Source organism: Ostrinia furnacalis, unplaced genomic scaffold (genome assembly GCF_004193835.3).
Source record: "Ostrinia furnacalis isolate ACB-3 unplaced genomic scaffold, ASM419383v2 OfSCF0067, whole genome shotgun sequence".
NCBI classification, from domain to species: domain Eukaryota; kingdom Metazoa; phylum Arthropoda; class Insecta; order Lepidoptera; family Crambidae; genus Ostrinia; species Ostrinia furnacalis.
In genome coordinates, this window is record NW_021130306.1 from 8235 (window position 1) to 152413 (window position 144179).

The 144179-nt window shown below is 35.1% G+C and overlaps 10 protein-coding genes across 14 annotated transcripts; 5 read left to right on the forward strand and 5 right to left on the reverse strand.

Moving 5' to 3' along the window:
• Window positions 1–8313: 8313 nt before the first annotated feature.
• Window positions 8314–9687, reverse strand: LOC114363567 (uncharacterized). Its single transcript, XM_028319363.1, has 4 exons — window positions 9580–9687; window positions 9055–9209; window positions 8786–8882; window positions 8314–8637 (listed from the first exon to the last, which is right to left on the reverse strand). Exons 2-4 carry the CDS (start codon window positions 9207–9209, stop codon window positions 8404–8406), a joined length of 486 nt encoding a protein of 161 aa, XP_028175164.1. The 5' UTR covers window positions 9580–9687; the 3' UTR covers window positions 8314–8403.
• A 4343-nt stretch (window positions 9688–14030) lies between these two features.
• LOC114361872 (uncharacterized) lies at window positions 14031–15231 on the forward strand. The gene is made up of 3 exons (XM_028317120.1): window positions 14031–14215; window positions 14500–14673; window positions 14899–15231. The coding sequence occupies exons 1-3, from the start codon at window positions 14105–14107 to the stop codon at window positions 15148–15150; spliced, it is 537 nt and encodes a 178-aa protein (XP_028172921.1). The 5' UTR covers window positions 14031–14104; the 3' UTR covers window positions 15151–15231.
• Window positions 15232–19429: 4198 nt separating this feature from the next.
• Window positions 19430–20829, forward strand: LOC114361962 (uncharacterized). Its single transcript, XM_028317230.1, has 4 exons — window positions 19430–19536; window positions 19931–20017; window positions 20125–20247; window positions 20502–20829. Exons 2-4 carry the CDS (start codon window positions 19931–19933, stop codon window positions 20769–20771), a joined length of 480 nt encoding a protein of 159 aa, XP_028173031.1. The 5' UTR covers window positions 19430–19536; the 3' UTR covers window positions 20772–20829.
• A 2441-nt stretch (window positions 20830–23270) lies between these two features.
• Window positions 23271–24601, reverse strand: LOC114362719 (uncharacterized). Its single transcript, XM_028318267.1, has 5 exons — window positions 24507–24601; window positions 24304–24402; window positions 24074–24120; window positions 23903–23987; window positions 23271–23478 (listed from the first exon to the last, which is right to left on the reverse strand). The coding sequence occupies exons 2-5, from the start codon at window positions 24397–24399 to the stop codon at window positions 23275–23277; spliced, it is 432 nt and encodes a 143-aa protein (XP_028174068.1). The 5' UTR covers window positions 24400–24402; window positions 24507–24601; the 3' UTR covers window positions 23271–23274.
• A 3573-nt stretch (window positions 24602–28174) lies between these two features.
• LOC114362648 (uncharacterized) lies at window positions 28175–29672 on the reverse strand. Its single transcript, XM_028318147.1, has 5 exons — window positions 29565–29672; window positions 29307–29402; window positions 28935–28981; window positions 28741–28825; window positions 28175–28484 (listed from the first exon to the last, which is right to left on the reverse strand). The coding sequence occupies exons 2-5, from the start codon at window positions 29397–29399 to the stop codon at window positions 28284–28286; spliced, it is 426 nt and encodes a 141-aa protein (XP_028173948.1). The 5' UTR covers window positions 29400–29402; window positions 29565–29672; the 3' UTR covers window positions 28175–28283.
• Window positions 29673–34340: 4668 nt separating this feature from the next.
• Window positions 34341–39508, forward strand: GSTd1 (glutathione S-transferase delta 1). Of its 3 annotated transcripts, none has more exons than XM_028315726.1 (7): window positions 34341–34544; window positions 35604–35727; window positions 36903–37083; window positions 37362–37420; window positions 37655–37796; window positions 38639–38803; window positions 39284–39508. In XM_028315726.1, exons 2-7 carry the CDS (start codon window positions 35675–35677, stop codon window positions 39428–39430), a joined length of 747 nt encoding a protein of 248 aa, XP_028171527.1. In that variant the 5' UTR covers window positions 34341–34544; window positions 35604–35674; the 3' UTR covers window positions 39431–39508. The 3 variants fall into 3 exon arrangements, with proteins under 3 accessions (XP_028171527.1, XP_028171600.1, XP_028171452.1); XM_028315651.1 differs by having other exon boundaries at window positions 34366–34544; window positions 35658–35727; window positions 39284–39478; XM_028315799.1 differs by lacking the exon at window positions 35604–35727 and having other exon boundaries at window positions 34356–34544; window positions 39284–39478.
• Window positions 39509–42769: 3261 nt separating this feature from the next.
• On the forward strand, window positions 42770–55328 carry LOC114361744 (angiotensin-converting enzyme). Of its 2 annotated transcripts, none has more exons than XM_028317006.1 (11): window positions 42770–43171; window positions 43943–44353; window positions 44435–44593; window positions 44747–44849; window positions 45064–45399; window positions 45863–46106; window positions 46622–46755; window positions 47514–47751; window positions 50392–50490; window positions 53409–53531; window positions 54059–55328. In XM_028317006.1, exons 2-11 carry the CDS (start codon window positions 43979–43981, stop codon window positions 54432–54434), a joined length of 2187 nt encoding a protein of 728 aa, XP_028172807.1. In that variant the 5' UTR covers window positions 42770–43171; window positions 43943–43978; the 3' UTR covers window positions 54435–55328. The 2 variants fall into 2 exon arrangements, with proteins under 2 accessions (XP_028172807.1, XP_028172733.1); XM_028316932.1 differs by having other exon boundaries at window positions 42773–43167.
• Window positions 55329–58653: 3325 nt separating this feature from the next.
• Window positions 58654–81737, forward strand: LOC114360979 (solute carrier family 46 member 3). Of its 2 annotated transcripts, none has more exons than XM_028315905.1 (8): window positions 58654–58842; window positions 72012–72887; window positions 77303–77462; window positions 79051–79152; window positions 79845–79982; window positions 80053–80136; window positions 80685–80841; window positions 81174–81737. In XM_028315905.1, the coding sequence occupies exons 2-8, from the start codon at window positions 72027–72029 to the stop codon at window positions 81427–81429; spliced, it is 1758 nt and encodes a 585-aa protein (XP_028171706.1). In that variant the 5' UTR covers window positions 58654–58842; window positions 72012–72026; the 3' UTR covers window positions 81430–81737. The 2 variants fall into 2 exon arrangements, with proteins under 2 accessions (XP_028171706.1, XP_028171776.1); XM_028315975.1 differs by lacking the exon at window positions 58654–58842 and adding an exon at window positions 71443–71633 and having other exon boundaries at window positions 81174–81555.
• Window positions 81738–82613: 876 nt separating this feature from the next.
• Window positions 82614–90735, reverse strand: LOC114361112 (calcium-binding protein P). The gene is made up of 8 exons (XM_028316089.1): window positions 90594–90735; window positions 88130–88363; window positions 87385–87611; window positions 86701–86850; window positions 84866–85160; window positions 84191–84417; window positions 83510–83659; window positions 82614–82826 (listed from the first exon to the last, which is right to left on the reverse strand). The coding sequence occupies exons 1-8, from the start codon at window positions 90601–90603 to the stop codon at window positions 82740–82742; spliced, it is 1380 nt and encodes a 459-aa protein (XP_028171890.1). The 5' UTR covers window positions 90604–90735; the 3' UTR covers window positions 82614–82739.
• Window positions 90736–96666: 5931 nt separating this feature from the next.
• On the reverse strand, window positions 96667–101712 carry LOC114362966 (uncharacterized). Its single transcript, XM_028318582.1, has 6 exons — window positions 101384–101712; window positions 100253–101304; window positions 99793–99918; window positions 99045–99119; window positions 98827–98974; window positions 96667–96888 (listed from the first exon to the last, which is right to left on the reverse strand). Exons 2-6 carry the CDS (start codon window positions 101024–101026, stop codon window positions 96710–96712), a joined length of 1302 nt encoding a protein of 433 aa, XP_028174383.1. The 5' UTR covers window positions 101027–101304; window positions 101384–101712; the 3' UTR covers window positions 96667–96709.
• Window positions 101713–144179: the final 42467 nt, after the last annotated feature.

Below are 144179 nucleotides of genomic sequence, written 5' to 3' on the forward strand. Positions count from 1 at the left end.
TAGTAGTTAAATAGCCTTTTTGTACTTTTACTTATTTTTTTTTCTATTTGCAGCTATTATTTCACCGTACATGCCGATGAAGACATACGTTATAAATACGTCAACCCCGGCGACTCGTCTGGCTGGGATTATAGCCGTACATGAAGACCTGATGTAAGTATTGTTTAAGTTTCTAATATTTAATTTTATGACAGTAGATTAAAAACTTTTGAGATTTTACAACTTGTAGATGATTTTTTTTTCTTGGAAATGTGTTTCAAACTTGAAGTAATTGAAATTAATTTGTTCAATGTTATCTCTATTTTACAGGGAAATCTTGACGCGATTGCTTCGAAGGTTGCGGCTGTTGTATAGATTGAGATATTTAATGGACGACTCGTTCTACTCGGATTTATTAACGCCATACGAGTAGGCTTCTGTCTGAGTCTCCACCAAGCACTGCTCCCTCGTCCTCGAGAAGCCCTTCGCCAGACAGCTCCGGTCACACATCCCCTGCCTCGACGAAATGGAAGACCTCTTCAGGCGGGCTCATGATAAATGATATAACGAAATGTAATTTTGTAATATTGAGATGGTGCGAGTTGAAGGTGCTATTTATTTGTAATAGTATTAAGTTATTTTAAGAATAAATGGTGTAAATAATATTTTTGTATTTTTCTCGCTATCTTTAATTATGTAGTGCAATCCGTAATCATTTTGAAATAGATAGAAGACTAAACAATATTAAAAGAGCTTTTGTTTAGGAATCATTAAGCTTTCTAGTCTGTACATAACTAGCGGAATAATTTTCAAATTCATTTTAGTACTTTAATCATAACCTAACTATATAACAAGCTAAACAGACTCTCACACACACTTACTTACACACTCTGGCTGTTATAATATACAGCTTTCAGTCACAGTATCGCCAGCTTGAAATACATTTTGTCATAGGATGACTGATACCCATTAAATCAACGCCATTACAGCTTTTAATAATTGTGATGTAGATAACCATGATCTGTAGGTGTCTGTAGTTTCATCATGTTAATGTTTATACATTAATCCGCATAAACTTTCATATTGCGTGCAGTATTTTTACTTAGTATTTTTCCTACAACTTCAGATACAGCTACTAGCGTAGGTACACCTATCCTGTACATATTTTCATTTAATTGAATATGAAATGTGATAAAAGCAAACGACAATATTGTTAAAACTGTTTAGACTAAGAGCTGGTGAACGCCAGATCTACGAGTTTGTAAAAGTTTTTCAGCGCATGCTCCCAAGCTCCCAACCTATGTTGGGTAGTTGACATCTTCCTATGAAGAACGTTGGTGCATCACGATGGGCTATTGGACCACCATTGGTCATCAAATCAAATGATCGAATCAAAAATCGAATGGTTTGATACTATATTAACAATCGAATACAAAAACAATCGATCGCCAGTTCACAATATCGAATGAAACCCCTAGTAGCCGGGAGTAGTAGATACTAGTTGTAAGGAATTTTGAAAATTGGTATTCATAAAAAATAGATATTGATATGTGTGTATGTACCTATAACAACATAAAATATAATTTCTACTGTTTCTTGCTTCTTGCTATATTAATAACGGCAACAGGTATCTACATACGATTGTAATAGGCTTACTTTAAAATGATCTTAAATTAAATAAAATAAATGGTCGGCCGTTTGGTATAGTGGTTCCGAGCGGACCTCTATGCCGAGAGATCCCGGGTTCAATTTCAGATCGGGCAGAAATTGTAATGATGAATTTTAATTTCTGTAACGAGACCTGTCACCTGGAGGTGATATTTAATCCAAAGTCAATAGTTAACTCTTGTGCTCACATATTTCAAACAAATGTCGTTGCATTCCATAATAACAAATCTATTCCAATATTATAAATGCGAAAGTAACTCTGTCTGNGTGTGTATGTACCTATAACAACATAAAAAATAATTTCTACTGTTTCTTGCTTCTTGCTATATTAATAACGGCAACAGGTACATACGATTGTAATAGGCTTACTTTAAAATGATCTTAAATTAAATAAAATAAATGGTCGGCCGTTTGGTATAGTGGTTCCGAGCGGACCTCTATGCCGAGAGATCCCGGGTTCGATTTCAGATCGGGCAGAAATTGTAATGATGAATTTTAATTTCTGTAACGAGACCTGTCACCTGGAGGTGATATTTAATCCAAAGTCAATAGTTAACTCTTGTGCTCACACATTTCAAACAAATGTCGTTGCATTCCATAATAACAAATCTATTCCAATATTATAAATGCGAAAGTAACTCTGTCTGTCTCGCTTTCTGGGGGTGTCACACCCCACTAAATTGATACTGTTTACAAAATCACCCAGTATAGTATAAATGTAGCTGAAACAGTATGTAGGTAAGTACCTACTAAATTGGGTTCGCCACTGATCGGGCGCCATATGCGCTCGATACGGCCCGATCGCGGACGTCAGTCTGCGACCTGCGGACGAGCCACACTCGGCCTCGTCGGCACGCCCACCGACGATCGCCAAACGGCTAGAGTACCTTCTGTACTCGCCACTCTGCCCGGTGTAGCTGGAAAAGCTCTTAAAGCTACCAGCGCGCGTCCCTTAAAATAGTAAGTACTAAATGTGAAAGTTTATGCTGATGGATGGATAAATACTTGTTACTCTTTCACGCTAAAACTACTGAATAACATTTATTTTATTGAAACTACAGATGATTGTTTATCTGCATCATCATGTTACAGATGATTGTAAATCGTTAATTCAGTAATTTAAGCCCTTTCTAGGGCGCTTACTTATACACGTCCCAAATATAGCTTACCTTACCATCACTTCGGGACAACATAATAATATGGGCTGGTAATGAGAAGAAGTGGCGGAAGAACTTCATGCCCGTTTTCACCATCAATCCCTATTTTTAAAGTGACCACTATGTCAACAAAATTCTTGTTATTTGTCACCATATGGGTCACTTAAAAATTAGGGATTGACGGTGAAAACGGGCATCTGTCAACTTTGTCAGCCTCTGTTTCAATTAGATACCGCTAATACACAATAAGCAAGTTAATGTAATAAGTGCGAGCTAGGCAGGTAAAGTCACCCGGTAGAGTCACGTTTCACTCTTGTCATTTCAATTATCATTTACCTACTTCATTTCATAGAGTATCCTTTTTTCATAAGGATTTTCATAATCTGTAGATTGAATTTAGGAATTTGTAATGACCTATCTACTATATTTCAAGCGGCTGAAGCCTTAAATTTTAGGTTAAAAAGAGCTAAAGTGTGTAAGCAAGTGTGTGTGTGTGTTAGGGTTGCCCACTATACTGTTTTGAACAGTATTATACTGTTTTTCACTAAATTATACTTTTTACTGTTGAACAAAAATAAAGTATACAAAATACTGTTTTCTGCTAGCATCACTAGTATCCATAGATATTTTTAAAAGTAAATGCCCAACACCACATTTAAGTACGCGTTGTAGAGCTATACTGTTTGTTTTTTTTTAATACTGTCTGTTTTCCTTCTCTGACCTCTAATATACTTTATATTTTGAAAGAAAAGTTGGCAACCCTAGTGTGTGTGTATGTGAGAGAGAGTCCTTTTAGCTTGTTTAATAAATCTTTGAAGTACTGAATTGAATTTGAAAATTATTCCACTCTAGAAGTAGAAACTAGAAAGCTACATTCCGAACAAAGTCTATCTTCTAATATTAAGCTTTCTACCTCGTCTCCTATGAGCTACTATAAAACTATTGCGGGTTGCATTAATTCAAGATAGTGAGAAAAATACATAAATCTTATTTACACCATTTATTCTTAATTAAATAACTTAATACTATTACAAATAAATAGGCAATAGCACCTTCAACTCGCACCATCTCAATATTACAAAATTGCATTTCGTGATATTTGTCATAAACCCGCCTGAAGAGGTCCTCCACTTCCAGCAACCGGAGCTGTCTGGCGAAGGGCTTCTCGAGGACGAGGGAGCAGTGCTTGGTGGAGGCACAGAAGCCTACGACGAGTCGTCCTCCGTGTAGAACGATTCATCCATTACATATGCCAATCTATGAAATAGCCACAACTTATAAACCAATCGTGCCCAGTCTTCCCTGTAAAATAAAGATGACATTGAACAAATTAATTACAATTAGTTCATGTTTGAAACACAGATTACAAAAAAAAAACATCTACAAATTAATAGTAAAATCACAAAAAGTTTTTATTATAGTGTTATAAAAATATTATAAACAATACTTACATTAGCTCTTGATATTCGGCTATAATACTAGCCTGACGAGTTGCCAGGGTTGACGTATTCAGAACCACGGTCTTCATCGGCGTGTACGATGGAAAAACTGCAAATAGAAAAAAAAAATAAGTAAAAGAAAATAAAAAAAGCTAAATAAAATTGTATTTACTACTAATAAAAAAACCCTGAATAATTGCACAAAAAGATTAAAAAACAAAAGAAGTATAAATAATTAATTTAATTTTACCAATATTTCTCGCGAAAAAATAGCACGCAAAGTTAAAAACAAAAAATATAATATACAGATAACTTACCCATATTGGTAGTATGGAAGAGCTTCGTAAGCTTCAAGTGGTCTCACTTCGCTGCGGTATTCAGCAGGCACGATGTAGTTTGGGTGGTTAGAAGGCACTGCTGCTACGAATTCGACTACGGCAACGATAACTGCAACTAAAGTGTACACTACAGAGGTTGACTTGCGAATGATGTCCTTTGAAATCAATCTGTCATTTACACCCAAAAATCTTATAACTAAGTAGGTACCCGTGCTAATTACGGTCACCAGGTGAAAACAACACGTGATTCAAAACACCACAAGCGTCAATGTATTAGTGAGTACCCCTTTTGTAATGGGCCACCTTTAACGACCACACTTTCTATTTCATAATAGGATGTAATGTTATCTTTATCCGCTAGCAATACCAAATTTATCCACCCAAATATTTTTACCTTGCTAATCCTTGTTAATAATTTGTTTGACGAGAACACAAATAAGTACAATATAGTTTCAATAAATACCATACCACACGATACATTTAAGTTAAAGCTGTATCAAGTTTGATAAAAATTTGGTATTTTTAAATCGAATTCAAAGTTGATTTTTTTATCGTGGTTTAAACTTTGGCGACTTGTAACTAGCTATCCAATCATTATCTGGATTTCATTTTACTAAATACTATATTCGATATTAATACCAACAAAAAAAATATTCTTCCAAATTTTGACATAAAACCGCTTGAATTTTTTTCTCGATTGTTTTAGTGAAACGTTAGTTATAGGGATAACTCAAGGCATAATACGTTAAATTACATCATTACATAGAATAAAACAAAGTCGCTTTTTCTGTCTGTCGCGATGTCGTGTTGTATGCTTAAATCTTTAAAACTACGCAACCGATTTTCATGCGGTTTTTTTCATCAGATAGAGTGATTTAAGTGGAAGGTTTATGTGTATAATATATTATTATGCATAATATAGTAGACAAACACTGATAATTTTAGAGGTCTAGCGCGCGAGGCGTGTTAAATAAAACTTCAAAATTCTCACTGGTAAGTTTTAACTTTTAGGACATAGGTGTTTTGAAAAGTAACTCCTACGGTGGTAAAATTGGGCCGACGCTGTGTAGGTTTGTTGAAGACACAACAAGAAGAAGACTACTACAAACATCTTTGTAACATTATAAAATGCATGTTTCGAGCTCAGACTTTCGAATATTATGCAATAAATTGTTTATAAGCTGTCGCATAGGAGTCACCTAAAGAATAGGCTGAATCTTTCAGTAGAATACGTACTGAAAATCTGCCATCTAATTCACGTTTAGTTGTATTTATAAATATTTCTTCGCATTTTCAGAATTAGTAAGAGTATGTTTTTTTGATAACTCTTCTAATTCCCAAAACTTTTTTACTAATTGTAAATCTATGCCGACATTTTGAATAAAGTTAGATGGTATTATTTTTCGATTGCAATTTATTCGTAGGTATAAATAGGTCCTGAAATGACCCAACCTAATTTTGAAAAAAAAAAGCGAACGGTCGGGGAGTCGCCTAATAATTTTTCATACTAGGGGGGTCGTGTCATGAAAAAGGTTGAAAAACACTGCACTATAGGGTATATAATGTATAGTCCACGCGGGCGAATACACTATAAAAGCGAAAGGTCATTCATTGACTGAATAACTGACTCACTCACTCATCACGAAATCTTAGAAACTACAACTGCTATGAGTCTCAAATGAGTTCTCATAGGGGTTCCTCTTAGAACGTAGGTGCTCACTAAGACGGAATTATGCAAAATTCAACCCCTAAGGGAGTAAAATGGGGGTTGTATGAAAGTCCTCCGTTTTTGAAATAAGAGACTTGAAATTTAAAATGACGTATACTTTCTAGATGTGAGATGCCGCCTGATGGCCGCTGGGGCAGGAAAGTTCTTGAGTGGCAACCTCGAGCTGGAAGACGTAGCGTGGGCAGGCCTCCCACTAGGTGAACCGATGATCTGGTGAAGGTCGCGGGAGGTGCCTGCATGCGAGCGGCGCAGGACCGGTCTTTGTGGAAATCCTTGGGGGAGGCCTTTGTCCAGCTGCAGTGGACGTATTTCGGCTGAAATAAACGACAAACGAACTCTCTAGATGTTGTGGAGGTGTACTAATAATGTACCTATCCTTAGAAATCAATTAAAGGGCTAATTGAGGGGTTGGAAGTTTATATGAAAGTCCTATGTGTTTGAAGTAAGAGAGTTGAAATTTAAAATGTATGCTTTATAGATGCTAAGAACGGATTTTACGAAACTCCACCTCTACTAAGGGGGTAAGACAAGGTCCATGCGTACGAAGTCGCGGGCGGCCGCTAGTATGAAAGTAAAGTTCATTATTTTAGTGTTCTCGTCAAACTAAAATGTTTCTGGGGTGGTGGCGTAGTGAGGCTGGTCGTTACATTCCCTCTAATATGGTCGAGTGAAGCGATGGCTGGTTCACTCGTCATGTCTGTGAACAGGCGCTGCTTTCGGGGACTGGTCAATCCAAGTTATTCAAATTTATGTATGCGAGTCATTTCTACTAGTATCTTAATATGTAAGTCTAGATATTAGCACGTCACTACCTTGTTTAATATACCACGCAATCTTGTATACCCATTCTTATAAGATACACCATACAAGAATGCATGGTAAANAAGCTTCGCTCCGCGAAGCCCACACTCGGCCTCGTCGGCACGCCCACCGACGATCGCCAAACGGCTAGAGTACCTTCTGTACTCGCCACTCTGCCCGGTGTAGCTGGAAAAGCTCTTAAAGCTACCAGCGCGCGTCCCTTAAAAAAAAGTAAGTACTAAATGTGAAAGTTTATGCGGTTGGATGGATAAATACTTGTTACTCTTTCACGCTAAAACTACTGAATAACATTTATTTTATTGAAACTACAGATGATTGTTTGTCTGCATCATCATGTTACAGATGATTGTAAATCGTTAATTCAGTAATTTAAGCCCTTTCTAGGGCGCTTACTTAACACATTTAATGCCGAATACACGGCGCCGTGGAGCGGTAGGAGGCCACTTCCACGGCACCGTGGAGGAGCGGAGGGCCGAGCACACGGCGCCGTGGATCGCGACCGTATCGTTTCTGGGTACTTCTCATTTACACTCAAATTTGATGGTCACACAGTAATAGTTCATAAACGGTATAAGTTAGAACAATAACTTTGAAATCAGATGATAAAATATCTNGTATTATCTTTGTAAAACCAAAAATCGCATGTCTCTATCCCTATCACAACATTAGCCATGATCGTTTGAAGATGAAATTTAGTTTAGTAATTTAACTACTTAATACGTGTAAATCAGCCTTTAAAGTGAACGTTTGTGCGAATGGATGGATGTTTGTTACTCTTTCACGCAAAAAGTACTGAATATTTTTCGACTATTATTGTTTAAACATCAGAATACCATACAAATTATAATGATATTGATTTAAGGGTCAAATTATAACGATAATATTTCGTCAATTAGTAAGCCGGTGTTTCAGTGACATATTGAATCGGACGAAGCCGCAAGCAAATGCTAGTACCTACCTACATGATTATAAAATGTGCAAGTGTGTGAGTTTCTATGTGTATGAGAGACTTTGTTTACATTGTGTAAAATCTGAACTAGGTACTAAACCAAATCTGAAAATTATTTCACCAGTAGAAACTACTTTGTCCTGAGCAAAAGCTATTTCTTTATATTCTGCTATTAAATTTTTTTAAGGTTATACTTCTATTATAACTAAGGAGACTGAGTAAAATACAGAAATAATATTTACACATCATTTATTCTTAAATAAATAACTTACAAATACAAATAAATAGCACCTTCAACTCGCACCATCTCAATGTTACAAAATTACAATTCGTGATATTTATCATAAGCCCGCCTGAAGAGGTCTTCCATTTCGTCGAGGTAGGGGATGTGCGACCGGAGCTGTCTGGCGAAGGGCTTCTCGAGGACGAGGGAGCAGTGCTTGGTGAAGGCACAGAAGCCTACGACGAGTAATACTCCGAGTAGAACGAGTCCTCCATTAACGATGAGTATCTTGCCAACAGCAGCAACTTTCGAACCAATCGATCCAAGACTTCCCTGTAAAATGAATACAACATTTAAATTAATTTAAATAAAGCAACCAACACTTTCAAAACAAAGATTATAAAAAATCTTAATATACCTACAAATTGTAAAGTCACAAAGTTTTTACTCTACTGTTATAAATATTATAAACAATACTTACAATAGATTTTGATATAAGGCCATAATCCCAGACAGACGAGTCTCCCGGGTTGACGTATTCAGAAACACGGTATTCATCGGCCGGTACGATTGAGTAGCTGTAAATAGAAAAAAAAATAAGTAAAAGCAAAGAAAAAAACAAAACAAAATAAAGTAAAATTTACCAATACAAAAACTACGAAAAATAGCCAAAAAGACATAAAAAAAAACTACCAATATTTCTCGCGAAAAAATAGCACGAAAAGATAAAAATCTAAATAAAAAACTTACTCATATTGGTCGTATGGAAGAGCTTCGTAAGCTTTAAGTGGTCTCACTTCGCTGCGGTGTTCAGCAGGCACGATGTAGGTTGGGTGGTTAGAAGGCACCGCTGCTACGAATCCGACTACGGCAATGATAACTGCAACGGACAATTTATGGGCCATCTAGAGAACAGACACATAATTTTTAAAATCATATAAAACATCATATTTGTAACGGAGTAAAGTGTATGAGGATATTACTGGTCAAATTTAGGAGCATTTATCCAAAAGTTCAATGGTAAATCGGTTAAGAGCAAATAAATAAGTTAGAGTTGAAATAATTTGAACAATAGGTATATTAAATTATGTATAACTATAAACTCTGAAACGATAAATAAATGATTGTAATAATTTTACAAAAGGAGCTAAGTTCTTTGTATCTCCAAATTGTGAGAAAATAGTAAGGACTAACCAAAGTCCACACAAATGTATCAGAGAGCTATTTTTTATTGTTAATCACTGACGAAAGTAAAAAGTAAAGATTCAATCTTACCTTATTGGTCTCGCTTGTTAGGTTGAAGTGTTGAAGTGTACACTACAGGCGCTGACTTGCGAATGGTGTCCTTTGAAACCCATCTGCCCTATTATACTTACCCAAAATGTAATCACTAAGTAGGTACCTGTGCTAATTACGGTCATCAGGTGAAAATAACTCGTGATTCAAAACACCATAAGCATCAATGCATTAGATAATATCCCTTTTGTAATGGGTCACCCTTAATTACCACACTTTCTATTTCATAATAGGATGAATAATGTTATCTATATTCGCCAACAATATTTTTCGTACCAAATATTTTTACCTGACTAATCCTTTGTTTAAAGTACAACACTATCATCTAGGTTTATTGTATGCGTAGATGATTTTGTTTGGAAAGAACACTGAAAATTAACTTTACTTTTATCATCATCAACAGCCCTTTACAATCCACTGCTGGACTATGAGCCTCCTCCATTATAGTGGAGGGTTTTGCCATAATCCCCACGCTTGGCAGGCGGGTTGGAGATCGCAGTTTAAAAGATTGATGTTTTTCAGAGAGCGCTGCTGCCCATTCTCTGTTTGATGTGTAGTCCCTAAGTCGCCTCTTACGACACCCGCGGGAAGAGTAGGGGTTGGTGACAAATGTATTCTACTCTGCCGTCACCACACGGCTTTTATACTTAAGTGCAGTTCGTTCGTTCGTTCGTTTCAGCCGAAAGACGTCCACTGCTGGAAAAGGACTTAAGTGCAGTATTCTTCTTCTTCCTCCGTCCCTCACTGATGAGGATCGCGACCACAGATAGTGTTCCTCCACAGACTGAGGTCTTAAGCCGTGTGAACCGCACGATGAAAACCACATGATGACAAGTTCCCAAAAGTGCAGTATACAAGTTTAAATAAGTAAATACTACATGAGACGTGTGACCATGTAACAAGCAAATAAATACGTTTAAGCCCGTTTAATTAAATGATCTTAATACTGTATCTTGTTTTATGATAAAATAAATACATTTAAAGTGGTTTTTAACAGACTTCTTTAGACAAAGCAGTTTATGCAAAACATCCCATTTCATAAAAGAAAAACCATGTCAAATTCGTTATATTGTATTATGTTTAGGTAGCTGTTTATTTATTGTAATTCCATCATTTATTTCAATAAATTCCTAGTAATCAATTCTACTAACAAGCCTTGGATGCTATTTACTTAGTACTATAAGTATATTAATTAAATTAAAATAAATAAAATGTGTACAAAATTAATGAGATTGTGTATTTTGCCACAAAGCTCCCGTAGCCACTTACCGACTTTAAACTCTTTAAAGTTCCCACACTATGTATCCAAGACCCTATGGTCTTGAATTGAAGACTATAGAATCTAGAAGCTAGGAGTCTAGCTAATGTTTCGATGAAGACTTTGAAGTTCTATGACGTCCATTATCTTTTTAACTTCAAATTAATTTGCATGTCACAGGAGTAAGTGTAGTGCAGGTAGACTTTTTGGCTTTATCAATAAACTCTGTCTCTGTATTATTGCAATCATAGTAGGTATCATGGTACTAAGAAGTGGTCTTTATAAAACTACTAGCTGTGCCCGCGACTTCGTCCGCGTGGAATAATGACTTTAGGCACTTTTAATAATTTAGTCTAATTATTTTACAAATAGCTTTTGCTCGCGACTTCGTCCGTGGAGAAGTCGAAAACGTTCTCATACGATTATTTTTAAATGTTTTAAGTTATTTTTTAAATGTTTGAATACTTTTAAAATATAAAAATCAGGTTAAATAAACATGAAAATATTTTTTTCTTATATTTTATGAATATGCAGCTCGGCCTTTGATCCGGTGAAAGTTACTCGGTGGTATTATTTTTTTACAACGAAATCGAAAACTACACCTACCGCAGTATTATTGGTAAACTTTTTTTTATATTTTCCTACGGGTGCTGGAATCACCAAGCTTCCAGCATGCCCCTGGCCGTGGGAGAAGGAGCATTTCCTTAAAGACTACTCCCACTACCTCAAGGGCCTCAATACAATATATACAATATATACAATAAATACAATAACAAACAAACAAACAAACAAACTCTTCAGCTTTATAATATTAAGTATAGATAAGTATAGATGAGGATAGTTTATAAATCTTAACTCTCTCCTGAAAGCGAAATAATTTGTTGTTTGATTACTGTTACACATATGCGAAAATAATTGTAAATGGTTCATAGTTTCTTAAGCAGTTGTCATTTTTTCTGTTTATTGTTTCATATGTATGTTTTCCAAATAAAATAAAAATGGAGCGAAACTAAGATATCAGAATTGCAATTTACAAAGGAAATGTGGCAATCATCTAAAAACAATCCAAGTACCTACTTCAATATGAACTAAGGAGGAATTTCTGCTACCAGACTAGACTGAAAAGTAGCTTTTCGTAAAATCGAGGCTTACGTACGTACACAACACACCGTCGAGCTTAGCTAAAATTGCAGAATAAACAAGAAATCTGAACGTTTAAACGTTAAGATGTAATGGTACAAATTTTAATAAAGGTATGATCATACTTTAACTGTGGTCCTACTGCGACATCTTAAATTATACTAGTAGTTACAAACTTACAAATACCGATAGCTTATTAAAATTGCGTTTTTATCCAACATTCGAGTAAAAAGATTATAATTCTACTCCCCTTCATTAGATTACGACACAAGTCGACAATGAAGAGGGATAAGCTATAGTTTGCTTAATGCAAATTTCCAGTTTAAAGCACGAGATTAAGTTTAAGTACTTACTTAACTGTCAAAATTGCGATTCCTAAACAACCCAAAGTTGATGTAAAACAAAATAATATGCGTGTGATGTAGAAAATGAGCTTAAACCAGAAACCAAGAGTTAGTGAGCAAAGTTTTTAAACTAAGTTTTCAAAGCAAAATTGCCATTTAAAAGCAATAGTTAGACCGACCGAACAAGTAAAGAAATTATCAGAAACAAATATTTTAATCAAAGCATGGATATTTCTACATTATCAGGTCGAACCAATTCAATCAATTGAAAGAAGCCGCTATAGTAAAACAGATAAAACAATAGATATTGAAATAGCACTTCACGTGTAGGTATAGTTATAAAAGTGAATCAGAATGATAGTAAGTCTAGATAATTTTATTTTAAACAATGTAAAACTTAAAGTTCATAATTAAAATCAAAGTAAAAAAATGTTGATAGAGCTTGACTTAGTGCACTATTATCGAAAATCAACTTAAAGCAAGTTTTCATTGGCAAAATAATTGTACTTTGAAAGAAACTAGAATCTACGCTTATCAAAACGTTAAGAAAATACTTACAAGTTAATTCTACTCTGACAATTTACTATTAGATTCCTAGGATAAATACGTAGTAAACATGAGAAGTTTAATTTATTTTCATGATCAATACTTATACGGAAAATAAGTTTCTTCTACCTACAACAACTGAAAATAATAAATGTTTTGATCTTCAGCTGTTTTTAACAGAGTTCAAAAAAGGAAGAGGTTATAAATGTATGTTCACCGATTACTCCGTCAATTTTATTGTAGACCGATTTTCAAAATTCTTTTTTTGTTCGATAGGGTACTCTTCTAAGGTGGTTCCATTGTCACCAAGTCAGGATCTGATGATGGGATCCTAGGGAAATCGAGGGCAACCCTCAAATTTTATAGGCATGTATCTAATATCGTTTTACATTATTGATTCTAAAGTTATTCAAGTATATGCGTCTGGTAGTCATCATCTAATGTTGATGAGGTGATGATGGAAGGTAAAACTCCTTAATATTTTTTCTTTTTTTCTTTCTTAACGCTTAGGAGTTGGAGAATAATTCTTTAAATATTTTAGGTACTTATTTAAATTACAGTTGTATTACTTCAGGTTTTTTCGGTGAGCTGATGATGAAAGGTCAAACTTCGTAAGTTAGGAGTTACATGATACTTTTTAGTTGCCCATATTTAAAGTAGATTGCCTGTATTTTGTAGGAAAGATTATTTACACTAAAATAGAAAACTATAGTCTCAATCTCATTAAACATAGGTACTGTCCATCTTCAATAAGAATAACAAGGACTAATCAACTAAAAAGCATGAAATAAATTAATTTTAACAAAAAAATTAAAACCGACTCCAAATAAACTGCACTAAAAAGTAGAAAATTTTTGGAGTCGGTTTAAATTTTTTAGTTAATTCAAGAAAGTAAGAACTTTTACGTTTATATCATCTGAAACGATTTACCATCATTTAGTAGAAATAAATAGAGAAAAATAACATAACATAAACTTTCATAAATAACATTTAAAAAGTTGCGTATCATAGCGCACGCGCATACGGTGAGGTAATTGACGTAATCTGTATGCCATTAATTAATCGAAGCGATACAATTAATAATTACTCTGAATTAGCAAATGACCCTAAAATTTGGGTATTTAAACCACCTTCACAGTATGAAGTTCATCATTCGAACATTGAACTAGTTCAATAAACATTCAAAACTTCTTCAAACTTATAAACCTATATCAAAATGTTCAAGGCAGTATTTGTCTGTGTAATCCTCATTGTCGCTACTTCAGCAACGCATTATGAAGACCTAGAATTGAACAATCTGATTGAGTATGGAGAGTCACCTTATGGGGTAAGTTAAATATTTTCTTCAGTTCAGGCATTTGGTCTCTACTGAAGGAGTACGACCCTCTCTGATGTACCAGAGGCCAATGGAGGATTTAGCTTACACCTCACCACACCAGCCAGAAGTCCAAATATTGTAAAAGCCATCATTTGATCGTCAGTTATCAATTATTCTTTTTCGTATTTGGTTTATGGCCAGATCTGGGTCTCTTTTGTAGTTCTTTGGGCTATATCATTTCTTGCACCATATTCTATGCTTCAAACATCATACTAATTTAATATTTTTTTCAGGGCTTCGTTGTGCCGTATCCTTATCAAGATCAATTACAAGAACAAGTGGTGTTAAAACCTCTTTATTCTGAAGTCATCGTGCCTGCAGTGCCAGCGCTTCCAGCCACTGCAGTAGTGTCTGAAGTAGCTGAAGTCGGCTTCTCAAAGCTTGGTCTCATCACAAAAGCGGCATCTGTAAGTATTTCTACCATTTTATTACCACTTTTTACCCCTATTCAACAATGTTATCTACCCTTATCTCTTTGACTAAGGATTAGATTATTTCTTTTGTTTATTTTCCAAGCAAAAGGACTCATTTTCACTTGTTCTATTGTATAGGTTCTTAACATTTATGTATCCCAACTAAACTTATCGATACTTGCAATCATAATTTATGACATTATTTTATTCTCTTTACAGTTCGCACTTGGTTTGGTGAAGACAGCCGTATTCTTCGTCATCGCCAAAGCCCCTGCTCTTATCCTGGGAACGTTGGCTGCCTTCGGAATCTGCAAGTTCACGCCTATCTGCTCCAAGCTCTCCAGCGTGGAGTCTTTGTACGAAGTCCCTATTGAGCTCAGGTCATACGCTACCCCTGAGAGGCTGGCCAAGGCGACCGAGTTCGTCAAGAAGGCGATTAGGAAGTACCGGTCATTGCAAGAGGAACACTGAAGGCGATTGTAGATTAATTTATATCTATAGTTACGAGTATTTAAGACTATTTATTGGATGAAATAAATTATTGAAACGAAACTTTTGATTCTTTTCTTCAACTTAACCTTTACGGTAGCTTTGATAGACAAATACTCCGTTAAGTTATACTCGTCGAGACGAGTGATGAACAATTTACATGCAAAAAGTCTAAAATAAGCATAATTTTGATAAAGGAGAACAACCATTTTGGGCCCAAGTTTGTACAGAGTTGTACATTGGTAGGTTTTTGATATTATATTACGCATACATTAGGGAGTATTTTACGGTAAAAATGATAATTTTAACTGATGTCGTAAGTCGTATACAATAATAAAAACGAATTAATGATTTAATCTAAGATAACGTGAAATGGAACGTTAAAAGTCAATCGATTAAAGACTCAATACACTATACTGTCCCACCAAACTCATTGACAGGGGGGCGCACAGTGGTCGGCTTTGTATGGGAGAGCGGAAATAATTACATTTTTCAGTGTTGTCATGTTTCTTTTCATAATATTGCTTTAAAATGATAAAAAAAATGTTATAAACCAGCGATCCGGTATTGACAGTGGCGCCCCCTGTCAATGTCACGGGTGGGACAATTCAGTGTATTTGATCTTTAAGAAGGTTTGTACTGACAGATGACAAAACTAAAATGATTGAATGAAAATGAATGAAAATAATTCGTTTTGTCATCTGTCATTGCAGCAATGTCACTTGCGAATCACAGATGAGACCACAGATTAGAGAGTATGTCTAAAGGATCTAAAGGATGAGACTGTTGCGAATGCTTGTTGAATTGAATTAAAACGAATTAAAAGAAGAAGAAGAAATAAAACTATCGATTAATAACATTTTATGCTATTTCTAACGGATTCTGCTTGCGATTTGGGTAACTGACGACTTGATTTTGTATAAAAGTAACATTTTTTCTAGTTTTTTCTAATTTAGTTTTCTCGAGAATGACACTAGTTAGCAACCTCAAATAAACACAATAATAAACTAGTTTATGAAGGCATAAAAATGACATAAAATTTGTAGCTGTACAAATAACTTAGTACTGGGCCCAACGCTTCATAGAAAGTGGTTGTTCTCCTTTAATAAATTAATAATGTAACAAAAAATATACACAGACATAGAAATATGTATAGAAAATGTATAAATAAATATTTAAACTAATAATTAATGTGTAACATACTAGTAGAGCTAAATTTGATGATTACTTATCTTAACATAGGTACACAATTTCAATAAAAACAGACACTGTTCTAACGCAGAAGTAAATAATGATAGCTTGTCAAACTACCTTATGGAAATTGGAAATGTAGTAGGATGTTAATAAAATATATTAATTTGCATTTAAAAAGATTAACTGAAAATTAAGTCCTGGTCCTATAAGTAGAGGCAATAAGTTTGATAGGTTTACCACACGACTTGGTTTTTATTTTCTAGGTTCATATCTAATGTGATGTGAGACAGTTGTGTTTCGAATGAAAAGGAGAAGAATGTATGGACCAAAAACCCAGAATCGATTGGGACTTATCTTGGGAATTATACAGGGTGTCCCAAAATTAGCACGTCACACTGACACTGGAGGTAGCTGAGTCTAAGACGCATCGAACAAGCTTAATATGACCACAGAAAAGTTTTATAAGTTTTAAGATATGACCAATTTTATTTATTAATTTCCATAAAAAAGTTACATCAGTTTTGAAATATGACTCAGATTAGTTATTTTAAAAATTCACTTAATATAGGTACTTGTTAGATTCGTCTTAAGCTCATTTACCTCTTGAGTCAGTGTGACGTGCAAATTTTGGGACACCCTGTATGGGTATAAGTAATATTTTACCCCACCGAAAGCTCAATGTTGAAATCAATGGGATATGTCGAAGTTATAGCACAGAATAATAATAAGTACTACGCACAGTGTTTTATTTTGGCTTAGAAGAGGACTTCCCTGTTTTATTAATTCAATCGTTAGATATTACTATTATGTATAAAATTGATGAAGGAACTAGTAGTTGTATTTGTTTAGTTTCGAAGAAATATTCGATTTTGTGATTTTATAAAAAAAAAACTGTTTTAGAAGCATATTTTCTAAAAAAATTACATTAAGTCAGAATTTTGTAAATAAATTTACCCATCACTGTAACGTCTACCTTTATGCAAAAATAAATGGTTATTGCTGCAGTAATTTAGGAATTATTTAATAATTTATGATTTTCAGAAAACATTTTTTTCTCCGTTGTCCTAGAAAATTGGCAGCTATATTTACTTTATATTGATGCATGATATACTTATCTATAATACCTGAAAATATTACTTGCCTATCCCGTGGAAGTTCGATGATACGACTAGAAAAATTTGTCAAAAGTTACTTCTTATTTACCTCTCAGTGTCTTGAGGCAACTTAAAAAAGTACATTCTGTGTTTATATTATTATTTAGGCAGTTAAATACTGCACAGTATTTAGTACACCATTTTCTTTATTTTCTTCCATAATACACAAGAATACGCGTGCGTGAGTCAATGTTCGCTCGTATGTGAGGCCTTGTCGAATAGTTACCTGTAGGTGGGCCATCGTGCGTGTTTTGTTTTCGATGTAAACTCGCGGAGATGAACAGGCCAAGCCAGTGTATTTTAGCACAATACTGAATACTTACATGTATGTAAGTTATTTATTAACAATCTTTCGCTAACATTAAAGATTTCATTTTTTGTTGTTTTGAGAGAAGGATCATCCTTATGTTCATACGAGAAATATTAGTGTTCATCACGAACATAAAATGATAGATACTTATTGAATTTGAAAAAAATACCACATCCCTTAGTTTGCTTGTATCTTTACTGTATAATTTTATTCGAGACACTATTAAGCTTTTGCTGGTGGAACAGGTCCCGGGTTTGAATACTGCCCTTATTTTTCCAAATGTAAAATCAAATTAAAATACCCAATGGCATGTCAGGTTTGCTCTATAGGTACGGGTCCCGTTTACCGTGTAATTCCAGGATTTTTCCTTTATTTTAGTGTATGGTGATGAGGCATAACTTTGTAAATATTTAGACAGAGGACTGTTAGTACGAAACATTTAAAGAATGAATAGGCACTTACAATTACAAGGCAGATAATATTATCAGACTGCATCTCACTCAATTAACATCAAGTGCAATTGCGGTCATATACCTGTCTTGTTCTGCATAAAAAAATCAGGAGGATATAACAAACAATCTAACTAAACTCAACAAAACCTCAAGTCACTGCCTTGGGGGAAGGTGCCCAGAAGGCTAGCCACATTGCCCCGCTGGATGGTTAACATGATCTCTTATTCAGTTTAAGATAAATACCTACCTACCTATTACAGAAATGCTATATCACATTGAGTAGGTATTCCAGAGGTTTAGTTTAGTTAATTAAAATCAATAGTGATGGAGATCAAATGTGTAGTAAAAATATAAGAAAAAAAAAACAAGAAAGACAAAATTTATGACCTCGACATCATAGTTACATTAAAGGTGGTTGGGTGGTCTGTAGTTGGCCGTGGTAGTAGCATCTCATCTCAACTTATTATTATGTAGGTACATTGCCATCAGGTTTATGCATGAGTATCAAAAGAGATTGCCCTTAAGTCTATGTGAACTCGTCTCACTTTGCGTCAGCGTGCGTCTTTACAAAATATGCGAAAATGCATTGGAAATATTCTAGAGATACTACAGAAAAAAATATAAAGAATTATGAACAGGGGTTTTCGAACAATTCCAAGTCAAAGGAGGCGCCTTGAGGTTGTAAAGGCTCGAAGTTAGTGAAACAAAACTCTGTCCTACTAGCACAAGAATCAAGCTATACTTTACTAAAATTTTTCGTGGCACAAGATAAACATAAAATACTAAAAAAGTGTATAATGAATTATAAATTGAAAAATAATTTGTAGCCTATATACATACAATAATTATGGACCGGCAAACGGGCATGCTCCTTTCAGTCTATTCGAGCTTGGGAGCTAGTAAAAATTACACACAAGCTAAATAAAATATTGTAAAAATATAAGGAATTCATGACACATTTTTCATAAATTAACTAATTATGCGAAAGTTGCAATTGTGCTAATGAAATACTTTTAATTCAGGTAATGATTTTAGAAAATTGTCATTAGGATATTCGTTACTTTAATACGTCATATGAATAATACGTCATGCGTATTAGGTAATTGCATAATTATTAACAAATGATCCTTAATGTAAGTTACTTGGGTTTGGTTTAAAAAGCAGAGCAGTGTTCCTACTGGCATCAGTACCTGTCCTGACTTCAGTAGTACAACAAGGTATTATCATAAGTGCAATCACCATCTACAAATAAATCAAGGTAAGCAAAGTCTACTTTGACTATTATAATAATATTACTGGCTCTTTTGAATCGCTCTACTTTAAAAAGTAAAATAATATTTCTACCTTTTCATCTTCAAAAAATTTTGATTGGTTTGAAATGAACCTTTTGTACCATTGAGTTCCAAATATCACCTTTGATATTACCATCATACATTTTCTACTTTATCAGTTATACTGATAGATAAAGAAAATAACATTGATGCAAATGCAATTTGGCGTGCTATCATAATTTTGGAATTCGTTCCGTTTTACTTATCAGCAATTATGTAAAACTCACATGATACAATATTCGATAATCCATTATCAATAATAATGTTTACAAGCTTTTTGGCAGTAATGATTGTATTTCTAATAAAATGTATTTTTTATAGATGATGCACAAATTGGTCGCCCTATGCTTTGTGTTCGGAGTAGTGTTTGCTGGACCTACCCCAAAACTTCCCACAATTGACAATGATGTAAGTATCTCCTTTATTTAAGATACCACGTGTTTGGCTTGAAATACTGTATCTGCTGCTATGATTGTTAAATTATGTGAATACTAATGGTTTTCTTCTATTTGTAGGAACTAGACTATCCTCCCCACGACAATACCAACAGTTCGAATCAGCAGATATCTCGGACTCTCCCTGACGTGCCTGCCTTTTTGATCCTAGACGTCATCAACGCACTAGTCGGAAATAAGTTTGTAAGTGTCATATTTACTTTTAGCTTTAGTATGTTTTGTATTATCCTTTTACTCCCCGATTTCTACTGACCTAATATTTAGTCTTGATCCAAATGGTTCTCATGTGTGTTTATTCCGTTTCCTATTTTAATACTACCATTATTTTAGCCTAGCTCTTTTTCAAATTCGTAAAAATATATCTCATCTTTTACGAATTTGAGTCCCTCATCATCATAATCAGATTTTATGTTCACACCCTAATCATCATCTTTCAGTCCACAGCTCTGAGCGTCGGCGTCTTCGTCATCGAATGGCTGGTCTCCAACGCCATTATCATCGTAGTCGGTGCTGCCGCCGCGCTTGGTTTCTGCAAAATCACTGGCAAATGCAGCCTGAACTATGAGGAGTACGTGCCAGTGTCCCAGCTGAGGAGCTTTGTGACTCCTGAATATTTGGAGACTGCTGAGAACTTCTTCGTCAGTGCGATTGAGAAGTACGCCGAGAAGAAGGGGAAGGCGATACGGAATCGGTCGTCCGCGTACTAGTTTTAAGTTAGTTTAGCTGTACGATTTATTTATTTAATAAATTATTTATTTAAAATTATTTTCTCTTTTTAATTTAGTTGTTGTTGTACCTTATTCGAATCTTTTTGATTTAAAAAAAATTAAAGGTTTTCCATTTAAATTAAATTCTTTTGGTCTTACATTTTCAAGAAACCCAGTCATGAGCTAATAAATACGGTTTAAATATTGTAGGTAACTTACTGAGATAAAATATGGAATCGATTTAAAAATTAGTGAGTTTAGTGACAATATCTTTATTACACTAATATAATTTAAACATTCTAATCTGATTGTTAGGTCAAAGTTCCTTCCTTACCTTTCCTTCTTCAATACTCAACTAAATTAAAACCAAAGATTTTGATTTTAACACACGTAATGTGTATTTGAAATTACAATACGAAAGGATCATTAGGTATGTATACGAATGGATCGGTTTTTTGCGGGACACTGTAAACGGGATGTTTGTGAGAACAGTTATTTCAAAATAGGTTATATGTTAGGTATTTCTACTAAACAGGACTCTGCAAAAAACAGTTCCTGCAAAAAACGGAATGTCTCCGTGGGAACAAGTCTCTATAGGTGTATTTAAGTATAGTTAGGGCTTGTAGAGCTTCTTGGCTCTACATGAGATTTGATAATTTTTAGCATTTTTCATAGTGCGAGCCATTATGCTCACATCTTGCCATCATTTTACATGAAAATGTTTTTGGAATGCTCTTTCTCCATAGTTAAGTTCAATCGCACAGGGAGCCGTAAGTTCGCAAAGTTAATAGTCAATGTAATTATTATTAACTGTAATTTATATGTATAGGACCAGGGCTAAAACGAAGTGTTATTAAAGAAGTTATGATTTGGAATTATTGGTTAGAGTGATGTCAACTACACAGTTAATGTAACGTAAGGTTTTTCTATTATTTTCTGTATGATAAAGAAACCATGAGTTTATTAGTTTACGAAAGGAAAGGTGCACTTAATGCCAAGTAGCAATCTTTGACTCAAACTATCTAAACTTTGAAAACAATTTTGAGTAAATTAAAACAAATAATTTGCATTTTTGTAATATTATTTTGAAACTAGCGGCCGCCCGCGACTTCGTACGCGTGGATCCCGTTTTACCCCCTTCATCTATCTTACGCGGTTTAGATATTTTCATACAAATGTTTTTTTCCGCTAACTCCCGTTCCCGTGGGAATTTTGCAATATGCCAAATTTCAAGCGTCTAATTTAAGCGGTTTAGATTTTTCATACAAAAGGATTTTCCCGCTAATTCCCGTTCCCGTGGGAATTCCTAAGTACCTGACCAGGAGTATGAAGAATAATTGTACCAAGTTTAGTTAAAATCCGTCGAGTTTTTTTTTGTTTCTATAAGGAACATACAGACGGACAGACAGACAGACAGACAGACAAAAATTTTACTGATTGCTATTTTGACATCAGTATCGATCACTAATGACCCCCTGATAGTTATTTTGAAAATATATTTCATGTACAGAATTGACCTACAGATTTATTATAAGTATAGATTAGAAAGTTTAAAAAAAAATTAAAAATTTAAAAATTTATTTTATGAATTTTTATGAATTTTTAAAGTCATATTGTGTAATGTAAATAAATTAAAAAAAATCGACCAAGTGCGAGTCGGACTCGCGCACCGAGGTTTCCGTACAAACCTGTAGGTATATAACTTTGAATTTGTTACATCTTAAAGGTACTATAAACCTGAATATTTGATAAGAATTTAATACTTCTACGCGTTCATGAAGAAAGGAGTAGATAGTAACTTTAAAATGTTTAAAAATATTTAAAAAAAAAATGACTTACTAGATCTCGTTCAAACCAATTTTCGTTGGTACTTTTGATGGTAATGTACCTATATTATTATATTTTTTTTAGTTTTATAATTATCTTATTTTAGAAGTTAGAGACACTCATTTTACCACTTTGGAAGTGAACTGAAACTATTTCGAAAAAAATGATATTAGAAACGTCAATATCATTTTTGAAGACCTGTCCATAGATACTCCACACGTATTTCTTTGATTTTTGTGTTTTAGTTCTAAGTATGGAGACCCCCAAACTGTATTGATTTTTTTCTATTTTTATGTAAAAATCTTAATGCGGTTCACAGAATATACCTACATACTAAGTTTCAACAGTATAGCTCTTATAGTTTCGGAAAAAAGTGGCTGTGACATACGGACGGACAGATAGACAGACATGACGAATCTATATGGGTTCCGTTTTTTGCCATTTGGCTACGGAACCCTAAAAAAAGTAATTGTTCGCATTATTGAATTTACGCAGATTACTGTGTAAATTCAATGAGTACAAAGAAGTGTGATTAGTGGAATAAAAGATATAAAAATATTGTTCTTTAAAATTTATTTTTTGTTCAATAAATAAACATTCCAATTAATATTACATTATGTACAATCTTATAACTAACCTATTCTAAAAACTATCGCAATAAATCGTGTACTGGTCTTCAATAGTGGTCTCCATACTTCAACGCTCCAATACCCACATATTCTGCAGCATACGACAGATTGTCAAATTTTTCGGCGATATAACCAAAACCGCATTTGTCGGTCAACTTGCAGAAGCCAAACACGACTACTGCGCCAACTATGAGCGGGTAGCTGTGCTTGAATAGGAAGAGGGCTACATTCACAGCTAGAGCAGCCGCTGCCTGAAAACAAGAAATAAAAATAAATATCACAGTGCTTCAGAAAAGACAACTATACGAGAGAGAGCTTGTTGAATGGTACTTGTACTTGAGTAATAGAAATACTTAGTTATAAATATCGTAGAAGAAACTGTTAGTATTTTTTTTCAAATAGAAGTATATTTTATCTTATTGGGTTTGACGTCGTGATGACTGATTTCTCTCCCTTACAACTGTTTATACCATTTAGAAATCAAAATAAGTGGTTAGAGATTATAATAAACCATGGAGAATAGAAATCTTATGCCTGTTTTCACCATCAATCCCTAATTTTTAAGTGACCCCTATGGTAACATTTAACAGGAGTTTTGTTTTCATAGGGTCACTTAAAAATTAGGGATTGATGGTGAAAACGCGCATTAGACTATTAATAAATAAGGATACATACCAATTTGTAATCCACGACGGAACACAATGTAGACAGCAAGAACCACGCGGCCTTTAATGACTTCAAAATTATGACTCCAACCGATCTATAATAAAAATAACCATCAATGAAGATTCTCAGAGAGAAAATGATAATACATACATTGGCTAAAATTATTAAGTGTTTACTTACGGAGTTTCCAGTAGAAGTCTGCTCTCTTTTTCAAGTGGGATAATTTCCTGTAAAGAACAAGGTTTTTAGGTAGGTAATGTAATGTAGAAAACTTTGTGAAGTATTTTAGCTTAAAAGAAAGAATTGGTAAAGTTTTTTTTAAGTAATCCAACATGGAATCTTAAAAGCTGTATGCTACTATGATGCTACTCATAATATGCTTATAAAATTAACTTTCTTTGTTAACTTACATTATTAATGTTACTGCTTACTGAAGTAATCCCACGAGCTTTCGCCGAGGCGATCACAGCGAAGATTATGAAGAACCATATCTTCTGGACTGACATTTTCTGGAAAAAAAAACAAAAGATTAAGAATTTGTAATATTAAACAAAGTACGAACAACGACTTTAATATAAAAGAGAGTAAAAGAAAGAATGGAAGATAATCTTACCTTAGGTTATTTTACAAAGTTGCGAGTAAATAAAATAGTAATGTAGATAGTGACTCTAGGGAATATAGAGTGGATTTGATTTACTTTAGTCAAAAAGTTCCCTTAAATACGCAAGTTTTCGTAGGCTCATTGTTAATGATATATAATTTGAATTAATCTAAGTACCTATTTAACAATTAGATTTAAGGACCTCATTAATATACTTTAACATTTATAAATTAATGTCGTTACTCAATATTCGAGATTGTATTAGCATTCATCATTCATATTACGTGAATCATAATGTCTATTATTGTAGATTAAATTATATAAGTAATTAGTTTATGAATTTGAGAGTGTGATAAAATTATTGAATCGAATTCCATTCGGTTAGTGGTCTACCATGCTATTTTAAGGGTTGCTACATACATAGCCCAGCATTAATCGGTACAGCTGGCCGTAAAATACATCGAATATGTAAGTCGAATCGAATATTGTATATGTAGATGAGTGCTCGGAAAAAAGCCAGTGAAACTGAACTGTAATTAATTTATTTAGGTCCGCTTTGTCGTTCAAAAAATACCACCGAACTAACAATTAATACTCAATAGTTTATTGCTTCCATATTGTTTACAAAAGGTGTTATTGGTAAGGTAAGATACAATTATGAACCCTGTCGGGCACTACATTTTAGGAGAGAAAAAAAAATCCAGCCCGCTTACATAATGTGTAATAACCCTAACATAGAAAAAACTATTAATTAAAACTATCAATTAAAAGTTCCATGTTAAAATTATGAATTTTTGCTCCAATATGGATTCATTACAAAGTTTTAAACCTCAAGTTTGACAAGAACAACCTTTATATCAAATCTATCGATTGGTTTTTCAATAAAATACTCAGACCCAGTGTTGTGTGTGCTTGATATTCGTAGTTGAGTAGAAAGAGTAGTAGGTATGTGGCTAGCATTAGTTGTATTCCAAGATAGGCAATAACTAGTTACCTAGTGTTTGATTTACTACTAGGTAAACTAATTATCAAAATTAATTATTATCAAAGCTTATGCCACTTAGGATTTTATCGATAAAAATTAACGAATACTTCTAGTGGTAAAAATACAGAAATTAACAATCTGTAAATCGTAAAGGGTAGCGCCTTTTCTTACATAACTTTTCAATTCCTATCATTGGAGGTCCGAAAATATTTCTCATACAATTTGATACCATAATGATCATTCTTCATAAAAAATTTAAAACCTACATATTTAAAAACATAATCATTGATATTCATAATATCACTAATCATACACTTAGTTTTTACTAATATTTGTTTTCATATATTTTTCTATACTAATGATCGAAACTCATAATCATTCGAATAAATAACTATAATATTCATAAATGTGATGTATCCTAATATTTGTTTTCATAAATTTATTACTCATAAGTGTATTTATCCATATTATTGAAAATCATGATGTCTATATTCGTATTAAATCGTATTTTAACATTAAATTAATTTGAAATGGTCCAAAACAGGCAATATTTTGTGCCACAAAACTAACGTGACAGAAACGAATCGCTGCAAAACCGACTCCACGTAGTCTTGTCTGCCCTACCCCTAGAGTGTAATTTAAAAGCCGGAGGCGCGGAGGGAGGGCAGCCCTCGCCCGCTGTAACGAGGCTCAGGCGCCCGGGTGAGCTGGAGCGGCTGAGGCTGGTCGCCGAGGCGCCGAAGGCGCCGATGGCGATCCAAAAAGCCGAAGCTGCGGAAGCAAGCGTGGGTGCCTGAGCCTCGTTACGCAAGGGCGGAAGGGCTGCACATCCCGCAGCGCCGGAGACGAGGAGATACCAATGCATGCTGCATGCTTGCTTTCATGCTGCATGCTCTGCATGCTTATCTACTCTATTAAATTATATATGATTTTTTTAAAGATACGAGTATGTCTGTTATAAAGTAAATTATTCTGAACAACAACATTATGAGTTGAAGTATGTTCTTAGTAACAACATTATTAATTAAAACAATATGATCAATGAATGTTATGAAGAAAAAAGATCTGAAAATAAAAATTATGTATTTTAAATGGTTCTTGGTAGTAACAGTATTGATAAAAAAATTATGATTACTAACTGTTATGAGCTCCGATGGTAGTAATAAAAATGAAACCCGTTTCGCGTTGTCACGGCATCACGTGTGAACGGCTGAACCGATTTCGATAATTCTTTTTTTTAAATGTTTGTGGAAGTCCAAGGATGGTTCTTACGGAAAAAAATATTAAGAAAATCTCTACGCTAAGGCGGTACGAAGTTCGCCGGGTCAGCTATGTATGAATAAAAAAAGTATGAAAAATAAAATTATGAAGAAAGATTATTATGAACACAAATCGGTAGTAAGACAAAGAATAGGATTTAGAATTTTATGTGAGCCAATATAGAACCATCGTAAAGCGTCGATAAATCGTGTCAAATTGCGTATAGTTTTACTGAAAAATATGTAAATTACACACACACAGTAACAGTAAAAAGAAATTAATTTCGGTCTTCGGATACTATTCTCGTTGTCAATTCATATTAAAATCTACAAGCTTTTGCCCACAGCTTGACCCGCGTGAATTTTGTTACAGATCTACGTAATATCATAAGGATATTTTCGAACCCTGACTACAACCTAATACTGTAAAGTTTTATCAAAATCTACACGAACTATCGTTTTTATACCTCTAATATTAGTAGGATAGTAAGATAATGAAGGCTTTGAGAACAGTGCACAGGTATAATTACAGCTAATTTCTGCGTAGCTTCATGTGATAAGATTTCAGAATCTTATAGAAAACATTTTGTCGCGCACTTAATTTCTTCTTTCATCCTTTAAGTAATTTCCTCTTGTGAAGTCCAATCTAAGGCTGAGCTGCACCACCAAAACCTAACTTTGACCGTAACTATAACGATAACCGGTGGTTTTTGTATGGAGTTTGACAGATTTTTGACGTTTGTCAAAGTTAAAGTAAGATGGTGCAACCCAGCCTTAGTATTAAAAAACCTAACAGACAGCTAGAGTTACGGAGTTTAAAATGATTAATTCAGATAGTTTAGCATTAAGCAAGTATGGGTATTTCTCATGAAGTAATAAGATGAAGTATGTGATTTCATTAAAGTGATCTGTTGGAGATCCAAATGGTCGATAATAATTACAAAGGGTCTCTTTGTACAAAAATATCTGGTAGCTGTGATTTTGTGAAGTCAATGTGCATAAGCAGTAGGTATATTTATGTGCTTCACTTGTAGTATTGCTTAGGAAAGTATTACCTATACTGTTTTGTATTTTGAGTACTCTGGTGAGTCAGAGATACATTTTGTAACAACCACTTCATCTTACTAAGTTATATTTTGTGCTAAAGTGGAGAATTAATCTCTTTCCAATGAGCTATGTACGCATTGTACGCATATATTTACCTTGACGTTATTTAGACGTATCATTGGATGCACATAGTGATGAATGAGTGATTCATTATATGAGTAATAGAATGCAGTGCAGAACATAATCGTACCTATTATGTAGGTAGAACGATCACCCATCCCCTAATATTTTTTTTAATGTTGCCTAATTTAAAGAAAAAATATTGAGTTAAGTAGGAGTGCAAAGTAAAAGTTTTATTAAGATAGGTTTATAAGAATAAAAGAATCAAATATCGTTTAAACGTTTATTTTAATAAATTAAATATGGCTAACACTTGTATTTAACTATGTACATCAGTCGTCAAATAAATTAGTCTTAATCTAAAGGCATAACTGGTCTTTAAAGGCCTCCATACTTCAACGTTCCCAAATCCAAATGGTCAGAAGCATAAGCCAATGAGTCGGTTTTCTCATAGATATAATGTTTGTTACATAGACCAGTCACCTTACAGAATCCGAACATGAGGACTGCCCCTGCAATCAGAGGATAGCAGTTGCTAAAGAGGTAGAGAGCCAGATTCACAGCGAGCGCCAAAGCCGCCTGAAAGAAAAAACAAATTGTAAGCGAAAATTGCATATAATATTTCCAAATATTGCATATTTTATTACCAAATAAGTATTGAATTTATTTCCAAAAATTGCATTCATTTTTAAAAAGCTTATCAAAGATCTTGGTAAGTATTAAATTGCAATGACCGTGTTCGGTGACGACGTTTTATTTTCGAGTCTACAATATTATCACCAAGCAAAGCAACAGATAGAATTATAAGATAAGTGAAGACAAAAGGCATACTAACCAATTTAAAGTCGACCACTGAGCAGAATGTAGTTAGCAAAAACCATACAACTTTGAATGATTTGTAAATTAATTTTCCAATCAATCTGTAAAAGAAAAAGATTCATTAGGTCCTAATTATGAACAAAAAAAAAGATGACGACAAAAATCTATAAAATCAACAAAGATTTTTTTCAGTAAAATTGATTTACTTACGGTACTTCCAGCAAAACTCTGCTTTCTTTTTCAAGTGAGACAATATCCTGTAAACAAACGCAAATTTTATTTAGAATAATGAATACAACATTAATCTAGACTATACAAATAATAATAATTTTAACCATAAAACCAGAAAATAGTCCAGATCCAAAGCACCTAAGAAAAGTTCTACGAGTATAAGGATCGAATCAAAGATAAACATGCTTAACGCAGTTTATCGTACTACTGTGATTCTCATAACATCATAACACCCGAGGGTCACCGCTGCCGCTATTTCTAGCAATTGAATCTCACATTGTTTTTATACAGTTCGCCGACATAACAACAATGTTGGTTAGGGGTTACAGGGACGTTAGAATGTGAACTTACATTATTTTTTGTATCGTTGCCTTCTGCGATAATTCCTCGAGCATTTGCCATGGCGAATACAGCCAAAAGTGCCACGAACACTAGCTTCGACATTGTCTGGAAACAAAAGAATTTGATATAGAATTAGAAAACAACAAAACATTAGATAAAAAAGAAACTGGCACAAAAGAAAGTAAAAGAAATAAAACAAAAGAAAATAGAACCCCTTTTCGAAAAAGAAAAACACCATTACAATGATAGCAAATAAATAAAATTTACCTTGAGGTTGTTTTATCAGATTGCGTGACGTGCTGACACAAGAAAGTATATCGATGTGATTTATTGACGTTAAAATGTTCCTATAAATACTCCTGCCCTTAATAGGTCATCAGTAATGAGAATAATGTAATTTTGATAATTATAAGGTCATACAATTTAGGACATCATCAACATAGATTGTATCACTTATTAATTATTGTCGTTAATCAATAAGCGTCATTGCGTGCTGTAGTTTATGAAATTCGGTTTTTTTTTGTGAATTTGAAGAAATACCATCAAAATGTTGACATGGCCCTAATCTAGGATAAAGTATTGTGGCAGACAGAATAACTATCAAGTTTAGTTATCGGTAGATATCAACTATTTAAGCATTAAAAGATTAATGATGATGAATGATCAGATTAATTTAGGTGCCTTGGTGTTATATCCCAATGTTGGAATGAATGCTGATAATATCACAAATATTTGGCTTACTTTTCATTTTTATCTATAATCTCTTATTATTTTGACCCAGGAGCACTTACTCACGTGGCAGGAGTAAAGAGTGATGTAATACTCGTAAGAATCAATCACACCGAACATATTATTATTATCCTAGAACATCTCTAAGTTGATTTGTTCGGATTTCTACAGTTAATGATGAAAAAATAATTTTGTTTTATTCTAGTCTAGTAACTATTCAATTAAATGCTAATATTAGGTATTCAGCCTTTTTTGCCATTTCTATTCGTGCTGATTTGTAGGTACTGTTATCATCTAGATAGTTTAGTAGAGGATGCATCGTTTCTCAAGAGATGAATTTGTTGTGTTTATTCGGTGAAGTCACTGCATGTCGTGTCATTGAGCTGTGCGCATGAGTCATGACTCGTCTTCCTATATTAATCCTTGTTGTTGGCTGGCACATAAAGGTCTAACTTCACAACGAATTCTATATTTAGAATATCCTCCAATTTGCCTCCATGGTGTACGAGCATGGCTGTTATCAATGACGTCATTGTATAATGCTGTCGCAATTAGTTATGGAATCTGGGCGTGTTATTAATTACCACTTTGCAAAAAAGAGGGTATGTTTATTGAGCATATGACAGATCATTGTCACTGTCATAAGAAAGTACATTTTATTTAAAAAAAAATAAGTAGGTAACTTATAGTTACTTACTAGTACGTTAAATCTTTATTATACTTTCTTGAATATTCTATTTGTACAGATGTTATGTTAAATCGTAAATGTACTTCAAAATGATGTCATAGAGTGTGGCTTTTTCACTCTTATACTATTTCTCGAAATGTTTTTATTTTAGTCTTCATTGTAGTATTTCAAGAAAAAGTACCTAACCGGTTCATATTCATCAAAAAACAAAGTAAGTAGTCATACAAAGAAACTCAATGACAAGACCGATTCATTCTACAATGTTTAATTAGAATAGACCGACGTTTAAAATATTTGCAACATCTTCGCATTTTGTTATCACTCCATTTGCGTCGCCAATTCGCTATACGCTCATGCGGTCCGCAATGTATGACGAACTTCCATCCGGTCAATGTAACGAACATTCCACAGCACATCAGGCTTTACATATTTTGTTGCGAAATCGTTCTTATTACCAATAAATAAAATCCCTCAGTGTTCAGCTTTATGTGCCATCGTCCTTACGTACGGGCAAATGTGTCATTGCCGCCTTATCATATAGGTGACTGCATTTATATGTTTTGACTAACAATCTTGACGCCAGTTGTTGATTCGCTTTCACTTTGCCCGCCGCTCCGTTATCACGTTTATCAAACGTTGTACTTTAATTATAATCCGCTATCTGCTGGATTATCCCGTGGATTGGAACAGTTTTATGTGAAGTTGGTTGAAGATGGGCAACTCCAAGAGCAAAAAGATGAAGATCAGCCAGAGCGAAGGCCAGGATAATGTGGAGGATCGAGGCACGATAAATTCCTTGAAGACTGATATTGCTGAAACACCGATTAAGAAAGAAGAAGAAAATGTAACAGAACAAAAGGACAAAGACAATGACAATGCAAGCAGTGCATCTACTGTGGAAGTGCTAGACGATAAGTGAATCATTGTGCTCGTCGTTATAATTGTATCCTTAGTTCTGATAGAGGTTAATATTTAAAACGTGTACCAAAATAGTCTTAAGATTATGTTAATACGTAAGTACCAGTTATGTTCATGTCGAAATTGAGAAGTAGAGAGGGGAATAAGTGTGAATCTTTAAGATGTGATTTGTGATTCGTCTCAATAAATTATTTTGTATTCGTGTTTTTATTGATTTGTATTATTCTTCTGCTTTTAAATTCCATTTAAGTCGCAATAAATTAGTATTGAACAGGAAATATTGATCGATCCTAACCAAAAACAACGTTTAATTTCCTCGTTGGTTTCCTATATGGTCTCTAAATTGAAATAACAGAATCTAGGGTTAGAAATACCAAAATCTAGGGTTATATGTTTTTGTTTGGTAAAATATCTTAACTTCATAAAATGGACGAAGACAGTCATGACCTCAGGACAATTAATCAGTCGCTTTATTTCAATAGTAAATGTGGTGTACATAAACATTCTGTATTAAAATAGGTATGTTATACCTAACGAATCTAGGCTATAAAAATATTCTTTGAATAATGACATACTAAATACATATTCTGTCGTCACGTTCTATGACTGTACGAGTACAATACGAGGTAATGGTCGCTTATTAAATTTACTAATGAGATGATGTTGGTTGAATCATGCAATTACTTGGAATTGCTTGCAATTTGTCGGTTGTTCACTGTACTAATAAACCGATTGGAAATAACAACTTATAGAGTGTTCTCTTTGAACCATAATTATTGTGGACACAATCATTATCAACAGGTCATTCGATCCCCATTGCAGAAAAGCGACCTTCTAGTTCACCAGATGCAAATGGAGGATTTGATCTTTTATGGAAGTATGGTGCCCAGATAGGTTTGGGATTCCTATATAATGTACTTTGTACCCACACCCGTAAAATATAGGTTTAGTCCTTGAAGCAAAGTTATTTAATTCAACTCTTCCAACCGTTACTAGTCAACCACAAAATTGCTGCAAATACGCAGCTAATCAGAGTCAGTTTAATTAAAACTGGTAGTAATATTCGCGATACGCTTTGCTATAGGTACATATAATATGTAGAGGTTATCAGCATCTGATTAATATTGTTTCAACAACCGATTAAGATTTTCTGTATTACCTAGCCTAGCCAGAAGTTAGTAATAAAGCTTATTTTATAAATTGAGCTAGTAAAACTTTAATTTTTGTTAGGATCAGTTCAGTTCATTTTATTAGGATCATTTAATTCATGACCTCGAGGTTAAGGAGTGCGAGCTAAAGTACTCAAAACTTCCGTAATCTGTTTTGTACCTATGTTCTTGTGCTGCAAGAAGCTGTTGAATAAGAAGGAGCCATTCAAAATTAAAAGTTGCAAGTGTNACAAGTGTGCCTTATTGCTTAAACTAGAGTGTGCCCCGCGGTGTTACCCGCGGTAAAACGTAGCCAAATGATCCAGAGTGTCAGCTAACTCCATACCAAATTTTATTAAAATCACTCTAGCTTAGACGTGAAGAAGTAAGAAACATACACACTCACAAACTTTCGCCTTTATAATATTAGTGTGATGATCTCAAGAACTAGAGTGGTATTTCTTATTGGTTCATGTGTGACTTCTGTGTGAGGATACTGGAGGGAATTTAACGAAAATCACGTAAACATCATATAGGTTGACCTTGACTGAAACCGTATGTCATGCGATGATAGCATGATACCTACTAAATGCACGTTGTCAACGATGTTTATGGTGACATGCTATTTATAATTCGTAGTTACTGTTAATCAGATGGAAATTTTTATTCGATAAAGTCATAAAGGTTATAAAGCGTTTATTGCTCGGGAACTTTTTGAAAATACTCGTATAGGTATTTATTTATCGATTTTCAAAAAGTATCCGAGCTATAAACGCAATCATAGATAACTTTTGACTAATTGGCCTTGGTAAGGATAGGTGTCCTTAGTTCATGCTAAGATTTCGAATCAACAATCTTATGAAGAGAAATTACTTTAAGCTGAATTTTATTCTAAGATAATAGCTAAGTAACATTAGAATACCTCATACTTATATGAAGCATGCACCAAACAGTTATGTTTACTTATAAAATTGTGTGTAATCTTCTTCAGTCTGAAATTGCGCTAATTTTAAATTGCCGGTGTGCTTCTTGAATGTAAATATTATGGAGGTAGGGAGGTACCTCTATTTCAGTAAAGCTTGATGTCCTGTTAAAGATATGGCAGATCGCTTAGCTAGCACATTAATTATTTGCACTATTAGTAGAAAAAATACCTTTTTAGTTCGTTAAAATCTAAGACAACAGGCAAGTAATGTCTAGTTTCTTGAACTGCACATGAGATCCTGGAAATCGTGGGGTAACCACTGTGGCCACTAGACAATGTGTCATTTCGATTCGATAATAATATTCGATTCGATAAGTTCTATTATACTATATTGTAGTTACCAACTTTTGTGGACTTAGCTATATTATCACGGTCTCTACTTTTTCTAGAGCTTCATTTTGGGGCCAATTAAAGAATTTGTGGATCTTTAAATAGCAATAATTTCAGTTTTGAAGTATTCTACCTTTGGACGCGACCCTGGGAAATATGATTGCGATGTCACAGTGACTTGGAGTTCTAATACGACCCGCCCATCGTTACTATGGCCACCATAACCATAACAGCCCCATAATAATGCGCGTTGTTATAAATCTCATCACTCGCAGTCCTGCCGTGCTTGGTGAAAAACCCGCGAGTTTCAATTGTTAATTTTCCATTGCTAATTGATTTACTAGTTCAAAATCGTTTCGATATTGTTTTGATTGATATAAGTGATTCAGTTCATTCAAACTGGGCCAATGTATGGACAAAACGATCGCCGAGAAAGTTCAAGTTGCTAAGTGAGTCTGAAAATTGAGATGGATGAGACAAAGAAAACTTATTGTGTTATTTAGAGATTTTATTATACTTTAGTTTAAACTCGTATCTCGTACCTATTCTGTAAATTAATTATCATTTAAAGAGGAAAAGTACGTCTGCTAAAATACCTGCATAAAATAATTACTGAAAGTTCATTTGATTTTAAGTTTCTTTGTTCCCTTTGTTGTTTTATTAAATATTGTTTTGTACAAAATAAATTATTGATAATAATAGATTTATTAGTGAATTTGTAATAACTATGAATGATTGATCATTAAATTAAGTGGCAGTGGGCGGGGCATATAGCTCGGAGAGCTGATGGCCGCTGGGGCAGGAAAGTTCTTGAGTGCCGACCACGAGTCGGAAGACGTAGCGTGGGCAGGCCTCCCACTAGGTGGACCGACGATCTGGTGAAGGTCGCGGGAGGTGCCTGGATGCGAGCGGCACAGGACCGGTCTTTGTGGAAATCCTTGGGGGAGGCCTTTGTCCAGCAGTGGACGTCTTTCGGCTGAAACGAACGAACGAACGATCGATCATTAAAATTACTCGTGCGTGAAAAATATACCTTTTAGTAAATTATGTATAAAATACTTAAATACTTCAACACCCGTACCGCGGGTAAGAGACCTGGAGTCCTGAAATACAGGATTATCCTAGTTTAGGCTCCAGTTCACCTAAATAGCGCCAACAAATGTAATAATTAATTTGTAATTAACAAATTGTATTTGTTTTTGGTGAAAAAATTTAAAGTATTTTTATTTATTATTATTTTTTATTGCTATGTTGAGTGCGCGTTTTAACAATACAAACCTGTGTTTACCTTTGACCTCTACTCGCACTTACGAGTAATGTCACAGATTAGTTGGTGATTGACCTTGTTTAATTTATTACAATAAAAGGGCGTGTTGCGGTTATTTTTAACTAACTCCAAAAAGAAAGAAGTTCCGAAATTAGCCGTATGTTTTATTGTTTAGTGAATATTGTTCCCAATGTTATTGTATTTTCTAATAAATTACATTTTGAAAATTACTTTTTACTAGGTACTGATTGGCTATCACCGTATTAATAACTATATACAACTATATACCTACCAGATTATACTTCAGTAAACATGAAGTTTTTCGTCTGTCTCCTGTCGATAGTAGTTCTTATAAGTAATATAGGGTGAGTTCAATATTGATCACTGGTGTGGGTTTTGTGAAATGCATGAAAAACCTAATTAATTTCGCTACATTCACTGTGTGATATTTTAATAGTGGTGTTTAGCGAGATCTGTCTAGCGACGCCGGAGATTAAACGCCTGAACAATATTTTTTAGCAATGTTTACGTAAAGTAGCTTTAGCAGAACATAAGAAGTAGGATTTCGAATAGTCGTGACCTTTAGACGGCCGTGATCCAAAATAGGAGTCAAGGTCGCGCAGGGAGAACTTAGTCCTAAAACTTACAGTGACCATAAATTATGTGGATAAAGAACATAAGTCACGCAAATGGAATCGTATGGGACTTAACTCGTGGAGGGGATTGAAGACATATTCAAACAAATATACTCAACATCAAATAAACCGCACCTTCCGCGACGCGAACTTTAACGATTTTCTTCTGACACAATCATGGTGCCCCAACAATATTGGTGTTATTTGAAAGCCCAATAAATATCCTTAAAGAAAAACACATTTAATTTCTTAATAAATGATTAACATAAAATATACCATAAATGTGACTTGAAAAAATACCTCACTTTGGGCCCACCTATGGGATCAATTACACCAATTTTTATGGTTATAAAACCAAATAATGATCACACGTGTCCTCTTTAACAGATGGATAGCGATTAAAATCCCAATTTAACAGTTTTATAGCCATAAAATTTGGCTTTAGCGTAACTACCAATTTTTTGAAGAAGTGACTCTGGATCCTTCTAAAGACACATTTTTGGGGTAAAAACCTTTTCTTTAATGAAATAAAGGTTAGAACTAGGCTTTTAAATGGTGCCAATATTGGTGGGAAGTGGGGATGCATACGTTTGAAAATGCTTGTCGCGGGAGGTGCGATTTATTAATTTGATGTCGAGTGTATTATCAGAAAATGATCTGCATTATATTTTTAGTGAAACCTTCTAAAAGACTAAACCTGTTTTGTAATAAATTCTTGTTGATGGTATCTGAGGGTGACATTATTAATCATGTCAATAAAAACTGTTTGTAAACAATGGAGATATCGCAAATTGGTAAAATAAACGTGTCTTTAAAAACTAACCCACACTGCCTAGTGTTGAAGTGCACTCTAACCCATCCATTCCATCATCAGCTCAGGATTAAAGATCAATGTCTTCTTCCAGCAACGCTGTGGCCCGGGCGAAGAGCAGCAAGATGCCGACCCAGCCCATCAAGCTGTATTATCTGCCCCCCTCTCCCCCCTGCAGAGCGGTGATAATGACAGCCAGGGCCCTTGGGATAGAGCTGGAACTGTCTGTCACTAACTTGATGGAGGGCGAACATCTATCACCGGAGTACGTCAAGGTGGGTATCAGTAGCTCTTGTAAGTCTAGCTTGTAACCTAGAACTTTCTAATATGCATAAAAATAGTAAATTAATATATGGGTGATGGCTATTGAAGATTACTCATTATGAGTAAATCGATAGATTGTAAGGGTGGGTAGATTTGCTGTGTATAGAACTTCCTTAGGTGATGTGACTGGCATTGAAGATAATTATTTAGTGGAGTAGCTGTTTAAGGCACGTTACAACGGCAGGTGATACCTACTCGTAACATTTAAAATCTGTTATTTTGATTACAGATGAACCCACAACACACTATCCCAACAATGGATGACAGTGGATTTATTTTGTGGGAAAGGTAAGACACGATCCCTTGTTTGATCATAAAAGTGTGTGCAAATATGTAGTATTCAGAAGCGATGTTCACGAGGAAAACTAAGTACCTAACCAGCTATTACTGAGAAATAGTAAATAATATGTTATGCTATCATTTGGTGGCATAATTTACTAAGAAGTTGTGCGCACTGTAAGAAAACTATACTGATACCATCCGATTGATTTTAACTGTCTCTAGTATTTAATTCCTTTCCAGTCGTGCCATCATGACATACTTCGTGAACGCGTACGGGCGCGATGACGCACTCTACCCCAAAAACCCTCGTCTGAGAGCAGTGGTAGACCAGCGGCTCCAGTTCGACCTGTCCACACTCTCCATGAGATACAGCAACCTTTACGTAAGTTCCTTGCATTTGTTAAAAGGTTGTTTAGATTAGTAGTAGTCTGCGGTTCAAGGCCTAAACCCTGCTGGTGGCAAATGTTAATATGTACGATACAATGTCTCTAATTGAAGAACATGGTTACATTGTCTGAAAGCACAAGTCTTCTTTGACAAACTTGCCTGCGGGTAAAATTCATGAGTGATAGTTGGAACATTTTATTTATTACCAAATATGGAGTTAATTAGAGCGGGTGTCGTAAGAGGCGACTTAGGGACTACACATCAAACAGAGAATGGGCAGCAGCGCTCTCTGAAAAACATCAATCTTTTAAACTGCGATCTCCAACCCGCCTGCCTAGCGTGGAGATTATGGCAAAACCCTCCACTATAGTGGAGGAGGCTCATAGTCCAGCAGTGGACTGTAAAGGGCTGTTGGTGATGATGATGATGATGGAGTTAATTATTAAGTAATGAAGATCTGATAAAAAGATCTGGTGAAGGTCGTGGGAGGTGCCTGGATGCGAGCGGCGCAGGACTGGCTTTATGGAAATCCTTGGGGGAGGCCTTTGTCCAGCTGTGGACGTCTATTGGCTGAAACGAACGAACGAACAAAATAATAAACACACTTCCAGGCAGACCTAGCCCGATAAGAATTGTATAACACTAACAAGAACGTGATTCTCTTTGTTATTGAAATGGAGAGCTGATAAATTAAGTCTTAAGTTTATTTGTTTTAAATACTACAATCGATCAACGTGGAAAGCATTAGGGGAGGCCTATGTTCAGCAGTGGACGTCCTATGGCTGAAATGATGATGATGATGATGATGATGAAATGGTACTATTTTGTGTTTTCCAGGGTCCCATGATTTTTAAGGGTGTACCTATGGATGAAGAGAAAGCAATCAAACTGAACGAAGCTATCGATTGGCTGAACACCATGTTGGATGGCAAGGCTTTCGTCGCTGGAGACAACTTGACACTCGCTGATATATCCATGATTGTCACATTCACTAATTTGGAGGTGTGTATTGAACACTAAGGTGTTAAGGATAAATATTTCTTCTGCTCTTGTTTCTGTCACTCGGCTTTAAGCCACTTCATCATCCTAGTATCTATTTCTATTTGATAATCTAATTCGGCTAGCACTAACATCTCGTCAAGTGATTTTTACAATAATTGACATAAAATGATATAAAATCTAACGTGTCTTAGCGTGCGAGAATAGAAATAGTAGGTAACCTCTGAACACAACATGCCATGAACACGACACACCTGGTTAACTCATTTCTTATTATAAAGGCTTATTCGTAGTCAAACATTAGCTGTAAGGAATTATTATAGCCTTAAATAAAATAACCTTTGTGTAATTATATCAGCCAACATCCATTAAGAGGTGGTTTAGTTAGATCATACCCTGAAATAATGTACGAGCGTAAGAAGATGCCTGAAACAAAAGTGCCCTTGTTAAGTAGGTGCTAAAGTCTGTTTTCTGTGCTTACAGGCCTTCGAATACGACTTCAGCAAATACGAGAATGTGGTGAAATGGTTCGGGAACACGAAAAAAGCCCTAGCACCATACGGCTATGAAGAAATAGACGTTGCTGGTGCACAAATGCTGGCTCAGTTCCTGAAGAGCCATGCTAGTTAAGGATATAATTAAAATATGTAATGAATATTCTTTCTGTTAAATCATTTGGTCTAATAAATCGAATTATTATGAATTAAAGTTGTTTATGTTGTATCAAAATTGTGTTCATCATCAGGACATTTAGTCTCCACAGCAGGAGAACGAGCCTCTTTAATTCACCAGAGGCAAATGGAGGATTTGGTCTACACTCCCCACGCTGGCCGGACAGGTTGGGAAGGCAAAATTGCGTTACTTGTAGGACAGCAGTAGAAAATCGGAAGTAAGCAAATTGAAAACAAATTCCTTCATTCTCAGAGCAGGCAGGTCAGACGCGGGAAAAATCCTAAAAGGCTGTTAACGGTAGAACTGTTCAATAGAACTATTAAGAATGAAGGATTCGGATGTAATTACACACTTTCCAATTTACCTGCAATAAAATTCACTGCGATTTGTGCCTGTATGTATCGTATACCTGCCTAATTGAAACGTTAGTCACCTGCTTATTTAAGTTTAAATCCTGGCATAATAACACCTTTAGTTCACAGAAGTTAAACATAAACATTCATTGTTTTTCAAGTCGATGTCAAGTAACGAACACATTTAAATCATTAGTAAATGACTAAGTAGGTGTTAATGAGTGTTAAACTAATGACATACATCCGCAAGTGTTTAGTTACACGATAACTGGTCATTATATTCACTAGAAAGTGATTCTGGGTATCCATCGACTTAAACAGTGATGGTCAAAGACTGACAATGCGATAGGACAGTATTATGCTACAAAAATTAGCCTAATTTATTATTGTTCTTTCCATCTATCTACTCGTACTTCTTCGTCCATGTGGCAATACAACTCGTTGTTATGATCTATAAATCTGAATGTCAAGGAATATCAACCCTCTCAAGTTCAGAATTATTTTTCTTTTTTTTGGAATCTGGTTGATCCAAGCTTGTAAATGCTCGTAACCAAACTGGGAACAATTTAAGTTACTTCCCAGTTTTGTGTCTCATCTGAGAATCAAATCCAAGACCACCAGATTAAAAGGGTTCAACATTAATCGATAATTCGATTTTCAAGGTTATTGTTGTTTCTTGTCTTGTTTTTTTTCTTCTTCTTTCGTGTTGTTTTGTTATTTGTAATATTATTCTTGATTCGTACTGTAACCGAATTATACACACAACCCTGCGTTGCGCGCCCCTTGGAGAGACATCGAACTTTCACTGTTACTATAATTTACGCTTACATTATTTTTAGTTGGTGTCTTCTCCAAGGGATGCGCAATAAGCAAGGGCGTCCGCGGAAGACCAGCTTCGTGACTTGCCCTTTTGAGCATGTCACGATAAATGCTGAGCGGGTGCCTATTGGCACAGTTTTTTATCACCTCTTTGTTTTAATAGTCTACATAATATGTGTTTTTGTTGTATTTTTTTCTGTATTGTGTCTTTTTTTACTGTGTCAATAAACCAATAATTCTATTCTATTCTATTCTTGATCACTGAGGCTTTGAACTAACTGTAGCTGATGACGGTGACCAAAGAAATCAAGACATGGATGACTTGAAGATTATCCCAGTAAGACAAATACAGGTACGTTGTTGTCTTTAGCGATAAGATGGCACAAGCAACATTACCCTTAATAGTTTCGTTCAGTAACACGAGACAAATATGAGTAGATATGGGATTATGACCTGTAATGGTGTTAACGATTGACAAGTGAGCTACGTGAATATAGTAGTAAATCTTTTCATTGCTCATAAGGCATGAATGTAATGGAATTTTCTGAACCGACGATCTGGTGAAGGTTGCGAGAAGCACCTGGATATAGACAGCGCAGGACCGCTCGTTGTGGAAATCTTTATCAGGTGCGATTGTGGTCAAATACCTGCCTTGTTATGCATAAAAAAAATCTTTGGGGGAGAGGCCTTTGTCTATCAGTGAACGTTTAGCTGAAACAAACCAAACAGTTTCTTTATCATAATTTGAACATGTTTTGTAAGAGATGCACTGTTTATTTGGAAAAGTCTTGATCCAGACTGCGTCCAGTACTATTTAAATATTGTGTGCTCGTACTTACTTGTGTTAAACATAATACTTCAAACCTCAAACTTATTTACAGCATGTTCATTGGTGGTTGCGGCTAGTCGTAATCACTTAGGTATTCTATCGACTCATATTGCCTAATGTTGTTAGGCCATAGTGTGTTAAGGTAGAATGACTAAATAGAGTAAATTTCAAATAGATATTTATTTCAAGTAGATAATACATAACTTATTTTATAGGCCATTAATTGTAAGACAATAACGTAATTTCTAATGTCAAATTAGTAGTTAAATGAAAAGATTTTCTGAATCAATTAATATCGTTCGTTTCAGCCAAATGACGTCCACTGNTACGTGAGCTACGTGAATACAGTAGTAAATCTCTTCATTGCTCACAAGGCATAATTAAATGAGATATTGCTCCTATGGTAGGAGTGAAATGGAATTTTCTGAACCGACGATCTGGTGAAGGTCGCGAGAAGCACCTGGATTGACCCCAGGATATAGACAGCGCAGGACCGCTCGCTGTGGAAATTTTTAGGGGAGGCCTTTGTCTATCAGTGGTCGTTCTTTAGCTGATACAAACCAAACAGTTTCTTTTGTTTTGTAAGAGATGCACTGTTTATGTGGAAAAATCTTGATCCAGATTGCGTACAGTACTATTTTTAAATATTGTGTGCTCGTACTTACTTGTGCTAAACATAATACCACAGAATAATAATAAGTTGATAATACTTCAAACCTCAAACTTATTTACAGCATGTTCATTGGTGGTTGCGGCTAGTCGTACCTAATCACTTAGGTATTCTATCGACTCATATTGCCTAATGTTGTTAGGCCATAGTGTGTTAAGGTTGAATTACTAAATAGAGTAAAATATATTTCAAGTAGACAATACATAACTTATTTTATAGGCCATTAATTGTAAGACAATAACGTAATTTCTAATGTCAAATTAGTAGTTAAATGAAAAGATTTTCTGAATCAATTAATATATTACTCTGTAAATAATGTGGCTTGAACATAATACTTTAAAACTTTATTAAGACCATTCATAAAACTCTGGAGTAAATATTTTTACATATTAAAAAAAATAAGAACATTGCTCAGCTAATTAAGATAGAATAGAAGCCAGGATAGATTGATCTACTTTATTACCAAAGATCAATAAGATTAAGGCCGAGTTGCATCACCTTACTTTGACCGTAACTTTAACGGTAACCGGTGATTTTTGATTTTTGACGTTTGTTAAAGTAACATGATGCAACCCAGCCTAAGATTTTCCTGATGGATACCACCTACAGAAGGATATACGAGTATCTATCTACGTAGGTATGCATCCAATAATTTGATTCATCAAAGAGCTAATTGATAACAAAGGGAGATTATAAGGTGCCAGGAGCCACGTCCGGTCGCACGAGAACGTATGGCCATTGAATTGAGTGAGGCATTTCGATGCCACAACAATACGCGTAAGCGCGCGCGACCGCTCGCACCGACCGATACGTTTTCAAAACAAAATACCCATTCGATTGTTGCAATTTGAAAAATCTACCACAAAACGACCAAACAGACGGCAGAATTCACAAACAGTGCAACCGTGGACTCGAAACGTGCAGTGAATGTCGATTTAACAGTGATATTATCAAAGATGTAGTTGATGCTGTGAAGGTGTTCGAATTACGTTTGGATTGCACTTGAATTACGATGCGTGTGTTTGTAGGTATTTTTATTTTAATTAAAAAGTCCGTAAATATAAATTTTATAAGACGAAGATTCGTCTCACAAGACTTTGTTTGTTTAAGGTAAATGTTAATTAATGATAACAGTAACCTCAACCTATGACAGCACAGGTGTAATAAACATTGTATATTTTTTACGTTTCTTTAAATTAACAAAGTTATTTAAATAATTAAATCATCTACATATTAATTGTTTTTTGACACCTTTACGACAATTATTTAAACCATGAGTCACTGTGATAACTATATAAATTGGATCAGGATTCCTGCTTCATCCTTGTTGATCGCCCCTTTCGGAGTAGGTATATTTATAAAGGATTGGCATAACAACTCATTTCATTCGATAGGTAGATGAATTTAATAGTAACTTGACATTCGGCTCTTATGTAAATGGACTCAAGTCTAAATAGCAAGCAAAGTTCACAATAATATTATTCTCATTCATCAGGACCAATTTGTTTACGTTGAGCCCAAGTGAATAATGAGTATATTTAGAACTGACCTAATACACATTCATTCTGCATTCTGCCTTTATCCTATAGGCTAGTATTGTCAGAGGATGCAGCTATTATTTAATGACGCCAAGACTATTGTTAAATTGTGACCTCGTGACACCCGATCTCATGTATCATTCTTTAGTCTTATCAGAAGAGTATCGCGAATTATCAAAGATCTCTGTACAACATCCGGTCGTAAACCCGACTGTTGTAATCTCAGGTGGATAGTTGTACCTGTCACATGCATTGTTCCAGCAATTAACGTTTGTTGCAACGATCGCCGTGGTCACAATGGCCGTCCAGTTTCCAGGGAACCCAAACTCAGAAATGTCAGCAGACGAAAAAAGTTTAAACAGAGAAAACAAAACACTAGAACAGTCTGACGAAAGCGGGCACGAAGTAGAAACAGACCTAGAAGATAAGGACAAAAAGTATTTAGATTACGCAATGAAAACCATTCTAGATCCTAATTCGATAATAATACAAAAGAACGATGAAATTGAAGGTTTCAAAATTAAATTAGAACAAATGGACACAGAAAATATAACGCTAGAAGCTTTCATGGAAGATATGGACAAGCTAAGTTTAGATATTTGCAAAACTTCACAACAAGCGCTATGGTCTTACGTCACTGACATCAATAATGAGGGAAAGAAGAATAGAATGGTTTGTAATCTCTTTTATTATCACAAATAGTCAATCATAGTATTCTGCTTGGTATTCAAAAGTTGTTGTAACTTTTTCCAGGTTCGTATAGCTGCCGAAGAAGACGAAATAAAGAAGCAATATTGGAATATATTGAAGAAGCAATATTTGAATGATGATCAGATGCCCAATGATAAGTTAAAACGGAAGTTACGTATTATCAAAGAGCGCGGAACGAACGTTCAGATGCCCCAAAGCAAGGTTATTGATCCGATATAATATTACTATAGAAAATTTTTACGAATTCTGATTGCAGACTATAGAATTTCCATAACTGAATATCATATTATTCAAATTAAGCATTTCATCAGTCCCATAATATTTAAATTAATTCTTAAAATGTTTTTTCTACAGCAAAGGGAAGAAATAGATACAATGCAGCGAATATGGAGTCGAGTAACCGTGTGTGCATACAACGTAAGTTGCGTATCAGAAGATTCGGTGCGGACTATGAGTGGTAAGTTTGTCGTAATTATGTAGGTTCCATTATTTTTTCCTGAATTTTTGGCCAAATCATTAAAACTAATTAGACTGAGCGGCATAGTCATAGTTTATCATTAGAAAAGTTTCTGATGTAAAGTTTCATAACTTAAATTGTACGTATAGTACCTATGGACTTTACTTCGGTCTTGATTCTAAAATAATCTCAGTTCCAATCCTTTTGTTTTCAGATGTTATCGCAGTATTCAAAACTAGTAACGACACAAAAGAACTAGCTTACTATTGGAAGGCGTACCGCGATACGACAGGCAAGAAAATCAGGCCGATATTCAAAGATTATGTGACGCGAATGAACAGAGTAGCCGAATCTGAGAATTTCACCGATGCAGGAGACATGTGGCGTTATGCATTTGAAGACGACCACTTTGTAGAAACAGTGGATAGAATTTGGAAAGAAATAAAACCTCTTTACGATCTGATACATGATTATGTGCGAGCTAAATTAACAAAGTATTACAAAGAAGACCTACAGAAGAATGATAATTTGATACCGGCTCATATTTTAGGTAAATGCTGTATTATTACTATACAAAGATGTTGTTTTAAGTAACTTTGTTGCAATAAAAAAGAGATGTGTCATATGATAATAATAGGAGTAAATGATGATAATTACATTATTAATTATAAAACATTCGAACATTTATATGTAAATGAGTGTTGCCATGCCGTTCTTGGTAAATACAAACTGGTTCTTTCGCGTGCAATTTGTGATGATTATAGATGGAATAATGTAAAGCATTGATATTATAATTACGTAAAGCAGAAAGCATAATCTTTATTCTTAATAATTTGTGTTTGTAAAGGTACACATAATGCACTATCATGTTTTGTCACACTCGGCTCTTGATGCTAATGCCTAGTTGCAGTTTGATAGCAATGTTTTACTTAGCGAAAAGTTTTCTGTAATGTTTCTGGTTTTCAAACGGAACCAAATGATTCTATAACATAACCTTTTATACACAATTTCAGGTAACCTCTGGGCTCAAGAATGGCAAGCTATTTACCCAAAAGTAGCAATTTACCCTGAATTTGTGAAACCTAATCTGAAGAATGAGACTATTCATTCTAAAGATCTGTTCAATGCTGTCGACGAGTTTCACCAGTCTCTTGGGTTCGAGAGTGCCAAGGATTCCTATCAGGATATAAAGGAAACAATGGCTACTGCCAACTGCCTACCATCAAGTCATGACATGTGTGATGGTGTAAATTACAAGTGAGTTTTTATTAATTAGGGGGCGTCCATTAATTACGTGAGACGTTTAGGGGGGTGAGGGGGTCAAGAAAAACTTCACTAAATCTCACGTAGGGGAGAGTCTCGACAAATATCACGTAATGTGTTTTCACGGTTGAAAAATTGCAAAAATTGTCTCACGTAATTAATGGACGCCCCCTAATAGTGTTAATAAGATTAGACTTGGAAAAGTTGTTCTTATTAGCAAATGTTATCAGTATGTATCTAGGTACTCACGGCACAAATGCATATTATTATAGCTTACTCAATCACTTCGGAACAGCCTATCTGGCTAGTGCTGAGAAGAAGTGGCAGAAGAAATTCAGTCACCTTTGATGTTTTAAGAATCGTTTTATAATAAACACTGGACATAAACTACACATGAAGCAATAAAGATATTATGATTATGATTATTACTAAGCATAATTCGGAGCCATCTAAAGAGATTGACTCCAAAAAGGAGATAATCCTGAAAATTATGTTCTTATCATTTTCAGGATAAAGTGGTGCGGCGAAAAAGTAACTGACGTAGTGGTGGGACTATCACGAGCTGCAAGGCTGTTGGGACACGTGCAGTACTTCAAACACTATCGTAACTTGCCTCCGCTTTATAGAGATGGCCCCAATCCTGGTAATTAGATACTTTTATTAATACTTTATGGCATACTACATCGTTTATACATTATACAGTTTGCAACAGTATACAGGGTGGAATTTTGTAATGCCACCTGGAGGGAAAGTACCTACTCTTTATTCTGTAGATAGAAAACTTTACTCAAAGAAAATATTTATTAATTTTTGAAAAGAAATGTAACTGCATTCAAAGATTTACAAAAAATTGCTTGCCATACCCAGGAATTGAACCAACTAAAAATCTGTTAAAAATTACACCCTGTATTTTTTATTTTCATTGCATCGATCGTTGGGGTTAAGTATAAAGATGATATCTCCTCAAACTTGATAAATCAAATGAAAGGAAAACCATGAATTCTTACATTATTTTAATTATTTACAGAAAATTATGGTTGTGAATTTTCGAAAAATTTTCGGAAATCTTTGAATGCAAATAAAGGAATGTTTTCTTTGAGTAAAATTTTTTATCTACAGTATTAAGAGTTCTTTCCCTCCAGGTGGCATTACAAAATTCCACCCTGTATAGTGCAGGTAAAAATGTACGGCGCTCCATAAATGATTCACACACACTTCTTTGTGCTTCTGCGTTGTCGCTTACTATACTTTAAAATAATGTGTCTATGGTATACCTACCTAGGTCTTATTAAATATGCTTACGCCTTACATATTTTATGTAGTTACCTTAGTTCAACAAGTTTTGCTTTATTCGTGTAATTCGTATAACAACCACTAATTTGTATTAATATTTATTTCCAGCTTTCCACGATGCCATATCTGACATCGTAGCTGTTCAGCTAACCTCACCAGCGCATCTGAAGAGTCTGGACCTGGGAAGAGTTGATACAGGTCCAGAAGTGACTCTGAACCATCTGCTCTGGGTGGCTTTGGAGAAGTTCCCACTGATGGCCTACGCGTACGTGCTGGACAAGTGGCGGTGGGACGTTTTTGGGAACAGCAGCTTGGAAAACTGGAATCAGCATTGGTGGGACTTAAGGTTAGGATAACAAGAAATAATAGATCCATCTTAGAAACTAAATATCTCATCTTGTAATTAAAATTTGGTTCAGGCCTAAACACGAACTGACAACTAAGTCGACACTGCAACTGCACAGTTACAACTGCAATTTGTACAAATGAGATACAGCGTCATTTAATTAGTTATTTAAACTTAGCAGCAGTGTCTTCTAAGGCTGAGTTGCACCACCTAACTTTAACGGTAACTATGACGATAACCGGTGCTTTTTGTATGGAGTTTGACAGCTTTTTGACGTTTGTCAAAGTTAAAGTAAGATGGTGCAAATTACCCTAAGTACTAGCAAGCCATAGTTTCTCACGGTCTATATTCACCAATAATAAGTTTAACCTTTGCTTATCAATACCGTTAATGAAGTGTTACTAAAAATACATCCGATCGCAAAAAGCATCAGAAAAAATATTTTTTTCCTTCAAAGTCCCAAAATAGGAAAATTTGTCGCTAGATTAGTCGATTGTCTCCGTGATCTTTGCCTTGAACTATGATTTCAAGCAATCATGAGGTACAGGCCTTGCAGATAGGCAATATCCTGCTTATCGTAGAATCGTGGATGCAATGCGACTGGTTATATTAATTGTCAGTGAATGCCTGCAAAAGATATATGCTCGTATTCACAAAAACATAGCGTTGAATAGAGCTCTATGATTGGTTCGTGTGTCACCCTGTGCGTCCACGCGCACTGTGAGACCTCATAGTAATTTACAAAATACGGGCGATAATGTGGCAACATCTTGAATGAATAAAAAATATCATGCTTAGTACAGTCCTCTCAACTTAAGCTGAGAATTGCATTTGTGTGAGTGCACACCGATAGTTTAGAGTGGCAATCGGCTTGAAGCGCGGCGCGTCCCGCGCATGGTTTATTATAGCAAGCGGCCTGAAGCGCGGCGCGTCCGCCACGCACCGCTTCCTTGTCGCTCACATACTTCACTTCACCCCCGGTACTGGTAGCAGATACGTGTAATTTTATGAAATTGTTTTCCAAATATTAGTGAAATGACTCCTACTGTAAGTGAATTTCCTGTACGAAATCCATTAAGCAGCCAAGTGAAAGACATTTTATGCAAATTGAATACGTATTTTAAAGGTGTGAACGAAAAGTTTTTAGTCTGTTTTTATTTTGTAATTTTATAAAGTTTGTCTTTTTGTTGTATTTTGTAAGGATGGCTGGACGCCCTCTCTATAAACGGTGCTCGCAGAATATCAGCGTCGAGGTACTTCGTGCCTTGGCATATGCTGAGCGAGGACCTGTTTTTATTTATTTATTTATTTAAAAGGATGTGTCAAGACGTGTCGTTACATCGGCCCAATTGGTAGCAAGTGTTTTATAGACTTCCTTTTAATAAAATATTAACTTTATTTGTATGTGTTTTACTAACGGTACTTTTGGCGATCACTCACACAAATGCAATTCTCAGCTTAAGTTGATAGGACTGTAACCGAGGGAAAAACATCTGACGATCGTGCGGAGTTGCATTGCGCGTCATTCAATTAATTCATTTAAGTACCTACATTATATCTGTAAATTAAATATCATTTACACGTATTGGGCCTGAATAACATTTGTCAATACGATCACTGTCCACAAAAGTTTCGCCATTTACCGGTATCTATTCATAACATAACAAACAAGACAAACATAAATGCAATGATCATAATTATAGACGTAATAGCGTATTATATCCTCGCAATGATGTCAACAATCTTGACTTGACCATTATGTCAAATAAATTACTTAAATACATATATTTACTGGTAGAAAAATATTCTGATGACTGCAGTGATCAGCATATTTGGCGTCGTCTTTTATACCCTGTTTTAAGTTCATGCAACTAAATATAAAGCTGAAGTAATTTACTCGTAGTAATGTCAGCGGTCAAGATCTTTGGTCACGACACTACTGCGGTTAGCGGTAACTTCAAGGACCAACCAACACATTTTGATTGAATCACATAAAAAACCTCCTAAATTCTGCAAAACAAGCGCGTTACTTTTTATTTCCACATATTATAAATATCTCTGTTTTGCTCAAGGTCAGCTGGTAGAGAATGACGTATGGCATTAAGCTCGCCTTTTTGTACAGAACATTGTTGTGTGTGCAATAAAGTCTTTAAATAAATAAATAAAATAAATAAATATTGACTGTCTGGCCAGTGCGTGAGGAGTGTAGACCGAATCCTCCTTTTGAATTTGTGCTTTAAAAAGGGTCGCGTTCCAGCAGTGAAGACTGCTGGAGCTGTGACCTGCCGGGCTAAGATGCTTCCATAATAAAATCTTACTGATGATTAGAGAAATTGGATGAAAAAAGTATGGACTTATCGATTTATGTCAAAACTAGCTTTCCGCCCGCGGCTTCGCCCGCGTTAAATTTTGTCTGTTACAGAAAAACTTTATCGCGCGCGTCCCTGTTTCAAAAACCGGGATAAACACTATCCTATGTTCTTTCCCGGGACTCAAAATATCTCTATGCCAAATTTCATCAAAATAGGTTGAGAGGTTTAAACGGGAAAGCGTAACAGACAGACAGAGCGCATCCTAGGCCTACAAATGAAGATGATGATGATGATAATTGACTATTCATTCATTGCTTCTTTTTTCTAGAATCAAAGAGACTGGAGTGTCACCGCCAGTACCACGGAACGAGAGCGATCTAGATCCTGCAGCTAAATACCACGTAGTTTCCCACGTCCAATACATTACGTAAGTTTTAATGAACTGAATTGTTTAGTTTGGAATATTTCTTGGGTACGAACCATGTACAGAGCGCAGGTAAGGATGTTGTAAGACATTCTAGAATTTTATCAAATTTAAAAGATCACGGGAAGCACCTGGATGCACGCAGTGCAGGACCGGTACTTGTGGAAATCTTTAGGGGCCTATGGATGAGCAATGGTCGTCTTTTGGAGAAACGATCGAAAATGTTTTAGAAGTTCTTACTTCTAGTTATTACGTAGCTTTATTAAGCTACGAAAAAATTCGTGGAAATGTTTTGAGAACATGGCCAAATTGGTGTGTAGCTCGTTAGAGAATCTAGAGTCTAAGTAGTTGTCTATTTAAGGAACTTATTTATGATAGTGGTTTTAATAGCTATACTGCGACTAGCACGTTACGCAAGTTGTTTCAAATGGGAGTTATCAACGGTACTTTGGCACGACGATTTGTTAAGCGTTAACCAGTAAAGCAAACCACAGGATTTTGTAGACAAGCTTAACACTATGGCATCTTGTGGTTGTAACAGCTGCAGTGTTGCAATAAGATTTGTAGTCTGATGTGCTGTCTTTAAATCAGTGATAAAATGTCTTACTAACAAAATATGAAGAGGTTCACTCTAATAACTATTAAAACCGCTGATAGTATAACGATTATAATAATTCATCTTATAATTAATCCCACTTACATAAGTAAATTGATTGGAAGTATGGATCTATAAAGGTTGAAGTTTAAATTATTTCTAGTTATAGAATACGTTGTCGGCCTTAGAGTGAAGAGGTCGTTTGCTTTTAAGATCATCTACAACCTTTTTTGCATATGTGTAATTACTTCCTAGATCGTTTGCAACTTTGCATTCTGCAATTCTTAATACTTCATGTACAATGCACAATTTAACCTACATAATTTGCAACACAAAATACCTATGTATACCTATTCAGATCCCTTAGGAGTTGAATTATGCAAAATCCCGGTGAGCATTTACGTTCTAAAAGGAACCCCTATGCAAACATTTGGGACTCCTAGCACTTGTAGTTTCTGAGATTTAGTGATGAGTGAGTGAGTCAGTCAAACAGGAACGTTTCGTTTTTATAGATACCTATAGATTGAAACACCCAGGTACAGCTCTGTGGGCTTAGTGCAAGTTTACATTGAACGTCGTACCACAGAATAATAAAAAGTACTACGTCGTACTTAGCGCTAGCTAGCAAGATAGAGTGCGTTAACAAATCTATGAAGAAGATTTTAGGTCTTGAAGTTGAGAGTATCAGCTTGAGCTAGTATTAACAATCTATTACTGAATAACTTTTTTTTTATGTGACAGGAGGCAAACGAGCAAACTTCCTATACTTAGATGGTAGATTGTGATTTCGCTACTTCATAAATAGTTAAGATAGGGAAAAGGGTCATGTGATTACAAAAAGACATACCTAAATCTTTTTAAGGATAAGTCAGCTTAAAAAATGAATTGCAAAAACACGTTTTTTTACATTTTCTGATGACACCATAACATAAATCACTTGTTAAAAACTAAGTTCCTAGGAATAGTACTTCCTGTGACAAACAAGTGTTTTTCTGTATAACATCACTGATGCAATAAATGCACTTGATTTACATTGTTATGTCTATTATCTACAAAGGCCACTTCAAGACTCCATCTTTCGGTTTGCAGTTACGTAATCTGCGGTTACAGTCATCTTTGTTTTGGTTTGGTTATTGCATCCATTCTTCTAAAGGTCAGGGTCTCTATTATATTTGAAGATGACCATTGTTTTTATCCTGGGCTGGTCAAATCCCAACCGATAACCACCAGGGTATATGAGTTCTTGAGTCAAATCCCAACTGTCGATAATCACCAGGGTAAATGAGATCTCGAGCAGAGATCGAGATTCGGCAAGCTTAGTGTAGGACGCCCTCCAGCTATATGGAGTGATAACTTGCAGAAAGTCGCTGGCAGATGCTAGATTTATGCAATAATTTGAATAAAAGGTATAATGGCGCTAATTGGGGAAAGCCTATATCATGCAGTGGATAACGAAACAATGTAAGACAAAATTGTAACTAGAATAATCTTAAAATTATGATGAGTTCATAATTAGGAAAATTTAGTTTTAGTGTACCTACTTAGATATAGATTCTAGACTGACCCGGACCTATAAAATGAATGGGGGAATCACATTTTTCTTACCATTGTTAACCATTTATCCGGTAGCATCTTGCGAATCACGATTTGTTCCCACCATATTACATTAGTAGCCAAAATAATGAGTATAATAGGTACAAGGTGACGCCAAAAAATACCTTCTACATTTTCCTTATTTGTTTACGCGTATTTTGTAAAAGACCTTCTCACATTATTGTTTTTACGACTTCTAAATTATTTAAATCTCGTTGAGCATTTGGATCTATTAAATAAGATGATGGTCCATAAAGTATACCAATTAACTAAGAATAACACTTTTTACAGTAGTACTATTGGAGTGTTTACTAACATTTGTAGTAATTATATTTTTGCAACCACATTAAATGCAAGTCAAAGGTCAATACGTGTGCTATTGACGTCTCGCTTTGAAAGGTCAACATTAAGCTACGAGATATTTTCTACCTCTAAATAAAGCTGAACGTATTTAACTATGTTTTCCTCAATAATACGATTAATCGGGTCTTAAAAATCGAACTACCAATGGCAAAACTTAAATCCTTAACACAATTGGATGCTTTTTAAAGGCTGTTTCGTGAATAGCAGTATCAATGTTAGCAAATACTTTGGAAAGTAATTATAACAACTTTTAGTTAAATTTTAATTCACCAATAATTCTATAATATTAAACATCTAATAGTGTTGTAAAGAGATACTTTCCCCCTACACTCATTTGTTTGTATTTTCTATTTTAAAACGTGTTCCACAGGTACTTGGTGTCTCACGTCCTCGAGTTCCAAATCTTGATGTCCCTGTGCAGACGTGCCAACCACACCGGGCCTTTGCACGAGTGCTCGATATATGGCGTCAAGGAAGCAGGAAAACTGCTGAGGTAACCTTCCGGGGCCATCTGGTCACTTAGAATCCACTCGGAGAATATTGTAGTCGTAAATTTCGTGTCAAAGTTCGCCAATGTGCACCAGGAGAGATTTAAATAATTTAATATGTTGTTGGTAACCATGGTCAATGGTCATGCTTCACCAGTAGTTCCTGCTAAGTTGATTTTGATACCTAGTTTAATTCGATTATAAGTGTTTAGGTACCTTACCTTGTAAGATACAGTTCTAATATCAAATCTTCTATTTTCCATCAGCTAGTTTACAGTCAACTCCACAACATTATAGGCTTGATTTTGACCGTAATTTATGACAGTAAGTGATTGCATTTACGTGTCTATTAACTTAATCTTACTAATAAGGATTTAACACAGCAATTGATTATGGAGAGAAGATTTATTACACAAACGGAGAAACATAATTATCATAAATGTCTATATTCTTATAAAATAACGAGACGTTACCCAGTCAAAGGTGATTCTACATTCATGAATATTTATTTTAATGCTGTATTTGTTTACAGTGATGGTATGTCGCTGGGAGCTAGTGAAGATTGGCGAACCGTACTGAAGGTGATGACGGGTGATACAGAACTATCATCAGCTGGTATCCTAGAGTACTTTTCAGCACTTCGAGATTTCCTGAAGGAAGAAAATAAAAATCTTCTACTAGCAGAAGTTGAAGATATGGACCAAAGTGCACCGATAATTGTAGGAGCAGTAGTTGTGATATTGACGATAATTATTATAGTAATTTATTGTGTAAGGAAACATAATGTAGGCGGTAAGGTTCTATCAGTATGCGGTTTGAGTAAAAACGGTTCACTGGATATTGTAACAAACGAAACACCTCAAGGCAAATGTAACGAAGTAGAAGGGATAAGCGAAGAAAAAGTGTGAATGTTTATTAAAAGTGAAATGACTGTGCAACTTGCTGAAACTAGAGCTTGGTGTATTAATCTAAAAGTTGTGAGACATTTAGAATCACACCATTATGTTAAATCGTTAAAACTTTTTGAAATAATTCACTGTACAAGGTACTAAACCTTAAATGACGAGTAAAGGTTGTATTAAAAAATGGTTGTTAATAAAATTATTCTTTATAACCTTGACCGTTATGAGAGAACGTCTGTTAAAGGTATGCGTACATTGTCTTCAATGTAAATAAGTCTTTACCCTCACGTATGATTTTGATTTTCGTAAATTACTTTTTATTTAAACCTTAATCTGTTACTAAATTAGACGACATTTTAAGCTTACAAAATGGACATATTATAGATATGAGGTTTAGTTTCATAGTTTTCAAATTCATCTGTAATGTAAGCCTTAGTTGGCAATATAGCGGAAAAATGCAATTCCTAACATATGGAAGTAGTGAAAGTTACAATCAAAATAATGTCCAAAGATTATTCTATAATAGCAGTGAATTCTCAAGTCTTAACTCTTTACGAGGCGTTATATCGTTACCTACTTAAAATTTTCCTTTTTTGCGTTGTAAAATTTCCATTATCTTAAGTCATGAATTATAGTTTAGCTATAATATTTAATTATTGGAAGCATTTAAAAACCAAAATATTGTTATTTTTATNTTTTTTCTATGGTGATTTTCAAGAATTGTGAATATAAGTTATGACAAAACGTAGATTTTAAACGTTTTTTTTTTCTCTAAGTTAAATGAGAACGATAAAGATAATATTGTATGAATGTAAGAGTTTAAGTCGAATATTATTTTGAGATTGGATTCCAATTTATTTAATGATATTCAAAACAATTCAGTTTTGATGTGTAACGTAATCATGAAATTTGAATAAAATCGATATGCGTTTGATGGAATATGCCTTTTATTGGTTTGTTGGGAAATACCTACCTATAAAATATTTATGTTAAACATAAATCTTGGTACTTTAGACATTTGAAAATATTTCGAAATTTACTATTGCAAATCTAGATACTTAACTTTTAAAATAGATACCTATTCACCTAATGATTCGAACCATTACAACAACAATGATAGGTACTAGATAAAATTATTACATTATTATACCGATGGTTACCTAATTGAAATAATTGCCGTAGTAAACCATTATTATGAGAGCAACAAAGAGATTGCCTATTTCTATAATTTCTATACAAATAAGAATAATAACATTAAAATAGTAGGTATACACTATGATCGTTAATTATTATGGCGAGGATTGAAATGATTGGGTATTGCCCAATTTAAGATGGTGTTTAGACTTAATAGAGTCGTGTAAAATGCAGTTAATTTATTTTATTTATTGCCACACTTAAACCCCGCTTCCAATCTATGCTAATATTATAAGGCTGAAGAGTTTGTTTATTTGCTTGAACGCGATAATCTCAGCAATTACTGAACCGATTTGAAAAAATATGTGTTGGATATCCCATTTATATAACATCACTCTTCAGCCATAGGGCGGAGCAGTAACAAAAATGTTGCAAAACCGGGAAATATTTTTCCAACTGTTTTCACGCGTCACGGGCACAGCTAGTTTGTCGTAATAGTGCAAAAAATATACACAATATTAATAAAACATTAACAACAATGGAATCCTTTATTACTCTTATGAAATTACAACTTGCGAATTGCGTAAAACGTGGTAATTGTATCAGATCTTTGTTTTAATGAGGGACTGATTAATGTAAAAGATATTGACAAAGAAAAGGGAAAATCCAGTAAATATTTTTTTGGTTCTTTTCCGATCAAATCAATGTACCTATTATCTTAGGACCATGACAACTTGTTATATCTTAGCACCATAATATGTAAAAGCTATTCCTTTCTTTTTCTACATTAATAATAATAATATTATAAATAAGAGATTTGATTATGTATATTTTTGTATTGAATAGGCTTCGAAACTACTGGACAGACGTGCAAAATTCTTTTGCGTTTAGAAGCTTCTATTATTTTTACAGAGCATAAGGCGGCACAAAATCTTTGGGTCAGTTAGTAATAATTATTTTTGATAATATCGATTATCAACATTACAATATTATTAACGTATTTCGTTGATACACTTGGTAGGATTGCTTAATATTTGCATACATTTTTGACATACGCTCGCTACCAATCACCGTGAGATGTGCAATGTATTGGTCAACACTATATTGCTTGTATAACTTGCCAATTTGTATGACAAATATCGTATAACAAGGATAACGTTTCTGTAGGAAGTAATAAAAGACAAATCAACCTGTCTAGGCTGCTAATCAGACTACGGTAACTTAAGAACCCTTATCCTAGAATGTAGGTCATTGTTGTTAATAACCTAATACGCATACGTTTGTTAGGATCCTTACACATAAGTGTTGTGTTGGAAAATTTATATAATCTTATTTTTATAAAACGTCAATGTAGATTTTTGTAGAGACTAATTTCAAGAGACAAAACTCGTATCAATCCTAAGAATATTCAATCCTTTTTACGCAAAATCATCATCATCGGGTAATTCAGTGTCCTCTGCAGGAACATGAATCTCCAATTTAACTGAGGCAAATAGAGAATTTGGCCTACACTCCCCGCTCTGGCCAAACGGATTGGGAGTCTTGATACTCGCATATTTCTCCCTTGGTCGCCTTTTACCGCAACAACGGAAGAGTGGTCTTACTCACTCTATCGAAATTACATGATTGCACTTTTTTATGCATAACAAGGCAGGTATTTGACTACAGTCGCACCTGGTGTTAAGTGGGATACAGTCTAGGATGGTAAATATTTGCCCTGTAAGTGCCTATTCATACTTGCATTGAAAAAGCCATTGAAATATTTCAAAAATCAAACACATCAAGCTCTCACGTTTGCTTGAGTTAGTAGAGTTTGAATCCAGTCCCGAGCTTCATTTATAATACGAGCCGTATTAAAAGGTGCATAGAGTTGCCTTTGTGCAACAAACATTTATCGGCTGAGAAGAAGCGCCGCAACAAACTCAGTCACCAGTCACCACTATTACTAAGTCTGTAGGTACCTATCATAATATTAATAAATTAGATAGAAATCTAAATCCTTGGTTACAGACTTGATCTACGACACGATGACTTGCAAAAAATATTGTAGAGTTTTAAAAGTTAGGTACTGTGCGAGTCAAACAAAAACCACTACAGCTTATAAACCGCAAATGTTTTTATGTTAATAACACATACATACATATAGTTTAAACAGCGAAATCACTAAGGTCATTCTAATTACGCTTTGGAGAAATTCAAAGTGAGACTTCACGACTCTATGTTTTCATAAAGTTGAACCAATACTTAACCGTGCATTCTAATTCATTTTTCCAGAAAGTCTTTATTTTTATTCTTGAAACCTTATTACTAAGATATTGGACGAATAATAAACTAATCTGGCAAGAAAGTAGTATACAAGTTTTGTACAGTCTGGTCAGCGAAAAAGAGACCAAAAAGTTGATAACATAACTTTATTTCAATTGTAACAAAGACGTTTTGCGAACTTTTTGGCTACTTTGAGTGTCCCGAACTATTTGACGCTGACTGTACCTATAAAATCACTAAGGAATAGCTTAGTACTTATGTCAATTGATTATTAGTGGTATGCAGTCAATTGCAATAACATTTGATTCTGGTGGACATGTTTGGCAAAAACATGCCGCAATCAAAAGTACCTAGACACAATTTGCTTTGATGTCACTATTTCTAAGTGAATACACAGCCTAATCAAATAGCCCATTCGGGTATCGATAGGGAAATTAAATATTGATTAATTTCAAGTCCAACTTCCTACATGACAATGCAAGTTGAGACAAAAACGATAGTTGTTTTTATTTGACCATAAATCAAAAAGTTAGAATAGGTATAGTAAAAGGTGCAGCTTTTTTATTAATNTGCAGCTTTTTTTATTAATTTTGCAAAACTTCAAAAGAAGGGGAGGCTGAAAAAGTCATCTATAAAAAAATTCGCCCTCTCTCTCGAACCATTTCTCGAAGTACTTCAGAGTAACTAATATTGCCCAAATAATGTTATTGTTATCACAGCCAGTAAGCAAATTAAAAGAACATTTATCTTCAGTAGCCTTTACAGACGTATTGACTGGGACTAGATGGACATCCGTTACTTGTCGAAATGGTTAAGAGTGTAAGCCGGTGCGAACTAACCGCAATCACCTAACCGCTTGGCACGAACGCGCGCGTATCCACTCCTGCGCATAGCGCGGCCGTTTGAATATCGAACGCTCGATTCGAAACAAAATAGAATCGATTTAAAGTGGATTAATGCAAGTGTAGTGAGTGATGACCTGTAGGTTGTGAAAAGTTCTTAATAGGAATAGTTGGTAAGTTTTTATGGAAAGAGCTTTTATGGAATTTTCCGATTTGTAAACAGATGTTTGGAAAGAAATGCTAACTGGAACTTTTTCGTTTTATTTACACAACAGAAACACATTTTATTAAATAAAAAATATAACCATTACCTGTAAATGAAACTAGTTCTAAAATAAATAAAATTATCAATTATTACTTGTACGAGTAGGTACCTACACTTTTGCAGTTTTAAGTGTGAAAAATATAACTCAAAATGAAAGAAAACTTCACTCAGTCAATATTTTTTGATAAACTATTCTGAGTTTACTCAGTTATAAAAAGTTATAATTAGTTACTATTTGTATATTTTTTTATATAACTTGTGTAAAATAGGACCAAAATAATTGATAAATAATGAAACAAAAAATCTTTACTTAATCTTCAAAAGAATTCGGATAAAAACATTGCGTAATGTAATCCCGATGCAATTCAAAATTAAAACAAACGCAACGCAAGAATTTCAAACAACCGCAGCGCAAACGAAGCTAAGTATGCAAATTGGTTAAACCGAGAAGTGAAAGCCACACCGTGAACCTAACACAAACATCGCTTATTCAATGTTTCATAATCGACGACGCTTAGAAATTATTGATTATAAATTAAAATATTGGCGACATAATATGAATCCTTTAATCTATCCGGCATACACGATCCTTTTACTTTTATGCAATAATTTTAACCGGCAGATAGTGACAGAGACTATTACGGCACCTTACAGTATTTATTTACCAATTTTTTGTATCGAGGCGAATTAGGCAAAAATATTATGTGAAATGGAAAAACTTAATGTTATGCCTATTTCGGAACTTGAAGATTTCTCATGTAAAAGCTTTGTGGTGGCAACTTTAATGAGGAAAAAAATCTTTTAATAATACAAAAAGTTTGATGATTGATATGCAAAAATCAAAAATATTTTATTCAATTTTTACCAATAATGGCACTTATGAACGTCAAAATACAGTAAAAAAAGGTAGCCCTTAAGGGGCAGGAAGGATATTATTATTTATTTTGCAAAGTTTCTTCACCTTCTAAATAATAAACGAATCGCCTAATACATGCGTTACGGAAATTAATTAATGCAAAGATAAAATAAATTCAACCATAATGTAGGTTATCTTTCTTATTTGTAAACTTTGATTTACTTTAGCAATCGATACACTGTCATGATCCCTGTCATATTTACTTAGGTAGATTATATTTTTTTCTACTTATTTAGTACCAAAACTGATAAGTAATTAATCATTTGCATTATACTAAATAGTAAAACAAGTACATATTCATTACTCATATTAGCAATAATACAAACATAAATATAAGGTCGCATTTTTATACCAGCTGTATAATGTTTTTCTTGCAGAAAGAGAATCAGAACTGAATATGATTCACCAAAACAAAATTTGGGTGAAACAAATATTGCATTTATCAAATTAATGTAAAACAGTAACTTTAATACAATGACATTTATGTCAAATGTACAAAAATAAAGGAATGTTTTCTTTCAGTAAAATTTTCTATCTAGAGTATTAAGAGTATTTTCCCTTCAGTTGGCATTACAAAATTCCACCTTGTATAATCCGCCTTTATTTACAATTTTAGTCTTGACTAGGATGCGTTCAAGCTTCGAGTCTAATAACCAGCCTTGACACGCGGTATTTAGAGCTCAAAATAACCTGTTTCATTCTATATAAGTTTGCAATACGGAACCCCAAAATGTAACTGGAAAGTCTGCAAATCAATTACGAGTACTTCCTGATACTTACAAGCATAGGACCTAATTATTTCTTACTCGATAGTTATTTGAAAATAGAATTGAAATGTCACAATTAATTGTTTAGGTACGATAACCTCAAAAAACATAAGCACAATCTTCTGTTTCAGTGATATATTCAGACACACCATAAAGTTTATGATCGAGAAAATGATAACCACAAATGGTCATTTAACGATAAGACCATGGCAAGTGGTTAAGATGTGCAGTGAACATAGTTTAAAAACTACGAATAAAATAAATCCATTTTTAAAATAACCAAGTCTCTTAAATACTGGATAAAAATGACATACTGAAATATTTACGTATCACATACTATAATAAATATTTAATTTAGGCAACTAGGCAATACCTAAACTGGATGTGACTTGGCAATTGAACTATAAATGTACGACTTAGTAATTTGCTACCGACATTTAAACGAATTAAAACTCGAAGTGATGCTATTATGGTCTAAAAATAAGTCAAATTGTCTTCCTGATTCACATGAGCTGACATTTAAGATACCTTACTTGCCTACATTCTTATTTTTTCGATGAGGAAAAAAGTTTCAGGCTGACATACTAGTATGGTATTAAGAGCGATACAGAATTACAGACTGCAATGACTGCAATGTATGTCGCATTACGAGTATATTTTTTTGCATTGCATATAATTTATTCTAGAGTGTCTCAACTGTGACGACATAGTAAGCCAATATCGCTTTACTTAAGGCAAATATTTTGCACCAATAGTCAAATATTATTGTGTAAATCTCTATATCAGCCTTTAGGGGGTTCCACTTCGAACATATCCTCTTCAACCCTCCACCGACTTCTGTCCCTGACCACTTGCATCCAGTTTACTCCAGCCTGCTGCCGAATGTCGTCTGTCCACCGCGGCACCGTTTAGGCGGTCTTCCCCTGCCGCGGGTGTTGTCGCGGGGTCTCCACTCCAGGGTCTTTCTGGCCCACCGATCCTGGTTCATCCGTGCAATTTGCCCTGCCCATCTCCATTGACGGCTCTCAATCTCTTCCACCACGTCGCTGACCCCTGTCTTTTTTCTGATCCACTCGTTTCTTCCCCCATTGTGTAAATAGCACTCATATGTATATTCGCGTACTTATTTCAAATTGGAAGTATCGTCTTAATCGTCGTAATTGGCTAATAAATGAAGTCTGTACAATGTAAACACTGCAAGTCTTATAAGACCGAATCTTCTGTTTGAACTCGTATGACCGTGTCATGCATCTCTGGCGAGAGCCAAAGGATTCGGATTTAAAGCTGTACGTATCTATACGTATTTTGATTGACATTTTGATAAGATACTTTTTTGTGAAACTTTGTGTCACTGTTATCGAAATAGAGCTTTATTTTTGAAGCGCTACAATTGCAATTCGCATGCGGCATCAAACAAACCGTACGATTATGAATTTCAATATGACTTGTGTCATTTAGAATGCGTATTGAAATTCCAATCCGTCTTTCAAAAATACGTGGACATTTTTTTTTGCATGTTAACTGAGGCCAAAGTTAAATCATTTGACCGTTAAGATGAATGTGGTACGAAAGCCGAAAAGAATAGCATTGAGTAAACTATTCATTTATATTTACACATAATACCTACCTAATTTTAATTCTGCTGAGTATTTGAGTGCAATATCAGGTAGTACTCAGATAACGTCTAAGTAGACGTTTATAAGTATAAAATAACAACTTTCTAAAGTCATGTACCTTATAAAGCTAAAATATGTTTTAGCCAATACTTTAAGAACTGTGTATGTCATAATGTCAATTTAATATCCGTATTACTTTAAATCTGTGTTTTTCTGCTGTTTACACACGGTAGGTAATTCCCTTTGGTATTTTGGGTTTTACTTAATTATTACTTGCCGAATCTATTTATGAACAATGAGTGTTATCTGCTCGTAAAATTTGGTCAACATTACATAGGGGAGAGTTCGGTATATTGTACCGCCGGGTAAATTGTACCACCCTCATATTTCGTGAAGTATTTATTGAATGTCTGTAATTGCAACACTCNAATTGACGACGCCGTTTGTAAAATGCTGAATCATACAATTTGCCTGCGACATGTCCACCGTTTAGAGGGTCTTCCCCTGACACGGGTGTTGTTGCGGGGTCTCCACTCCCGGGTCTTTCTGGCCCAGCGATCTTGGTTCATCCGTGCAATGTGCCCTGCCCATCTCCATTTATGGCTCTCAATCTCTTCCACCGCGTCGCTGACCCCTGTCTTTTTTCTGATCCACTCGTTTCTTCCCCTATTGTGTAAATAGCACTAATATGTATATTCGCGTACTTATTTCAAATTGGATGTATCGTCTTATGATTTAAGTAATTGGCTAATAAATTAAGTCTGTACAATGTAAACACTGCAAGTCTTATAAGACCGAACCATCGGTTTGAACTCGTATGACCGTGTCATGCATCTCTGGCGAGAGCCAAAGGACTTTATAGCTGTACGTATTACTAAACGTATTTTGATTGACATTTTGATAAGATACTTTTTTGTGAAACTTTGTGGCACTGTTATCGAAATAGAGCTTTATTTTTAAAACGCTACAATTGCAATTCGCATGCGGCATCGAACAAACCTTACGTATATTATGAATTTCAATATGACTTGTGTCATTTAGAATGAGTATTGAAATTCCAATCCGTCTTTAAAAAATCCGTGGATTTTCAACCGACTTCAAAAAAGGAGGAGGTTATCAATTCGACCCGTATGTTTTTTTTTTTCTATGTTTGTTACGCGATAACTCCGCCAATTATGAACCGATTTGAACAAATCTTTTTTCGGCGTATAGGTAATACCTCAAGGGTGGTCCCATTTAAATTTAATAATAGAAAAAACAACCCCCAAGGGTGGAAAATTGGGGATGAACATTTTTATACGCAATATCTCCGCCGATTATTAATCAATTTGAACGATTATTTTTTTGTTGAATAGGTATTATCAAAAGGGTGGTTTCATGCGAATTTGAAGAAAATATTTCACCCCCAAGGGTGGAAAATTGGGGTTGAACTTTTTTATACGCAATATTTTTAATTTTTAGTTTTTTTTTGTGTTCACGCATTTGAAGTCGGTTTTATTTTTTTTTAAAGTTAATTTTAACTGAGGCCAAAGTTAAACCATTCGACCGATAAGATGAATGTGGTACGAAAGTCGAAGAGATAGCAGAATAAATGCTGAATTTCATTGATCAAACTATGTGTTACACAACACATAATACCTAATTTTAACTCTGCTGAGTATTTGAGTGCAATCAGGATTCAGGTAGTACCTACTCAGATAACGTCTACTTACAAAATAACAACTTTCTAAAGTCATGCACCTTATAAAGCTAAAATATGTTTTAGCCAATTCTTTAAGAACTGTGTATGTCATAATGTCTACCCTGATGAAACATAGTAAAATCATACCATTATTTAAAGCAGGAGACAAAAGTGACCCATCCAACTTTAGACCTATATCGATACTACCTGCGCTCAGTAAAATATTTGAAAAAATTATTTTCAANGGGTAATTCCAGGATACATGCCCCAGTGGGATAGGTGCCGCGATTTTAAGTTCACTATGTTACAACCAACTTAGCCCAAAGTTATTGTACGTATAATAGAAAGGTACCTCAACGTACCACTTTGAGCCCCGCAAACCATCAAAGAGTGGGTTCGTTTAGCCAGTGAGAGCAAAAATCTTCCGCGGCCAGACCTTATCGAGCGTCGAAATAATATTGGTAAGTATCTTATAATGGATAATTTTTTTGTCAGGTGTAAAATGAAGCAGATTTTTATATAATTTGATAGACTATCTTATGAATTATACGGGATAGCTATGTTTAATTCGATTTTTAGTGTTATTATATTTTTTATTAAAAAAGGCACCTATCCTATGCTAAAAGGATAGTTGCCTAATTTTTTTTGGGTATAGATGCCCTTAGGGCCATGTCCCATGCGCCTAGGGGCATCTATCCTAACCTGCTCTTTTTGTCACAGGTAGCAAGTAAGAAGAAAAAAAGAATGTAGTACGGTTAACCTTAGGAAAGTAATAAATAAGGTGCCCTTCTGATCGAATAACCTTTTTACCCGACTGCGCTAGAAGGAGGGTTATGTTATTCGGGTGGATGTATGTATTATTTTTAATAAAAAAAATATTAAATTTCATTTTTAATTAAAAGTCTTAAGTAATACTTGGCTTGTTTGATTACAAAATGCATTTTTGATCCTTAGAATTCAAAAACTGTATTAATGAGTCATCTATCCCTGCATCAGGCATCTATCCTTTGAAGAAATCATACAGTGAGTCTTCTATCCCCCACATTAGGCGTCTATCCCACTTTTAAGAGGTCAATTAAAATGGTATTTACTCAGAATCGGTATAACTTAAACTAAAATGATTATGGTAATATCATAGACGAAAGACCAAAGTTTACAGATACTAAGATCAAATTGTTGATAAAAACTTACTGACTGAGTTATAGAACTGTTTCAAAAAGTGGGGCATCTATCCTGGACTTACCCTACAAAAAATATGTTGATTAATACCTATGAAATAGTAAGTTGAATAATTTCTCTTTAATTATATACCATGAACATTAGCAATAACAAAAGAAAACTATGTGTAAAATAGGATTGAAAAAAACTGGTCCAAATTACCGGACTCTCCCTTATTAAGTATTCATAAACTTCTTCACAAACAAACCTGCGAAAACTTTGGCTATTTAGTTTTCTGATGCCGGTAAATAGTACTTACTAACTAGGAGTCAAGTACAAAACTGCAGCGTTTATTGCCTGTTGGTATTTTTTGGGAAAAATGTGTATTTGTTATTTGCTAGAGAATTGGTATATAACCCAGAATGATATTGGTAATGGTACTAGCTGAGTGTTTTCAGCAGGATATTAGAAAAGCGACAGCAACAAAAAATGTAACGTCAATATTTTTAGTTATAAGCCATTGAAATTAAGGTGCGCTGTTCTGAGGTCCCTTACAGCGGCTGCAAATACCTAAATGTTTTTATTTGTTAGTTTTTAAATTTGCAACTGTCCACTTTGTGTGTCGTGGCAGCCTTTAATTAAGACAACACTTAGGTAGTTCTAAGCCCTTTAGTTATAGTAATTCCATGTATGCGTGTTTGTCTTGTTGGTTGTCCTAATAAATAAAATAAATAAAAATCAATCAAGATTCATTTACGTTTTCTGTTTTGGATCAAAAAGATTAACAGAATCTACATGTATAATATCTCTTCACTAACACACATTAATTTATCGTTTATTTTATTTTTCCACTTCTTCATCCCACCACCATTACCGATACTATTGTCATGTTGTTTAACATGTATTTTCCGCGTTTGATGTCTTTTAACGCATTGCTTTTTGTGGTGATTTCCTAAAAAGATCATTGAATCGTGTGTGCGCAAAAAATCCGCAACTTTTTTCATGCATGTCATCACTACATAATTTTTAGGGTCTCTTTATCAGTTTTGAGAGCATGGAACCCTAATAAAATCTCTCAAGAGTGTCATTGTGTTGGTTTGACGGAACTTTACAGCTAGTTTTTCGAAATCTAATAGTTTTTGAGACACATAAATAAATATTTTTTTTTCCTCTCACACATAACATCAATTACATTTATATTTACATTTAGGTGTATATTAATTTTGAATGAATTAATTCTTAATTATGTTACCTTGTGTGTGAGAGACTGGAGCCTGAGATAGGATTCCGTAGAAACCAGTATTACAGGTCTCCAGAGCTCCCACCTCCAAGAAAATTAGTGACCTACATGAAAATTAATGACATACACACATATTGTGTTTTAGTTGTCAAAAGAAGATTGTCCAAATACAATTTTTAGATAGCGAGAGGTTTTGAGGAAAGTGAAGTAACTCAAAAGCATAACTTAGTACATTTTCACAAATAGGTACATATTACATTTTCTAAGATACAACAACAAATTGTGATGTGAAAATGTACGGAACATTCCGCACACAGGATTTCTCGTAGCTGGCCGGATTTTCAGTTCTAATAGTACCTACTTGTTATATTGTCACTTTATGCCGAAAAAAGCTACACAATAACACGTATGATAAGTTACATTTTTAGCAAAAGTAATGTAGGGTCATGTTATTTGTTCGCGTCCACCACCCAAATTCATGTCTAAACGTCAAATTAGTCTTTAAATATAGAGGAAAATAACCATATTGACAAACTACCAAAACAGGAAGCCTTCTGAGGAAGCTTGGATTCATAACAGGTGACAATCCTAAGTATTTTCCACCGTTTTTAAAGAGTGATCCATCGTTTGGTTGCGAATAGGTGACACGACCCTATCAAACTAACTATCAAACTTAAAATCAAGGAGCGTTCATAGCGCCATCATAAATGATGTATGTCTTTAACGTCCATCCATATTAAATACAGTCCAGATACCAATTTAATTGCAGCTTAAGTGTATTGTGATAAGGGTCAAAATAAGTATTTATACGGCCTTGCGAATACCATCATTCCTTTGTTGCCCAACTTCACATGCTCATCCGATAATTGCATCCATTGTGTCCTGTAAGGCTTTATTACTCACTAGCTTGTAGTTAGCGCATTGTTCTATGGGTTGGCAGTCAGTTAAAACAGTTGTTGATATAATGAGAGGTTTATAATTAATTTTTGCATGACGTTGGATAAAGAACATACACGCGTAATGTTTGCTTGAAACGTTTCATGCTGCAGAAATATTTTTTAATGTTAAGCTCTTTAGTGTCACTCTGACCTTTTTAGGGTTCCGTATTTACTCTACGACTTCATTTCAGCTAGAAAAATAAAATTAAATGCCAAAATTAATCTCTAACTGTTAATAAATTAGGTTTCATTTAACATGTCTTACAAACAGAATACCTGCAATTATTACCGTCAAATTACCTTCTACCTATGTACTTCCACTTCTTTGAAGTACTTACAAAAAAGTTCTATTCACAGTACTACTTAGTTTCGTCACGATTTCGAATAAGTTTAAATTAAAATCTTAAATCGAATAACAACTATCAGAAAGAGGTATAAGTTTCCTCTTAAAAACCCCATGTACTTTGTACTAACACTTCGAACTTTGTACTTTGATTCGATTCCCAATCACATCAATTAAGACATAAAAATTTTCGTCTGCATTTAAGATCTTTACAAGAGGTAGTCTCTACAACTTGTCTATTTTATAAATTGAAAACTGTTGGCTGACTGTACAGCCGATAGACGTCCACTGCTGGACAAAGTCTTCCCCCAAGATTAGGGCTTAGATATTCTTTCTTGATTTAGTAAAGTGGTCGGTAAACACCATAATATATTAAGCAGAAAAGTCGAAAAACAAAATCTTCTTTCAGAAATCAAAATTTTGGTATTCAATTAAATTCAATTCTTTATTGCTATTCCAGACTTATGTATTAAATTTGGTTATTTTACGAGTAATTAAATTATTGAACATGTTACTGCAACAACATGCAACTCTATTACATGAGGAATATTGCGCCTCAGGAGTAAACATAATATTGATGATACGGAGATGCTAATTCGTGAGACATAATTTTTTAATCCTGATTGTACTGACACGGAAAAACTAATTGGCTGTTGCACAAAAAAGTCTCAGTTTAACAACGTACAAAATAGTCAATCATTTTAGTTTGAGCCATTGCATGTACCTATATTCTTTCTACGGCAGGTCGCTACCAACCGTGCGATGTGGAAGTCATTGACTTTGGCTGAAATGATGACGATGATAATGATATTCTTTCTTCGATGTTGATTAATTTGATGTTGTTGTTAGCACTGCAAAAAAGGGGCTATTTACATGTCTCCATAAGTTTAGAGTCCTATTAGCACTTTGAGAGATAATAATATGGTTGTATGGCAAGTGTTAAAGAGAAGACCCTAAAACAAGCTGTGATCGACATTAATTTTATTCTTATAGCCCATTTTTAATGTCATCTTTACTTTACATTTTTTTTCATTTTTACTATATGGATTTCTAGCGGTCGCCCGCGACTTCGTAGTTGTCGATCCCGTTTTACCTCCTTAAGGGTTGAATTTTGCAAAATCCCGTCTTAGCGAGCACCTACGTTCTAAAAGGAAGCTCTTAAATTTGAGACTCCTAGCACTTGTAGTTTCTGAGATTTTGTGATGAGTGAGTCAGTGACCTTTCGCTTTTATATTCGTAGAGATACAGATGTTTGAAGGTAGTGAGGTTTTAAGGGTTTTAATTAAGATGAGTGGCTGAATCTAACGCCAGAAGTAGCGTATGCGCTGGCTGTGTAATTCACGGTATCAAACTGCAGAAGAATGAATGAGTTGTTTCGTTTGTATCCTATTAAAATAACCATGTCATGTTTACAAACTCTCACCTGCTACCTGTTGTTCCAGTGTTTGGATACATTTTGCTGAAAATGTTTTCAAAACAGCCACCCTTTGTCTCCTCAGTTACGAAGAAAGAATGGACACGTGATAAGACAAAATTTCAATTTGGTTCTTTAATACAATCTCTAGCAACATTTACACTTAAAATACAGGGGATGACTTTTAAATCGTTGGCATCCTTTTAAACTAAGACTCTACTCATGGTATGTTCCCTGATTATAAAACTTTGATGAGTTAAAATTTCAAAAATTAAAGTCTACTACAGACGATAGAACATCAAACTTAACTCTGTGGCATCTTATTTCGATGTAGTAGGTGTTATTCTGCAACAAAAAATTTATAGTTTGACGTGCTGTTAACTGTACAATCGTTTTAAACTTCTTTTAAGAGCATGCCAACGATTTCAATGTCAGCCTGTATACTCGTCCCCAATAGACATAGAGTTATTAATTATTACATTTTATTGAATCTAAGCTATGTGCGGATATAAAACCATGTTTAATAGGACTTCTCTCAGACTGTAAAATAGCTTTAGGCTGAAAAATTACTGAAAAACGTGATACTTTACTAAATTTTCTGGCAAATGACGTCTTACACCGAGACCATTCACCTGTAAATACCTACCTTTATCTAATAGTTCCAGAAATAGAAATTTCAAGAACGAAATTGTATCTTGTATCTTTACATTACAGTCATACCAGTGATCCCGGTAGGTGATCACCTATATGCAGGTCTAATGAATTAACGCTATAAACGTACCTATTACTAATAGATTAATTAAGAATTAAGATCTGGTCCTTAATTTTTTATAGCGTATCATCAAGTCTGGTGTAATAACCATTAAAATAATTTGCCTACAACATTTATCTGCATAATCTTGGCTTGCAATTTTTATAGATATTTGTGACAAGGCCACCCTAAGATTATGATTGTTACTTACAAGTGAATGGTTTTTGTAACCATTCGTCGGTTAGGCTAAGCTTTTTTCAATGTCAAAAGTTTAATGTAATTTGATTTCGGTTAAAATAAAAAGTAACATAAAAACTCAAGTAGCTTTGTCTGCAATATAAAATTACTACTTAATTGGCTCTTATTAACAAAAACTAGCACAGCTTGAATCAAATCACTCAATTCATCTTAAAAGTCAATGTTTGAAAGAGTTATATAGGGATAAAAATATACCTAACCATCAGTTTTGTAAACGGATGTGTATGACATCTTTAACTGGTCATAAAAACAAACACTGTTCATAAAAACTAAATTATTGTTTTCCTTAGTGATTGCCAAAATATGTATGAATAAAGCTTGGTGTGTGGGAAATTTTCATATTCGTCATTTAAGTATGACATGCTCTGCATGGTTAGATGATTTTTCAATTGTCATGATGCTTTTAAACTTCATAAAGTGGTTCTAAAGTGACACAGGTTTTTGTGAAAATCGCGTAACCCTGGAAAAATAATATCATTTCCTCTAATCATAGGGAAAATTACACCTTAATTTTAAATTATTACAAATGATTACCATTCACCATGAAAAACTGACAAAGAGTACCGAGAATTTAGTACAATACGATTTACACGTGTTGTTACAAAACTCTACATAATTTGATATATATTATTTTCTTGAAAATTTAAGGAGGCGTTTAAATGACATTACAACACAATGTAGTAAACAAAACCACTACAAATGCAAATTGCGCGCCCATCAACGTGCAAAACATTAAATCCGGCCCATTCAAGATGTCCTCAACTTGCGAGACTGCCAAAGTGATTCGCGTTTGTGTCAATGCGACATCCTCTTATTGATAGCACCAGACCCTTTATGCAAACGTACACGTCCAGTCCCTGACCTTGATCCGTAACGCGGAATCAGTTACAGCAAGGTCAGTGCGATGACACTGCGTTATTTTTTGTACCAGCTGATGTATTGTGCAAATAATACTCCCACAACGCACATGACAGTGGAGACCGAATTACAGCATTGAATACTACCATGACAAGTTCGTAGTCAATTTTTGGACAGGTTTCATGATTCAATGTAACTATTGTGGAATTGTGTCGATCGATCGCGTTCAATAGATAAAATGGATGGACAAAGTCTCAATAGAATGTAATTGTAAAAGACCTGACCAACCCATGATTAGCAGCCTACGGAACTGGCATAGTTATGTATACGTTTTGTTAAAACACGATGCTTTACCCCTTAAATTAATAATTACGACGTAACAAGTTGATGTTTTGTTTTCTTTCTCAATTGACGTAAGACATTATTTTCTTTTTCTTTTCACTGTGTACTATTATAATTTAATTATTTTCTATGAATTTCATTTGCATATTATAGTACAAAACAGACTTTATTTACATACTTTATCCTATAAAACCTCTACAGATGTTTATTAACATTGATATAAAACTGCAGGTTGGATAGAACCGTGTAAATGTACTAAATCAAAGATTTGAATACATAAGAGAAATAACGAACCGTTTATTTAGTTCAGACAATCAGTTTAAAATGTAATCTTCTGATGAATAGTTATTTCTGCGACACAAGCTATCAATTCAACCGTTAAATTATATTCCACAGCTACTCGTAGACCAAAATCTGGTAGGTATTGATTAACGTGCACGTGTTTTATCTCTCTAGTTTGAAACATACGAATGCAGATTAAATTCCCATCTGTAAACAATGTAACAAAAGAAACAAAGTTTTCCGTGACTTAGTGACTGCGATGGTCTACCTCGATAAACCATTGTGACTACGTAAAGTTAATTCTGTCTAACAGTCGGCGACGATTACGTTAAGTACGTAGGCAATCATGAAATGATTACGGCGTCCGGTGTATACTGCATTTACCAATCAAAGGTACAAAGCCCATTGAGCGAAATATGAAGTTTACGTCTGTAGGCACGCGGACACAATAAATACTACTGGGTGGTGTGATACCAGCACTTACTCCATTGATATGTGTCGTCCTTGTTTCAGATACGTGCACCAGTCATGACGGCTGACGCGAAGAATCTAGAAAACAGCATAGCTGAAAAGGCTATTAATGGCAGCGACTTAAATGGAACCAATGTAATTAAGAATAGCTTTAATAAAGAAAAACTCAATCAAGACAAAAAAGATGTGGACGAATGGGATGAGTTGGACATTTTTCAGAAAACGAAACGAGTGATGTCCATGATTACTGTAGAGCCGATTTTAGCATGTTACGTGATGCCATCCGTGCTGTCAGCTTTAGCAACTCAGAATTTATATTTGGAAAAAGCTTGTAGAGTTAATTTAGGGTTCGACCATCACGTGTGTGATGCCTTAACGAGAAGGGAAACTGCTAATTATACTCTTGAAGAGGAAGCAGTTCAGACTCTAGTTGCTTCTGTTGCCGGCTGGAAGACAGTGCTGCAGTCATTCTTGCCATGTGGAATACTAATTTTTTTGGGAGCGTACAGTGACAAGATTGGACAGAGAAAATTCTGCATGCTGTTACCAATCATTGGAGAATTTCTGACGAGTATAGGTTTGATTGTCAATACCTATTTCTTTCATCAGCTGCCGGTTGAGGTTGCTGCAGTGACTGAAGCTATATTCCCTGCCTTGACTGGAGGGTGGTTCACGATGTTTATGGGAGTGTTTAGTTATATCGCGGACGTCACTACAGAAGAACAAAGGACGTTAAGGATCGGTGTTGTGAATCTGTTTTACTCAGTCGGAGTGCCAGTGGGGGCTGCTCTCAGTGGGATATTGGTGCGGAAAATTGGACTCTATGGTGTGTTCTCGTTGAGTGCTTCGTTATACATTTTGAGTTTCTTCTATGGCTACTATAGGATCAAGGAAGTCAAGAGGCCTGACTTAAATACGGTAAGGACATTTTTTGTTTCTGCTCTATTAACGGAACGGTTTATTTTATTAATGTATTATTATAATTAGTTGCTTGTAAAGTCGACGCCTTGACAGCGCTGCAAAATTAAACGGTTCATTGAACTAAATAAGAAGTTGTCTGTTTAATGCGATTACTGGAACGATAAGATGACAGTCACAGTCCAATTCATACTAGGTATCTAATTAAATATAGCTCTGATGCAGTAACTATTTTAAGTTGATAGTGTAATGGATAAGATGATTGTTGCATGTGTCGATAACAATAATTGATGAGAAGGGGTTCTATGTATGTCAGGGCAAAGAGACGTCTATGTGTCAATAATGTTAATTATGTGTTACTAATAATATACTATACTAAGTACTATTATATCATAATGATGCAACGTGGCACTTGTGACAAATACAAAGGTTTTCTGGACACGCTATCATAGTAACAGTGAATACCATTTACACGTCACGTTAATAGGACAAACTATTGAAACAACAACATAATAACACAAACGAATAAACAATGGTGATCATTATAATAATAATAACATCGAATACAAAAAAAGTATTTTTCTAAGCAATTATACAACTAAACAAAAATTTAATATTGCTATGTATGCAGGACGCGTATAAAACTTTAGTTAAAAATTTACTATGGAATAACTGTTTTTCCATATTTAGTACAACTATTGTACAGCTTTTTCTATTGACTTTTAGAATTAACAAATAATCCGACTTCTTTGTTAATTAATAACAAGCTGGTCATAATGATGGTTGTGTTATCATACTTGGTAGTAAAATAAGGTTATTAGGTTTTAGCACTCTACTTTCTCAACAATACAGTTGCACCTGTAAAAACATAAATAATATGTTTAAACAAAAAGTAATATGATTTTCCTATACATTTTATTTGCTTTGATGATTTATAATTTGTGATAGAATATAAAAATAAAAATCAAATAATATTTAGTTATTAAGCGTTAAGAGATGCAATCTCAAATCTCAAACTAAATTATAAATAACTTAAAAAATCGAACTGTCTAAGGCGGGAATCGAACCCACAACCTTTCGGTTGCCGGGTGACTGCTCTTCCATCTAAGCTACTACTTAGAAACTGGATGAACCCAGTTCGATTTTTTCAAGTTATTTATAATAATAATATTTGTTTCCAACATTAATAAATCGTTTGTAGTTGAAGGTTTTCACATGTAGATAGTTATTGGGTCTTTCGATTTACTGGTATTTAATGTCATTTGTCATTGAAACAAATTCGTTATGAAACAGGCTAAAAGTGATTGTTTGGAACTAAAAAAACACTACCAAAAAGGCTTTGTATATTTTATCACAACGTGGATAGGAAAAAATGGCCCTCTCTTAAAACTGTCTTAGGTCAAACGATCGAGTCATAAAATTAGGCCAATGTAAGGCAGGTATAATAAGATATACCTACTTACTGATTGTTTCAGGAACCAAAGGCTTATGTAATGAAGCAGGGATGTTATGGATATCCGTAGCCGTAACCGAAACTTTCGGATATCCGAAATAAAAAAATATATAAAACCGTAACCGTAACCGATTCAAAAGTTTCGGATACTTTCGAATGTAGGCAGATTAAATTGTTTTTTTTTGTATAGCATTATATGTAAAGGCATAACAGCCTGATTTACATAATGCCATCTAGTATCAATTTTTTTTAACTTTTTATTCGATGTAAAGTGTGCGGCCATCTCAGAATACGGAACAAACCAGAAACCGTCAACGGGCGTAAATGTGTATTCATATANGCACTTGTGACAAATACAAAGGTTTTCTGGACACGCTATCATAGTAACAGTGAATACCATTTACACGTCACGTTAATAGGACAAACTATTGAAACAACAACATAATAACACAAACGAACAAACAATGGTGATCATTATAATAATAATAACATCTAATACAAAAAATATTTTTTCTAAGCAATTATAGAACATAATTTTAATATTGCTATGTATGTAGGACGCGTATAAATAAAACTTTAGTTAAAAATTTACTATGGAATAAACTGTTAATCTATATTTACAACTATTGTACAGCTTTTTCTATTGACTTTTAGTATTAACAAATAATCCGACTTCTTTGTTAATTAATAACAAGCTGGTCATAATGATGGTTGTGTTATCATACTTGGTAATAAAATAAGGTCATTAGGTTTTAGCACTCTACTTTCTCAACAATACAGTTGCACCTGTAAAAACATAAATAATATGTTTAAACAAAAAGTAATATGATTTTCCTATACATTTTATTTGCTTTGATGATTTATAATTTGTGATAGAATATAAAAATAAAAATCAAATAATATTTAGTTATTAAGCGTTAAGAGATGCAATCTCAAATCTCAAACTAAATTATAAATAACTTAAAAAATCGAACTGTCTAAGGCGGGAATCGAACCCACAACCTTTCGGTTGCTGATTTTATGAATGGTGATATAAAAATAATTTAAATTAACTTTAATTCCCTGTTTTAGCAATCAATGCGATTTTGTGATTGAACGTGTGTGACCCTCACGTAGTCACGATTTCTGCCTGTCACTTATCCTTTCCCACGCAGGTAGTCTTTGTGATGTTACCAAAGTAACTGAAAATGGGTATTATAAATTATTTTGAGTCTTATGCTCGTATCCGCAAAAATTACTATGAGGTCTCACAGTGCGCGTGGACGCATAGGGTGACACAATCACAGAGCTCTATTCAATGCTGTGCGTTCGATTTGCTGCTTCACATAAGAAAGCATCGTGTTTGAATACGGGCGTTAGTTGCAACTTCTCTAGTAGGTCTCACCAAATGCTGGCTTCATACTGACAAGATTCGAAATGGTTTTTTTTCCACTTCGCAGCCAGCTAAGTTTGATTTGAACAAAAAATTTTGATATTCAAGTAGCCTAATTTTAAGGAAAGGACAGTGCCAATCCATGAATGGAAGTTGGACCAAGTGCTGCCCAGAATGAAACTGTATGAAGTATGGTAAAGTTCAACATAGCGAGTGTTATTTAATGCCAAAATCACGAAATCTTATGCGTAGTACGTATATTATCGATGATATTTTGTATGTAAATATTTCAAAACAAAACTCTTTTTTTCTCTTATCTCCAGAGATAGATTGCAGTGCGCTTCGGTTTACACATTAGTATTGGCCTGAGGAACAAAATGCACTATAGGTTGATTCTGGGCAGCACTTGGTCCAGACCCTGGCACTATCCAAATGTTTGTATCAATGTTTCCTTTTTCTTCTTTTTTAGAAAATATCAAAAGTAAATTCCTAATTAACGTTCAATGTTTGGTCGGCTTTTAATTTGTATGAGGAATCGGTCGATAGCAACTCGGTGTAATCTGTACCTACATTCATACTTGCTCATACTGCCAGCCTTACAGTCCGCGTGCTATGAGTGTCTATCTATTTACATTTTTCTATTTTAAAAGAGATGTCATAATGTATTAGTCGATATCACATGTAGGTACTTACATATTGTATTTATATCGGAGCCTCCTTCTACCAATATCATTATTATGCAAATACCAGTACTTGAACTTAAAAGTAGAGTGTTCAATTCACAATTTTATTGTAACACTTAGAAAATAGAAAATATTATACATCCTTGACGGTGGAAGATTCTTCGGCATTCAGTAATCTTTTTACTGACGAAAAAACCGGCAGTTTCTGTTCTTGTCCGTTATGTAATAGGCCCCAAGTTCAATGATTGGCGTTATTTGAGCATAAAAAGGCCATCAACTTGACCCAAATTGTCACACTCTGTTGACAGGAAGGACCTTCAGTCATTCGTTTTTAGCACGATACGAAACAATCACTTTTACTATTGGGTGTTAAGCACTCACTTACTTATTATTATGAAATGGATTTTGTTGTCTCGTGAGAAAATCGAATGTAGAAATCGACTGGTTGATCGCAAAAAGATATCTATAAATAAGTCCTTTGTATCGAGCGTAGAACCCTTTTGTCAGACGTGTTCAGTAACTAGTACCCTGAGTACAAATAAATATCGTTCTCGTATGAAATGGTATGAAAAACAAAATAACGCCTCTACGGTTAAGTTGCAGAAAGAACACGATTACGAGACTTATTTGTGCTCAGAGTACAGGCGTCTGAAATGGTTCGATCGGATCGACGCCAATGTGGTTCATTCTTTGTTCTCTAAGTGATGTTCATTCAAAATACACCTAGGAATCGAACCCAGATCACTCTGGGACAAGAATGATGACACCTTGTAACTTGAATCGAAATACCATGACAACTTCTTTCACTGGCTGAGACGTGACGTCTCTGTAGACTGTAACAATATTGATACTTCGATGCAATAAACCATTGCCTTATAATAAGCTTTTGTATTGATCTTGTTTTCAGAAACCAGCGAAGAACTGTTGCGAATGGCTCCGCCAGTTCTTCGATACGCGATACGTCAAGGAAACCCTCATGGTAGCCTTCAAGAAAGGGCCGAACAAAAGGAGACTCCGGGTCATCATGCTTGTAGTGGTGCTGTGTGTGGTCATTGGTCCTATTTATGGTAAGATAGTTTCTTTGGATGTGTTTGATTTCAGCCCAGTTAAATGACGTCCACTGCTGGACAAATGCCTCTCCCAAATATTTCCACAACGACAGGTCCTGCGCTGCCCGCATCCAGATACTTCCCGCGACCTACACCAAATGGTCGTCCACCTAGCGGGCTCACAATACTTCTTCTGGTTAGTGGTCTCCACTCGAGAACATTGAATTTGTGCCCGTAATGATTATTATAAAAGTTTGATGACTTCATGGGAGTAATTTTAAGACACCAACTTCTTCAAGTAAGGACGTTTGTAGACATCCGTTTTTTTACCGGACGACGAACCGTCAGAAACGGATATCCTTTGTTTGCTATCAATTTTCTCGCCGAACCTATTTAAATGAAAATGAAATATTTTATTCAGCGACACAAAACAGCATCAAAAATATGAAACAAAAGTAAAACTAAATAGAGTAGGTAATTTGCGTGTCACCGAAACGGCATCCACTCAGCATCATGCCGAGGTGTCGTAAGGGACACCACGAGTCCACGACGCTGGTCTTCCGTGGATACCCGAAGGGCAAGAGGCACTGCTATAACACAGCAATACTACTCCGGTTGCAGTACAAGTACCTAACACAGTTATCACTTTATAAAACACACCGATTTCCGAAATAGTTACGTCCGCCGATGCAAGTTCATTAAAAACCATAACCCACCATAAATCAGGTGAAAAAATCGGGCAGTTGTCCGGTCAAAAGAACGAATGCCTACAAGCGGCCTAAGGCGTTCTAAAGCTGCGAACGTAAAGACCTGAAAATTCGTCTTAAGATGTGAATATAATACTGGTTGACAATACTTTGGCCTTGCTTGTTATTTTCCACTGCGTTTGATTAAACAATGTAACTTACATAAACATGACTTTCGCTATGACAGGTTTTACTTTCCACATTGCCGTACGGAATATTAATTTCGTCGAGGCTGGTGTATGAGTAGGTATACTAAAAATAGTGAAATCTAACAATTTTTTGTAAAAATTTGGTACGGCCAGCCCTGAAATTAAATAAAACCTATTAATAGTTTTACGTAGTACCTAACATTCACTGTATGTATCTAAGAAGTTTTAAGCAATCAATTGGTTTTGGTGGCACAATCCTGGATATTGGGCTACCATTGAAGATGATTGTGATAATTACTCACTCATGGGCTATGATAGCCCCCCCCTGAAAAATAATCCTAGATACGCCAATGTACCATCGGCAAGAGTGTTACTATCTATTGTCTGTCATGTCGTCTCGTTTGATGAGAGCGAGAGCAAAAACGGAAATGGATAGTTAACATTGTGGCCGTGTGTACGTTGTATACACAGATCATTATTGTCATTATATTTATACGTAAAATAAATATCAGGCGGTTATCACACTGCGCCGCGCTCCGCCGCGGTATGCGGGACGACAGATTTAATTATTGTATGCAAGTACCTCAGTTTGTATAGAAAACACGCGCGGCACTTCACACTGACAACGCGTCTGCGCGAGGTATTTTTTTTTTTTATATGAAATCCGCAGTGTGATAACCGCCTTATAAAATCCTTTTGTATTTTTTCCAGGTGAAATGTCGGTGATGTACTTATTCACCAGATACCGGTTCAACTGGAACGAGGTGGACTTCAGCATGTTCTCTACTTACGCGATGTGTACTTCATTAGTTGGTACGTTTTATATATATTTTTAAAATATTGTATTGCACAAATACTAAGTCCCGGTAGCCCCTTGTGGTAAGCTAAATAAGCTTGTGTTACGAATCCCACCGCCCACTCGATTAATTGTGGTGAGCCCACCACAATAGTCGAGCGGGCGGTGGGATTCGAACCCACGTTTCTCGGATCTCAATTCGGCCAATCCGACCCTTCACCGTTCAGATATCGTGGCTATTATAATAAATTCAGTACTCATACTCATTTAGCTAATTAGCCTTACTTCAGTCAAATTGAGCCAGTATTATTGGCTCAATTTGAACGTGCGTCTCCTCTGGGTGAGCAAGCACATTAGAATTTTGTATCTGAAAATCATGTTGATGTATTTTTCGTAAATTTTGAGTAGCGTTGCTTGTCCATGTCATTATTGTTCTTGTAGACCATTGATATATCCTCTTATTAATAAAAAGTTACACCTAGACATTTCCATAAGTTCAACTAGGGTGTAACTTTTATTAATAAGAAGGATAGTGTACTACGCTAGTAATATTAGTTCAATGTTGTAGACTAATTCAATAGTTTTTTCGATGTGCATCAAAGATTAATAGCAAAGAAAACTTTACAAGTATTTGAGTAAGTAGACCATATTGAAAATATCATGTAAAATAGAACTTTTTATTTTAATTCTGTTCCAATTATTTTTCCAGGAACTTTGTTCTCGGTGGGAGTGTTCAGCCATCTTTTGAAGTTCGACGACGCCATCATCGGAGTTATATCTTGTACCAGCAAGATCCTGGCCGGGTTTATGTATGCTTTTGCTACCAAAACCTGGCACATCTATATAGGTACTAATGTTTTATTACATTTGAGTTAAAAAAGATATGTAAATATGCTAATTTGGAATGTTTCTTTCAGCCCCATTGATCGAGATTTTCAATGGAACTTCTTTCATCGCTATGAGATCTATGGTCTCCAAATTGGTTGAAAGAGATGAGCTGGGTGAGTACGTAAAGTTAAAGTTAAGTTTGTTTAAGGTCATAACACACTTATCAACCCGGAAAGGGATCAACATCATATCGCCTTTAGCCGCGCTGTAAACCGCCTTGAGTTGATACGGTTACGATCCGTTTCCGGGTTGATATGTGTGCTTCGTCCTTTAGCTGCTCAAATATAGGTAGATACAACATTGCAATCAAAATCAACAAGTTCAAAAACAAATGATCTGTTAAAAGATGTTAGGCAGTTTTATTTAATTAAAACTTCAATTGCTCATAAAAGTAATATAAAAAGTACAAAAGGCGAAGTTAATGCCATTTTATTATTTTTTTATTTGTACGCTTTGGTGCTCACGGGTCAAAAGTGACCCGGTCCTTTATAAGGCTTGCGTGGGGATACAGATCCAACACGTAGAGGCCGTTTTAAGCGCAAAATATTCGACAAAACTGAAAGTAGTATATTATTATTATCATTTAGCTTTGCTTCTTCAGAAAGTTTTATTAATTTCGTGTCCTTAAATTTTATTCATAAGTAACTCTTTCTTTTTCCAGGAAAAGTGAACTCGTTCTTTGGAGTAGCCGAAGCTATGATGCCTTTAGTGTACGCTCCTATGTACACTTCAGTGTATACAGCTACCATAAAAACCTTCCCTGGAGCCTTCTTCCTTCTTGGAGGTGGACTTACAGTTCCTGCCGTGGTGATATTCTTGTAAGTTATTTGTTGATAATCTAACTTAGGTGTATCAATATTTTAAATTACCTTGTTTTTACTAATACTATAGGACATTTTAAAGCTGCTCTTATAAAATGTGCAATTACTTGAACATTCGCGAATACACTGAACTATGGTAATGTTACCGTGACTGAACTGTCGAAATTAATTTTCACCTAGCTCGAATTAATAAGGCTGTATAAAGTTTGGTGCTAATTTTACCAGGCCTTATATTACCGTGCCTTATTACTTCGCTAGATTGTCTATTGTTTTCCTAACTCGCTATGATACCAAATTATGCTTACGCGCAATTTATATTCAAATTGCAGGTGGTTATACTTGGCGAATAAGAAACATGGCCAGCCAGAGAAGTCGAACGCGAACGCAGACACCATCGGCAACGTCGAAAATAAACCCGAAAAAGCTGGCATAGACAACAAAGCTTTTGAAGCTGAGAACCACGCGGTTGACCATAAAGCTCCCGATGTTCATTCAAACGCTGGTACCGATACCATAGATAACGTAAACCAATCTCAAATAGAAATGGGGTTCACTGAAAGTATGATGTGTACCAGTAAACTTTAAGGTTTAAAATAAACAAAAGATTAGTGTAATGTTGGGACCATGATACCGAATTATGAATAGTTGGTATTTAAACTTTACAATACAAACGTAGGTATTAAAACTTTACAATACAAACCTATGTTAATAGCTGATTAAAATTTGACCGATATAAAGTTGTAAACGAGGGTAAGTCTCTGGCAAACAGCGAGCATGAGTGGCGTGAATAAGTATCGTCGTTTCTTAAGCTATTGCTTCGCGTCTTGTCGTGTCGTGTTGTCAAAAAGTTCTATGGAGACATCGAACAGTCAGCGTCATATATTTCATGACACCTAAAATAGCCAATAAGTTCGCAACACGTCTTTGTTACAATAGAATAAGGTTGTGTTGTCGAATTTTTGGCCACTTTGGGTGTCACGAACTATTTGACGCTGACTGTACCATACTAACGCTGCAGCATGCCGCTTGTCTGTCAAAAGCTTAAAGATGTAGATAATGCTAAATACTAAATACGGCTACGCGGCTGTGACAAAATGACGATATTACCGACGGCAGAAAGTCCTGTACTGAAAGTGCAAAAATCGAGATAATTGATATTCCATATTAAAGTAAACTGATTTTCAATTGTTTATCGATACGCATAAAGCTGTGATAATTAAAATATATAAATATTTGTGATTTTATTATAATACTTGAAAGGAAATGTTTTGGTGAAACCTAAACCTTCTAAAATAATTGTTCCTGTAAAAAAAATATTTATTATGTGTTATATTTTTAGAAGCGATTTGTGGAGTAGACTCTTATTATTTTTAAGTTAATTAGTACTTAAGTTTTTGATTGTAGTCTGTGCTATATTGACTATTGTAGATCGCAGTGAATTAGTAAACGTCCAAGTACTTAGGTGTTTGATAAAAATTACTAATAAAGATACAATAAAAATTATGAAGTTTGTATTATTAGACCTTCAGAATAAATAGGTCTGATTCCCTATTACTATCGCAATCAAAATACAATTTATCTCATACGTAGTTACCTACTTTGAACCATAATTCATCGGCAAGTAATGGTAAAATAATTAACGCAATATTTGCAATGAGAGGAATTGAGCTTACTTACATTAATTAATTTTCTAAACCTCAGGATATACCCATTTATGCTGATTTTCAAATTAAAAATAAGTGTTTTGGCTTCAAAATAAAACAATTTCATAGAAAAAAATATTATAAAATTAACATGCTTTACATAGCATTCCATTAATACAGACATTCTGAAATCATAATAACAAGTAAATATCAGATCAAAATCTTAACAATCAGATTAATTTTGTAAAAGTTCTAAACGGTACAAAGTACTTCGTAATTGTGGTGTGGGAGTTCGTTTCCAGCGAACGACATGTACATTACTTTGTGGCTTGGGTGGATCTGGAACAAAAAAAAAACAAATTATAACCATTTTCGATTTCAGATGTCATAGAACATAATATTTTCCAAGGTTCATACTGAAGTATTTAGCGACTGTTTCTTACCGAAATAGGTTTATTAGTAGTTTCTTAATTTTACTCTAAGATATAAAAACACAAACTTGAGGGAATTTGTATTTTTTCTTAATTTCATTTTTTACAACAAACTGGCAACATTCACTCAGTGACGTAACAGTGTCAGTTCGAATTTGGAAAAGCGCCCGTGTAGCAGCGGTGTTTTTTTTTAATTCGGCGTTCGCCAATATCCAAAATCAAGTGAATCTAGTGAGTGAGGGATCCACAATCCTTAATAGAACTATGATGTTCTTCACCAATATGTGCTATACTTCACAAGCAAACAGAATTTTGGAGATACGCCGGGCCCGGCCAAGCACAAAAAAAGCACGCATCTGGCACTGAGGAGAACAGGTTTCTTTGCCGTTTTTAAAAAATAATATAGTTATCAGTAACATTGAATCATAATACCTCAGTCATACCTAAAACCTAACGATTACTTTAGCCCCAGATAGGGGTCTTACACTTGAGCAGTAGCTTTTTTATGAAACCCTTGACGAGGTTTTGATTTCTTTATAATTTGATGGACGTGTAAGACATTTTTTATTTGCTGAAAAAAAGGATGCTTACCTTTCCTGGTGTCAGTGATCCTTGGTGCTTGGCTCTGCCGATGTACAAAGTTTCTCCTGATGACGTACGTCCTCCAGGAATTGCGTTGGGAGGTGTCGAGCCATTGCCGCTTTCTATCCATCTGACTCTTTGCGGATCAGCTACGCAGACCTGGAATTATAATTTATTTTTTGAATGTTAGAGATGTTGAATAGAACAGAACTGTATACTGTGTTGAAGGGAACAGTTAGTAATTTTTCGTCTGTGACCACCTTCAAAATTAAAACGGTAAATTTTCAGCAGGCTTTGCGGTTTTTAACTGTGGCAAGTAATCTAACGAGTATTACATACAATCTAACAAAAAACATGCATAGTGTAGAATTTTCAATATGTGGTAACCGCATTACCTTCATCATCATCATCAAAGGTTACCTAGAATCTAACACGCTCTCTAAAGATTCGGCAAAAAGGAATAATAACAACGTTATTTTTTCTGATATAAGCATGCACCATGTCTATACCCAAATTCTCAATTGAAAGTTATTAATATCGCGACTAGCTATTTTCATTTAGGATCGAGTAGCTAGCTAACCTTGACGTGTTATTAAATTTAGTCTATTGAATCATCGAAATGTTTGCTTTGCCTTAGTCTTTTGGAATCAAAATTTACGGAATTATTTTGTGAGACCCTTTTCTACATACCTCGAAATTGTGTACTCTGATCTCCTGGCCTCCCCAAGGTATATAGGCAGATTTGTGTTTGATGGCTAGCTTTCCGGGGATAGTATCGCCTTCATGGTGCGCCCTGATCACCCAGAGAGGGCTTCCATCGTGGCCCTCGTAACCAGCTACCACTGCTTTGTGTACCAGGCCTTCTGCAGCGTAGTCATTGCTGGCAATCCATTCTACAGGTGGTGGTTGATGTGGCTCTGGAATACACAAAATTTAATTGTTAATTACATTCTTAACAAATGTAGGTATGTACATGCGTGGGTTATAATCCGTTTGATAATTATGTTATGACCAGGGTCAAGCAGTACCTTGGTAAGGTAGAAAATGCCTGCTTGATTAACGGTGTTTCGTGACGAAAACCAGCGGTTAGAACTTTGTATTACCTACCTGGTGTTCATATCGAAATAATGCTGATGTCTGCCACTAGCCATCATGACACGAACTTTACGCAGACGACTACACCATTGTTCTTGGAATTACAAGTAGGTTTGCAGCCTCAGTATTATGCACAAACGTGTATTTAATAAAAGGAGACTTTAAGGCTAACAGTAGTACGGACATTTTAGAATGAGGCAATTCATGCTTATAAGACTTCATAATATTAGGTTTTAATTTAAAGTAACAAATTGGTAAAAATTAACTCACGTCCTGTAGGAAATCCAGGGTAAGCTGGAGTTGGTTGTATATGCGGCATGGGAGCTGCAGGGTACGACATCGCAGCTGGGTTCATGCCCACGGGAGGGGCGGTAGGGAACCCTGGCTGTCCTGGCTGCCCAGGGGCACCATACGCTTGCTGGTATATTTGGGGGTAGATCTGGTTCTGGGGCGGGGGATACTGTGGTGGGTATTGAGGAGGGTACTGGGGGTTGTTGTACGGATCTGAAATAGTAATATTACTAATCAATTTAGGAGCTTTATCGAATAAATCAATTTTATTATGCTACATTTGTTTCAGGTGTACTCGTATATTGTTTACTCGTTGAGCAGTTTTCGCAACATTTATCATTGATTCTCTGTCCCTATTAGACATTGTGTGATTACATACTGTTTGTGATTCATTTTGATTGTTAATCCGTTTTTATGTTAATTTTGTACTTAGAGTGAACACAATGGTTAAAATTTTGTTATCAATATTTTGTGAGTAATGCGTGACTCATTTAAATTAAGTAAACCATTTTTACTGATGAACAAAACGGTTCTACACTAACCGATAACGTTATGTATTAATGAATTATTAGTATAGAACAACAAAATAATGCGACTATGAGAGGAAATTCCAAAGGGAAAAATATTAAATAATAAATTTTTCCGTTTTTACCCATTGCATATTTTACAATTACATAATTAGTTACATTTGAGTTAGAAGTATTTGACATTTTATAGTTTGTAAACTTGCTGTTATCTTATTTTATCTGAATGAGAGTTAACTGTGCAAAGATAAGACCGTTAACTCATTATTTACCTTCGTAACATTTACGACAGCAAAAATAGTTATTTTGTGACAAACGTGCGCAAAATAGCAATAATACCGAATTAATTTTGAAATTTTTGAGGTGAAAATTAGTAATTTTCCTGGATATTAAAAACAAGTTTTCCTCAATAATTTTCCAACAATTTTCAACATCAGCTAACGTACTCATAATGATAAGTATAAATTACAATACTTGCACTATAATGGATGGGAAACGTACAACATAATTTGGAGGTCAAATCAGTCTGTTATTAAAAATAGAAAACCGGTAAGTTNATTTAATAAAATCCGATTTGTATGAAAATTAAAATAATTAAAATGAAGATATAAATTTTCTGACTTCACCATACCATTTATATGCCCATGTTAACATGGGCTAGTGTCGGCTCATATACCCATTTACCAAACACCCTGTAGATTGTGTAAAAAAATGACAATAAATAAATCTATGACGGATTGTACAGCGTCTCTAGCGGATACTTTCAAGAACTAAAATCTTTATAGATTTTTTGACGCACGCACTCGATATTGGACACGTTTGATGTAAACTCACACTACGCTCAATGTCATAGAACATATTTTCCAAGGGTCATACTGAAGTACTTAGCGACTGTTTCTTACCGAAATGTTTATTTGATTCTTAATTTTACTCTAAGCTAGACCAATACAAATTGGAGGGTATTTTTATTTTTCTCAATTTAATTTTTTAACAAACTGGCAACATTAACTAGTGACGTAAGAGTGTGAAGTTAGACACTGTCAGTTCGAGTTTGGAAAAACGCCGGAAAAAAGAGGTATGTTTGCCGTTTGTTTTTTTAAATAATATAGCTATCAGAGACATTAAATCATTAGTCATACCTAAAACCTAACGATTACTTTAGCCCCAGATAGGGGTCTTACACTTGATCAGTAGCCTTTTTGTTAAACCCTTGACGATTGCAGTTTTGATTTCTTTATAATTTGATGGACGTTTAAGAAGTTTTTTATTTGCTGAAGAAAGTATGCTTACCTTTCCTGGTGTCAGTGATCCTTGGTGCTTGGCTCTGCCGATGTACAAAGTTTCTCCTGATGACGTACGTCCTCCTGGAATTGCATTGGGAGGTGTCGAGCCGTTGCCGCTTTCTATCCATCTGACTCTTTGCGGATCAGCTACGCAGACCTGAAATTATAATATTTTTTGTAACGTTAAAGATGGTGAATAGAGCTGTATACCTACTGTGTTGAAGGGAACAGTTTGTACCTAATTTTTCGTCTGACCACCTTCAAAATTAAAACGGTAAATTAGTAAAGACAGTCAGCAGGCCTTGCGGTTTTTAACTGTGGCAAGTAATCTAACGAGTATTACATACAATCTAACAAAAAACATGCATAGTGTAGAATTTTCAATATGTGATAACCGCATTACCTTCATCATCATCATCAAACGTTACCTAAAATCTAACAAGCTCTCTAAAGATTCGGCAAGAAGGAAGAATAACAAGGTTCATTTTTCTAATATAAGCATGTCCATTCCCAAATTCTCAATTGAAAGTTATTAATATCGCGACTAGCTATTTTCATTTAGGATCGAGTAGCTAGCTAACCTTGACGTGTTATTAAATTTAGTCTATTGAATCATCGAAATGTTTGCTTTGCCTTAGTCTTTTGGAATCAAAATTTACGGAATTATTTTGTGAGACAGTTTTCTACATACCTCGAAATTGTGTACTCTGATCTCCTGGCCTCCCCAAGGTATATAGGCAGATTTGTGTTTGATGGCTAGCTTTCCGGGGATAGTATCGCCTTCATGGTGCGCCCTGATCACCCAGAGAGGGCTTCCATCGTGGCCCTCGTAACCAGCTACCACTGCTCTGTGTACCAGGCCTTCTGCAGCGTAGTCATTGCTGGCAATCCATTCTACAGGTGGTGGTTGATGTGGCTCTGGAATACACATAATTTAATTGTTAATTAGATTCTTAAAAAATTTAGGTACATGAGTGTGTTATAGTCCGTTTGATAATATGTTATGACCAGGGTCAAACAGTACCTTGGTAAGGTAGACAATGCCTCCTTGATTAACGGTGTTTCGTGACGAAAACCAGTGGTTGGAACTTTGTTTACCTACCTAGTGCTTACATCGAAATAATGCTGATGCCTGGCACTAGCCATGACACGAACTTTATACCTACACAGCCAACTACACCATTGTTCTTAAAATTACAAGCAGGTTTACAAAAAAAGAACATCCCGCACTTTTTTATACGAACTGATGCCCTTGTTACTCAAATAACACAGCTTCAGTATCATGCACATAAAATATGTGTATACAAAAGGAGACTTTAATAAAGGCTAACAGTAATAATGAAAATTTTAGACCGAAGAATGAGGAATTCATGCTTATAAGACTTCATAATATTAGGTTTTAATTTAAAGTAACAAATTGGTAAAAATTAACTCACGTCCTGTAGGAAATCCAGGGTAAGCTGGTGTTGGTTGTATATGCGGCATGGGGGCTCCAGGGTACGACATCGCAGCTGGGTTCATGCCCGCGGGAGGGGCGGTAGGGAACCCTGGCTGTCCAGGCTGTCCAGGGGCACCATACGCTTGCTGGTATATTTGGGGGTAGATCTGGTTCTGGGGCGGGGGATACTGTGGTGGGTATTGAGGAGGGTACTGGGGGTTGTTGTACGGATCTGAAATAGTAATATTACTAATCAATTTAAGAGCTTTATCGAATAAATCAATTTTATTATGCTACATTTGTTTCAGGTGTACTCGTATATTGTTTACTCGTTGAGCCGTTTTCGCAACATTTATCATTGATGCTCTGTCCCTATTAGACATTGTGTGATTACATACTGTTTGTGATTCATTTTGATTGTTAATCTGTTTTATGTTAATTTTGTACTTTGACTGAACACAATGGTTAAAATTTTGTTATCAATATTTTGTGAGTAATGCCTGACTCATTTAAATTAAGTAAACCATTTTTACTGATAAACAAAACGGTTCTAAACTATCCGATAACGTTATGTATTAATGAATTATTAGTATAGAACAACAAAATAATGCGACTATGAGAGGAAATTCCAAAGGGAAAAATATTAAATAATATTTTTTTCCGTTTTTACCCATTGCATATTTTACAATTAGTTTTGATTTGAGTTAGAAGTATTTGACATTTTATAGTTTGTAAACTTGCTGTTATCTTATTTTATCTGAATGAGAGTTAACTGTGCAAAGATAAGACCGTTAACTCATTATTTACCTTCGTAATATTTACGACAGCAAAAATAGTTATTTCGTGACAAACGTGCGCCAAATAGCTATAATAGTAAATTAATTTTGAAACTTTTGTGGTGAAAATTAGTAATTTTCCTTGATACTGAAATCAAGTTTTCCTCAATAATTTTCCAACAATTTTCAAAATCAGCTAACGTACTCATAATGATAAGTTTAAATTACAATACTTGCACTATAATGGATGGGAAACGTACAACATAATTTGGAGGTCAAATCAGTCTGTTATTAAAAATAGAAAACCGGTACAGTAGTACACATTTAATAAGGCGCGTCGTGAATCTTCGGCCACGCAGACAAGGACAAAATTTTTCCGATTATGTTCCCCGTCGCACTTGCGCAAGCCCCGCCCATTTCATAATTACACTGCAGGCCAAGTACGGGGAATAAAATATTTATCTTTTTGAAAAAGTTTAATAGAGTATTTAAATAAATAAGATAAGATAAGAAAAACTTTATTTGACACAAAAAGAAAAAATAAAAAATAGAACAAATACACTTGTGGTACCCGTCGTTGTTCCCGATTTCCATAACAAGTGCTTTTGCTACATACTTTGGGATCGATCGGAGCAATGTACGCGTCTAATATGTATTTATTTATTTACTTGCTTTTTCCCGCGGTTTCACCCGCGTAAAATTTAGTTTGTCATAGATCGTCATAAATTATAGCCAATATGTTATTCTGGGTTATTATAAACAATAATAAGTTTCATCAAAATCCGTTCAGTAGTTTTTGCGTGAATGAGTAACAAACATCCAGACATCCAAACTTTCGCATTTATAATATTAGTAGGATTATTTTTGTGGGATGTATTTAATCCATAATTTAGAAATGTTATAATTTGCATGCTACATAATAATTGTAGCGAATTACGATAATGCACTTTATTTTATTTATCATATCTTTAATATACTGTACTCTACTAAATGGCAAATAAATATTTGAATTTCCGAAAGTGAGAAGGTTAATGCTGAATCTATGAATGAATTGTGAATGTGTAGATGTACGGAGATTGGAGGCTCACAAAAATAAAACACTTTTTTTGCCACTAAGTGTACTTTTGTCAGCAACGCGTCTACGCACTCTAGAGTATGGCGGCTGACTAACATGTGTCACAGCGCGCGCAAACATGACACGCGGCGCGGACCAATACCGGCACAGGAAGAAGACGCGCCGTGCGTGGAGCATCCCGATTGGTCAATAGCATTTCCCGCGCTACTTAAATTCGTCTTCTGCGCAGGTACATCGGTGAGCCTTATTAAATGTGTACTACTGTAAGTTTCGCAAGCCGGTCGGCGTCTGTTGCGGTAAATAAATAAACAACGCGTGAAATTCCGCGAAGCAACCATTGTCTATTGCAAAGCCTTTGGATTTAGGTAGATGTCCTAACTGAGACGACAATAATAATTAACGACGTACTCAAATAATGAAGCGAAAATCATGTGACGCGCTGCGTAATTTGCATCGTTCACCGCACACAACGGGTAATAATTGTCAAAACAAAAGAGAAACTTTACTAGGCAGCAACAAAAAACAACTCTAACCTGTTTCCAACAATCAAATCTGATTCTAATGTACTTCATAATTAAAGTATAAGGATAAAATAAGTAAAAATGACTCACATCCAGACATTTTTGCGTAGAAAGCAGACGAGCGTGGAGCGTGTAGGGAATGCGGCACTCGACTGGCGGACCGGAGCGACAGTCGACACCGGTACACTTCTGAGTGGATTGTGGAACGGTTCGGCTGAGCTGTCTGGCGTTGGAATTATCTATGGTAGTGTAGTGACGTGTGCGACGTGGAATGGCTGGCAAGCGGCCATTGAAAGAAATGACTAGGATGCGGTAGCTACCGTATGCGTAACCAGCTGGTTACGATTTTCTGATTATTTTATTTATGTAGGTCTGTTGTTGTTGTTTCAGCCGAAAGACGTCCACTGCTGGACAAAGGCCTTCACCAAGGATTTCCACAAAGACCGGTCCTGCGCCGCTCGTATTCTTCATTGAATTGATTCTTTGCCAAAAGCGCATATTAAATAAAGTAAAAAAAAATTATAAAAAATATACCTTGTGTTGATTTACAGTGTTTCTAAAAAGTACAAGTAGGTACTTTTTATTTACCGAAAATAATAATTATTAATAATTGTAATTTACATAACAAGTAGTCCTATATTCAGGATTACTGGAAATCATATTTGCCTTACAGAGCTTTATAAATAATATCTAGATTTATTTTGTAGCACCGATTTCTTGTTTGCACTGCGACATGGTGCAACAAAATGACGTGGCCTCTGGTTGCCTCTCTATCGTACGAGGCGGCCATTTTGAAATTATTTCACTATTGGAAGGCATTTTCACAAAACACTGTTTACATAATTGCTAAGCCGGTTTTTGTTATATCAGCTCCATTTGAATGAGAAGAAATTAGTCATCAATGACACTTGAATGATGTTAGGTAAATATAAAGTTAAATTATATTTCTAATTACGAAAGTAAATAAAAGGGTTCCTTTCAATTTTGTAGATGACGAATATCTTTAGTGTTAAATTTTTATTTAGCTAATTTCCTTTGTTTTTGGGATTTTCTAGAAAGAACCTTTTTTGGGAAAAAACCTGTTTAATTTTAATCAATTTTCTAATTTATTACCCTTAATTAAAGAGAGCCGTTGGGGCAGGAAAGTTCTCGAGTCGACCTAGCGTGGGCAGGCCTCCTACTAGGTGGACCGACGATCTGGTAAAGGTCGCGGGAAGAGCCTGGATGCGGGCAGCGCAGGACCGTTCATTGTTGAAAACCTTGGGGGAGGCCTTTGTCCAGCAGTGGACGTCATTTGGCTGAAAAGAAAGAAGAAGAAGGAAGAAAGAGTTATGGTTGAAATGTTGATGATGATGAAAGAGTTATTTAAAATAAGACAAAGCAGACCGTCGCAGTAGATGACTAAAACATTTTTTATAACTTACAATATTTTGTATCTTTGTAAGGTTTTTTGGCACCCCAACATGTTCAAAGTCCAAAGCGTCATAACTGTTACAACTACATATAAAATACTTGCATGTTGTGCTGCGTATCTCAACAGTTTCTAGACACGTCACTGATAAAATAATGGCGTAAGTTACTTACTCAACCTTTGTCCAGTAAACAGCACATAAGACTCTACATATTTTCCCTGAATCACACAAATGTAAGTATAGTTAGGTATCCAATTAAATCACAATAAACATTAACAATTACGGTGTATATTATGAAAACGGTAAATCGTAAAAAAATCCTTCCGTAAGTACATTTCCCATGTCATCTAAGTAGTTTTAATTTTAAACCTTGACTCGTTGTCATAAGGTCGAATGATCACAAACAAGATTTTCCACCCCTATCTAACACAATCTAAGTTCGTGACGTCATACTTACAACACTGACGAATACTGGCGTGGCTCAACAGTCTGCAGACAAGTCACGATTGAGAAATAATGACGTAGATAAGTTGCTCAATGTTAACAAACACACCATAAACTCTTTATGTAGAGCTAAGTTTTATTAATTAGATATCTGTATCAGGAAAACTGTAGAGGTACTATGATTTAATACAACAATTTTTTTATAGGATGGATACCTTCACGAAAATAAATTGATGAAACTGGGATGAGCATGATTGATGATCTGAGACAGATAAGGCGTTATTTGACCAACCTAAAGTTACTATGCCCTTAAAACACGTGTTCATATAACACATGCGTGCCGAATGTAGTGGAAAATTTATCAACAAGCACATATTATCTATTTCAGAAAATATGCAATACTTTTTGTAAAGAAAATTATATCCATAGCCTGACATCTACCGGAAAAGTGACGAACTAACGCTACGAAAGGTTACTGCTCTACACCGGTTGGGCAGAAAAGGTAAAGTTTCTACGGAATTGCTTTAGATGGCATTGAGTCAACTTACATTAAAAATTTATGAAGTTAAAATTAATAAAATATTCAGTCTAGAAAATTAATTTAGCAGCATTTACCTATTTGATTCGCAATTACAGAATGTAGTAGGTATAGCCTGACCAGGAACATAAAAACCCTGGCATAGAGGCGCGTCAATTGCATTTGATAGNTTTTCGAGTGGCGACCTAGCGTGGGCAGGCCTCCTACTAGGTGGACCGACGATCTGGTAAAGGTCGCGGGAAGAGCCTGGATGCGGGCAGCGCAGGACCATTCATTGTGGAATACCTTGGGGGAGGGATTTGTCCAGCAGTGGACGTCATTTGGCTGAAAAGAAAGAAGAAGAAGGAAGAAAGAGTTATGGCTGAAATGTTGATGATGATGAAAGAGTTATTTAAAATAAGACAAAGCAGACCGTCGCAGTAGATGACTAAAACATTTTTTATAACTTACAATATTTTGTCTCTTTGTAAGGTTTTTCAGTACCCCAACATGTTCAAAGTCCAAAGCGTCATAACTGTTACAACTACATATAAAATACTTGCATGTTGTGCTGCATGTTTCAACAGTTTCTAGTCACGTCACTGATAAAATAATGGCGTAAGTTACTCAACCTTTGTCCAGTAAACAGCACATAAGACTCTACATTTTTGCCCTTAATCACACAAATGTAAGTGTAGTCTTAACCGCCTCTGTGGTCTAGTGGTAAGACCACTTCAGACGCAGAGGTCCCGGGTTCGATATCCAGTGGGGGCAGATTTTTCTGTTCGGTTTGGTAGGTGGTAGGGCTTGTTCTAAGTCCGCCTGGCTAGCTACCACCATCTTACCTAAGTCTGTCGCCATAACAACAATTTTAGCAGCATTGATGTGTTCCGGGTGAAGCTCGCTTCCACCTTCGGCCTGATCATCACTTACCATCAGGTGAGATACAAGCTAAGAGCTTCCTCGTTGTGGATAAAAAAAAGTTAGGTATCCAATTAAATCACAATTACGATGTATACTATGAATCGTAAAAAAACCTTCCGTACATTTCCCATGTCATCTACTTTTAATTGTAAACCTTGATCCGTTGTTATAAGGTCGAATGATCACAAACAAGATTTTCCACCCCTACCTAACACAATCTAAGTTCGTGACGTCATACTTACAACACTGACGAATACTGGCATGGCTCAACAGATTGCAGACAAGTCACGATTGAGAAATAATGACGTAGATAAGTTCCTCAATGTTAACAAACACACCATAAATTCTGTATGTAGAGCCTTAGCTCTACATACAGAATTTATCTATTACATATATCTAATTAAATCTAATTATTTAATATAATTTATATCTAATTATTAAAACTTATTTTAATAATGGCATGTATTTAAATGATCTTTTTAAATTAGCAAAAANTTTAATAATTAGATATCTGTATCAGGAAAACTGTAGAGGTACTATGATTTAATACAACAATTTTTTTATAGGATGGATACCTTCACGAAAATAAATTGATGAAACTGGGATGAGCATGATTGATGATCTGAGCTAGGGTTTCTGATTTCTCGACTTATTTTTTTTCTCGAGTTTCGGGAATTCTCGAGGCCAAAGTCTCGAGTTTTCTCGGGTCTCGAGTCTTTTAATTAAAACTGTTGAAATCGGTTGAAATTTAATAAAAACACGGGTTTTTATTAATTTTATAATGTGTCTGGGTTATAATCAATAATACTGTAAAGTTTCAACAAAATCCGTTCAGTTGTTTTTGCGTGAAAGAGTAACAAACATCCAGACATCCACACAAACTTTCGCATTTATAATATTAGTAGGATAATTATAACTTAGTAATTAACTAAAGGAACAAAAGTCATAAAGTCGCGTGTACTTTAAGGATTAATAACCATAAATATCTGGAGCTCCAATTGAATCACTTGTTTTCCAAAGAACACAAGTTCAAATTAATTGAAAAATTACGATAATAAACCTACATTTACAAACAAAGAAAAAACTTTTAAATAAATTTTTAAACTTAAAGATAACGACTTGAATAAACGTATTTACAAGTACCTAAACTAACAGATAGTTAACAAAAAAAATTCAGTCTTTAAATAAGTCAGTTATACAAACATCCCAACTAATATTATAAATGCGAAAGTAACTCTGTCTGTCTGTCTGTCTGTCTGTCTGTCTGTCTGTTACGCTTTCCCGCTTAAACCTCGCAACCGATTTTGATGAAATTTGGCATAGAGATAGTTTGAGTCCCGGGAAAGAACATAGGATAGTTTTTATCCCGGTTTTTGAAACAGGGACGCGCGCGATAAAGTTTTTCTGTGACAGACAAAATTCCACGCGGGCGAAGCCGCGGGCGGAAAGCTAGTAATAAAATATAGCATACTCGTAGGTGAACATTATTAGTTTCGGTTAAGATCATTACTTGCAAATCAAATTAGTAAAAAAAAGGAAAGACTAGGCCAGTCTAAACGCAACGATAACCAATTAAATAATTAAAAACTTACTTTTGTCTAAGAAAATAGGCTTTCAAGAATATTAAAGCTTCAAAATCGAAACTCGAGAATTCTCGAGCTCCGGTAATTTTTTTCTCGTCTCGAATGAAGCCAAATTTCTCGAGTTTTCTCGAGTTCGAGAAAGCTCGAGCAGAAACCATATCTGAGACAGACAAGGCGTTATTTGACCAACCTAAAGTTATGCCCTTAAAACACGTGTTCAAATAACACAGGCGTGCCGAATGTAATGGAAAATTTATCAACAAGCACATAATATTATATTATACTTCCTATTTCAGAAAATATGCAATACTTTTTGTAAAGAAAATTATATCCATAGCCTGACATCTACCGGAAAAGTAACGAACTAACGCTACGAAAGGTTACTGCTCTACACCGGTTGGGCAGAAAAGGTAAAGTTTCTACGGAATTGCTTTAGATGGCATTGAGTCAACTTACATTAAAAATTTATGAAGTTAAAATTAATAAAATATTCAGTCTAAAAAAATAATTTAGCAGCATTTAAATTCTTTGTTTGATTCGCAATTACAGAATGTAGTAGGTACATGATAATTTTAGTAGGACCTACCTTCAATTTGTTAGAAAAACATTTTTTGATAGAGTCACAGATTTCACGGTGTACACGTATAACATAGCAATTACCAGNATAGCAATTACCACGTACTGCGAAATTTCAATATTACATAGACAAAAACGATACAACATTCAGGTAACAAAAACTAAAATGGCGCCACACAATAGAGTAATCTTAGACAGTGTTGGACAATGTTGCGTTTATTTCTTATACGGAGCATTTCATATTTTTGTGTCGGATTTCATTTCTCCCGGGGGAAATAAGAGAGCACTTGCATATAAGTTTGCAGGACAAAATTAAATTGCAAGACTCTATAAAACCGTTTTCATTTGGAGTGAAATAAACAGTAGACTGGAATTAATCATAATAGAATTGCATTGCATAAAAGTGAGTCACAAAACTGCGTGGTAATTCAGTACTATTACTTTTGATCGTAAAAAGTATGGAAATGAATCATCTCGTTAACGTTGTAGTTTTTCAGTCAGATGATCACGGACGTTGTTCTTATCACTGAAGATCCTAATAGATTTGATTGTATTGTGTATGCATAATTAAGTAAACAGAATCAAGAGATAATCGAATGTATTGTCCTGAAGTGATGGTAGTCCAAGCTATATTTCAAATGTGTATGAGTGCCCTGAGAAGATCCTACTGCTAATAAAGATTTTGAATTTGAAATGAAACAATCAAGAACCAATCGAAGTATTTATTCATTACTACTACGTTTACATACATCATTCTGCGAACACGTACAAGTAAAAATACTGTATCATGATGACGGCGTACGAGATCGTCTGTCCACAGAAGCCGAGGACTATAGGCGCGTTTACTGTGAACACATTTGCAGTTATTTCTAGTTTCCTCGTCTCTACCAGGTCTATCATTGTTAGCACTTGATCTCTATAAGCTTCGTCTGAAACATAAATGAATAAAATGTTATGATAACCTTTCATGAAATAACTAGCGGCCGCCCGCGACTTCGTACGCGTGGATCCCGTTTTACCCCCTTCATCTATCTTACGCGGTTTAGATTTTTTCATACAATTTTTTTCCTACTAACTCCCGTTTCCGTGGGAATTTTGCAATATCCTGTTGTAACTAAGCTTTAAGTTTACTAAGGTACCTGCATGCCAAATTTCAAGCGTCTAACTTAAGCGGTTTAGATTTTTCATACAAAAGGATTTTCCCGCTAATTCCCGTTTCCGTAAGAATTTCGGGAATTCCTTTCTTAGTGCACCTCTACGGTACCTAAGCTACGTCCCTTCCAAATTTCAAGTGCCTACGTTTAGCGGTTTAAGCTGTGCGTTGATATGTCAGTCAGTCAGTTTCGCCTTTTATATCATGAAAATAATATTGACGGGATTGCTACCATGTACCTTAATTTCGAGTCTCCGATATATCGGCACTGTAGCTAGCGCCATGATCACGGTGTTACATGGTAGCAATCCAATCAGTAATAAATAATTATTCTTTCATGAAATTTTATGGTAGTATTTCATGTACGAGTAATTGACTATTTAACTGTCTGAACCCATTATAAATTCTATCTCTCCTTTCTATTAGGTATTTGACTTTTTAAAATCTATTAGATTTTGTCCGCTTCTTCACTCGCCTCAAACACAATATCGTCCTAAATTATAACCCTTGTATTAATCTGAAGATACTGTAAAGTTTCATCAAAATCCGTTCAGTTTTTTTGTGTAATACAGTAACAAACATCCATCCTCACAAACTTTCACATCGAAAATACCTATTTTGTAGGATAGTAAGATTTTTTTATTTAAAAGGAACCTCCTTTGAGAAGGATTGCGGTGAGGAGCTTCAGATTATGGCTCACCTATCTCTTTGTGTTCTAACTGCACAAAGGGAGACCTAGTAAGGGCTAGGGGGCCAGGAGGATGCGAGAGTTGGATTTTGGTCAGAGCTAGGTGAATAATTTATAGAAACGTTGTCTTGAAAGTAGAATATGACAGTAAAAGGCATGTGTTCGATAATCGATTCTACTCTACTACGATCATAGATCGGATAATTACGGTATTATTAAAAGTGTGGTTTTATAAGATAGCAGGATTGTAACGCTTTGTTAATTAATTCCAAAGACCCATTATTTATCATTATTTTTCTAATAATAAAAGAACATCAAAGTTTAAGAAATTTCTATAAGTAAGTCTAACATGCAGTTTATGCCACTTCATGTAGGATTTAAATAAATATATAAACAATAAATAAATATCCTTGGACATTTTACACTGCGCCTCTAGTCCTAAAATAAGCAAAGCTTGTACTATGGGTACTAGACAATGTTAGCGCCTGAATTTATTTGTCAAGCGTACAGTTTGTCAAGCGTACGTTACACAGACAGACTGAAGACAGCAAAAATCGGAACGTGTTGGCAGATTGCCTGCAGAAAAATATCAGGCGTTTTCGTTGCATATCACCATTTGTTTTGACAGCAAAAAACCATTTAAATAGTGCTACGGTATTGCAGTAAAAACTAACAGTTTTAGAATTTTACTATTTTATAATAGCTCCTTCTATGTTCTTCTGATTAAATTCGTTGCGGATCCAATGATATTTTATTTTCCCAAGGAACAAACTTGACCTTCACGGTTGGGTTTTTATTGGCGGTCAAGCCGTAGATCTTGGCTACACAGGAATTGCAACGATGGGAACGAGAGGTGGTGTTGGTGGAAATAGTCCCGTATTAGACTAAAATAGGTATGTCATAATTATTGTTACTCCTACACTTATTATTATTCTGTGGTACTAGTAACAATCGACTAGTTGAGATACAATGGTTTAATTTTAACATAACGACTATGTAGATAAGATAGAACCATAAGACTCTTACCTAAATTCCCATGGACTAAATAATTTATTAGAATTTCCAATGTTTTCTTTCTTTCCTCTATAAATAATTCACACATCTTCGTCATGAATATGGGACGTCCATTGATAGAAGTGTACATGAAGATGTCACTAAAAATTACTTCTGAAAACTGAAAAAAATATAATTAAAGACCTCTAAATTTCAGTACAAGTTTAGATTTTTAAATAACTTTTATTTACATTTACTGTTGGCGATAACATTCTGCAAATGATCAACAGGGTGCAAATGACCCAAGAGGTGAACATCAAAAAAACCTGAAAAAGATAGAATAGGCTTTTTTTTACAGTTGAAAAATAGTCTTAACTGCTTAAGCTGAGTTGCACCATCTAAAACTATAACGATAACCGGTGTTTTTTGTACGGAGCTTAGCAGAATTTTTGACGTTTGTCAAAGTTTAAAGTAAGATGTGTAACCCAGCCTTAGTTTAGACACCGCGCAGACTAGAGACTTTTACTCGACCGATAGTTTGATCGGGCTTTTAATCAGTATAAACATTTGTATATAAGTGCGCGGTAATATAATTATGTATTAAGTAATTCATACAAATTGAAAGCCGGCCAAACTATCACCTTCCCAAAGTCTGTAGTCTTCGGCTAGTTTACTTAATTGTTACAATACATATACATATATTTCGCATATTAAGCTATAATATGGCATTATCATTATCATTATCATTATCTCAGTCATAATAGGACGTCCACTGCTGAACATAGACCTCCCCCAATGCTTTCCATGTTGCCCGGTTGGTAGCGGCCTGCGTCCAGCGCCTTCCTGCTACCTTTATGATGTCGTCGGTCCACCTTCTGGGTGGACGTCCCACGCTGCGTTTTCCGATACGCGGCCTCAACTCCAGAACCTAGCTATGGCACAATATTACCTTTAGTTGCTTTACTTTGGCGCTATTTTGCAGAAAATAATTTAAATTACCTGTCCAGAATAGATTTTGTTGAATAAGTAGACACAGTCAGCAACTTTGTCGTATATCTGCATGAGTTCAAACCAGCAATATTGTTTTTTAGAGTTTTCAACTATCACAGGTTCTCGTAGCATGCTCTGGAATATGCAGTGTAGTATTAGGCTAGCAAAAGAAAAACATAGAGTTTATCTGATATGCGATCAAGAGTCAAATTTTATTTATTTGATGGAAATTTTATAGGTAACTTTTAAATATTAGTAATCAAAGAATTTATTGTAGATCTTAGTACACTTTGAGTGCAAAATTGTTAATCATACACGTAACACACTTTTATCTTTAGCAGTGTGATAAAAAAAGGTTTAATCTATATGAATAGATAAATGTAAGTCAACATATTTGTGAGTGGAACTTTTTAGAACTAGTCACTGTTAAATAAATAGAGCATTAGCCTAAGTTACTAACTATACTTACTTTGAACACACTGCTTACAAATGATCTCTCAAATAGAATCTTCTTATGCTCAGAGATAGCCCCAGAAGTTTTCTTCAGCAGCAAATTGTTTAATACGAAGTGCTTCATAAATATGTTCACAATGAAAAGCAATATTATTGACCCTTGCAACATTATTAGAAAGAAAGACAAATGGGCACCAAAGTTACGAATATTAAATTTTCTCAAGTAACACGTGGACAACACCTGTACGATTGGCAATATTAGTAAACACACACCCATGATTCTCCTGGTCAGAAACATCTTCTTAGATGTGCCAAAGTGCCAGTCAACTTTGCTAAGAACACCAAACATTTCAACATAGTTCTGACTATTTGCAAAGGATACAATTAAAACTGAGTAAAGCGCCTCAGCAGTATGAAGTATCCCATAACTTTTTGTTAGAATGTTCAAAGGAATATCCAGTTGCGTATATTTCCAACTCACTGGCTTAACAAATATTGTAAGAGAGATGATGGCCGCCACAAAAGACACAGAATATAGTTTGCTGAATGCTTTAACTTTGATAATTTCATCGTTGGAATATTCAATCATTTTCATTCCAAATATAGATATGAGATACGTGAAAGGTTTCACTGCAATAGCCATAGAGAATTTGTGTGGCACGTTTATTTTATTTAATCTTGTTATAATAACAGAAAAACAGCTGGATGGTATAGAACGTTTCATGACGCCGTGTAACAGTATGCGATTGACAGCAATACAAATGAAACTAAACTTTACTATGGAATTCATAAACAAAGCAATCCGTAATAATATTAATTCTAAAAGCAATATATTTCATTAAGCGATGATAAAATCGGAACACAAGTTTTCAATTTTAATTAAGCATAGATTATTATGAGTGCCAGAGTTAATGGCATAAGATTTTGATTTAATTCTCATGTTACTAACCTATACTTACCTAGTACGTTATTCCATTTCATCGTATACCTTGCGTAAGTTTATGTACATAACGAAATATTATGCTTAAATGTATTTTAATAACATATTATTATTAACGCCATTCAATCCTGAAAAAAGTTTTGATTACATTTAGAAAAATAGTTACTAGTTTTTTTTAACATTAAGCTTTAGAGAAAGAATACTAACAGGATGTCGTTGCAAGCTTGTAAACGTAGACTGTGAAATAAACAAGGATGGCTATGAAGAGTCCTGCTATAATAATGTGTATCACTTGACATGCTAAACTAAATATGCAGCTGAAAAATTAGGCAAAAAAACGTTATTCAGTGTGTATTAAAGAAAATAAGATTGGATGTGTAATGTAATACAACTCTATCTGCTATATCGCTCTACATATAAGTTTGGTTTATACAAACCACATGTCCAAAAAATAATAAGGTTACTCATACGTTCAGGAGATAAAATAATTTGTGCTTGTCAAAAACACCTTTTTTGATCTGATCACCTGTGGAATATATAAACCTTATATTTTGATTTTTGATTTTGATTTTGAATAATGAGAAATGATTGAGTATTGTGTTGTGGCCCAAGGGTATCGCGAAAGTTGTGACAACAGAGTTCATAACGTGTCAGATTAAATGAACTGCTATAAAAATCTAGTATGTCAGATTTCTATAGCAGTTCATAACTATACCCCTGGGCCACAAATAACCGCAATAAAGTACAAGTGCCTACGCGCGAATACATGGTTACACATCGCGATAGTGCGAATCTTCTGGGTACCCAGGGCCAGGCCACCCAGGGGTAAAAAGTATCCAACGACAAAAAGACCATGTACGTATATACAGGGTGGCCAAAACAGTGAGGTCTAAAAGAAAAATTTAGATTCCTTATATCAAGGTGTACCTAAATCACCATTCCAGAATTAGGAAGGTGATTATTTTTTTCAAACATCTGCAATTAATAACAAATCTGTCGAAAAAAAGAAATCCGAAAAAAGTCAACCCAGAAAAAAGATAAAAATGTTTAAAGCCTACTAGGTCACAAAATTTTAAAATATCACAAAATTAACTCTATCTCCTAAACTAAGCACAATCGTATTACATACATGGGGGTGATTTAGGTACACCTTGATGTAAGGAATCTAAATTTTTCTTTTAGACCTCACTGTTTTGGCCACCCTGTATAGTGTAGGTACTTAAGTATGTATACTCTATTATACAACACTCCTGTTCCCGCTGGTGCTACCATTAGTTGTAAGCAACCTTGCAAGCCAAACAGTCCACTTACACTGATACCAAATTATCTTTATTGGGGGCATAATGTGCACCGTGAATATGATATCACTCGGTCCAGTTTCTGTTATAGACTTTTAACATACATAAATGGAAAGTATTGACGCGAACTGTAGATAAGCTATCGATTGAAATGTTCTATGGCACGTGAGATATCGATTGAGTGTTTTCGATAAGATAACAGCGATAAAATGTATACTTACATTACATGCTGTGTGAGTAACGCATGCACGCCTAAAAAACTATTCGTCAGTTCAATATTTCTGGACAAAGAAACTGGTGGATTATTTATTTTATTTTCCTTTCAGACAGAATCTCTTTGACTAGTTTGACTGTGTCAAAGAGGTAGATAATGATAAAAAAGACAAATTAAATGAGGTATCAATAAAAAGGTTTTATTTACTAAAATGTATTTATTATTTACAAGATTTGTTGTTTATAAAAAAAACATCCTGATTAAATATGCTTGGCCAGGATGGACACAGAGGCACGGGTGTGGGTGCAGTGCATTGTACTGAAACATAGTGGCGCCCGCACGTGTTTCATAAGTCTGCGCCCTCGCCCGCGCGTTTCACCTGACCAAGCACTTACATCCTTTCAAATACTCGTAATATTTATCAAAATATTGAAACATTATTGTTTGTTACTTCCTTTTTCTTTTACTCGCATAAAGAATATAAAGTAACAGCAAGATATTATTTTAGTTTGATTAGATATACAGGGTGACTGGATCTGAACCCGCCATAGCTAATACGCGTATAGAGAAGGTCATTTGCTAATTATTGAACCTTACTTTCTATTCCTAAAGTTTTATAGTTTAGGAGATATGTCAATTTTTATACTTTTTTCAGATTTTTCCGAAATTTGACCTAAAAACTGCTTCAATTTTTTTTCTCGCGTGATTTCAACAGTTTTTTTGATTTGATATTAATATCGAGTATGTCTTTATTCAAATAAAATAAATTTCCGATCCAAATAATGATTGAATAGCTAGTTACGAGCCGCTAAAGTCTAACAAAAGTACAAACCACTATAAAAAATTAAACTTCGAATTCAAATGAAACAAAAATTAATGGTGATAATGGATTGCCAATGATCTTAAAAATATCTCTAGCTTCTCTTCTTTCCAATGATATATCACACGCTGTAATTAGATATTGAAATTTGTCAAAAATTCAAAGTTTATGGAAGAAAATGGAGTAATAATACAAAAATTATCCATACAAAGTTTACTTTGAATTTTTTTAAACTCTTTTCATCATAATTTGATTATTGTTTTATAATTCATTTTTCAAAAAACACACAAAAATAGTTATGAAAAGGAGTATAGCAGAAAATATGAGATGTTTGAAGAAACTTTGTATGGATAATATGGATAATTTTCGTATTATTACTCCATTTTCTTCCATAAACTTTGAATTTTTAATCAATTTTACTATCTAATTTCTACGTGTGATATATCATTGGAAAGAAGAGAAGGTAGAGATATTTTTAAGATCATTGGCAATCCATTATCACCATTAGTTTTTTTTTTAAATCGAAATCGAACTTGAATTTTTATCGTGGTTTGTACTTTTGTTGAACTTTGACGGCTCGTAACTAGTTATTGAATCATTATCTAGATCTGAAATTTATTTTATTTGACTAAAGGTTTATTCGATATTAGTATCAAATAAAAAAATCGGTTAAAATCATGCGAGAAAAAAAAATTAAGCAGTTTTTAGGTTAAATTTCGGAAAAATCTGAAAAAAGTATAAAAATTGTCATATCTCCTAAACTATAAAACTTTAGTCATAGAAAGTAGGGTTCAATAATTAGCAAATGACCTCCTCTATACGCGTATTAGCTATGGCGGGTTCAGTTCCAGTCACCCTGTATATTTATAATGAAATACAGTTTTTTCTGAACTTGTACATTGAACAAGTTATTATTTTTGAGGACACATACATATGAGACTTATGTGAATAAGCCTGAAGTATATTTAGTACTTATGTGTATACTAACATATTTTATGTATAACATAAGTATATACATTTTATTTTAAGGTAGGCTGTAATATATATTTTTTTTTATATTACAGCCTACCTTAAATTTTTCCAAACCACAGATTTTTTAACGCCCCATTTGGTACCGCACGCGCACGCCCCCAGCTAAGACCCGTGTATAAAAAATCAAGTTAGATTTAATATCAAGCCTGCAATTGGTTCTTGCTGCTTGCTATAAAATTTTTAGGTTTAGCAGCTACTTAACTGCTTAACAGTCATAATATTTAATCATTAAGAGAGCTTAGGGCACTTATAACAATACAAAGTAACATAAATTAAGGAGGTGTTAAGGATTTTGTTTATAGTCTAATTTAATTTGGAGATAACATCATTTTTAAGTAAAGCTAGTCTTCCATATGCTTCTCTGGTGACTTCCTCGGTTTTTTCATCGTTATTGAATATAACTTTTGTAGCCCATAGAATGATGAGTATAATTGCCACAATAAACAGCAGTGACAAGATGAAGCTGATGATTTTGCACAGTAAATTGCACACACAGCTGTAAAAGAAGAAAATTATGAGCACCTTAAACATCGCGCTCCTTAAAACATATTGTTTCAAAAATAAGTCATTTTAGGTCAAGAGGAAACTACGTTAATATTTTTGAAAACGCCTTTCATTAGCCATTACATAATTGTCTTTATTTGCTCAAATATTTTTTTAAATTTTAGTACTTAGGCACGGCTGGAAAATATGACTGGAATCAGGTATTTTTCGCAATCTATGAACCGACAGTACTGAAAATACCTACTTATCTATGAAGTAATCGCATAATAATCTAATCTAACTAATTTATATTTCTAATGATCTCATAATGAAGTGATAGAGGCAAGTTGAGACAGTTGCCATTAGGCTATATTTTGGTTTTAAAATCACAACAATTACAACTTAAGGTGCTACAGTACTGAGCTTTGATATTATGATGGCGTAGTTACAGTCGCCATTTTTAATACTAGACTATGGATTTTGATTACAAATTCGATTTGCCACTACAACTGCTACAACAATGCCATAGTTTCTCTGTAGTTAAAGAAATAAACTGTTATGATACTTTTGTAAGTCTTTATTCATTTCTATATCATATTAAGCCAAGTTTTAGCCAACTGAATAAATACGGAGGCATATGGCGTCAATAAAGTGCGTTATCAATTAATTATTTCAAACATCAGCTACTTACAACGATAAAGTATTATTTATTATTTTTTATTCTCTTCATTGATGATAAGAGTTGAGTTTTGCGAACTACCTATTTAAAACTACCTAATTCGATTGATTGAAGATTGAGTTGGTGACAAAGGAAAAGGTGGAAAAGCAGCACCAATATAATATTCAATAGATATAATAACACCCGTATTCACAAACGATACTTGCTTAAGTAAAGCAGCAAATCGAACGCACAGCGTTGAAGAGCTCTGTAATTGGTTCGTGTCTGATCCTGTGCGTCCACGCGCACTGTGAGACCTCAAAATAATGTTTGTGAATACGGCTGTAAATGTAGTTGTGACACACAGTGTTTTTGTCGATTTGCCACAGACTCACTCTCACAATGTTTTTCTCGTGACAAATTAATGCGTACCTTTATTTAGACTTATGATGACGAATTTGTTTTAATGTTGGAAAATTACAAAAGTGTGACGAAACGAGTTTCTGGCATTGACAATAGCCCGAGTCATGGATCGATGCATCTGGGAAGACGTCATCATGGCCTTGAATTCATCATCAATGTTTTAGAGTAATGTTTAGATGCAATGTTTGTCCAAGTATTAGGTAAGTATTTATTTCTAAGGCATTAATATTCTCCCAGTCTCTTAACACATTTAAAAACGGTTTTTCGTTTTAAATATAAGATTTGCTATTGAAATATGTTTTGAAACATTTTACTCTACTTATTCTTTTTGAAGATTAAGTCACATTTTGCAATCATATCACCACATAAACATACGATTCACGTTAAAAATATACAATTTTAGAACAAAATAATTAAAGTATTTACCACATATTTGCAGATTTTAAGTCCTTGGCGAGTAAAGTCAGTAATTAAAATCGGTGTTTGGTTAACACACAGCACTCGTCACCACGGTTAGAACAACACTGCTGTAAGGTTTCAGAATACAAGATTTTCATATTAGCACTTATCTACGCTTAACTGATATTCGTACCGTATCGCTGATTCATTGTTTATAGTAAATTTTCGCCAAAATATCTTTTGTTGGTATCCGTACTTGATATTATTTTTTATTATGCATTGTTTATTTATAGAAGGCATCTCTGACTATCAAGAGATAATTTGATAATATAAAAAATCCCAAGCTAAGCAGATAAAGGATTAAAAGATTATAGATATAAGATTAACTAATTTTATATAAAATTCAGATAATTTAATAACCCAATTTTAATGAAGTTTGGTTAAGAAGTAGATTGGACCTTAGAGAAGAAAGACATCGCTTCATACTTTTTGTCGCAAAAATAAATATAGAAAATAGTGAATTGGTGGGGTGAAAGTTTGTACTAGGGATCAGTTATTTCTTATTTCAGCGATGAAAACTATTAATATAATATTGCTTATCAAATAACTAAATAATTGGTTTTTTAACGCACAACCGAGATGCGAACCTGTAACCAACCACACTGACTCTCTAGTCCGGTCATGAGTCGAGTTACATAAATAGTAAACTCATCAGAGAATTATTTTCTTGTCTAAAAGCGAGCTAATTAGTTCAAATCTCCTTAGTATTCCCCGGATTTGTATTTATAATTAAACTTATTAATAAAGGTTCTGATGCTTAATTAATTAACTTATTTTGGGTCAAGACGTATATTACTGCTATTGTTAAACTTAAAATAAAGATTTAACTGAAAAATATAGGTAAATAACTGCAGAGGAAACTATAATAAATTAACATTCAATAATCGAGCTTTATATATTATAGATTTTCTTTCAGTTTTCAATTACGCAGTTGTTTCTTCACATAACAAAAACTTTACCATATTTTTGGCATACAAATTCAACAATTTTCAGCTTCATCTGCTTAAATGTAACAGATATAGACCAATGACTTCGTAGCTCAATGGTAAAACCTACCTAACCTATCCCTGATAGTCGTGGGCTCAAGTCCAAACTGTGGCAGTCGATTTTTTTCATTTTTTTATCACGTTAGAGACGTTATGTTCTGCTTCAGTGGTGATGGGATTGGGTATCCATTCTATTAGCCCACTCGTCTAGACGGGCGTCCCTTATTTCCCAAAGCATTCTTAGGAAGTAAATCAATGTAACAACACTGTAAAGACCCAATACACTGAACTGTCCCACCCACTATGACATTGACAGGGGGGCACCACCGTCAATACCGGATCGCTGGTTCCGATTTTTGCCATGTTGGAAACTACACGTTGTACCTACTGTTGAACGTTGGTGGCGCTCCCCTGTCAATGAGTTTGGTGGGAAAGTTCAGTGTAGGTATAGTTAGCGTCAAATTGTTTGTTTGCTGTTTTTTGTCAAGTTTTTGGCCACTTTAGGTGTCACGAACTATTTGATGTTAACTGTGCTATGAAAGATTTTCCAGCAAAAAGGTATAGGCTGATCGTGCTGTTGACTGGACGCATACTATCCCCGTATTAGGTATGCAAGGGGTAAAAACGAATACATGTGAAAAACGGTCACGTTTCACAAGGCATAGCATGTAAAACGATCCTGAAAATTGAACCTTATTTAGACGTCTCACGGTTCAAAACTAGCATAGCTAATAGCTATCGAATTACCAGTTACATGACTGATAATCGCTTGTGAATGCTGTTAGGCAAATGATAAGGTTTGATAAAACTGTGCCTGAATGTGGTTACGTATTAATGAATAGCCTAGCCTTTTCCGGTGGCTTTACTTGTGGTTTGTCATATAAAAGTGTGACAACGTCGAGAACGTAACTACACTCCACAGCAAATAAATCGCACCTCGCGCGACAAGCACTTTCAAACGTATGCATCCCCACTTCCCACCAATATTGGCACCATTTAGAAGCTTAGTTCTAAACTTGATTTCATAAAAGGAAAGATTTTTACCCCAAAAATGTGTCTTTAGAAGGATCCAGAGTCACTTCTTCAAAAAATAGGTAGTTACGGTTGAGCCAACTTTTATGGCTATACAACTGTTAAGTTGGGATTAATCGCTATCCATCTGTTAAAAAGGACACGTGAGATCATTATTTGGTTTTATAAACATAAAAATTGGTCTAATTGATCCCAGAGGTGAGCCCAAAGTGAGGTCTGTTTTCAAGTCACATTTATGGTATATGTTAATCATTTATTAAGAAATCAAATGTGTTTTTCATTAAGGATATTTATTGGGCTTTCAAATAACAGCAATATTGTTGGGGTACCATGATTGTGTCAAAAGAAAATCTTTAAAGTTCGCGTCGCGAAAGGTGCGATTTATTTGATGTTGAGTATATGTTTCAAGAATATTCCATTTGCATCATGGATATGAGATAATTTCTTTATGGTATACTGCTGAATACATACTATTATAATTTATAAACCCAATTTTGAGTAAGCAGTTAGAAAGTAAGTAAGTAAAGTTAATAGCCATCAAACATTTTTGATCAAAACTGATCGCCATTACCACTCTGGCCCAGGCAAAAGCGTAGTTTCAATCAATTCTAAAAATGTCTACTCGCTCCCAACTAGATGATTACTTCAGAAATATTGTGAAACTTCATGAATATTAATCTGAAACACAATTAAAACTTAGATTGTTCCATTATTAATCTGAAGTTTGTGCACTATAATAGTACATAATACTTTAACAGCGACAAATCGGCCGGTGCGCATAGTAGATGCAGCAAGGGACTTACGATTTTTTTCTAATCGGTGCCATTTTTTTTGTTGCCCCTTAAAGAAAAATGGTCAAAATGGTAGAGTAGCTAGATATGTCCAAAATCCAACTGACCGATTCAAATTATATCATTATAATAACTTGCGCTTTGTGACACAATATTTTTTTTACTAAGCGCCCCCTTCTCACCATGGCGCCCTCTTAGGTTGTCGCCAAGCGCCCCTAGGTCCGTGCCTAGTAAAAAGTTTTGTGTATTTTTTAACTTTTTCCATTAGTGCAGAATCCCTGGAGTGAAGGCGGTTCGTCGCGTGAGAATGAGCAATTTCCTCCCGGCCGCGATTTCGATCTGACTTCCCGTCTGGGTAGCGATTTTAAAATTTATAGAATCGCTTTGCATGAAATTGAAAACAAAAACAAAACTAGCAAGTTTGGGCGGCAATGAAGCTATAATTCTTCTGATGGGCGTAACGAGACACGAATTACAGGGAAATGTGCGATTTTATCAACTGAAAGCGTTGTGTTCTAATTTTATCACTTTAATTACATTATGAGTGGTTTAAAGGTATGTTTCTATGTAGATTCCTCTCTGATTAGTAGGTATTTGACATGAGTACTCATTACGAGTATAATCAATAAATTGATCTCTCGATCAGACAAAGTATATAAATTCCCGTTATACAAAATTATCACAAGAATTAAAATTTTGGTATAAAAAAAAATCTTTTCTGGTAGGTATTTGATTTTAACACACATTTTCTTCCCTTAACTTAGCCAAAAAATGTGTTTAGAAACTGGGATCTCTTAGTTTAGACTTGTATTCCAGACCGTGCTCCAGTTTCTGGAATCAAATGTAAATTTTCAGCAGTGAACTTTTCTCTTTATGTTTCTATTCCATGTTACGGTCTAATGAATGAAATTTTGGGAAAGTCTATTCCATTCGTGTGTAGACGTGGAATTGTAAAAAGGAACTAAAAATAGTATAAAATAAGCAGTATCTTACTCGTAAATACGGTTATCTTGGAATTCAAGTTCTTAAAAGAATTCTGTTAGATTATATTATATTTTATTTCAGTGTGTATAATCAAAAATCCCAATCCTATTCAAACGGTTTTTCGATAGTAACTTCTTTTAAGGCTCTTCTTTTAGTCTGAAAATAACTTGGTAGCTTCAGCCATTTCTAAGCTCTATAAATCTGGCTACGATTGCAGATCGGGCCGTAAGTCTCATTGCGAACAATGCGCCAGGAATAACGAACTCAATTGTGTTAAGGCTGCACCTGCTATAAGTCACTTTTTTACCTTTTATTTACCTTTTATTGATGAAATAAAACTGTTTCTGCATAACAGTTAATATAAATCTATCAATATGTATAAATATTTCAATTGAAGCCTTGTTAAGACAAGGCTGTCGCCTATTAAAATAGGCGGACTGTTTATATTTTATGTGAAATGTCATGTTAATAGTCAACCAATTACCGGTCTGCCACAGTGGTCTGTCGTAGTGTCTATACCTAATATTGCTGGATACTTAAATTCCCAAGACTATGCTTGTACTAGTTTTTATAACATTGATAGTTGCATCAACTTATTTCCGTAACTTTAACAATAACCGATGTTTTTTGTATGGAGTTTAATAGATTTTTGACAGTGAAAGTTAAAGTAAGATGGTGCGACTCAGCTAAGAATACAGCCTAAGATGATCAACAGTATTATTACAACTCAATAGAAATACACTCGACATCAAATAAATCGCACCTCCCGCGACAAGCATNGGTAGGTATTTGATTTTAACACACATTTTCTTCCCTTAACTTAGCCAAAAAATGTGTTTAGAAACTGGGATCTCTTAGTTTAGACTTGTATTCCAGACCGTGCTCTGGAATCAAATGTAAATTTTCAGCAGTGAACTTTTCTCTTTATGTTTCTATTCCATTTACGGTCTAATGAATGGAATTTTGGGAAAGTCTATTTCATTCGTGTGTAGACGTAGAAGTGTAAAAAGGAACTAAAAATTGTTCATGCAGTATCTTATTCGCAAATACGGTTATCTTGGAATTCAATGGAACAAATTGATCATCGCTTAAGGCCAGTGTTTGTTCTTAAAAATACTGTTAGATTATATTATTTCAATGTGTGTAAAATCAAAAGTCCCAATTCTCTTCAAACGATTTTTCGATACTAACTTCTTTTAAGGCTCTTCTTTTAGTCTGAAAATAACTTGGTAGCTCCAGCCATTTCTAAGCTCTATAAATCTGGCTACGATTGCAGATCGGGCCGTAAGTCTCATTGCGAACAATGCGCCAGGAATAACGAACTCAATTGTGTTAAAGCTATACCTGCAATAAGTCACTTTTTCACACTTTATTTACCTTTTATTGGTGAACTAAAACTGTTTAAGGTATGACAATCATATAAATATTACAATCGAAGGCTTGTAGAAATTGTAAGTTAATCAATCAATGAGTTTTATTAAAAATGATCTCGCTAGTAAAAAATTGCTATAAAAACTGTCATTCTGATGTCAATGTTAGTACTTAATTATTATAAAATTATAGAATAAGATAATCATCCTATTATTACAACCCAAAAGAAAAAATAATATAAAAAACAGTTTATTGATTAATTACCATTTCAAAAATATAAAAGTCTGTGAGACTAGAAGGCAAAGAACACTCATTTCCTCTCTGTCAGCCTTTGAGAAAATAAAAAGCTTTTCGTTTTATTTTCTTATCAAAAGAGTAATTAGATACTTTAAATTTTAAACCTATTAAATACCTAATAGTTGATCGACAGACATCGCCCTATTATTAAAATACGAGTATCCCATATAAACCCATTATAGACAAAGATTTCAGTTTCCCCGAAGTTGATAAGTTTCTGGAAAACTTTTTCAATTTTGCTTTTCATAAGAACCTTTCTCAGATTTCAAATAATATTAAAACAAACATACCTATTGGCGACGTAATTACTCGGAGTTATTTTTACTACTCTCTTAGTACTTTCCGTAATGTATATTTCATATCAAAATTTTATTCCTTCCGAAAGCTGAAAAGTCAGACGAAACAAACTTAACGTTAACGAATCACGTGCCAAGATTCCTGATAATTTTAACAGCGAATACCTGAATTTTATTATGACTTTGTTATGTTAACATTAGTTTATTCAAACTTATTCTTTCAAACTTCGGTCGGGTCGGTAGTTACGGTAAATTCAATCGTGTTGAAGTTTCGAAATTTCATCAGTCTCGAAATGAAGATAAAACCTCTCCACGGGTCACAAGTTGGACTCCAGACAGAAACTTCGGAGTTGTTGCGATCGAACTGCTCTTGATTGCACTCCATCTTGGAAAATTTGAGCAAATACTTATACACTGGCGGAGAAATTCAAGGGACTTTGAAATGCCAATCGGGGAGTGGTTTTGCGTTTGAAAGGGCAATCATAAATTGCTATCGTTTGTTCTTATTTTGTTTCATTTTAAACTTAAATCAGAGTAAATTTATGGGGTGTAGCCCCATGGAGCCATGTCAACGGCAAATAAATCAATACCATGTTATAATTTTAGCGAAGAACAGGTTTGTATGAGTATTATTGAAACAAATTTTTTCTGATTTCCACGAGGCTATGCTACTGAGATATTATCTCCTTAGATACCTAATGTGCTTAAAGCTGTATACAAAGAGATATGTATATTAAAGCGGGTACAATCTTGATTCTGTGGACTTAACTACATCTTCCCAGCTGGTATTTTGAGCTCCTAATTCTAACACTCTCGAACTCAAACTACAAGTCATCTAGTAAGTGGGTATTTGTCTTTGAATGGAGTTAGTAACATACTGCTTTAAACTTACCCCCAATTAATATTTGCTAAAGGTACTTTGGTAGCTTGCAAAACTTAGGTGCAGTTTGAAACTTACACAGAGACAGGAATCGCGTGTCTCCCTCTAATTAAATGCGTCTTCGGAGTGTTTCATCGTTGGAGACTCCTCCTGCTTCAAAATCTTAGGATCTGTTCACCGCTGTATAAATTATACTTTGAACGTTGCCTCCCTAATTAACTTCTCACGTTAGTTATTAGCTCTCAAATTGAAACGTATTTTTCATTTACTCGAAAATACGAGGTAATATTCAGGGCATAAAGCAAACCATAATTCAAGCCGAAGTTAAATAATTACTTAGGGAACGCGAATCGTTTCATAGATATTGTTTGGGATCCGCTTAGCTCGTTCGCGACCAACCCGGTTGTTGCCATTGTTCTTAGTAGTGATGCGATTTTAGTTCAGCTGATCCTACAGATCCCCTCAGAAATCGGTTCCATAGATGAAGCTGGATCGATTTAATCGGGAGCTTATGGTTTCAAACTCGCAGTCAGCTATATCCGAAAGGAGATTTGAAAAAGAAATTTTGAATTTATGAGTATGAACTCCGCTTGCAGATTTCATAGTTAGGGTTCGTTTTAACCTAACTCAAAGTAGATAATCATTGTAATTTTTATTTCAAAAATATTTTCAATTTCCATTAAATGCAATTCATTAATATTTCATCATTCCGATAGCAATGAAAAAAGTATAAATCACCTTATGAACCAAACAAGAAAGCCAAATTAAGATACTTTATTGCAACTTTTGACCGATGTTTAATTAATTTTATTAATCATGCAGTTGACNAAGTCGACAGCCTCCACATAAAACCACTAACATCACTAGATCCGCCCCCGTCGACTTCCGGCGGAAGCGGTCCTTCGCGTCGACGGAAACGTCCGGGTCCGCTTAAGCTGGATCTGATAGCACGAGTCGAGCAAACAGTTAGTAATTATCGCTGGATCGTCGCTAACTAATTATATCGGTGCGTTTGAATGATCAAATCGAAGTCGTAACGTGAATCGGTCGGCATTTTTGACGTAATGTTAATTGGGATTTCGAACGTCTTTTGTCTTAATCTTTTGTATTCTCTGGTGCTTAAGAACAGAACAGGGTTCCCTTTAAAAAAATTCAATAATTCCAAAAAAGATTTTTATTAAATCACATAATATCATCTTATAACGAAACTTCCAAGATTGAATACTTGATATTTAGGTAGGTAATGTTATCTTAATATGCAACTTTTAATTTGAATAAAATAATCAAATTACTACGTACTTCAAGATAGGCTGATAAGCCTTTATTCAGAAAACAGATATCTTGTCGTCAATAATACCTACTTAAAAGTAAAAATTATCGTATTATTTTACTTACGTCGAACAATTTTAGTTCGATTTTAATGAGTTCTGTAATTTTGTAACCTTAGTACTAAGTTAAATAGCGCGGGTAATCTGTTTCCGTTGTTGTTCATCATGTTGCCTCGAATTTCATACAATACTAAGATGTACTTAGATTATGTACTTAGTTTAGCAAACCACAGAATCAAAGCACGTGAATACTTGGTAGTAATTTTGCCGATATCAAAGTGTAAAACCTCATTTCGATTCAAAGTCCTAAATGAGTCACACCACGACAAGAAATGTCTGCATCTGCTAATACCCGAAGTGTCGCAGCAACTTCACCCAAGGCCCGAGATAGATTTCAAGCAACTTCGTACACATTGTAAAGCCTGGTTCGCACTAGTCAAGTAATTAGTAGAGTTACTCGCCTTTAGTAACTGAACTAATCGCTACTGACAAAAAAATCGTTCGCACTTTGGTCGAGTTCGTTCGTTTCAGCCAGTTGACTTCCACTGCTGAACAAATGCCTCTCCCAAAGATTTCCACAACGGCCGGTCTTGCGCTGCCCGCATCCAGGCACCTCCCGCGACCCTCACCAGATCGTCGGTCCACCTACAGTACGGTCGAGTACAGTTTACAAGTAATTAGTGGTTTTATGTAAACTCGAGTAAACCGCCAGTTTCGGATTCGTATAGCCGGCGACCGAGTGAGCAGGGACGCGAGGTGAGGGAGGAGTGCTACTCGTCTGTCAAAATAGAACAAAATGGATTGGCTCGACTAATTTATTTAGTATTCTACTCGACCAAATTTTTGGTGTACCGACACGTTTTTTTTTTTAAATATTATTAGTGTTTTGTGTTGCATAATTACTTAAAGTCCCGTTAGCCCGTCGTGATAAGCTAAATACGAGTATATGCTTGTGTTACAAGTGGGCTCACCACAATAGTCGAGCGGCGGCGGGACTCGAACCGGCGTTCCTCGGATGTCGAATCGGCCAGTCCGACACCTTCACCATTCGGCTATCGCGGGTTATTCAACGTTAAGCTTCTAAATTACTCATCACTCGACTAAATTACACGACTAGTGCACTAATTATTATTCTGTGCTAGTGCGAACAAGGCTTAAGGCCTCAGCCTCGAACTTAGCGGGCAGCGGGGCGGCGGCACGGCGGCGGCGGCGGCGCGGGAGCGGCAGGATCTTATGCGTAAAATCAAATAGACCGGTTCTCGAAAACAGCGGCGCGGCAGCGGCGACGGAGNGACATCTAAGCAGGATATTAAGATACAATCTTAGATAAAATCGATAAGTACCTACCTATCTAATTGCTTAACGCTATGACGATTTTTTCTATGATAAGAAAATCTAGAAATATTTTTTTCTGGTAGACAAAGGATTTTTAATGACTAGACTTGAACCACCTATTTGTATGTAACACAAAGACGTATTTTTTTCCCTCAATTACAGATACTGTTAGGAGACGACAATGATTAGTGGGCATTTAAATAAATAACAGATATCGCTGCCATGTAAAATAATTTGGGCATACAATATTATTTATTCTACTATAAATAAATTGAGGAGGTACCTACCTATTTACTACCACTTACCCATGTTGCCAAACGCAGAGTGCGACGTCCACGCACAAGGTGGACCTACGACACCATAAAGATAGCAGGAAGGCGCTGGACGCAGGCCGCTACCAACCGGTCAACATGGAAAGCATTGGCGGAGACCTATGTTCAGCAGTCGCGTCCTATGGCTGAGATGATGATAATGATGAGGCAACATGGGTGCCTCGAATTTCATACAATACTAAGATGTACTTAGATTATGTACTTAGTTTAGCAAACCACAGAATCAAAGCACGTGAATACTTGGTAGTAATTTTGCCAATATCAAAGTGTAAAACCTCATTTCAATTCAAAGTCCTAAATGAGTCACACTACGACAAGAAATGTCTGCATCTGCTAATACCCGAAGTGTCGCAGCAACTTCACCCAAGGCCCGAGATAGATTTCAAGCAACTTCGTACACATTGTAAAGCCTGGTTCGCACTATTCAAGTAATTAGTAGAGTAACTCGCCTTTAGTAAGGCGGTTATGACACTGCGCCGCGCTCCGCCGCGGAGCGCGGGGCGACAGATTTAATCATTGTATGCAAGTACCTCAGTTTGTATAGAAAACACGCGCGGCACTTCACACTGACAACGCATCCACGCGCGTGATTTTTTATATGAAAATCACGCGCTCCGCGGCGGAACGCGGCGCAGTGTGATAACCGCCTAACTGAACTAATCGCTACTGATAAAAAAATCTTGATCGAGTTCGTTCGTTTCAGCCAGATGACTTCCACTGCTGAACAAAGGCCTCCCCCAAAGATTTCCACAATGCAACGGCCGGTCTTGCGCCGCCCGCATCCAAGCACCTTCCGCGACCCTCACCAGATCGTCGGTCCACCTACAGTACGGTCGAGTACAGTTTACAAGTAATTTTATTAGTGGTTTTATGTAAACTCGTCTAAACCGGTTCGGACTCGTTTAGCCGGCGAGAGAGTGATCAGGGACTCGTATACGAATATAGAAAAAATGGATTGGCTCGACTAATCGATTTAGTATTCTACTCGACCAAATTTTTGGTGTTCGGACACGTTTTTATTTTAAAGAATATTAGTAATTTGTTTTGCACAAAATAATTACTAATAGTCCCGTTAGCTCCTCGTGGTAAGCTAAATCTATGCTTGTGTTGTGTGGTGGGCTCACCACAATAGTCGAGGGGCGGTTCGAACCCACGTTCCTCGGATGTCGAGTCGGCCAGTCCGACACCTTCTTCACTGTTCGCCTATCGTGGGTTATTCAACGTTTAGCTTCTAAATTACTCATCACTCGACTAAATTACTCGACTAGTACACTAATTATTATTCTGTGCTAGTGCGAACAAGGCTTAAGACGAAGTTGGAAAACGTATCTCCGAAAGTTGCTAACAACGGAACTATCAGCATCCAGCGACAATACTGCGAGATAATGAATTCAACGTCAGACACACCGTATTGTTTAAGCTGCATCGATGGGACAATGTTGTGGAAAAGGCAGGTTTATTGAGATTACGTCCAGACAATGATGCAAAGAAACAGACGCGAACGCTTTATGCTGGAAAGTTTTTATAGTGCTTATGACAAAGTATAGCTTTCAACGTGTGTGTATTTTTACGAGGGCATACCTACTACGAGCTCAAACACATTTTTAACAAAAAATATCATTCTAACAGAGACAAACTACCTTGCTGGAAAAAAATGTGTATAACCAAACCAAAACCTTAGCATTAAACGGGTCTTTAAGGAAATGTATGTACAACAATGCAATGTAAGCAATGTAAAATGTTAGAGTTGTTAAATAAACTTTTATTTATTTATTATTTATTTAAATACAGTGAAATGTTTTGGTATTGGATCTATCCCTGAATTTGATTTACTACCACATGGTAAAACGTTTTGATATTTGTTTATCGCTGGCATACAAAGGAGATCCGTATCAATTTACATGGAAACCTTTATAATTAACTTCTTAGAATTGGGCTTCATTTGAAACAAATTACCCGAATATATTAACCATAACCCTTATTTTCTAGAGTAGACGAGTTTTGCACATAGGGTTGCCAGGTCCAAATAAAAACAAAAGCCGGACTCTGTGCTTAATTTGGCTGGACATTTTTGATATTATTCTGTGGCTTGACTTTTGACTGACGCGGCAGCCACATAAAAAGCCTAATAAAAGCCGGACAGGCCGGACAAGAGAATATTTTTTGGTCGGACAAGTCCTTAAAGAGCCAAACATGTCCGGCTAAAGCCAGACGCAACCCTATTCCCACCCGACCACTCACCAATCATATTCGCAGTGTCGTCGATGCAAAGAAGAATTTATAGTCACCATCCATATTGCGCCCTGTACCAGCTTTCAGCATTATACATTGCATTAATTCTGAATCATAAGACAGTTTTTCTTATTACACCTTCAACATTCCCCTTTGTCGTTTTAATATGAGCTTAGAGTATGCTTTATAACCATTTTCTGGAAAGCGCTTCTTCTCGGAACTGGCAACATTATTGCCCTGAAGCTGTGATAGGGTTACATATTTATGATACTCGTATCTTTTCTGAATAAAAAAAATTTTAGCACAGAGTAGTCGCAATCCTGTGTTAATTTTATCACGAAACTATTGGTAACTATTTTGTTCTGGAATTTAACTTCCTGTCTTAACTCAAAAACAGTGATTAAATAATCTCGAACATTACTACAAAACAAACAAGTTCAAAACTTATTACAGGCATTTTATTTCCTTGTAATATTCATGCGTATCTACACTTCGTTGTATTGTGAAAGATTACTCGTTATTTTTGATGTGATTTTATCGTTATCATTTACGAATCATAAATCAAGATAGTTAAAAATGATCAATAGATTCTACTGATTTTTAGCTCGATATCTTTGCTCGATATCCCACGCTATCATAATTTTGAAAACATTATGGTAATTTGCTTCTGAATAGCAAGTATCTCAAACTCCCCGATTGTTCGCATTTTCTGTCCCCATTAACAAACTATTGCCAACTAGCAAGTTTTAATAAATTCGTCAGTGAAGTTTCAAACCAAAGCCTTAATTAAGATAACGTCCTTGGCGAGAGGAATTTCTGGTACCCTACGGAGAGCTTCAAGTTTAGCAGTTTGGTGTTTGTCTTCGCAACTTGGACAGTGAAGTAACTAGTCAAACAACGCGATGGTCACCGCTGCGTTTTAAGCTGGGAGCACCAAATTAGATGCTTTTACACGTTTTGTTTGGAGCTGGTTTGAGCTTTAGCTTGGTTATCGATAAACTAATTCATAAATTATTTGCTATACAGGCTGTTAGGGACCCTGGTCATAGGTCAATACCTAGTAAATCTGGGGGCACGGCAGTGCCCCCACCAAGTCGAGCAAAAAAGCGGCACGGCCGTACCATCCTTTTCTCGAAGCAATTCAGGCCATTTTCGACCGCCTGTANCCAGACCAACGACGTGTTCAAACGAACATTTCCAATGCTCTGTTGGCGCAGTTTAGGCGCAATAAATCCGAGTTTTGGCGCCGACTAATTACTGTGGATGAGACTATGTAGAAAAATAAAAATAAATTTTAAGAAAAAAAATCTTGTATCTATGTTAGGTCGGAAACTTTTCAGACCACCCTCGTACTCTTAATTAATACTGCAGATAGAAAATTTTACTGAAAGAAAACATTCCTTTATTTTTGAAAAGAAAGAGAACTGCATTCATAGATTTTCGAATTTTTTTCGAAAATTCACATGTACATGATTAAAATAATTTAAGATTTTATGGATTTCCTTTCATTTGATTTATCAAGTTTGTTAGAGAGATTTCATCCTTATACTTGACCCTAACGATCGATGCAATAAAAATACAGGGTGTAATTTTTAACAGATTTTAGTTGGTTCGATTCCCGGGTGTGGCAAGCAAATTTTTGGAAATCTTTGAATGCAGTTTTATTTCTTTTCAAAAATAAAGGAATGTTTTCTTTGAGAAAAAATGTCTATCTACAATATTAAGAGTACTTTCCTTCCAGGTGGCATTACAAAATTCCACCCTGTATAGCCTATAGCCTTCCTCAATAAATGGGCTATCTAACACTGAAAGAATTTTTCAAATCGTACCGATAGTTCCTGAGATTAGCGCGTTCAAGTAAACAAACAAACTCTTCAGCTTTATAATATTAAGTATAGATTTAAAATTATTCAGTTTTAGCATGCTACCTACTAATGTTGTAAGTAAATGCGGAACTTTGTGAGTATGGATGTTTGATACTCTTTCACGTAAAAACTACTAAACGGATTTTTATACACTTGATAAACTTTACAGTACCTAGATAATATTTTTTATACATGAGAATAGCATAATAGAGGTACTTAGCTTTTTCCTACGGCTTTGTCCGCTATATGTTTATATTTATTTATAAAAAAAGATAAAGTTACTTTCGCATTTATAATATTATTTAGTAGGGATAATTCATAACGATTCTGTCAAAAGNATGCCTAGATCTTCCACGATCTCAGCCATGACTACGATCGTCTGCTGTCTGGGTGATGTACTCGCCGTTGATTTTTATGTTGAATCCGCTCCAGCCCAGAAGCTTGAAAACATCTTCCAGGGCATTCTCATAGTTCACAAACGCAAAGTGGCTGATTATACTCCTTGATCTTCCGTACAATCTGCCGTCAAGGCCGGATCTACCTATGGGCTGATTGGGCTGCAGCCCAGGGCCCCGGGGTTACAAGGGGCCCCCAGATCCCGCTAAAAAGTAGGCCATAATTTGAAAAAANAATATATAAAATGACAATCGTGTAACAGGTACTCGTATTTTATGCTTATTAAATTTTTTTTTTTAATAAGAATAATACCTTTCTAAACTTACAGCTATGCTAGGTTGTAGGTATATTTTACTGTTATCTAATCTTTTCTGTGGTTTTGAAAACAAAAGTTACTAATTAAATATGCTAGTATTGATTAAAGTTTCATGATATCTACTGGTCGACCACAAATAATATTAAAGTCATTTTAAAAACGCTTTTGTTTGTAATAATCGAAGATCATAGTGCTGTTCAATAGTAAACGAAATTACGTACCATAATAGTGGGATTTCCATTTATTATGGCTAAAATGACCAAAAATCGGGAAATACTTTGTAGCGGCAAAATTGTAACTGTTAAGTAAATACTACGACATCATAGTACGAGTAATACTAAAGTAAGTTCTCCATAATTATTTATTGTAAAGTTATAATTTCATGCTTGAAACTATTGTTGAATATTCTCACTTTTGGATATCATACATACTAACCAATTATAAGGAAATAGACTAAGAGCTAGTGAACGCCAGACCTACGTCATTTTATAAAATCTGAAACATTGTCAGCGTATGCTCTCAATATAGGATAGAATGTTGGTAAATCAGGACGATGACCGTGGCTTTGGTAGCTATCCTAAAAAAACTGTTTGGCAAGGAGTTGGAACTGTCAAAACCACAGAGCATGGAATCGATGCTCTGTGGTCAAAACTGTCTTACCTTTGTACCTACGTAATCAAAATTTTTAATTTCAAGTAGTTTATGTTATGTTGATGTCCATATCGTGTTCTATTAATTACAACTTTGTGTAGATCGGAAGTTTAACCCGTGGGCGTGGGAGTAACGCTATTTGTGTGGTCGCATGAAATTATTTTAGCTGATAAAGATATCAAAAATACTACGCGGAAAAAGTTCACACGTTTTAGCTGATTACCTAAATATGTATGTGCGTTACAGTCAAAACTCATAATAATAAAAAATCAGTCAAACGTGGTTTTAACTGATGCACTTGGTCAATATCACTTTTGATTGATTTTTTTCAGTTAAAAATGGTTTTGATCAGGGGGCGTTACTAGATCACTGAAAAACAATGTCGTTGAATTGCAGTAAGTTTGTTGAATAATGCATGGCTGACTACCTAACGTGGTCAAAACCACATTTTACAAAGAATTATATTATTTTCATAGTAGGAATTTCTGATTTCTAGCAAATACATTATTGGATTTGAATTTGAATTTGTAGCGAAGAATAAAGTATAATTTCAGAATGAATATACAAAGTAGTTCATTAATCTCTGTATTTGAATCTGAATTCTAGGTATTTTTTTAGCAGGTCTAGTATTATCCGGGATCTTATGATAGCTCCTGGGATTCTTTGCATAATCTTATCTTCTAACGAAAGTCAGCAATGTCATAGTTAAACCATAAAGAGGCAAAACTTGTCTCTACGAGGAACTGCACACAGACTTTATAAATCAAATCAAGTCAAAACATTTATTTCAGCAGACACACCTACTCGTACTTACGTCCATATAGTACCTGCAATGAGTGAATAGAGTGAAAGACATGCCAACTACAACAGTCAGACTTATCACTAATAATTTTAACAGTTTTATTTATGTCTTACTAGTTTTCCGCCCGCGGCACCGGCCGCGTGAAATTTTGTTTTTCAAAAACCGGAATGAAAACTATCCTATTTCCTTTTCCGGGACTCAAACTCTCTTTATGCCAAATTTCATCAAATCGGTTCAGTGATTTAGGTGTGAAAGCGACATTCGCATTTTTAATATTAGTAGGGATGCAGCCGCACGCACTGCGTTGTATAGAGACAGTTTATTCTACCCGCTATAACTCGCAGAATGTTACTGGAGCTCCCATGAACGCTAAAATTAACAATAAAACATTGAGAAATATTTTTTTGGTAATCATTAACCTACTTTTTCCATCATTAGTAGTTTTCATTTTGGTAACTTGTCATTGTCATTGACATCATATCCAGTAGTTATAAGTAAGCTGCGATTCATAGGTGCCCATTACGTGCTAAATTCACATTGTATTATTGTCTAGTAGAGTCATCCGCATTGTTTAAACCGTCTGCTAACACAATAATAGCTTCTCACCTTGTGTGTGAACATACAGTAGGCCTAACTATAAATCAAAGCATTGTTGCTTACTAGCTCATTACCATATTTACAGTGACAATGACCGTTGAGACATTTAATTAATTGATTCATAAACCTTTTCACAGTTGTTAAGCAAAAAACATACATTGACCCCCGAATAAAACAATAAAAAATGGTATAATGAAAGGGTTACAACTTGTTCTCTGTAATATGGTATTTTATTGTTAAGCCCCTTTGGGCAGCACATTTGTAACAGTGTTTTATTTCAATGCAACCCTTTGATATGAATAATATGGACTGTTTTTTTTTGTTAAATCTAGTGACCTAAATAAATAAAAGATATTTCTAGCCTAGTTATGATTATGGTAGTTGAGAATTAATCTGTTCTATACATCCATTAAATGTACCTAGGCTTTTCAGCCATCAGTCAGACCACTTCTGGTTGCGGTATTGACTAGACTCTACAGTCTACATAGATGACGAACCATTTTTGCGTGTCGCATATTCGTATTTATTGATTTGTCTTTATACTTAAAAGTATTTAGTAGAGACATAATTCAGGTTAAAGTTTGTCGGAGTTATTTGACACAGGGGTGATGATTATAAACCGGAACATATTCTGGTAATGTTCAGCGGATGTGTAGTGTAGTCTTTGTGTAAACCATTGAAGTAATGAACTCAATGGTGTAAACTTATGGAATCAGTTTTTCGAGATGAGACAGTTGCATCTTGCTCGACCGACTGCCGTAGCGGGTCAGTCGTAAAGCCGGCAAAGAAGCCGTCAAAAGTTGTTTATGCGGATGGTTCGGTCACCGCTTTGTCTTTCGCCGCGGCCTTCGGACGACACCCTAATAAAAGGCGTGGCAAAAACTGCCTTAATGGCGCTGATCCTATTTCAAAGCAATAAAATGCAACAAAATTAGCCTTTGTGAATTTGTAAACGTCCATCTGCAGACATAGTTACAGACGAGTTTGTCGGGACCGGCCGCTATTGAGACTATTGTTTTATGGGCGTGTAACTTTTGACTGTTGTTATTTTATAATGAGGGTGCAATAGCTAGTGGGTTCCTTTGAAATTATTATTGTTTAGTTCAGGTAGTGCTGTACAGAAAAACAATAGTTTTATCGTTTTACTACGGCTAAGTATTCCGTTACTTGCATGATAGGAGAAAGTTTTGAACCACTTATGTGTAATATAAATTACTATTTGTTTAAAGCTTAACACCACAACATGTTGTTTTATCAACCCTAACATCATTGAACAAACTATCAGTTTGTTCAGATACTAAAAACTTTAGCTAGTGAACCAGTCAGAATACTACTTATACTTACTCATTTAGCTCTACATTGAATCACTAAAAATGGAGAAGGGAAAACCTCAAATACATATAACCAACGAAGTTAGAAGTCTCTTTGTAGTTAAATACAATATCACTTAAAACAGAGTCTCTACTAAGTAGGTAATATAAAAGTTTAGCAATAAAACGAGACATCAAGATGAAACGATATAACGTAATCGAATACATTATTTATTATTTTCTGTAAAAACACACCATTTAAGGTTGTACGTATTTTCCAGATACAATGACGACACAGGAAAACACATGGCACCTCGAGTTTCTGCATCGCAATCACCGAGTAGACGTTGACTCATCGTGACAGAATAATAGAATATTTATATGGAACCGGTTGTGCCACTCTTAACGGCGAACGATAGACGTCATGTTCCGATCATCGCCTGCGTTGAAAAAGGTCAGGTGCTTATAAAATGTAATTAATAAACAATATCTAACATAATAAGTTAATGTATTATTATAAAATTTATTGTCTAATAAATGTAAATATATTCATAATAAACATAATGAGATATTAATAGTTATAAAGCCTCGATCTAATAATAAATCTGCTACTAGATCGTTGTTATACTTTACTAGTAAATTAATTTTATTTCTTCGCAGGATCCAACTAACTCATAAGTCTCATAACTAAATTACTTATAATAAGAGGTAATAACTGTATATTGCAACTTATAAATTTGATAAAGTGTGGAGAGTTTGTGTATGATTATTTCATAAAATCTTCACCAAACTTAGACGACTACAGTTATACCTACCCAAATGAAACTCGGAAAGTTAGGCAAGTTAAAGCTGCTAACATGTTGTTCCAGAAATCCCTACTTAAATCATAGAATTCGCGATAGTTTTTGTCCGAAAAATCGAACTGAAATCCAACTGAGTGAAGCTGAGGTAAAAAGTACAGAACTGGCGTGGACGTTATGTACCAATAGTCACACGATTTAATTCAATAAAAAGTTAAATACGAGTATACAACTTAATACATAATGTTTTTTTCCACTCTGTTGTCCATGAGCTAGATATATACGGATGCAAATATCACAGCGCAGTTTGTGGCGCAGTGGTTCCAGCACTTTCGCTATGTGACGCAGACAGGCGCAGTGAGTCATCATCACTCATCAATTCATTCACTAGGTAAGTAGTAACTACAGTCAGAGTAACATTAAACTGAATAAGTTAGAGACTGTGCTTTACTTATAAGATTTTCTTGGAAAATGAAAATCTGAAAAACAATTTGTATGCAACCAAGGTATTTTTATTGGGAAGAAATTAATAGACATGTTTCCTACTTAAGGTTGACAAACTAAGGAGAGGGATTGTGGACAGTGGTAGATATAAATCGGTAGATGTTTGTGAAGATTGTTACCGACACAGATGAGTATCAAGTCAACTAAAGAGAATGCATTTGTTTATAGAAATTTTGTTACGTTGTTAAGTAATATTGATATCAAAAATAGGTAGGTATCTATTATGAGCAACAGGTGGACAGATAAGGAAAAGGAACGATTAAACCTTTAACACTGGCTTTTACGTTTTCTTAGAATTGGACTCGCCTTTTGCAGACCTCGAACAGAGGTTACGCCACGCGCAGTTGCGTCATATCGAAGGAAATCGGAAATTCCTTGTCGTGGACGTGATTCCATAGCACTTAGATGAACATGAGCCTCGGAAATTTTAAAGCAAATATTGTAAATACGAGTAAGTAAGTATTTTATTATTGGTTTTTGGGCCTTTATTTGCGCCAACTCGACCAGGTTTGATCTATTGTGGCAGCCCTTGTCTTTAAAGTTCACTGCTTAGTCCCGTTGAGTCTATAAAATTCCAGATTCTTTGGAGCGTGATATCTGCTATCTCATCCGGGTGCATGATGTGTCGCCCGAGATGGATACTTCTTTTGCTCATAAGCGGGAAGCATGAGCAAAGAACATGCATGGCCGTTTCTTCTTCTGTATGGCAGAATCTGCACAGAGTTTCCTCGGTCATGTTCATGTTCGATTTATGTTTGTTTAGTTTGCAGTGGCCGGTCAGTATTCTAGTCACTGCACAGGCTTTGTATCTTTTGAACTAAGTAAGTAACATTTCTTTTAAAAGAAACTGACGAGTTGTAAAAAACCCAAAAAGTTAGTTGACACCATAAATCAATATTTTCACATTGAAGCTCAGAAAATCCGATATCAGTTTTCAATTCACTATAAAATTATGGTTGTTATTGTTAGTACTTATAAAGTAATACTTGCTGAAATGTGACATCATAGCTTGTCTTTGCCATAAGTACAAAACCTCTACTGTAGAGAAGTGTTTTAATTTTACAGCTCATAAAAAAGTACATTATGTCAATTTAACTGATGGTATCAACTATAGTGCTGATCACAATATTAAAACGCCTTATATGAAAATCGGAAACTCAATTTGATTAAAAAATATCGAAAATATAATCGGATTTGTGTTATCAACATACCATCGATCATTAATCACAGTTTTTTCGGCGTTCTCCAGGCGCTGCTTACACGCAATTACAAAGAGCTTATTTTGTCGGGAGCGGACGGCACCGTTTATAAAGCGTTATCTTCAAATGAGCACAATAACAAGTTTAATAATGGCGGTGATTAATGTGCACGATGACGCGCACTTCGCGCCGAGGGCTCAGCTCCGAGCTGGAGGCGCGACGCACACCCTGCCCCAAATGACCAGACATTATTTAATTGAAATAGAAGTGAAAGGGTGACAATTGTAATACAAAACAAAAAAGGGTACGCTTTTTGCAAGAATGCGAACGACGATGAAATATTGCGCCGGGCGTGCATGCAACATTTGTCAGTAACTACGTCAATATGATTTAATATTTTATTTTACTTTAGGTAGATTAATCATGTATGTTAATTTTGAAATTCGCTATTGTTTCGGGTATTTTTACAATGCAACGCTGTATATAAATAAACTAAAACTATAAACTATTCTTATAACCATTGTTATTATGTATGAAATTAATCCATTTTCTAGAAAACAATAAATTCGTGTCTGGGTATACTGGGCACATTTCTTCTAATTTACATGAAAATAGTATATTAAGTATCACTATCACGAAACACAGAATTACGAAAAATATTGTTATCATACGTAGCTATACAGGGTGTTGGGTAAATGGGTATATGAGCCGACACTAGCCCATGTTAACATATGCATATAAATGGTATGGTGAAGTCAGAATAAAATTTTGATATCATCATTTAAAATTTTTAAATGTTCATACAAAATAAAATTTATAAAATCAGACTTGTATGAAAATTTAAATAATTAAAATGATGATATAAATTGTCTGACTTCACCATACCATTTATATGCATATGTTAACATGGGATAGTGTCGGCTCATATACCCATTTACCTAACACCCTGTATAACATCTTAGCATAGGAAGACCTATTCTAATGTTTCCATACAACGATGTTCAAACTTCGTACCTGCTTCAAATAAATAGTTTAAGTGTCCATAGTAAAATAAACAAGCACAGGTTCCGAAGAAAAACAAATATTTGCTAGGAGTTCGATGAATCACTTTGAAAGTTGTAATAAATCACGCTTAACGTGTTTACCTTCTTGTAAAGTAAGGCGAGTCTGAGTTGAAATAGAGTCGGGATGACATACGCCAACTAATGATTTCCCGTCACAATGCTTTTTCTACTCGCTCCCGTAGAGCGAAGTTAAAGAAACAGCATTGTTATCCTAGAATTTTAACACTTCAATATTTGATTTGTGCGAATTTGTGACATCGACAAAAAATCGATTGATACGTCACGTTTTTATTACTGTTTGTATTGCTACCTGGACCTTTTATGTTTGGGAAAAAATAAGGGTACTTTGGATTGCGTCGACAGAGCGCGCCATTCACGCCGCCCGACGAGGATGTATGACAGTTTCATAGAGGAGTCGTTGACTTTATTGTGCTCGAAAACATATCATGACAGCCGAATAATATCGATGATATTTCGAGGAACTCTATTCAGGCGAAATTGTTTGTTAAAAGATATTCGTAATACAATATTATTATAATATTTTAACATTAAAATGTAAAACAACAAACTAATCACATCTACGTATAAAGTTACGCATGTATTAGAACGAGTTGTAATATTAAAATTTGAACACGATAAAGCAACACGAAGGGCGTGAGGCGTGAAATCAAATTGTCAACGCGGAGTCCAGTAAACATATTGATATTTTAATTAGATTTACAAAGTCGCTCGCTGCAGCGCGGGGCCCAACTCTTTGGGCTCTAATGGCACCCCGCGGACAACATTCAAGGGTTGTCGGCTCCCGCATTGTGCCTGCTCAATATTTACTCCCAAATGCATTACAGTAACAATGCTTACTTAGTTTTTTAAGTTTCGTCGCAGCTTCCGTGTTATCGTTTTCAAAAGCTTTGCAAATGTCGCTCGTAGCGTAATTATAGAGCGCACAGCAGGTAACTACGGCGTTAATAGTAGCGACTACGAATCAAACATAATTGCTTTCTCGTCTATAGCCGACTGGAACTTCCAAAAACTATTTTGTGAACATCTTTTGTTAACACGGCAAGTAATAACGTTTGAGTAACTTTAAAATTAAGGATTTGACTTCAAAATTTACTGTGTACTTACTACCTTTAAATCTTAAAAACATTTTTATTTACCTACTAAGATTCAGACTAACAATATTAAATGATTATTATTACATTATTTTTCAGTTTGGGTAATAGAGAGTAAGAAGCGAGTTGTTACGATAAAGAATGTCATGCTATTTTCAATCAACCTTTTGACTCCTGGATAACTAAGTGGAAACTGGAAAATAATTATGTACAGTAGGCGCGCGAGTCCATCGGGGCCTTACTTACTTACTTATTTACTTATACTTATACTTACTTATAAGTTGCAAAAAATATGGAATAAGTAGATAAGGTTGACCTACTTAATTGGTAATAATTATCGATATCGACATTAGCATAATTAGTTAGGTAACAGCACTACCGCATTCCTCAGGATGGACATGAACTCGCGCGCCAACTATATTTGATTGAAGATGAAGATAAACCCACACCCTCCAATCCTCACCAAATACCTACTTGATTTCGGGGTCTAGAACATAAGTATTAAACGGTAAATAGAGTGAGCTATGTAAGTACATATTATGCAATAGTAGCTTCGATTAGAACCCTGAGTTTCACTGCGTCGATGGCGATTTTCAAAAATAAACATTTGTGCCAGATTTCTAAATAACCGGGAACAAATTTGTCCAAACTATTGGGGCTGGGAGTCAGACGAACGCTTCCCGGATCAGGGCCCCGGGCCCCGGGGCTCCGGGCCGGTGAGCCCCGCAGAGCGCGCCTGCCCCACGCTGTGCCGTCGGCATACATAACTCTAATTGACACAAAAACGTTACAAAGCAACACCATCGGACCCTATAAATTCTCGAACGTCACTCAGCCGTTCTTTGTTTATACTTAAAATGGAACTTGGTTCAATTAATTATAACTTCCCAACAGCTAACTGTTATTAAAATTTCCCCTTGTATTTTTTTCTAAATAGGTATTTCCACAGGTCAGGCAGCCAAAGTCAAGGTTTAATTTTTTCATTAACCTATTTACAAATTGTGAAAAAATACAAGCGACAAGCAAAGAAAAACTACTGAACTACGACTCTACCAGCAACTCTTGCAATATTCAGCGTTATTTTACCAAACCATTATGTATTATCTGTGACCAAACTAAACAGTTTTTTTGTAGAAAAAATACAAAAAATAATGTGAAGTCCAATTATTAAGAAACATTACGCATATGCTGTACAGGAGCACGGTAGCGCTGTTCTGCACTTGCCCCCCGGTACGCGGCCCGCGGCAATATCGCAGAATGCGTGTAATTATTTATTTGCCCTCCACGCCCTCGCCGGGCCCACTCCGGCCTTTTCAATACTCAAACAAATAAATGCAAAGAGAATACAATAGTAGAAAGAAATGCATGGAATGAGCGCTGGGCAATTTTCAATGATATTGACTGCATTTTTCATTATACAATTCATAAGTAATTAAAAACGCAATATGAAAATTCTTTGGCCAAATGCCTATGTACCTACAGCTTTTTAATACCGACACTTTATAATACCAGGAAATCCAGGAAGCAGTAAAGGAACATCGAAAAACATATTGCACAATGAAACATTGTCCGAAACTGGAAGGCTTTTTGACAACCCATTGTAAAAATAAGTAACGGATCAAACAAAACACGCAGGTATGGAGTTTACATTTTTTTAATGAATAAAGAGCTTAAACGGTATCGTTTTTCATGTTTCACAAAGTAGACGAGGCACAATGGACTCTGATAGAACCGGAGACAAATACCTCGCACTATGCTGCTACTATTTTGACATTTTAATTTCACCCTTGCTCGAAATCCTTTTTGAATGGCGACGGGGGCGCGACGCGTTGAGCTCTCCTGATACATGTATCACAGTCGCAGAGAGAGACTTGATTGACGTTTATCGCTCGGATTAAAATACAATTAAATTTAATTTTAAATTGAGCACAAAACTTTTTTCGTAACCCTTTTCCTATACGAGTATGAATTACAATACGGTAGCTATGGACGAGCTCCTTTTACGTATCCTTAGATGTGTATTGGTCATGATGTTGGATTAGGGATAGCGCCATACAACAAATTTTAGTTTATTTTTTCAAATTGCACCATTTGCAATGGGAGAAGCATCAACAATAGATTGAAAATTTATGGATTTGGGATCGTTGTATGGCAAACTCCCGATTAGAGGTAATTTGTGTCAATCACTGGAGTGCGTATTGTTCGGGACACGTCCGCCTACGTATAACGACGGGCCTTTCGCCCTAATTAAAACCCGGGCCGATAACAAAAGTCAATCGCAGGATTTACGTTTGACGTGCACACATTTTTGGACAGCACGTTTGTGCTCCTTTACAACTCCGCTATTAGACCGTCAATCAGAAATAGGAAGATTGAATTTTGCGTTTACTGTTTACACATTGCATTGTCTTGAGCCGGCCGTGCAACTTATTTTCAATAAGGTGTAGAGTTTGTTTAGTTAAGCTTTGTAAAGTTAGAGGCTTGGCTCTACATGAGATCTGAATTTTATTTCACAACTAACTGTCCCGGCGAACTTTGTTCCGCCTTAATGGCAATAAATAAGCAGACTTTTTTTTAATTTCGAACGGGATAAAAAGTATCCTATGTCCTTCTCCTGGCTCTAAACTACCTCCCTGACAATTTTCAGCTAAATCGGTTCAGCCGTTCTTGAGTTATAAGTGGTGTAACTAACACGACTTTCTTTTATATGTATAGATAGATGCGAGCGATTATATCGTCTCGTTCATTTTACATGAAAATGTTTTGGTGGGACACTGTAATTTCTTATTCCTTTTGTATTGGAACGGAACGCGATGAACATACAAAGAACATCAACTAAACTGAAAATGCGCATTTCCATGGGAAAGTAGATTTTACTGCTTCAAATAATTCGAAAGGGTCGACTCTACCATGACATTTCTATTACGACTAATACTCACCATAATATCTGCAACACAAAACCAATTTCATCACAGAATTTGTTTGCATTTTCGATTTGCACAAATCTCGATTTGCGGTGTACGACTATACATTGGCGTGATATTATTTTGCATCACTTTCCCGTATAGGATGGGGTGAAGGGAGTGAAAAGGACGAGAGAGCCGAGCTAGAAAGGGTCTGCATTGGTCACGCGGTAGAGCAGCAACCCTTTTATTGTGCCTGTGACTAGTAAACGGTAATTTGATTTCACGCGCGTCTGATGATTAATGCCGGTACCTTATCGTTCCATATTTTACCGATTTAGTCAAATAACCTTTGTTGTAACAACCCATGAAACGTGTGAATACAACTTAATCGGAACGTTAAACATTGGACAACATTGTTACCAAGTTTGACGTGAGAGAACAATTTTTTGTTAGCCTGTAGTACCCAAAAGGCATTTGAAGGAGTTTATAGCATTTAAATTTCATTATTTTACACGCAGATTAAGATAATGATTATAAAATGTAACAAAAATGTAGTGTATTAATTTCCTTGTTACATGAAATGAGATTAGCAAAATAAAGATAGAGTAGAGTCTATGAGAAGAGGATGTTTGTCTGTCTGTAGAGTAAGGAGGTTCACCTCCTACTCCCAAACCGACGTAAACGTATCGATTTGCGAACTCAGACAGGGTGCTCTGCGCAAGCGTACTACTCTGCTGTTGGCAAGAATACCATTTAGTTTTTTTCCGAAAATAATTAATAACAACATCGAAGTGGTACGTTGGTAAAATTTCACTATGAGTCAAAATCAGAACGATAATGAAACTCAATGTTTAACTTGAGCTTAATATTCAATTTATTAATACGTAAGCTCTTTTTAGGGCACTTATTCACATTCCAAATAATAGCTTGCTCTACCACTTCCGGAAAAAATCGGAAAGTCGTGCATTCATCAAGGAAAATACTACTTTTTACTTTTCAATGACACGGTTTTCACGGACACACTTTTCAATGGTTGGAATTCACATTCACAATTTGTGTCAATTTACCTACCTACCTGTAAAAAGCTCCTTAAAAACTTGTAACGTACTATTTGTGTTTAGGCTTTTCACAAATCTACAGTTACAGTTTTTTAAAAGACACTTACGTTGTTCTCAAAATGTTTGTGTATCAAAGCCGCGTTCTCAAATCCTCTTAACTGAAAAGGATCACTTCTTTGTGCGAAGGAAAGAGGATCCATTCACCGTGCACATGCGCTATGTGTCTAAGTAATCAAATAGCATTAATACCTATCCTAATCCTCGTTTAATGCTTTTGTTCGTCAGTTTCGTGCTTCACTGCGCCCTCGCTCAAATATTTATTCATCTTCTAAGCGAATACTTTTATCACGATGTTGCTCATTGTTAGAAGCTCCAATCTTTTTTGGGCGAAAATCATTTTTTATCGAAAAAATGTCCAACGCGAAAGCACGTGGCTGGTGATCGATCACTACTTTGGCAACATTTCGTTTTAGCGTTAAATAAAAAAAGGTTTTCGACGAAAAATATCTTAATTATCAAAGTAAAGATTTTGTGGGAGATATTTTTTCGCCCGTATGGTTTTATTTATTCCATCAGCATTAGCGCGGCGCACGCTTAAGCTGCGCCCGCGAGCCCTAAGTGCGAACATCTGTATTTGCGTACAGCGCTCCCACTCGTACACCTAGTGCTACAAAGCCGTATTCAAATAACTTTAATCGTTTAAGCACACAAATCCATTCCCGCTACTAACGAATTATAATTATTCATAGGCAGCGGCGACAGCACAATCCTTTCGATCTATCGAACAGTGTTTGCATTATGAAACAAATTCGGTATTATATTGCATAAATTATAAAATATGTTTTTGGGTTGTCAAATTACTCATACCCCGATAATGTGATATTTACACGGTAAGCTTTTAAGGGTTAAAATAAAGTATCATTAAAATCAATATTTTATATTAACTTACACATTGCAGTTAGGTATAAATATGAAGTAGTTTTTGAAAATACCTATTACTAAGTTCCATATTTAGTTCAATGACTATTGTTTCATGATGAGCTCAGTAAATTCATCACACCGTGACGTGACCCACACTAAGGACTCTCAGCGACTCGACTCTACCACTCCATTTTCCCGAATTACAATTACTACATCTATATTAGTAAGTATAAATTCGCATATTTTTGTTAGGGCTGGATCTGTTCTTCAAAATTATATCTTATTAAAAAAGGTGCGAACAGTTAATAAAAAGGCATAATCGATGGTAAAAGTACAGATAATGGTTGGATAAGCACTGACAATGAACCCCTTTACCAGTTTTTTATTGACACGGTACTAGGTGATCAATAAAATTAGCCGTGCTCACGCTTCTCGTGCCCAATCGGCTGAAAATGTTCAAGCGGGCTGTTGTTCACTTGCGAGCCGCGACGCGTGACGCGCTGTCACTCGTACGAGCTCACACGCGCATGTATCATCCCATTCGACGCCATTAAACGTGATGCAAAGTGACAATATTGCTTATTATTTAATTACTAAAAATATTACATAGACATTATAATAAAATGGTTAAAATTAATAATTTTAATACATAAAGATGGAAAGGCATTATACAGTGTGAGTCACGTTAAAGTGTACATATGAAAATAGATGAAACTAGACCTATTTTTATCGACAAAAAAGAGGTCAAAAAATTTTTGAGATTTTTTTTTAATTTTTTATAGATTTTTTTTTCTTCCAATTACTTATTGTAAAGAAAACGTAATAACTTTTAAACTAAGCGGTATATCCTGATAAAATAAAAACAGTAATAATGCTAAATNTTTTTTTGACAAGTATTGTTTTTGATGGGATATTATTGACTGTGCGTTTAAATTGACATAAATGGAGTCTTTTGAGTTTCTCACATTGTTCCAAGTTTTTTCTTTCTGGGTGTATCTTTACGCCTTTTTTTGAATACATGTTTTTTTTCATTTACATAGATCCTAGAAAGAAATATTAAACTCTAAGCCAGGCAAAGCTGTAAAATACTCTTATACTCGTATTACTTTCTCAGAAACAGTTTTTGTCAAATTGTCTCTTACATCCTATTTCTGAATCGACGATGGTACAACACGACTTTTGTAAGGCTCAGTCGCACCATATTATTTTAACCGTAACAATGACAATAACCTGTGCTTTTTGTATGGAGTTTGACAGATTTTTGACGTATGTCAAAGTTAAAGTAAGATGGTGCAACTCAGCCTAAGTGTCTACACAAAGTCGTAAATGTAAGCCGTCTTAGTTTTAACGACCCAACAACATAGCCAATTGTTGTAGTACTTGCATGATTCGCGATGGCGTGACACGTCGCGGTGTCCAACGAGCGACCAACAAAACTTGGTTGAACTTATATCAGTATCAAAAGATAAAATATCAAACCTCAATTTTTATGTTCATCCTGCATAAATAATAACAGTAATTCGCAATGTTGTAGAGCCATTCATTAATTTGAATTCCAAAGATTTTGGCTTAGCAGTTTGAAGTGAGGGCTTTCGCATTACTAAGAAATTCCAAACAGGGCTTCTAATATTACCTTTGAATTAGATGATTTGTTATATCTGTAGGCAACATCAAAAGGCTGTAATGTATTCGTAAGTATCCATCAAATCAGGGGTACAATCGGGCGGAGCTTCATTCCTCAGATTAAGAATTTCGCTAAGAGAAATAAGTAATGAAACGTTTCGCCCGATCTCTTTGTTAGGAACACGTTCATTAATTTCTCAAAGCTTCGGGCTGTTTTGTCTAAGCCCGCTCTTGGGTGAAGCGAATTTATAATTGGTAAGATGTAATGGAATATGGTGCAATGACCTCTGTTTCAATAATGTATTAAGGTTCAAATAAATAGATATCGATTAAATTTTGAGCAAAATGTTTTTTGATGAGGTTTTTTGGAGCTTTGAAACTCAACTTATTCAAGCACTGCTGCACTGATTACACAAAATAGTAATTTAAGTTACGTGTAACTTAATAATCAACCGTATGTGTATATCAATTAATTTGTAGACTTACTGTATTAATTTCTTTTGGAAAAGTCAATATTTTCTAGAATGTTAAGTTTGCTTAGTCTTACAGATTACAGACTAGTAGATAATTAACTGTAAACATAATCAATCACTTACTGAAAGTAGCTTTTGATTACACTTTCAGAACTTGTTAATTAGGTACACTTTGTAGACCGTTCCTTGGGAATACAATTTACTGGAGTTGCCTATTTCAGGTAAGTACAACTTTCCAGCCCAAAGCTAATCAAAAGTGGTTCACATAAACAGTTGCAGTTCTCGATTTCAGTTAATTATTTCTAAATCTTGTTTACAGCGCTTGTTTTAAACTACCAAACAGTTCCTCCAGTGGATTGCAAATACACATTTTCGCAAAGTTATTGCAAAAGTTGTTCGATACAGTGGTATACACTATTGCAATGAAGTTAAATTTATGTAAGCACGAGCGGTAGCTAATTTTAATTCCAAAAATTTTCAATATTAAATGTATGGAGGTACAGATAACGAGTTAAAGCGACAATTTATTATGTATGCAGATTGTGGTGGTGGCTGGGATACAGGATGTAGTTATCAATTTATACAAAAAAAAAACGTTTTATTGTTACTCAAAATATGAGGGATTTATAGTCATACTCGTATATCGTATTGGCAGCTCATTAAAAGAATGTCAGATTGGTTTTTCAAGGCTGTCAATTACCCAATTTTATTTGTGAAATCACCACGGTACTTAGGGCAGTTTGTAGGCGTAGGAAGTTGATTTTGAGATTATGTTTATTGAATAATTTAATTTCACAGTTTGAGCTTTTGTATGTAATTGAGTAAGCGATTGGTTGTCGCTTACATACATCCTGTATAACGTTTAATGGAGTGCGATCGGTGGAGCGGACAGATGTTGATAGCATTAATGTTATGCGAGCTGTGTTCATCATGCTATGTGACGTCATAACTCGCAGCCATAGTTTATGATGTCAATTTTCATAATGTGCAACATTTGTCGAACAATTTATTTTGGTGTTCGCTATTGCAGTGTATATGTTACGGTCAAAGTGATAAATGTGAAAATTATGAATAATCGCCGGTTAATATGAATAATCACCGCATGATTTGGTAAATGTGATTAATATGAGGTCATTTATGTGTGTATAAAACTAAATAGGCGGCTTAGGGGTGGCTCAAGGGCCACCCCCGCCGCACCTTAACCTATTTTTCACTTTAAATCAAAACATTATGTTATAGGCATCATGGAAAAGTAATATTATGCAAGAAACATTAAAAACTCATTATGCCAAATTATATTAATATATGATATCAAAACGTTCAAAAGTTTGGCTGTACACGAGCACGTACACAAGATGTTGTTCTCTTTTATGATATTTGTTAGTACTAAGGTTGAATTATTAAATAATCACTGTTAAATGTGATTAATTTATCACTTTTACCGCGACTGTCGGTAATTATTCATAATAACCGGTTATTATTAATATATTTCAATTTATCACAATAACCGTAACATATACACGGTAAAACACTGTAGTGCATAGTTAATTATTATGTAGTTATGCATAATGTAGTATTAAATTATTGTAATGAAGTAATTCCGTTCCTTTGCTCTCAGTCTAGAGGTCTTGAATATACTATTACTTCTTAGATAGGACTTAAAAGCTATTGAAATTCTAAGTTTACTTAGGACTCGAAATCAGCCGAGTGAATGTAGGTACTTAGATACGTAAGTTTCATAGATAAACAAAAATTCCAGGGATCGTAAAGTTACAGTGGAGTAGAAATCCAATTCTCGTATTTCGCTTGTAGAACCGAAAAATATTTTATTTTATTTATATAGGCTAAAAGCCTAGGCACAGACTATCGACTTTTAGTTGGCCGATAGTTGGATCGGGCTGGTGATAAGTATGGATATGTATGAAAGTGCGCACATTACATCCGTATTGGTATCGGGCGATTCTTCATACAAATTAGAATTGGGCTCAACTATCGGCCAACTAAAAGTCGGTGGTCTGCGCCTAGGCTTAGAATACACGTACACATCGTAAGAACTAAGGTGCTGAATTCAAATTGTGTAAATCGGGCCACTGTATCGAGCACAGACGTCAGTGTTCCATACCTGCTCTCCAGGCCCTTGTAACTTACGGTAATCCTCTAAAAACCAATCTGGGGGCGTAGTGTGAGTTTACGTCAAACGTCGTCACTAGAGAGCGCGTTAAAAAAATTAAGAAAATTTTAGTTCTTGAAAGTTTCCGCTAGAGGCGCTGTACAATCCGTCATACATTTTTAATGTCACTATAGTGCTCGCTATAGTGACGATTTTTGATGTAAACTCACACTAAGCCTGCTTTGCTCCTGCTCTCGAGGCCCATAACGTACAGTAATCCTTTAAGAGCCAATCTGGTCTCAAGCAATATTCAAATGCGGTCCACGGAGGAAATATTGCCGCGTGGCCTCTATGCAAATTCTGTTTGAAATTCGAAAACTTTCCACAAGAGCGAAGAACCTTCAATCGTGAACGCAAACAGTTTCAATAAGATTAGTCGCAAGATGCTCCTTCTGGTGTCAATATTGACTGGGTCGGGCAGACGGGCCTGAACTACGCTTCCTTGAAATGTACGCTTATTCGCTAGCTGACTTATTGTCTGTTTTAGTTTGCTAGAAGTATTTGCTGGGCGGTATTGCTTTCGTGTCTCAGTTGTAGCACAAAGGGCAAGTCCAAAGATGGTGCAACCTATTTGCTTAAACTATTTATTGAGTACTATTTCTTTAAGAAATAAATAAGGAAATTAATTCGCCATAACGATTACAACAAGTTCATCAAAGATTCAAAATCAGCCCTATTTCTGTATTGGATACTGTTTTCTTATAGTAATCATTTGCCTTGTTTACACATATTAAAATGTTCTACTTACCTTGTTAAAATTAATAATGAATAATTCTAATAAAAAAAACAACTGAATTTCCCCAAGATGAGACTTAGGTAGGTAATGTATGTAATTGTACAGTCAACTGCATATCAGATTAGTTTAATCTTCCAAAACAGCATCTATCTATACATAAAATGCCACAGTGTTTACCGTGTCGTTCTCCGTACATCAACCCGCTAATGTTGAACGAGACCAATAACATTTTGTAGTCAATATTGACCCGAACGAACCGAAGTAGTCGGTAGCGCTCACGGGCTCAACTGCGCTTCGTGTTTTCTCCAAAACTACTTACTCGTCCACCGAATTGAGTCACAGACAATAAAAACAAGCGATTCCTTCTTTATTCCCTTCAACGAGCAGCTTATGAAACAGTGAAACAAACGACAAACGCTAATTTTTCTTTTCTTTTCACTTTTTTTCTAAGAACATTTAGATTATTACTGGCCAGTTAGTGAAAACCTAACCAGATTATTTAAGAATAAATATCAAAGAAGTTAAGAAATATCAGACCACTTTTAATTGGCTCTTGCAAGAGTTACAAAATGAGATAAGAATTTATTTTATCATTTATTTCTATACACCGTTTTAGGTATTTAGCTGTCAAGGGTTCGCTAAACTCACTCTTAATAAGACAGGCCAAAATAAATAATGGTTTATTAGCTCGAGTAGCCTGTCTCAAATGTCTTTAACAATTCAGAAATTGCGTTTCATTCGCTTTTATAAACTTTAAGTAAACGTTTGGTTTATTTTTGATATAAATATTAACAAAGGTGAATGTTATTACCACATTTAATAATTTAATAATAATTTCCTTGGACATTTTTACACTGCGCCTCTAGTCCCAAACTAAGCAAAGCTTGTACTATGGGTACTAGACGACGGGATAAACATACTTATATACTTTTTTTTTGTAAATACATACATATTATACATAGAAAACACCCAGACCCGTCACAGAAATTAAAATTCATCATTTCAATTTCTGCTCGGCCGGGAATCGAACCCGGGACCTCTCGGCATAGTAGTCCGTTCTGAACCACTACACCAAACGGCCGACTGTATAAAGGTTTGTATAAAGGTTTTTTAAAATATGATATTCTGAGAATTACAGGACGTTAATATTCTGTGTTCATTCTGGGACTTTACATACAATTTACACCTATTTGGAGTCACAAGCCTTCTTTTCGATTCCGAGAAAACACATTTGCGAATGAATGCGATGAAATACCTATTTGGTAAATACATAATGTATTTTTACCAAGAGCTGCAAAATAGCATACACTTTTAACTTTTTTCATTTAAAAATGGTCGAATGAAATTATTAAGTTTGAAACATGTTTACAAAAAATGTGTGGACATGTTCCTCATTAATACCCACAGAGCATACAATTAGCATGGTCTTGCAGCGGCAGTCGGATAACGAAGCACGACTCCACTTAACACATGCAACTTGACTTCGGGCCTGCGGCTGGCCATCAAAAAGCACTTCTACCTTCCTCTAGCCCCATCCTAAATGCAACCCTATTTCCTAACTCGCAAAGCTTATTTAATGGCACTGCGTGGAAATCGCAAGGATGCTTTTCGCATGACTCTATTGCTGGATGCAGCACCCTACCTCAGGATAGTGGATACAGAGAAGAGCACTCGAGTNTCTCGAGTTCTGAGTACAGACGAAAGAGGGAAAATTTCATGCCTCACCATAATTTGAGGTTTAAATAAAATTAAATGGCATTGGCTTTTTTCATTGCTTTTGGTTTGTTAAAAATCAAAATATTTTTAGTTGTTTCCACTAGTGCATTTTTGGAGCTTATTGTAAAAACATGTTTCATAACAACGGAGAAATAGGGATGTTTCCTGGGTAAAAAAGCAAGAGTTTTAATTAGTACGTCAGTTAGCTTATCAAAAACTACTCGACACGTATTTTTCACTTTTTAAAACTAATGAAAATGTAAAGAGATAAACCGTTCCAAAGTTCTAAAGGAAAGGCCCGTGACATCAGTGAGTGCGTAAAAGTGCAGTTGTGACGTCGCGCGGAAATTCAACGCACTATAACTTTGTAATTATTTGTTTGACTGACAATTAAAAATACGTGTCCAATATTTTTTTATATTAAAATTGACGGACTAAAAATTTTTTTATAGGACACTAGCCTATTAAATGGGTGGAATATCTTTCATTTATTTCGTTCGTTTTCAGCCAAATGACGTCCACTGCTGGACAAAGGCCTCCCCCAAGGGAGTACTACTTCATTTATTTAATAAATCTTTATTACACTAAGGGCCGATTTTTCAATCGTCAGATAACTTTTAACTGAAGAATAAACTTGTCATTTTGACATATTTTCTATACTGAAACTGTCAATGTGCCAAACTTATTCTGCAGTTAAAATTTATCCGACGATTGAAAAATCAGCCCTAAGAGATTGGGTCGTTGTTAAACGTGAAACTTAAAGAATTAAGAAAGTACATGGCTGAATTTCTAAAATAATATCTTTATTGCTTTTGTACAAATTACTGATTCATAAGAAATTATTAAGGTAAACAAAACAAATTGTTAGCGTGAAACGGCGAGATTCTCAGTATATTTCCACTATTCGCCACCGCACGGAAGCCTTAAGAAAGCCAATATTTTCCAACAAAAGAACTTAGGTATTCGGTTTTTAAAGGAATTCCTTTCCACGGGCACGTCCTAGTCATCACAAAGGCTGGTGCACTCCCCACGCATTCTAATGCAAATCTCATTGAAATGCCCTCCATTGTTATCACTTCCAGTCTCTAAGGAACCGTATTCATACATCTGCCCTCTTTTATAATGAGCCTTTATACGGCGTTATTAGAACCGTAATAGCATCTTCGGACCCTTGCGTGTGGAGAATGTTGAAAAGCCGAGTTGAAAAGAAATATACTTTATTCAGTAAATAATGATATTTAAACTATATTAAAGCAGCAAGTTCTCAAGTAATGTCTGCCTTTCCTACTTATTACAAAGCGTCGTTTAAGTTATATCACCACGTAAGTCACTTTTGGCGGTTTTGTCATTTTGATGCCATTCGCTAGACTAGAGAATCGAAAGACGCGTCGTCTTGTCCAATATCCTGTGTGCTTACCATGAGTTTACGTTAGGTGTGCTCGCTAGCGACTGCGTAAAAAAATTACATTTTAATGTATGACGTATTGTGCAGCGCCCCTAGCGGCTACTTTCGAGAAATAAAATCTTCATAGAAATTTTTGACATACTCGCTAGCGAGCACACCTAACGTAAACTCATGGTACACTGAAAAGTTGCTAAAATGACTTGGGTGGCGATATGACTTAAAAAAAAACGACGATAGGTTAAAAGATTTGACTGATTAAAATAAAGTCAGTTTATCTCAACTAAGCAGTAAAGGTGCTATGTACTCTGAGTATTCACTGAAATTACAAAAGTTAAGTACCTACAAAAAAATATTTTACAACTATTAATTTAGGTATTTTATATCTAAAGTAAAGTAGCTGTAAATATTTCCAAAACTAAATTGTAATGGATGTGTAACTTTCAAAGATTAATCTACTTTTGCAACTTCTCTTTTTAACAAGACGTCGTAATTAGAGTAAGCGCGTAATTTACACCATGAGTGTGTGAAATTCATGAATTCAAAGTTTAAATTGGTCTAATTTAAGGTTACAAAGTTTTAAACAAATGGGTAGAGTGTGAACATTATGCGTATGCGGATAAACAAATGAACTGAGATGGTTTTTCAACTAAAATAGAAAATTAAAGACATGCAAAGATTCTGTTTAAGTTTTTCTTATTTGATTATGATACCGTTCCGTTATTTGCTTTCAGATAAAAGAAGATTGATGAATTCTTACGATATAATAAGATAAAATCTGTTTTTCATTCTTAAAACCTTGACCTGGTAGTTAAGGTCATTCTTTTTACCCCATATAAGTCAAGAAAATATCTAGTTATTTGTAACATAATATACAAACCTTTTTTAGGAATTTTTACCTTATCGGCTGAAACAGCAAAACCAATAGATTCTTACGTCACCACCAACCATAGTTAATTTATTATAATAATATATTATAGTAAGATATTAGGATCAAAGTAGTTTCTCACCCGTTATTTCGCACAAACATACTAGACAAATGCGCTTTAAACCTATCTATGTTTCAGTATCCGCCTGCCACCATTAGGTACACTGATTGCGCATTTGAGAATTTAATCAGCCGATAACAAAATTTCGCAACGTACTAAAGGGGAATAGAGACAAATGTCGTATTGGTTGTAGATTTACAGCGCGGCGGGCGACATCTGGCGCGCGAATTTATGAGTTTAATCAGCCCGTCAGGCTGTAGCCTGTACGCGACACTAGCGACACTAGCTTAGCTCGGACGGTACTTATCGATTGCGGATTTTGTGGAACCGATAGCTGGCTAATCGGTCGGATTTTGTTTTATTTTGTCACGTATCTGTTGGTTGAACTAATGAGACTGCTCCAAGCTGGTTACGAGATAAGTATCAATTTATGCAGTCTACACACCAAACCTTCAAGTCGTCGATCCATCACAGGTTGTCAAAAGTCATAGAAAAAAGTCAACTTAGTCAACTTGGTGTTTCTTAGTGAGTAGAGGGGTAGAGTCTTTTAGGTTGTGTTAGACGCTCTTTTTGTAGCGTGAAGATTATTTAAACATCATCTTAAACTATGACTGGACGAAAAACTGGAAAATCGTCAGGTCGTTTGGCACTGCGTAAGTTTAGCAACGTAAACTGCAATTAGATGAAATTTTAATTGTGGTGATTGCTGATTTATATTGTAATTTTATGAAATTACAATACAACCGGTAGGACAGAATTCCAAACAAATTTTATTCCCTACTAAATGTCATGCTAGAGGTTTCGACGCGCTACACACGCATTATTAGATACCGATGTATTAACGCGCTGCGGGTGACATCTGGCGGCGAATTTATGAGTTTAATTAGACCGTCAGCCTGCACAGATCCGTGGTTCGGCTGGACAGCACTTAGGTCGGGACTACACGGTAAAAATGTCAGGAGGTAAATAAACTTCTAAGTCACTTCTTAAATAATTAAAACTTACTTAGACACCTTTACTATTATTAATTTATGCTTATATTACGTTACTACATTTATAGCAACTTTATCAATGAGCAACTAAGGCTGGGTTGCACCATCTTATTTTGACTGTAACAAACGTCAAATATCTGTCAAACTCCA

What these genes read in the sequence shown, in the direction of transcription:
- LOC114363567 (XM_028319363.1), bottom strand. Translation starts at nt 9,209, where the DNA reads ATGGCCCATAAATTGTCCGTTGCAGTTATCATTGCCGTAGTCGGATTC. An exon ending in CTTCCATACGACCAATATGA is followed by an intron (nt 8,883 to 9,054) that starts GTAAGTTTTTTA and finishes TTCTATTTACAG; the next exon opens with CTACTCAATCGTACCGGCCG. An exon ending in GCCTTATATCAAAATCTATT is followed by an intron (nt 8,638 to 8,785) that starts GTAAGTATTGTT and finishes TTCATTTTACAG; the next exon opens with GGAAGTCTTGGATCGATTGG.
- LOC114361872 (XM_028317120.1), top strand. Translation starts at nt 14,105, where the DNA reads ATGTTCAAGGCAGTATTTGTCTGTGTAATCCTCATTGTCGCTACTTCA. An exon ending in ATGGAGAGTCACCTTATGGG is followed by an intron (nt 14,216 to 14,499) that starts GTAAGTTAAATA and finishes TATTTTTTTCAG; the next exon opens with GGCTTCGTTGTGCCGTATCC. An exon ending in TCATCACAAAAGCGGCATCT is followed by an intron (nt 14,674 to 14,898) that starts GTAAGTATTTCT and finishes TTCTCTTTACAG; the next exon opens with TTCGCACTTGGTTTGGTGAA.
- LOC114361962 (XM_028317230.1), top strand. Translation starts at nt 19,931, where the DNA reads ATGATGCACAAATTGGTCGCCCTATGCTTTGTGTTCGGAGTAGTGTTT. An exon ending in TTCCCACAATTGACAATGAT is followed by an intron (nt 20,018 to 20,124) that starts GTAAGTATCTCC and finishes TTCTATTTGTAG; the next exon opens with GAACTAGACTATCCTCCCCA. An exon ending in CACTAGTCGGAAATAAGTTT is followed by an intron (nt 20,248 to 20,501) that starts GTAAGTGTCATA and finishes ATCATCTTTCAG; the next exon opens with TCCACAGCTCTGAGCGTCGG.
- LOC114362719 (XM_028318267.1), bottom strand. Translation starts at nt 24,399, where the DNA reads ATGTCAGTCCAGAAGATATGGTTCTTCATAATCTTCGCTGTGATCGCC. An exon ending in TAAGCAGTAACATTAATAAT is followed by an intron (nt 24,121 to 24,303) that starts GTAAGTTAACAA and finishes TGTTCTTTACAG; the next exon opens with GAAATTATCCCACTTGAAAA. An exon ending in AGACTTCTACTGGAAACTCC is followed by an intron (nt 23,988 to 24,073) that starts GTAAGTAAACAC and finishes TTTTTATTATAG; the next exon opens with ATCGGTTGGAGTCATAATTT.
- LOC114362648 (XM_028318147.1), bottom strand. Translation starts at nt 29,399, where the DNA reads ATGTCGAAGCTAGTGTTCGTGGCACTTTTGGCTGTATTCGCCATGGCA. An exon ending in AGAGTTTTGCTGGAAGTACC is followed by an intron (nt 28,826 to 28,934) that starts GTAAGTAAATCA and finishes TTTCTTTTACAG; the next exon opens with ATTGATTGGAAAATTAATTT. An exon ending in CAGTGGTCGACTTTAAATTG is followed by an intron (nt 28,485 to 28,740) that starts GTTAGTATGCCT and finishes TTTTTCTTTCAG; the next exon opens with GCGGCTTTGGCGCTCGCTGT.
- GSTd1 (XM_028315726.1), top strand. Translation starts at nt 35,675, where the DNA reads ATGAAGTTTTTCGTCTGTCTCCTGTCGATAGTAGTTCTTATAAGTAAT. An exon ending in GTTCTTATAAGTAATATAGG is followed by an intron (nt 35,728 to 36,902) that starts GTGAGTTCAATA and finishes GTCTTCTTCCAG; the next exon opens with CAACGCTGTGGCCCGGGCGA. An exon ending in TATCACCGGAGTACGTCAAG is followed by an intron (nt 37,084 to 37,361) that starts GTGGGTATCAGT and finishes TTTTGATTACAG; the next exon opens with ATGAACCCACAACACACTAT.
- LOC114361744 (XM_028316932.1), top strand. An exon ending in CAGCATTGGTGGGACTTAAG is followed by an intron (nt 47,752 to 50,391) that starts GTTAGGATAACA and finishes TCTTTTTTCTAG; the next exon opens with AATCAAAGAGACTGGAGTGT. An exon ending in TCCCACGTCCAATACATTAC is followed by an intron (nt 50,491 to 53,408) that starts GTAAGTTTTAAT and finishes CGTGTTCCACAG; the next exon opens with GTACTTGGTGTCTCACGTCC.
- LOC114360979 (XM_028315905.1), top strand. Translation starts at nt 72,027, where the DNA reads ATGACGGCTGACGCGAAGAATCTAGAAAACAGCATAGCTGAAAAGGCT. An exon ending in GGTTGAAAGAGATGAGCTGG is followed by an intron (nt 80,137 to 80,684) that starts GTGAGTACGTAA and finishes TTCTTTTTCCAG; the next exon opens with GAAAAGTGAACTCGTTCTTT. An exon ending in CCTGCCGTGGTGATATTCTT is followed by an intron (nt 80,842 to 81,173) that starts GTAAGTTATTTG and finishes TTCAAATTGCAG; the next exon opens with GTGGTTATACTTGGCGAATA.
- LOC114361112 (XM_028316089.1), bottom strand. An exon ending in CCCTGGATTTCCTACAGGAC is followed by an intron (nt 87,612 to 88,129) that starts GTGAGTTAATTT and finishes TGTGTATTCCAG; the next exon opens with AGCCACATCAACCACCACCT. An exon ending in GATCACTGACACCAGGAAAG is followed by an intron (nt 82,827 to 83,509) that starts GTAAGCATCCTT and finishes TTTTTGTTCCAG; the next exon opens with ATCCACCCAAGCCACAAAGT.
- LOC114362966 (XM_028318582.1), bottom strand. Translation starts at nt 101,026, where the DNA reads ATGAATTCCATAGTAAAGTTTAGTTTCATTTGTATTGCTGTCAATCGC. An exon ending in TTGTAAGCAGTGTGTTCAAA is followed by an intron (nt 99,919 to 100,252) that starts GTAAGTATAGTT and finishes TGCATATTCCAG; the next exon opens with AGCATGCTACGAGAACCTGT. An exon ending in TGTTATCGCCAACAGTAAAT is followed by an intron (nt 98,975 to 99,044) that starts GTAAATAAAAGT and finishes TATTTTTTTCAG; the next exon opens with TTTTCAGAAGTAATTTTTAG.